The following is a 144179-nucleotide window of genomic DNA, read 5'->3' as shown; positions in this document are numbered from 1 at the left end:
ACCTTAAATTCAAATGAATAAGCATTCATTTCAATCTTTAGATTTGTCTGTAGACTTGTCTGTAGTACTGTAAAAGTGGATATTTTTTCGCGATTGGCCGGGTCAGAAGAGTTTCGCGTGTTTTTAATTCCGCGGAATCAAGACGGCACACACAGGAACATATGGCAAGCAAAAATATTCGCGGGCTTTTATTTTCGCGCTAGTTTCTGGTTGAGCGAAATGCGCGAAAATTTCAACACTGCGAAAATTTCCACTTTTACAGTAGTTATATACAAACTCAGTGAAGTTAGATCATGGGCTATACATACCCATATCAAAGTACATGTAGAAATAAATGGAGACATTAATTTTCTTCAAGTGAATTAAGTGGAATAAGAAAGACTACATTAGCATGCGCATGGAATGAAAAACTGATGCATGGTTGCTTTAGCTAATAGGCATCTCATACTGGTTACGCGAATGCTTGCTTAGTGCGTGAACCTTTGTTACAAGTGCGCGATAAACACGTTGCCCGTGGGGTGAGGGAAGGGGGGTATGCTGGGACACCGCAAAATGAGCTAATGGCTGTGCCCAGTGCCACAAATTGTCTGCTGCCCTAAACGAACCCGAATTGGTCTATAACTTTTGATGACTTCCTGCTCTGCTTACGTATGAAGATGGCGTGTTGTAATGGTAATGGTTTATTTAAAAATTCATTCGCAGCCATGAAGATGGTTGAATTGCAGAATTTTGTACAATATCATATTTCATTTTATAGTAACATACATAATCATACAATCAGTCTACAATCAAAATATAAAAACTATATAATTATATTATATACATATATTAAAAACATCTGATGACCAAAATAACAAAAGTAATAAAATACACTTATACATACATGTACACATTGAGAGATCTGCGAGAAAAAGTTAAATCTGAACGAAAGCTACATGAAATCTGCAAGCATTTTTGAAAGTATCAGGTTTATTCCTGACCTAATGTTTTGTGAACAGAAAAAAAATCTAATTTTGTGTACAAAACCAATGTAGAGTTCTCCACAATTACATCACAGATACTGGCAGTGTTGCCAATTCAAGAATCCCCATAATAAGGATTTACTTAAACTTTAAAAATGCACAACTTTTGAACCAATTCTTAGATTTTGAGCGAACTTCCAATGTTAAGTCCTTCTTGTTTTGCTCCATTCACTGACAGCTCAAAAATGTCTGAATTTCCCCTTTAAAGACAGAAGGAAGTCATTTACAGACAATTGGAATCATTAATGTTGGCCAATGACAGTTATATCTGAATTACAGTTGACTTTGGAACTAGTCAAACTCTGTGTCAGTCACAGCCTTTCAATGGTCAAAATCAATTTAACAACAAAACAGCAAGTTGAATGTGTATTAAAATTCCAACAGTAAAATTCCATAGGGCTCAATTTTTCTTACACCCAGTCGCAATTTGAAGCAGCAATGTCCTTTCGGTAGCAGATGTAGGCAGGAAGTTGCTCGAAGCCACGTCAAAGTGCCTCACAATGGCCTCTTGGTGTTTGCAGGCACCCCCAGTGACACCTTCATGGCAGGAACACACACCAACAGCCATGTCAACAGTGTAGCGACACAGTCGATCACTCTGGCTGGTGACCTGGTAGGTACTCTCCCCTGTCTGGCAATAATAACAGGAATTACATGCAATAATTGGGTTTTAGACTTTGATATCATGGCTGTTTTAACAGATTTATTTTTTTTCTTCTTAGTATTGATATACTTTTCAAGTGAACTTGTGTCCTTGCATAGTTTCTTTTTACCTTGTAAGAGTAGCTTGAAACTAACATGTAATTGTTCATTCCATTTCTCAACTTTCATTCACGCTAAAAATCATTGATCAATTGTATCAAATGAATGCAAGCTGCTTTAAATTCATACATAAAGGTATTCAAGGATTAAAAAAAAAACAGAGCAACAATGTTATTCATAAGGATAGCTATAGTAACTTATGATATGACCTATGTAGATATCAATGTGTGATTGGTCAGAATGCAGTCACGTGACCATGGTCAGAAGGATGAGAAGCGTTATATTTTCATAACATGACGTAAATTACGTACAACCATGGAATATAAGTGCGACTACGTTAAACAAATGGCGTTATGTCAGGAGGGGTGACGTCATCAAAAAACCAATTGTTATGATGCGCGCAACATACACAGAGACGCTTTGCACACACACGAATGCAATCGCCGTGACCACAGTACAGAGCACACTAAGCAGTATCATCACACTTCATGCACAGCATAATGACGCGCTACAAGCGAGAATTGCGAAATTGCAACAGATTTGTTTTTGCCAAACTGTTGTAACTGGTATGGCAGCTTGAGAGAGAAACAAACTGGTGAATGTGTTGGAAGCTATAAGACTGAGCCTGCTACTCCCGTTAATGTTAGACAGTCGTGACAGGGCCGGAAGGCAAAGGATTTCCCATTATACTACTTACAAGTATTACCACCGCCTGAACTGAGCAAGTTTCTTTGACACCAGTAGTTCTAGGTTATGCTACTACTGTACTAGTGCTACACCTGGACCAGGGCCAGGTCCGTAGTCTACAGCTCACGTACCAGTGACTGCAGACAGAAGAGATTAGGCCCTACATTGTTAGAAAGTTCACATTCTCATACATCACCACAAACACTTACCTCAACAAGCTTGCTTTAGTTGTAGACCCTTAACGTTATAGGTTAGTCTTCTAGCGTTACAATCTTTTACAAATAATTTACAACTGTTATTACAAAACCTAGCTCTACCGCTACCGTAAATAGACCCTCGCTACACAGGCCTATGTACGATTGAATAGCAACTGTTCTAGGAATGCTCCTGCACGGCTATAAACTGCCACGGAAGAACGAATTACCGTTAGTAGGGGGGGGTGAGGGTGTTAGATTGACACATTAAAAACATGGTGGCTAGTACCATAGCCCATTTGTAGATTAACATGAATCACACTTTGAAGATTACACAGAATTTTATTTTTTAAACAATTCATAACATTTATAAAATATTTACTTTGAAAATGTCATCTTTGCTGATCGTCGATCCACGATGGGGTTGGATTTTCCACTTCAGTGGGCGCTGGTTGACAACTGCCAGAAGTCTCCTTTGGTAGAAACTTTCAAGCCTGCAGAGGATAAAGTCTACCAATTGCGGCACATTGAAGGCTTTGGATCGTTGCAGGATGGAATCCTTCAAGACTCTCATGGCAGCTTCGGCATAATTATTGGTATTGTTGGCCCGGATCCGAAGTCCCAATCTAAATGCCTGAGCCCAAACTTGACGTCTCTCATATAGGGACTCGAGGTATGCTCCATAACCATGGTACCTAAATTTAAAAGAATGACAAGAATTACCACACATCTTCTTTATACACAAGATTATATTCACAATAGCAAGGTTAAATATATGTTTTTGTCACTGTAAGTTTTACAGCTTTTTTCTGATTTTTTTTTCTTTCAGACCACCAGTTCTGAATGCAATTACTAATTGCATCTCATCTTCTGTGATAGATATAAGAATTTTGAAAATGAGATTAGAACTTGTAGAAACTTCATGTAAATACACATGTATAACCATTCTTTCATCTTAAACTCCCTTAAAGGACAAGTTCACCTTCATAAACATAAGGATTGAGAAAATGCAACAATATTAGTAGAACACATCAGTAAAAGTTTGAGGAAAATTGGACAATCGATGCAAAAGTTATGAATTTTTTAAATTTTTGTGTTGGAACCGCTGGATGAGGAGACTACTACAGCTTGTGAGTCATATGCGTACAACAGTATAAAGAAAATGTAAAAGAAAATTCAACATATTTTCACTTTTTTTCGCATAATAAAAGAGCACTTGACTTGCCTCTTTCTAAAGGCAGGGGGAATAATATTACCCATAACATTTGTCGGCAATGAGTCAGGGGAATGTGTACTTTTTTCAAAAGATGGAATTTTGTGAAATTCTTTTTATACTTTCCTCATATTGTTGTACGCATGTGACATCTAAGTTATTCATACACTGCAGTGGTAGTCTTCTCATCCAGCAGGTACTGCACAAAAACTTCAAAAATTCATAACTTTTGAACGGATTGTCTGATTTTCCTCAAACTTTCAATGATGTGTTCTACTAATATTGCTACATTCTCTCAATCCTTATGTTTATGAAGGTGAACTTGTCCTTTAATGTTATTCCTATCATATGATAACCTAATATAAAGAGAATCCATAAATGCATACATGTTACCCCCAATACATGTTACACCCAATGGAAAGCCTAGTACAGAGACAACACAGGCATGCTCACCGAACAACAGTAGGATCACTCCTTGCACGTTGGTAGGCTGCCTCAACAGCAGGGGGGTCCGTTGCGTACATCATTTGCTTCACATAGAGAAACAAGCTCTGGCGGTGATCTTTGTTGATACCATGCTTGCTGTCCCACAGCCAACGCCACACAGATTGTAGAAGGTGGAAGGTACAAAGAAGCAGGGTAGACTTCGGAAAAACCGTGTGAAGAGCCTTCCTCTCTGATAAGCAATCATCTGTAATGAATACTGCTGGACCCTCATTACCATTTCCTCCAAATGCATCAGTTGGCAAAATGGTCTTCAGGAGTTCCAGGCCTTCTGTGATTGTCTGCTCTTGTTCATTTGAGGTGATGATAACCCCTAATGGAAGGCCACCTGATGAACTGTGAGTCAGAAGCAGGAAGATTCTACTTCCATGGCGGTCAACATTACCTGGGAATAAATATCATACAAACACTTGGCCCATTGGTATAATCAATCAATATAAACTGATAAAAAACATTAAAGGTGCATAGTCCCGATAGTGTAGAGGGCGCTGGTGATGATACTGCTGATCACCGCTAGCACTGATACGAAGATTACCAAAGTTGAGTTGTCATCAAGAGTAAAGCGCGTAGGTGTTGCTAAGTAACGTTGTCTTCTTTGTCTTCTCTGCGCATCGCGCAGTCTGTAGGAATGCCAGGGTGCGTGCATATGTGCTTGTTAGAATGACATCACAAAGAAGTTCGCTAAAGCTGTCATCCCCCTCAGCCAAATCATGAACCGAACTGTGATCGGACCACTAACTGCAGTGAATCGGACTTCTTCGGACTTGGGGAAGTGGGCCACAGCATAAGCGCTAAGGAGGAGTCGATAGCGTAGGTCTCTATAGGAAACTTGCGCCATGCGCCAGCGTATGCATTTGACTAAACCACCGGGACCATGCACCTTTAAAAATAGGCAAAGACTGGTTAATGGTCGGGTCAATAATGGCATAATCTGCCCCCCTCGGTGGTGAGATGGTAAAAAGAAAATGGCTATTTTAGGGTTAATTAACAAAATCTAGGTTGTACCAATGGATGGACAACCAGATAATATATTGGCTCTGGCACTCTTCAGGGGGAGAGAGGCATTAAAACAAAAAGAAAAAAAAAATCCTTCATCTCAAGTTCTAATACAATGTATGAATTTATGGAACATCCAGTTTCGCAGTATACAATGACTAGCACAGGCACGTGTATGTTATGACCAGATGACAATATTTTTAGACACACTTGTACTTCTAGCATTTTATATCTATACGGTCCTGAAATATCAAATTGTCAAAGTATGCACATAATCCAATGGGTTTTGAATGCTACAATACAATAATTTCTTTCAAATCATAACTATGCAAATATCATGAAATGAAAATACCTGTCGAATCTATGAAGACCAGCTCACTGCTGTGACCCACCATGGAGTGGACACGTTGCATCATTGGTGTGCAAATAGCGATGATGACTTCCTGGTTGCTGGTCTTCTTGATTTTTGCACAAATCATCCCAGCCTCAGAGTTATAGTTGTTGATGACCTGCTCCTCCAGGAAGGTAAGCATGTCTGCCCCATCTGTGGAGCCATAAGCTCTCTGAAATATCTTGTAGTAGAGCCTGTCAAATTCAAGATTTGAAAAATGCATCAGGAATAAATTGATCATAATTTTCATTCACCTGAAGCTCTGAAGCTAGAATATGGTACCTTGCAAAAAGCTTACAAGTTGCTAAGACTGAGCACTTTAAAAAATAGAAGTAGTAGTAGTACTAGTATAGTAAAAGTAGTAGTAGTAGTATAGTAGTAGTGGTATTACTAGTAGTAACAGCAGCAGCAGTAGTGGTAGCAGTAGTAGTAGTAGCAGTAAAGTGGTAGCAGTAGTAGCAGCGTAGTAGTAGAAGTGGTAGTAGTAGTGGTGGTGGTGGTAGTAGTAGTAGCAGTAGAAGTAGTAGTAAAAGTAGTGGTCATAGTAGTAGTAGTAACAGTAGTAGTCCTAGTAGTAGTGGTAGTAGTAGAAATAGTAGTAGTAGTAGTAGTAGTAGTACTACTACTACTACTATTCGTAGGACATCATCTACATGTACTACTTATTCATGATTCACCAATCATGGGGGGGGGGGGGGGGGAGTCCTGCAAATGTCAAATGTAAATCTGTTGAAGTCATTGCAATTATGCGACCCTTGAATAATTGGGTTTTTATTTTGTGAAGCTCATATCTGCATCATTTCATGTATTCTTCTGACATCAAAGTTATCTCCAGTTCGAAGTAATTTATAGAGGTTGCACACAGGTGCTTCGTGGAATTTGAAATCTATCCATTACTCAATTCCTATTTTTTCTTATGATTCTTCAATTAACGAAATAACATGTCTGATCATATTCATATTAAACTATGTGCAATTCAGAAACAGCCATAGAAATATAAATTGCCTTGGATAATGGAAGCTAAACATCAGTTATCTGATTCTGGTCATGATTACATTATTATGCATAGTAAAAAGTACAGATTTTAAGAACACAATCCTGGACAAAACACTGAAATAAACATATGAATAAACTAATGCATGGTTCTCCGAATGGGTCTATAGCACAGTGTCTTGACAATGTGTGATGACAGTTTCACATAACTGGCAAAATATTAGAAATGACAGGCTTTTGACAATGCATTGAATGTTCACTTTCCTTGAACTATGTTTATTTGGATGAATGGCTATAATGTCTAATAATAGTGCAGGTATTTGGGGATTTGTACCCAACTTTTGACCCTTTTATAAGTTTAAAGAAGAAGTGAAGATTTATCACTTTCACTTGACCTTTGACCTTTTTTGCCTTTGACCCTTTTGACAAGAAAATCCCAAGAGAATCTGTATTGGGTAATGCATGCATACACTCAGTTTGATGAAAAAATCCTGCAAGCAGTGCATAGATAAGAGGGATATAATGACAACTTTAATGCATTGATCTTGACTTTTGATCCACTGACCTTTGACCCATAAGAAATAAATTTCCTACATGATCACTGTCAGTCAGTACATGCATTTACACTAAGTTCCATGAAGATACCTTGTAATAATTGAGATATGGAGAAAAAGTCAAAATTTAACATTTTCACTTGACCTTTGACCCTTGAACTTTGACCTCATGACCCAAAACTCTCTTTGGGGAATCCTTATTTTTGATAGTTCATGTACACACCAAATTTCAAGAAAATACCTCCAGACATTGCAGAGATACAGGGGAAATAGTGAAATTTTGAGCATTTGACCATGACCTTTTGACCTTTGACCTCGAGCATGTGCACCCAAAAGTTGATAGGCACAACTTTGCCACCTCATACATATACATGCCAAGTTTCATTAGGATACCTATAACTGCTTTTTAGATACACTGTCCACAAAATTGATTACGGACAGACAGACGGACGGACAACCCAACAACAGAATGCCTCCGGTGACACTTTGTGGCGGAGGCATAAAAGTAACAATGAAGTCACTGACCTATAACAAAACTTTAAATCTGGGCAGAGAGCCCTGTCGGCTGAATTCAGGATGTACTCCTCTGGAGATTCATCCTGAAGGTCCAATTCGAGTACATTTAGGGCACTGGCTGGAGAATGTCCCCTTCTGTACAAATCCTCCAGTTTCTGGCAGGTGTCGGCACTCACATCCCTGAATTTCAGGGCTGCAGGGATGGAGATGGCATGGTTGTGCTCCCAACTGATGGTTACAAGAGTTGGGAGCAACTCCAAATGGGGATCTGAGTTTCTGCAAGGAGAGAATGAGGTGGGGTAAGAAGAAAAATATGACAATTTTTAAATTTCCATACAATGTAGTTCATTATATTAAAATATACAATTGGTTAAGAATACAAAAATATCTATAGGCTTTTAGAATTTGCGTCAACTGATTTGAAAAAGGTTAACACTCTATTAAAGCACTTTTGGCTTTATGGGAACAGCACAGTAAAAAAACTGAGTACAGCATATTACTAGGTAGTAAGGTGTATACAAGCAAGTATACTACATTTCCATATTATTATCAAGTACAGTGTACATAAATGCCCAGATAAATTGTACTGTTGACAAAGAGATTGAAAAAAACTGAATAAAACTCAAGGCTGGAAGTTAAAAATCATACACAATGTACCTGCTTTTCCTCCCACTTGATGGCACTGATCTTCTCACAGAGATGGTGAGTTTGGCACAGCAACCTGTGTCCTTGCTGTGCCGAGTTGTCCCTTCTTTGGCCTTTCTCTGCTGGCCATGATGACATCTGTAAATTTTCTATATTTGTAGAAAATATAAACACATAAAAACATTAAACCTCATCAAAAGAAATGCCAGTTACATTTTTCTTGGTTTTTCTAAGACTTGTTTGTGCACTGAATGATGATGGGTCCAAAGTTGTGTGGCATACAGTGCTTACATCAAAAAATAACATTTCATTTTCTAATTCTAAACAAAGAAAGATTTTTGGATGTGTGATCAATACAACTCATATCCAAGTGGATTTCGTTTAATAGAACTTGCTTATCTTACCTTAGAAAGCACATACTTTCCGGCCATTGGGCACGTTCTCATGACCCGCCATGTAGTTTTTGAAGACTGCTGGAAATCAACCAGCCACTGCCTTGCAGCATCTTCGTCTTGTGCACCTACTTTCACAGATGCTGTGAACCCAGTTCCTTGTGCTTGGTAGTCCGACACAAAGTAGGTATACTTCTCAGGTAGAATTTCCTGAAAAATAAAAGATGAAAAAAGGTAGAAAATAAAACCTTTTATATTGTTCCAAATCCAAAATTTTTCCATTGCTGTTTAGGTATACAAGTACAATATGTTGTTGACTACAGTACTTGACTAGTCTGACTATTACAGCATTATATTAAACAGTATCAGTTTGCGCCATCACTCTAGCATCATCATAGACCAAGGGTGGCAGAATACATTTCTTCTGCGCCCCTTGTCATAGACTAAACCTTTAGTTACTCTACTAGTAAGTAGACTTAGTAATAGTAGTACTAGACCTATTGTAGTTTCCTTTTGCCTTGGTATTATCTAGTAGACAATAGAACAGGGTCTGTTTTGACCCTAGGCCCTGTCCCCGAGTACAGAATTGGGGGAAAATTTAGGGTTGGGGTTTTTAGGCCCTTAAGGTATCAATCAAAGGGGATCAATATACAGCTCGATTACAAGTAATATTTTCTTCATAAGATTCAGAGACACACTGAGTTTTACACATTATAATAAAAAAAAAAATAAGAAAATTTAAAATGACAAGACTATCGATCAAGATCTGGATCTACTGTACATTCATTAAAACTAAATTTATGTATAATGAATTAGAAAAATTCAATAAGTTAAGCTTTTTAGACTCTTGCACTTGGGCTTAAACTTAAAGCCTTCTTAATCTTAAGTTTCATATCTCATATTGTTTCCTTTCATTTATCATTCAACAAGGATAAAAAAACACATACAAATCAAAACAATATTAACACTAGCCCAACCAGACACTGTTAATACGCTGTACAGTGACTGGGCTGTGTATAGTTACATCAAGGAGGTTTCATACATGGAGTAACAACAGTTTTATTCCCTTTGATCTCATGTTTGATGCCACCACCAAGAAATATCTTAAGTATGTGCTAAACTGGAGCTGCCTCACAGATAAGAGGACGATCTAGTGTCTCATTGCAAAATCACCAGCCACTTTCAAAGGAAGATAACCTTTTAATTGTGCCTTTGTACGTGATGGTAATTACTTTTCGCTACCCCTTCTTAATAAAAAGGTAGGCGGTACAGACATGAGGATGCGCGAACAGAAATTGAGCAAAAAATGCTGAAATATAAAAGCTGACAACTACCCGACTGGGCATATGCGGGCACTAATCTGATGGTCTATCAATAAAGAATTATACTTGAAGATTATTCCATAATACTTTTGGGGAAATTAAGCCGAAAAGTGATAAAACCAGCTTTTCAGGATGGGCTTGCTACAGTTGCTGTTGTGTTGCCATGTTGGTACAATTTTTCACCTGATTTTTCACCTGAAACAGCTCTGATTTACACTTTTGTGAAAATTTCTGGATGGAATTGACTTTTGTCTTACAAGCTTTATCCTTAACGTTAAGTGATATTTCATTCAATTTAATGAATGAATAGGCAAAATAGGGCCAACATATAATGCTCAAAATAAATATTCAGATTGCTCAGCAAGATGGCGGCATCAAACATTGATTATGAAAGGCTCAAGAGCACCTGTGAAATTCTTTTGAGTTATGACATCAATAGAAATCTAACAACTGTTTGAATAATTACAGCCAGTTGGAACTCCATAACAAAAAAATCATGTATAAATAGTAATATTATACTATAAAACCTCCTTGAGTTAACACATGTCATAAAAGGTAGGTCTACACTGTATAGATTGTTTATAATACATTAATTCATATAGAATATGCTATATGAATCAGCACAAAGACAAAGTAGGCTACATAACTCATGTAAAAAGTCACTGTATTAATTTAAATTAGGGAGGTGTGACTTCTCTCTCCCTCTCGCTCTCTCTCTCTCTCTCTCTCTCTCTCTCTCTCTCTCTCTCTCTCTCTCTCTCTCTCTCACCTCCCTACTGTAATGATGAAAAATGAAATGGAATGCACATGGTTAGGCCATGACCCATTTAGGGTATGTCTCAAGTACCGGTATACATTATAGCTATTGAGTATTGTACAGAATAGATCTGCACTGATTTAGTATCTGTATCTGTATGGTTTAGTCAGCAAAATGTCCAGGAAGACACATCCACGCTAACTTGTAGAGAAGCACTACGTGTGGATAGTACAGTAGAATACTAACGTAGTCGTTAGTGTGATTGCATGGGATGGTTGTCTCAAAAGGAGAATTAGATATCACAACTCAAAATCACCTACCAACAAAGGTGAAGGAATGGCATCTTCCCCTGACTCTGCCATAGTCTGTGATGCATAAGGTAACTGATCCACTCAGCTCACGGTAGGATATAGTATGACTTTTGACCGAACTTATTGTTGTTGGTACAGTTATGGTGGGTATAACCCAGCTAGACGACACGGATACCAAGCTTCAAGCGATCGCCGACAGCACGATTTCATAAAGGGCGCGCCGCTAGCTCCTAGACGTTAAATCCAGCAGGTTCACTGCAATATATCGGAGAAAAGCCTAGGCCAAGGTGTAAAACGGAAACGCGCGGCCCGCGCAATGAAAATAATTAAAGCGCCATTAGATATTTACCGGGCACTTTTAAAACGAAACAAAGGCAACAAACCATCAAAATTTTGAGCGTACAAGGACAAAAAAAGTCTCTCATCAAAGTACAGCATACTGAAATCATATGCTTTAATAATAGAGTACAATACTATGACTAATACGTTTATGGTTTTAATCAATGGCTTAGCTTGCCTCAGAAAAGCTCCTATCCTACTCGTTGTACAATAGCACGACTGACGCAATGGTGATAACTCGCTGACCAGTTGGTACAGAGTATAATATTATCGTCTGTGATACGGAAAAATCATTCATTTCCTGGCATTATTGTCACAATTAGGCCCTAATTTGTTAAATTTAGAAAGAAAAAAAAATCTCTGAGAAAGAGAATCCTTATTTCACCCGTCAAATACAAAACTATGATTTTACACGTCGTAGTAATTTTGGCAGGAGCAGAAACAGAAAGTAGAAAATAGAAAAGTAAACAGAAAAAGAAGATGGGGAAGGGAGGCGGAGAAGAAGAAAGAGATCGCAAGGAGGAAGAGAAATGGAGAAGGAGGAAATATGAAGAAATTAAGGAGGAGGAGGACGACGACGAGGAGGACCGGGGAGAGAGGCGGAGAGGAAGAAAGGTCGTGAGGAGGAAGAGATGGAGGAGAAGGAGGAGAAGGAGGAGGAGGACGAAGAATATAAAGAGAAAAAGAAGAATTTAGCCTGAGGAAGGGAGGCGGAGAGAAACAAAATCATGAGGAGGAAGAGATAGAGGAGAAAGAGGAGGAGAAAAAAGCACTAGAAGAAGATGAGGATAAAGGAGGAGGGGCAGGCGGACGTGGAGGAGGAGGAGGGGAGGAGAAGAGGGAGAATGAGAGAAACTAAAAATTCAGACGAGGGGAAGGAGGCGGAAACGAGGAAACAGATCTCAAGGTGGAAAGATGGAGGAGGAGGAGGTTATGACGTTGGCGGAAATTGTTTGCTTATTGCGGGGTGGCGGTGTTCCTCTTTTAAGCAAATGGTATAGAAACATTTGCATACTTATTTGGAAATATGTGAATGTGGCAGAAAACCATAGACACTTTTGAGTTATGATATTCGAAATGCAGAGTGGAAAGATATCCATATCCGGATAATGGGATGTAGGACCCTTATATGAAATGTCGTAATACAATAGGTCTAATTTCTATATTTTGAAATATATTTCGATTTAGCTCGGAAGGTGTTGTTCAACTTTTGGGGAAATTTATAAGAATATTCTAGGAAATCGGGAAAAATAGAAAAATAGAAATTGCTTTTAAAAAGAAGTAAGTTTATAGAGTTTTGGGTAAATGGGAGAGGGTTATTTTTTGGAGCAAAGATCTAAGTTGTTATTTTTTTTTCTAATTTTGTTATTCTCCGGTGTTTATAGTATTATGGTGTGTAGCTATGTTTTCTTTGATTAATTCAATACGGTAAATTGGTAACTGGTAATCATCATAATTGAAGGTGGTATCGGGCGAGTGTATACGCGTGTGTGTGTGTGTGTGTGTGTGTGTGTGTGTGGGTGTGGGTGTGTGTGTGTGTTTGTGTGCATGAGTATGTGTCCGTGGGTTGTTTTGTGTGGGGTGGTTAGATTAGGATTTGATTAATCATTCGGGATATGATAGCTAATGATTCATTTTGTTTCGGTTAGAAGGGGGTTGATATAGGGCTATTATGTAAATACATGTATTTCATTCTTGAGTTGTATAATGTACTCTCCTTTTTGCACCTATAAAGGGATGATATAGTTTTTGTTTAGTGGGGGATTCAGATTTTAACTTTTGGAGAGATACTAGAAACCACTTATATTAAAGAGCTGCATACATTCTAAAGAGGAATGCAAAGTTTATTTGATGAAAGACGGTTTTGAAATGGCTGATGAGATATCCAAAAACATAGTAACAACAAAGTAAAACAAATTGGTTGAAACTATTTAATGAAGTCTTTTTTTTTTTAATCCTTTTCGAGGATGCTGAATCCGAATCTGGAAGATGCAACTCTTGTTCTTTGCAGGTTTTGAGAAATTCGAGATGGCTACCATCAAATTCACAAATTCGGTTATTTATCAATGGTGAAAGAAAATATGTGCTCTAAAGTGATTCTATACAGGTAGTAACCACAAATCAGTGAATGTTATGATTCTATCATCATCACCCCACCTTGCCGATCTTTCCTCCCTCTCTCTCTCTCTTCATCATTCTCATGTTAAAGGGACTGTACAGTACTGCATTGAGGTGAGGATTCAGCTTGTTAACGTTTTGCGATATATTTATAGATCAATGTTACAGAGCATACAATTCTATGGGGAATCAAAAGTTTATTTGATGAAAATCGGTTTGGAAATGACTGAGATATCTAAAAACAAGGAAAAACAAAGAGATCCCAATAAAAGTCGTGGCCTGTCAATTTTATCAGGATCGCTTTTTTTTTTTTTGGTATCTCACCCATTTCAAGACCAATTTTCATGAAATAAACGTTTGATCCTTCTTGAAATTACATACTTTTTCATAAAATATTTCATAAGAGGTTTCTCATTATCTCACCAAAAAAAAATGTTATAAACCTGAGTCCTCATCTCAACCAGTACTGTACAGTCCCTTTAACACTCATTCCCCTCTTCCTCAGATCTTGCCCATCGAACTCATCGTTACCCATCACTTTACAAGTAGATTGGTAACCACAACACCTCCCCTCCTCATCCCAACACAATCGAAGCTCTGAACTGCACATGTCATAACGATTCATAAATAAAGAATGAGGTTAGTTTTTTTTTTTTTTTTTTTGCTATAGTGTCAATTATTATTAATGTGTTTTGAAACTGATATATACACTTATTCTGATAACAGCATCAGAAGGCAACCAATCCGGATGGCAGATGGCGGATGGCGGATGCAATGGAAAAGCAGGGTTAGGAAATGTCAATCATTGTGTGACTTTTTGTTTTAAATCAAACGTGAAACTCCTCTCCTGTTATTATGAAACTGATACATTCTGATAACACCATTAGAAGGAAGCCCACACTGAGATACCATGACGGATGGTATCTCCGCCGAGTAGGGTTAGGCTCAAAATCCGGCTTTGTAGCACCGTATATTAAGTTCTGCTAATACATTTTTGTGATGATTTTGTTGTGCTGTTTGGTGTACCTGTCGGGGCTTTGCGTATCACAATAAATCAGCGCTTCACTGACGGGTTTGTTCTGCATTGTGGTGGTGGTGTGTGGCTGGCTGGCTGGTGGCGGTGGCGGCGGTGGTGTTGTGGCTGCCAATGTGTTGTGCGTGCTTGTTTTTGTGATGGGCGCGTCGGAGGTTCTTGTGCTGCGCGTCCGCTCATGGCGGCAGCCAGGGAGAATTCCGCCCAACCATCCGGGGGTTGCATCACAGAACTCTTACAAGAGTAAGAGTTCTGTGGGTTCCTCTCACCTCCCTGGTTGCATTGACTCTTGGTGTTCTGCATGAATGATCTCGGAGCAGGGTAACCTAGTCTTTTCTTCTCAGCCGCTTTCTCCAAAAATCTAGAGCGGGCAGCGTCCAAAACAGCACAACCACATGATGTTGGGTGATTTGAAAAAGACTTTCCTGTGGAGACCAAATCCTGTATTGTCCTGATCAAGTGCCAACAATGTAGCTAGGAAACAAAAGAATTAGCCCCCTCGAAACCACAATCCCAGAGTTCCAGTGATTCTGTACAGGGCCTACCCTGAACAGGTTGTGAATAGTATAATGACGATTTCAATACACCTGTTGGTAGACCTTAATCATCTTTGAGAAAGAACTGTGGACACAAAGCGTTATTAAGCATGGTCGAGGATTGAAGTTCAAAAGACTGGAGTAGATAATGGATAAAAATGATGCAAACTGTGTTTTCTGTACGGATTGCGTAATAGGCCCTGTTGCACGTTTATTGTCAAGGCTTTTCAGCTCAGCATTTAAAGGGGAAGGCTAGTAACTGATCAGTGGGAATCAGTGGAAATGCTGGGAGATGATTGTTCCAATCCTTATGGGATTCATTCAAGAGTTCATTGTATATCTATTGTTGTGTGAAAATTATTTGCTTCAGAATGGTCTCATATTCAAGTAATGTGCAGTTTAATGCTTCCAGGTTAGCGTCCCTGGTCAGTGACGGAGCATTAATCTGCACATTACTTGAATATGAGACCGTTCTGAAGCAAATCATTTTCACACAACAATAGATATACAATGAACTCTTGAATGAATCCCATAAGGATTGGAACAATCATCTCCCAGCATTTCCACTGATTCCCACTGATCAGTTACTATCCTTCCCCTTTAAGGCAGGGCATCAGGCATAGGCACCGTATGTAAGAATACAAGACAGTAAGTGTCACGTCCCATCCATTTATAGCCTACACTAAACACGTACAAAGCATGGCTCAAGTTGTAGTTTGAGATCTCAAGACTCCTCACACAACAACAGATAACAAGATGAGCTCACATCATTTTGTTCGCTAGAATGAACTGTTCATGCCTGAATATCAAACATATTTTTCCTTTTCCTATAAACACTCCTTAACTGATACACCATTTTCGCAACAAAAAAAAATCACATTTATACGAATAAAGGAATATACGGACAATTTATTAGTAGAATGCAATTTATTTTCACGTATTCAAGCATTAAAAAAAAAAACAAAAAAACTATTGTATAACTATGGAAATGCCCATGTTGATAACCAGCACAGTCGTGTTAAGATTTTTGTTTGTCTTTTTTTTTTCTTCAAAGGGGTTTGTCATTTTTATAGTCATGTTTTACCATTACAGCTGAACGGAAGTGAGTAGTGATATGATTAAGGGGCATACGTCATCATAATGATTATTTCGTTGTCGGCCTGCATTGGTTACGTTGAGGATAATGGGGGTAGTGGTGGCGGAAGTATCTTTATATAGGCATGTTACCAGAGTATGTAGGCCTACACCACGGTTGGCTCTCCAGAATGGACTCCATCTGAACACCCCAAGCAGACTGCTTTTCGACCCTTGCGCGTTCTGCATGCTAAGATTTGTCTTTGCAGAGTAAAGACAAGAATGTATATTCATATTAACATGGGGTAGATGTTTCGTTGTCGACCTATCCTTTTTTTTTTTTTAAGGCTAAAGACAGAGTGGCCGTGGGTAGTGCAGATAGGTAGGCAACACAGGGTGTTAGGAGTAGATCGAAGTGCAGGATGAAGAAGACGAAACGTGAAGGACTGAGTGATGAGAGTTTTCTGAGTTATTAGCCATTTTAAAAGCTATTTTCTTCTGTGTGTGTGTGTGTGTGCGCGCGTGTGTGTATGTGTGTGTGTGTGTGTGTTTTGTTTGTGTGTGTGTTTTATATATCTCAAAACCTCCAAGGGTGGCAACGTTGCAACATCCAGATTCGGATTTTTTGAGATATATTATGTTATATATATATATATATATATATATATATATATATATATATATATATATATATATATATATAAACACACACAGAAGAAAATAGCTTCAAAATGGCTAATAACTCAGCCATCACAAAGCATCGGGCGGACGATAAAACACGGTTAGGCCCAAAATCCTACTTTCGTACCCTGACTACGTATATGTATCATTTGCCGTCTGTCGGCTTTTCATCTTGCTCGCTATACGATATTGTTGAATTCAAGGTCCAGGCTGGTGTGAGTGGATCTCGTGTTGATACAATATAGGTGTTTAAACAAAATAATTATGTGTTATTTTGCCAGCTTTTCAGCTTGCTGACATGATGGCGCTTGTTGAATTTGATCGCATGTTTTGTGTATTATTCATCGGCTGGGTGTGATGGGTACAGCCGCCACCACCAACTGGATATCGATCTTATATTAAGCAATATCGTATTGCATGTATTTTATTACAGTCTGATGACATGCAATGGTGGTGGTGGTGTGTGGTGTCTGTCAGATTTTTAGCATGCTATATGTGTGATGTGTGTGTCGATGCTATTATTACATGTATTATTTTGGTGATGGCGATCTGTGTGATGACGATTTTGTGGGTGTGGTGGATGTTTCGAATGAGGGTGGCCGGGTGACTGGAGTATAGAGATTATGTAGCACTAGGGTGGCTGGATAAGTGGATAACCGCTTCTGGCGGCTGCGAGGGAAAATTCCGCGCTTGACACCATGGGCCCTGAATACGATAAACCTTATCTCATTCCCTGGAGTGAAAGGAGTGTATCGAGGTATTTAGGACTTCAGCGTGTCAATGATGTATGCGTGTCGATCTCACTCGCGTGAACAGCGCCCTCATTTAAAGAGATTTTTCTCACTATGACGAAAATTCTATTTTCTGCTGTGGGTGTGAAACATTCTATTGTTCCTGTCTGATTAACGTCGAATAATGATAAGTGAGATACATAAGATTTTGAGATTGGGGCATATTAAAATGCATTTGAACAAAAACAAAAACAAAACTAGAAATGTCAATATTTTGTGTACAAACTTTCTTGTCAGACCGAACTTAAGGTCAAGAATCCCCCTATATTAGAGAGGTGTGCTTGTGACCTCATGCGTATTGATGATTTTCCTATATCAAATTGGCCGGGGGGGGGGGGGGGGGGGGAGTTTGCTGCAGAAAATTGTCATCTTGTCATTAAATATAAATTGGCAACTCTGAATTCACTGCATGTATCATGTAATGGATAAAATGAGTTAGAACTGGTTAAATTTAGAAAATTTGCATAGAAGACATTTACAAAATTTAATATTTGCCAATTTGAGAGACATTAAAGGAATGTATTGGTTTCGGTAAGAATTCAGCTTTTAACTTTTTGCGAGATATCTAAAAACCTCTCTGATGAAATTCAAAAAAGAAGTTAACAATTCTACGGGGAATTCAAAGTTTATTTGATGAAAATTAGTTGTGGCTGAGCTATGCAAAAACAAACTGAAAAACATCATCCTTATAAAAGGGTGCGGTTCCCACCTTTTATTAGGATTGCTTTGTTTTGGATATCTCAGCCATTTCAAACCAATTTTTATCAGAAAAACTCTGAAGTCCTCTTATAATGATATGCTTTTTATACAAATGTATTTCATAAGAGATATCTCATTATGTAAAAAAAAAAAATCATCATAAAAAACATTGGAAACCTTAGACTCCATCTCAACCAAAACTGTAACATGATACATCCCTTTAACTTAAACCTACATCTCCTAAATTGTGTGGCCAATTTTAGAAAGCAGGTATTACAAAGTAGAGAGGCTTTTTCAAAATTTTGCAATCTGACCAATTACCTATTGTATTCAAGTGAAAATATCCATTAGACCCAATAAGACATGAGTTACATATGACATGTATGTTGTTACTACCACCTGTGCTTGGTACTATTGGCCCTTGCCCCCTCCCCCCCCCCCCCCAACTCCACCACACTAAAAGCCTGTGTACAAGGCTAGAGGTTCCCTGCCCATGAGCACTCAAAGCACACAGTGACTTAACTTGATTTGGACTTTCTGATTTTCTTCTTTTTTCTTATTTAGTACAATTGTATAATCTATATCTTCTGATTGTATATATCTTTAACAGATATGTGGTCAGGTCATTGACAACCTTACTAACTTAAGTCATCAAACAGAATATCCTGTATCATTTCAGCCTCATGCTGACCACAGAGAGATTTTACACTGAGTCTTCATTGCATAAAATATCGTCCTATTTTTCAAATGACGGTATGACATAACAACACCCAAAACAATGCATCATACACAGATAAAATAAAAGGTCAATGTGCATCTTCTGTGTGGTGATAAAGAATTCTGGATAGTTTTATTTATAAATTCATATAAACAATTGGATTTCTCTGCTCCATGGCACAAGTCTACTCTCATGACACTCTGGTAAATGAAATTCATTATACAAAAATATTTCTAAAAACTTGTTTGCACTCAAAGTATATGTACATGAAATGTAGACGGTATAACAATGTTGCTCACATCTCTCACCAGATCACTACCCTGTATCAGGGTTGCCCATGATTGGTTTGCGGCAGTCTCTGAAAGCATCAATTATTGCAGGCAACATACAAGACATTTTTGACTGATTACAACGAGAAAGGTTCTGACAATTAGTTGGAACATAAAAATTGCAACTAACTACTTGAATTTGACATAAAATATATGTTGCAAGCATCTCCAAGGAATTAAAAGAGGCATTCAATGTCTCTACGCTATGATGTTACCAATTTTGTCAAATGAATCATTGGGCAAGAAAGCAATTCTTGTAATTAGTCTCATGATCTTCACTACAAAGCAGCTGTAATTTAAGCTATAAAACTGTAATAGTCATTGCAAACTGCCAATTATAGAACAAATTTAATAAAACAATGCAGTAACCTTAAAGGACAAGTTCACCTTCATAAACATAAGGATTGAGAGAATGTAGCAATATTAGTAGAACACATCATTGAAAGTTTGAGGAAAATCAGACAATCCGTTGAAAAGCTATGAATTTTTGAAGTTTTTGTGCAGTACCCGCTGGATGAGAAGACTACTGCAGTGTATGAATAACTTAGATGTCACATGCGTACAACAATATAAGGACAATATAAAGAGAATTTCACAAAATTCCATCTTTTGAAAAAAGTACACATTCCCCTGACTCGTCACCGATAAATGTTATGGGTAATATTATTCCCCCTGCCTTTAGAAAGAGGCAAGTCAATTGCTCTTTTATTATGCGAAAAAAGTGAAAATATGTTGAATTTTCTTTTATATTTTCTTTATACTGTTGTACGCATATGACTCACAAGCTGTAGTAGTCTCCTCATCCAGCGGTTCCAACACAAACATTAAAAAAATTCATAACTTTTGCATCGATTGTCCAATTTTCCTCAAACTTTCACTGATGTGTTCTACTAATATTGTTGCATTTTCTCAATCCTTATGTTTATGAAGGTGAACTTGTCCTTTAATATCAAGACTATTCTTTTATATAGCATCACTCTTTAACTTCTTACAAAATGTCAAAGGCTTATAAAAAGGGTTTCAAGATTAGTGGTTATCGCAATGTAGTGTATTTGTCTATATTTTGTCTTCCTTTCATCTTTTCATCTAACTTAACTACCTCCTGTGTTATCTGAGATATAAATGATGGAGATGTTCACATTAGCTCATTTCTCCAAATGAAAACTGTCCAACAAATTCATACACTTCTTGCCCTGACACAAAATCAAATGCTCACCACAGAGTGACTTACATAACTGCAATAATTCAAGCAAGTAAAATATACACAAGCAAAAATGTATGTATGCTGCATATCATCATATTCAAATAAGATAAAAGTCATGTATATTTTGCTTTCAGCTGACATAAGAAAATCATATCAATTTTTGTAATCCATAAAGTGGAACTGAAAAATTCATATCGTGTCATTTATGCATCTCTACATTCAGACAACCCAATCAAAGACATAGCCAATATTTCTTTTAAAGATATATTTCTAGCTGGAATTGAGAAACACGTTCCATCTTTATGGCCATAAATGTATCTCACATGGTGTTTAAATCACCTTTACGCATGATGCAAGACAGAGAGCTATACACATTTCTAGTGTCCTGCCTAACCCTTTTAAGTATATCAGAGCATTTGCATATTAAATGTTAAAAAATAGTAATGCAACACTAAGTACATTCTCAATCCTGCAACCTCACTATATGCCAAAGAGCTGAAGCTGTAGATGATACAACTCTTGTAGATAACATTCATACATGTGCAGATTAACCATGACTAAAAAGTTACAGCTTGGTACATTGACATTCATAATTTCTTAATCATAGCTTAAGCTGCTCTCTCAATAGGCGTTTTCACATCAGCCCAATAAAAATCCAAGCTCGAGATATTTTTTAACTTCCCAAGTCAGAAAATAGCGCGCTATTTCGAAACATTGGGCTGTTGTGAAAACGCCTAATATGCAATGAATGTTGTCAGCACAGTCCTGACATGAATAATTGCGAATTGCAAGTACAGCTTCATGCAAACTTACAAGTTCTTAAAATATCCTCTCTACAGTAAACACCTTGTGGCTCAACTGAATTATCCAGCTACATCCGTGACAGGAAATATTGGTAGACTGACTGCTACATCCAGTAAAGAAATCACAGATACTACTTTATTAAGCTTGCACAGAGTTAACTCCCAGTGGAAAAAGCAAACACTCACACACTTGATTTACTAGAAGATACTCTACGTAGCCTACCAGTCATCTCTTTTTAAGGATTTGTGCCATAAGCTTGAGGTAAACTCCTCTTTGGCATCTACACTGCAAGCATAATTTGTGAAAAGTAGAGGTACTAACAGGCTAAGACATTTAGAATGCAGAGATATATCTTAATTGCATAAATTTTGAGAATATTTCACAGTTACATTTTTACATGACAATCTATCCATTCTTAGGCACTCTGGTATATGTCACGTGAAAGATAGAGAACTCTAAAAAACATATGGATATAACACTCATTCTCTATAAAATCCCAAGTGATCACAACATGAAAATACTGACAGAAATGTATCAGATAAGAACTCTCTAATACCACAGAGCTTTTAATACAGTGATATGAAAGTAACTAATCATGTGCATGGGCAAAAATTGAATGACAAATACCCAGTCAAGGATTGCTTTATTATCATAGCATACTTTCAGTTACAGAGATCATTTGATATCTATGATAGGTGTTAAGATATGTATAAAACATGTCTCTCTCACGATAAGTTATTATAACAACAGAGTGATATTACATCATAGTGAAACATATGGGAAATCATATAATGTAACTGAAGTCTAGAAATTGTCCACAATTAAATGAATACTAGTAATATGTATCCATAAATTTGCATATCATGGACCCGAGATGTGTTCACTTGACACAATACATGTAGTTCTGTTGACTCATGACCCATGGCACAGCTTTGACTTTGCTGAAAAGGACAATTTCAAGGTGTTAGAAATTCCTACTTATTTTGCCAAAAGTTTGCATCAGGTTTGCCAAATCAGGGAATGTGCATCACAAAGTATTGAGAACAAGCAATTTCAATGGGGCAGTATACTAACATAATCAAAATCTGTATTTTTCTTGTGAGTACCTTGTATCAAGCTTTTACATCAACCTGCACACACTGAATGGGTTACAGTACATGGAGTCCAGTTTGCGTGCATTACTTGTTGCTATGTTGGGCAGGCTACAGTGCAACCTTAAGGGTATCAGAAATTAGCCGTCACTTTAAGGAATGCATGCAATTTGAATAATGCTAGTGCTTACTTTGATTTGACAGCAGAAAGGTACGATTTCACCTATTTACACATTGTTCTTAATCAATTACCGAGAAAAAAAACCAACCCCAAGATACGAAGCAAAAGATCACAAAAATATGGATTGTCATTAATGTCAATTTTGAATATACAGGGGAATGGCAAGAAATCAACTTGTTGAATGAATGCTGAATATAATTGAATGAATTATTGAATCTGGCAAGTGCACTCCAAGAGGGCATACTAAACATTACTACACTACCAAACTCCTGCATTACTTTAAATGGGTTAAAGATGAGATACAAAATACAAATACTGTATTGGGTTATTCACATGTGAGCACAGCTATGTTCAATACACCACAATGAGTGTTCAGTGATACATAGGGTCAGAAAGACCAGACTTTAATTTGATCACACTCTCATCGCACATGCCATGAAGTGACAAGACACAGCCCAAGAAAGGCAGATATATTACATCTACGCGGATCTTACTTCACAAAGAGCTGCACACATTTAGAAACTTCTGTTACCATGGCAACAAGCTCTGTGGATGGCAGCAAATGGTAAAACTCTATGAAGTATCATGTGTATGAAGCCTAAATAGTTATGCGATATAAGGAGATAAGCATGCTCTAGTGACGAGAGCAGGGAAAATATACATGTCAGAGGTACTTTGGCAAAATGGGAATACAGTTCTGTCCAAGTTCTGTCCTACAATCCAGAATTGATCTGGGATAATAAAGAACTTTGAGCTCATAACAAAGAAATCTGTACAAATGAGATTTTGAAATCATACATGCTTTACAATCTACAATAAACACAAAAAGAAATTATCGCGAAGTGTAAACAAACAAAATCAGAGAATCACTGGGAGGTACTAGCTGCAACCACAACTCACATGATCAAATCAGTGACAAGTGGGTGACTTCCATCATTTTCACTCTTTGAGGACGGTTTGATTTTGCTACAACACAAATTTCCCATAGACACTTGCCCGAGTATACTCGGGACTCATCCTCAACAGGTTAGGGAGTCTGTGAGAGTGTTTGTTCGCGATGAGGGGCAGTCTAATCATTATGTTGGGCATCACTTGCATACTTGGGCATTTTGAATCCAATCCACTGCCAATTTTTCTGAACTTACCAGCAGACTGACATCCATTCCAGTCTGGCCTTTTCTCTCAAACTTCATGCACAGTAATCATTTTACACAGCAATTACTTCCTGCAACAGTTTTGGAATTAACCACTGCTCTGGCAGGATATTTGGACAGTGTGCACAACACTACATGTTTTCTGGGTGACACAACATTTGCTCAGTGCAAACTGCTCTGGTCTCATTTTCTCCAAGGACTTAGGGTGAGGGTTGTGACAGGGTTTCAATTTAGTTTGATGTGAGGATTAGAATTTGGATTAGGGTTATGTTTGCAGGTAGAATCTGTGTTCGGCTTAGTATGCAAATATTTCATGGGAGCGATTGTCGCAGGAGTAAATGTCACGGAACTGGTTTTCTGTACCAATCAGCACTATAAGCACACAAAGGGTTAGGATAGCATTTGTGCAGCAGAATACGTCCTGAATGTTGTTTGGTTATTTTCTCTTCTTGGATTTCAACCTGAAATCGTTAAATGCATCTTGACAAAGAAAATGAAATCTTTCAATAACAACAACAACAACAAAATTGACACATTAGGGCCTATGCAGTATATATCAAATTCAGAGAAAATCTTTCAACTGCCATCGATCATTAACATCTATGTTGTATGAATAACATGATATATATCGACTGATGATAGCCCACGCTGGGAAAACATCATTCTGAAACCACGATATTCATCCCCTCTTTTTCCTCACGATTTCACTCACAGTGCATTTGTCTGAATTTCACTATGAATAAGAGCCTCTTGCAGTTGCTATGCCAACACTTATCTTGTAGAAATCATCATCTTACTATGATAAATACATTCTTTCTCATAACTGAGTTGTCAATTAAAATTGTAGTATACTTGAAAATGTTCTGTTGCGATATTGTATGTTTAGCTAGTAAATCTGAAAAGGCTGTGTTCACACTGGCAGCTAGAGTACTGTATACGCCAAATATTTCGTGAGGTTTTTATTTTTCGAAAATTTTGCGAGTCAGGTGTTATTCACGATATTAAAGACACACGAAAATATTGACTCTGATCAAGCTACAGGTATACAAGTGTGACGTACGCGTATACATTTCTCCATTCGGTACAGGACTCCACGACTGCGAATTTAACCACTCGCGAAATCGTCGAGAAGTTCCAATTTGCAAAAATTTAGACTTGCGAAATATATGGCGTATACAGTATTTCTTTGGAACCTCTCTACCTCCAACCTGCTTGAATATATACGTAGACCAGTTACTCAGATCTTGGGGGCACTGCAGTCCTTGGTCTCGGCCTTCTTAAGGGAGTTCTTGCTGAATGCTGTGATGGAAGAGAGGAGGGCGCCCCTCTCACTGGACTGACTGGAGCTGGGAGCCGACTGGGGGGCTTGAGATGGGGGCGGCGGAGGGGCTGGAGCACTGGGTGCTACTTTCAGAGAGATGGAAGGAAGAGAGGGGAGAGGAGAAGGAGGAAGGAGGGAGATGGAAAGATGAGAGAATGGGAGGAGGGGAGAGAGAGATGGAAGGAAGAAGTTGGAGAAAAAAAAAAGAGGTGCAGGGATGGAGAGGGGGAAGAAGGGGAAGATGAAGAGAAGGAGAAAAGAAATTAAGAAAGAGGAAGGGAGGAAAAGATGAAAGGAAGAAAGAGAGGGGAGAGAGAAATGAGAGATGGAATGATGGGAAATGGAGAGAGAGACATTTGGGAGAAAGAGGAGTCAATGTCATGCTTTCTACATGGAGAACTTCACTGTAATAACTTCATGTTTACATCACAGAAAGCAGATAATATTTTGGTGAGTATGGCCACAAAGCCTTCCCATTTTATGTGAGCTTTTAAGTATTATTATGCCTAGTGGACTGCTTCACAGATAGCCACCACAACTTGCTATAGCTTTATTTACTTCCCAAATTTTCTAGCTGCAGCATTAGGAATACACATGGGCAGCTTAAATCTGTCAATGGAAGCTGAACAGAAAACATCACTTTTGTTTTCCAACACACAATTATGCATACCAAAAGAATAAATTTGAAAAACACATAAAAGGCATAATATATGCAAGTTCCGATTTCATTTTTAAGTTTTCCCATGTATCAACAGTGGAAAAATAAAACTTTTCTGTCATATGTACAAGGGCAAACACAACAGAGAAAACAGATTAATCTCAATATCAACTCCCTAAAAACTACAACAGGACAGATACTGCAATATACAATTACTATACTAACATGTTTTGATTGCTAGTGTGAGAGAATGACTACCTTCCAAGAGCAGTGCATTTCTTGGTGAAACAAGAAACAAAGTGCAAAAGGACTGATCTACAGCATGAACAACAGAAGCCAAAGAAAGACCTTTGCATGCATGTGTCTCACTAGATAAAGACAAACAATAATTGATCATGCCATGAATGTGTTGTTACACTGTTCCCACGCTGGTTGAATTTTCTGTTAAGATGGTAAAAGGGGAAACGGAGCACCCGTCTCCTCAGTAAAGAGGCAGCTGGAAAGAAAAATGATCCCCCATGCATGGATTCAAGGATGAAAACAAAACAGTGATAGAACCTGGGTGACATTTGGATGGCGTAAGTGCAATTTTTATCCACAGCAGCCCGACAATACAAAATGAGATTCTCATCAAAACTATGAGAGAATATTCCAAACACACTCAATCTAATAGAATCATGGAACTATGGACCTCTACACATTTACACAAAAATAAACCAAAATAAACCCCAACATCTCCAGTATTTTGGGGATAAAATGTATGATTGTAATGAACATAAATACTTCATCATTTCAGAAAGAAAAAAAAATGCGAAAAAACAAGAGCTCATTTCTTGTCAAACCACAAAATTTTACCCCTGTGTCACATCGTAGCATATAGTACAGTATGCTTTTTCATCTATGTCGTCGGGACTATGTTGACTTCAAAATTACACCAAATCATACACAGTGCCACATGTAACTTTTCTTTCAACAATCAAAATCCAGCTTCATGGACTTTTTTTGTTGGAATTCAGTATTAATTTCTTATGCCACTTTTATGCAACAGAGCCCAGATCTCTACAAACAATTCCAAACATTTCATACCTGGGAACTATTAGCGCAAGCAGGAAAGAATAAGGGTAAATAAAAGACATCACACTAATACTGGTTAACAGAAGTGACTAAAAAGAGGGGTGATTCAAGTACTACAAGCATGTGTTTTAGGTAACCATACAAACCAATAGTTTACAATCATGAAAGACAAACAAATCAATACATGTGCATTCACTCAAAAACCTGCACTACAGGATGCTGGGTTAAATACAAATATGTGTACATACATGGGAAGTGTCTGGAGCAAAGACTAACAGACCTTCACAGCTCATGGCCCAGAAAAAGTAAAGAAAAGGGTGTTTTCTGATCCTACAATACAGTTTGTGGCAGCCACTTTGTTACGCACACAACCAGATCTCTATATGCTACCAATATCTTCCCACTAATGAAGCACTCACAACATTCCATCTTCATCTGGTAACAAGCCAACATCAATCAAAGTCTGACATATAAGATTTAGTGGGAAGAGCAGAGAAGTGATTTTAAGTCCAGAATAATGTATAATATCATACTGCATGATGACTAGTTAGCAGAATTTTTCATTGTAATATCAGTGCAATTTATGACAATGATAAATATAGGATTCTAGATTATGCACATCGATTATAAGTTGAAGAAAGCAAATATAGACTGAGAAATATACATCAGCTTTGAAAGTTCATGTAGTTCACTGGAATTTATACAATAAGCACTACCATTTTTGTGAATTACCCCCCCCCCCCAAAAAAAAAACACACAAAACAACAACAACAACCAATATCAACAAAACTGATAGGACTAATACCCTTTGAAGATAATTCATCTGGATGTTCATAATTTTTAATCAGGCAAAAGGACTACACCAGAAGATTGTTTCAATTTGAATAACGCAAATGTTCACAGAGAGGACATTACTTAATTTCATCAAAACTTACAAATCTTACCACCTAGGTATTTTTGTTCATAAAACAAATAAGGGCCACAATAGAAATCCAGTAAAGAGATATCTGATATAATAAAGTATCTGATATATAAAATGTTATCTTCTTTGGTTCTAAGTAATAAAAAAAAAAAGAATTCCTTTGCTTTGTTTTTGGTTACTGATGTAACAAAATATGTGATATAATTTCACAAATAAGTCCACATCCCCAGGGCCGTTTTCATTCTGAAGTTAACTTTGAAGGTGAAATCACTGCTGGGTAAACATGATGGCTTTGAAGAGATGTCCATAAAATGTGACCCAAGCCTTAACTCTCATTTAACAGGGTCCGCTTTACATCCTCTCGCATGCTGCCCAAAGTTGATTGGCCTAATGTTAAATAACATAATGATTAGTTTTTTTTTTCCTCTCTCTCTTGAAAGTGAATTCTCCATAAAGAGCATCTAATTAATCTCTTTGTTCTGGATCAAATATTAATATCCTACAAAGTTCACTACATAAAAAAAGAAAAAATATATAGGCCCTATATATATATATATATATATATATATATATATATATATATATATATATATTGTCATTTTACACACATACTTTGACAGAATTTGGAGAGAGCTTTGGGAAAATGTTTTAAGATGTACTTTGTGCACTGCAAGAAAAAAAAAATCTAAGTTTATAAAATCATGTATAAATTGAAATGGATTGATAATGAAATCATATGACAACTATGTACATATGAATTTTGTTATTTGGAAATTGGCACATATATGATCTATGTTCATGCAGCAAATACATAGCTTTATATTGAAAGGCTGCAGCAAAATAGATTGTCAAAAAACAAATATTTGTTCTCATTAATGAAAGAGTCTAGACATGAAAGTATCTACTATCTACATACATGTCTGATTTTTATGGTCGTCTGAATATCAACACAGTGCAACGCATCCCTACTACTAGACACTTAGAAATATTGATATCAAATGCAATATGAATCCTGATAATTACTATTTTTCATTGTCACCATTATCACTACTATTATAATGATTATCATTACTACTACTACGACAATGACTACTACTAGGACACATATAGCTGAATAACAAAGCATTTTAGCATCTTGTCATTTACAGATAATAAAGTGAGTTATTTCAGCATGTATACAAATGTTACATTTTTGTTTTGCAGGTGCATATGGATAACAATTAAGGTTTGTGTACATAATGGTATTACTTGGTGAGCAATGTTCAACAAGGAGTTTTGGACATTTGACTCCTGCTTTGCAAACTGAATGTAATTTTACTGACCAGGTGCAATATGACAATAGCACTGACCAACTGACTGGTGCCTCTTTGTTTTAAACATTTTTTTTTTTTTTTTGAAGGGGGAGGGGGTCCTTTTCCCTCCTATATCTATTCTGCATGCAAAAATGTTATGAAAATGGTTTCAAAGTATTATTTCTTTCAACAACAACAATAACAATATATTTATATATATATATATATATATATATATATATATATATATATATATACACATACTGGTAATACGTAGATTTAAAGGGGATGGCTAGCAACTGATCAGTGGGAATCAGTGGGAATGCTGGGGGATGATTGTTCCAATCATTGTGGGATTCATTTAAGAGTACATTATATATCTATTGTGTGAAAATTATTTGCTTCAGAATGGTCTCATATTCAAGTAATGTTCAGTTTAATGTTTCCTGGTTAGCATGCCTGTACAGTGACGGGGCGATCGTTAACGGCCTGTTAACAGTTAAATGACAAGATGCTAAAATGCTTTGTTATTCAGCTATATGTGCCCTAGTAGTAGTCATTGTCGTAGTAGTAGTAATGATAATCATTACAATAGTAGTGATAATGGTGACAATGAAATATAGAAATTATCAGGATTCTTGCTGCATTTGATATCAATATTTCTAAGTGTCTAGTAGTAGGGATGCGTTGCACTGTGTTGATATTCAGACGACCATAAAAATTAGACATGTATGTAGATAGTAGATACTTTTATGTCTAGACTCTTTCATTAATGAGAACAAATATTTGTTTTTTGACAATCTATTTTGCTGTAGCCTTTCGATATAAAGCTATGTATTTGCTGCATGAACATAGATCATATATGTTGCCACTTTCCAAATAACAACAAAATTCATATGTACATAGTTGTCATATGATTTCATTATCAATCCATATCAATTTATACATGATTTTCTAAACTCAGATTGTTTTCTTCCAGTGCTTAAAACCGCAAAGTACACCATATAACACTTTCCCAAAGTGATCGTTAACGATCGCCCCGTCACTGTACAGGCATGCTAACCAGGAAACATTAAACTGCACATTACTTGAATTTGAGACCATTCTGAAGCAAATAATTTTCACACAACAACAGATATATAATGTACTCTTAAATGAATCCCACAAGGATTGGAACAATCATCCCCCAGCAATCCCACTGGTTCCCACTGATCAGTTACTAGCCATCCCCTTTAATACTTTGTTTGTTAATTGCATGATTGAGAGTAATGGTAAGCTTGATATGTACACTCTGTAACTTATTTTGTTTAAATGTGATTTTACTGAGTCAACTTGCAACAAATGAGGATTATATTTCGTCAATACAGATTATCACTGCTCCTACTACTGCTACTACCAAAATAAATATAATGCTTTACTTGCAGTAATATAAAAGCAACCACTACCAAGCAAAAAACACAAAAGGAAAAACCTGGGGGTGTTTCATCAACGTTTGTCGGCGCTGACAACTTGAATCACCATAGTAACAGACAGTGACCAGAGCATCTCAGCCAATCAAAACCAAGGATTTTGCTGAAATTGGTCAGTGGCGACAGTTGTCGGCGCTGACGTCGGCGCTGACAAGCGTTGATGAAACACCCCCCTGGACGTGTATTACATATGCAGTTACTTTGCTTGTCATGTGTAAACCAACGTTAACCCATTTCATCTTCAAGTTTTGAGAATTCTGAAAAGCCCTTAATAGAAGACTTATTTGCAATATGATTGGCTGAGTTATGTTTCCACCCCAGTACCACAGTGATAGGTGAGGCAAGACACATCCCAATTTCATATTTTCATCATCTGCAACATACAATGTATGTACAGTGTGTACGGGTGCTGTGATCAGGATGAGGTTTGCTGGTCTACAAATCTACTAAACAATACTGTGCATGACAAGAATTGACTGACAAGATACAGCTGCCTTTTTGCACATAAGACCAGATAAATTACCAATGACATATCCGGTATATGACGAAGCTGATGCCAAGTACATCCACATCATACCTTGCTTTCTCTTTTTTCCTTTTTCCTTTTCTCAAAACTTTGCTTACAGCCTTTAGCAGCTTATCCACACACCATCCAATGTGCAGCTGAGAGCAGCATTTACATAGATATTCGTTTATGGTGCACAAAGATGAAACCAAGAGGTATCTTGCTATGTGCATGCAGTGCCAGCATTGCTTCCCCTTTAAAAAAAAAAAAATCCAAGATATGGGTTAACCTTCCCTGTCAATGCGCCCTTCAAAACAAATACCAGGTAATCAGTTTTTGATGGTTATTGCTGTGAAGCCAGAGTGCAGGTGTCTTTAGCTAACACCAAGGCTTCATACGGCTTAAATCTGCCCTCCTGGGTTGGTTGATAACAATAACTATAATAATTTGCAGGTTTTATTCCGATAATGAAATGTACTAAAGGTCTAATGATATCAAACCACTACATAAAATATATTTTTTCACAGACATTACTTCTCTTCAAGACTTGCATTTACATTGTGAAAGAAATACTATTCAGATTGATCATTAAATGCATTTGAAGAGACAATAGGCTTAAAACACAAAAACATGTGCAGTTATTTCATCATTTGTCGTTCCTGTTTCGGATATTTGCCTAGATTCAGACCATCGGCTGCTTTTTCAGAGGGCTGACCACTTCCGTACTTCACCTTTAACGCAAATTAGACAAATCAAAGGAGCATAACTTGTCTCGCAAACACAAAGGAAAAGATAAAAAGCACCAGATATCTCTCCATGAACAGATTAGGGTTACTTCTACCAGAGAGAGAGAGAGGAGACGAACCACACACGGTTAGTGCTGACAAATCAAAACATGACATTGAGTGAAGGGGGAAGAAAGAGTGATAAACTTAAAAGGCGGGAGACAGACAAACCTATGGCATGGCGGATATTAAGAGACGAGTTCGCTCTGTATTCATGCCTTATCCTGCTGCTCCTCTGTACAAATGAAAATAGCATTACAGATTGACGGCAAACCATACACAGGCAAACAGTTGGAGAAAGAAATATCACAGCACTGCGACTATAAAGGGATTCAAATGAAAGTTGAGACTGAAAGTATTAACGTGAGTAATCACCAATATGGGTCAGTAACTCAAGAGTGCCACTACAAAGTAAATGGTAAGAGTCTCTCATTCTTAAAGGGGAATGAAACCCAAGTATACATGTGGGGCGAGTGAATGTAGCAATATTAGCAGATCACGTCAATGAAAGTTTGAGAAAAATCTTTGACTTTGACTTACCTCTTTCAAATAGCATGGGGAATGATATTACCCTTAACATATAAGTCAGTAATAAGTCAAGGGAATGTGTACTTTTGTGGAATTCTCTTTTCTTGATATCATTTTCCATACATCACTTTATAAAATGCCATAGTCTTATCATTCAGCAATGGCTACACCAAAACTCTAAAGATTCATAAATCATCAATAAACTGTCTGATTTTCCTCCAACTTTCATAGGGTGTTCTACTAATATTTCTGCATTCACTCAATCCAAATGTATATTTTGGGTTTCATTTCCCTTTCTAAGGAATTCAGTTTGCATCTAATCAGATGGCATTCTCCAACCATTGCATGACTGTTTGTTAGCTTTGAGCCATGCAGGAATACTCCTCCCTTTATATGCATGTAAGTGAGTATTCAGATATCATATTCGGCTATATACTTTGCATGTGTTATATTTCGTGAATCGGGACTTGTAAGACACTTTTGCAAGTGGTTGAAATTGCGATCACATGTTACCTTGATTGGTAAGCGTACACCACTTCTGAAGAGAAGAAATCGCAGTATCGCACCTTGGTTACCATGTTGTGCGAGGTATTACTTTCACTAGTTGTACATTTTGTGAATATCAGTTGACTCACAAATTCAAACGAACAAAAACATAAGATGTACAGTACAGATACAATGCTCTCCAGTCAGCTACTATGGTCCTCTCTACGCGTACCTCATAACGGAACATGTTTTACAGTAAGCCTAAGGTATGTGACGATGTAACACTGCAAGTAAAACTGACTTCAGCATCCTGTCATTTCATTAGGGTCCCTGACCTGGGCAGCATATTATAGACAACTGCCCTCATATGACTGAATCCTGCCAGTCGTGTGATGAGTACCAGGTATACATGAATGAAAGCACCACTGTGACTAGTTACATAGCCATTGGCTTATTTTGCTGCCCCTTCCCTGAATAAACACACGCTGCCGGCCACTGACAATAGCTTTGGCTGACCAACCATAATGACCAGAATGGACAATGAGATCGTAGACTTTGTGAAATTGAGTGAAGTATCATTATCAATATTCATCGACAACTTATGTACTTATGGGTAAAGTTTAATTCCTAACTATGAGCATATGAATGTATTACTCTTTGCAATTCAGAGATACATTGCAGCTAGTATCAACAGAATTGATTAAAGATATTTGTAATGAATTTAAAGCAAATATCAAGTCCACTACTCCATTACAGTGACCAATAAGACACCAGCAGCTTCAGTTTATACCACATACAGTGTTGTTGGTTTTTTTTCTTATCACACCTTAGTGACGTCAGCACACATTGCACTGTGGTAATATGAAAAGTGAGAAGGGTCATTCCGATCTCTTTGTGTCAATTAATCGCATGATTTTCTCCTATAACTCTGTAACATGCAATCAACTCGTCTGTGGTCTGGTGGTTTTGCAAACAGAGACAAAATGAAAACAGTGTCTGTATTCCATGAAAGATTTGCTTTAGGGTATCAAACCAACAAGGAAGTTTAGTTAGTCTCATTGATATATTTCTAACAGACGGATGAATCATTTCAGATTCATTTTAACCGTCAGCAGAATCTTGAGAGATGATTGAAAAGCAAGCTGGTATTAGTAGGCAATGATTCAGCAAGGGTCCTGATTCATGTTTTGTCAAAATGACACCATTTTGAAAAATACCAAAGCTCCACCTCAGCAGAATTTAATTGCTACGCATCCAGAATATAGGCATGAAACACTTTCATTACCTCAACTAATCAGTGCAATTCTAAACTTAAAAACATGCAATTACACAGCATTCTTTTGAGGTGCATTAGTTGACTAAAAGCCTGCAACTGAAAACTCCCAATGACTACCTCTTTAGGAATGGAAAGGGAAATAAAAGAAAACAAAGAAAACCCTCCCAATCGGGAACCCCCCTTCTCAACGATCAAGGTCCTATGACTTGGCTTGATTCTCATTGGCCTCTTGCTGCCAAGTAGGACAACGCTGATTCTCCCCCATACAAAACTACCCCATCTGTTCTCATATTACTAACTTCAGGGTCATCACCCTCAAACACACGAATACACACACAGGTCCCTGGGAATTTGGCACTAAGTTGTACACACCAAGGTTGCTGTATATTGCAACCTTTGGAAAGCCCCTAAACATTATTGAACAGGTTTTCTCTTGGTGATCACATGCTGCATGCCATACATAATATGACACAAGCAGCAGTTTAATCAATTTTGATCCAGGACTGGTCTGCCAGAAAGAAGATCCCTCCTACAAGGCACTCTACATTCCATTTTTAGAGTAAAAGTTAATTAAGCTGGCTTCTTGCTTGAAAATGTTACAAAGTTACAAAGTTTTCTTATGAAAGTTCTTTGATAAATCAAAGAAACTTATTTCATTTTCTGTGACACCTTAGCAAATATTTAGTGTCCATGAGGTGAGAAATTTGAGGTGAGAATTTATCAAAATGTGACACGGATGAGGGAGATTCTGTCCATATTAACACATAAACTTGACAGATCTTTCATTTGATTGATGGAGGTGATTTTTGGTTCCACACAATTAATTATGTGAAGAAGTGCATAAACTAAGTATTAAGAAAATTTCAGATGCCCACTGAATGGTTTGTTAGATAACCTACCAACATTTCTTGACATAGATTTCATGTTCTTTTTTTTTTGTAATTTTAGCTGAGATGTCGCTCTTTTTCACCACACAATTGATGCCAGTCAAAGATTATCTGAGGAGACATTGTCTTTTCATTAAATGATATTTCAAAATGCAATGACTTGCTACCAACATGAAAGTTTTTCTGTAGTTCTGAACTCTCTACAGCACATTTATTTATCTTTTTTTTTTTAATGGGAGGGGCACTACTTCAACTGCAGCCTGTCTTCTAATTCATAGCTTCCTGAATTTCCCTGTCACCTGCAGATTTTTCGGTCATCATCCTTCCATCCAGGAGATAGCCACCGAGAGGACCAATGAAGTCAATGGATATCTCAGACACTTAGCAATATAAGTTGAAATGTCAAGGCCAGGCAGTGTATTGAGTGTCTGAGAGTTTCCCAAGTGTCTGAGAGTTCTATCTGGATGGAGCATATTATACACTCTTCTCCCTCCTATACACTCTTCTCCCTCCTAGAGTTCAACATGCAATGAAACCCACGCTTACCAGGATAAACCACACTAACTCCTTCAGAGCAAGCTCATGTACAATACAACATCCATATCACTGAATTCCTGTAACCAAATTTCACACAATATGATGTAACATTTAGATTGCTAAATTCATTTGAGTGGAAGTATACAAATCACATTATCAAATCGTTCCATATAGCTCAAATATGTGATGTAAGGGCAATGAAGATTTTTCTAAGAATTCCCCCCCCCCCCCCCCACTTTGATTTCCATCAAATGTCATATTCTCCTGCCACCTATCTGTACATGCTTCATAGCCAATTTGCGCTCAGGAATACTTATCCTCATCTTCCAAATTCAACACAATAACAGATCCTTTTAGGTCTGTCTGAATATGTCTATTTATGGTCAAATGCATCATTGCCATGGAAACAAAAGTGTATAATATCTGTGTGACATCACTGGGGAAATATATTCCTCTTCAGCTTAATGTTCGATATTAACTGAGATATCATATTTGTTCTATACTTGGTAATGACACACCACGAAATGAATCAACACTCAAGAATTTTCTACCCTGTCTGAATGCTCTAGCCTCCTGTAACAGCATGGCTTAGTCAGCTTTAATTTCATTATCTCTTCTTAGCCCCAGGCCCTTCCATTAAAATTAGAAGCAGAGAGGATGCTTCCCATTAGGACTGTCACATCAAACTCCAGCTGTTGTGTAGATATCACTATTTTCCCACCCCCTAACCACACTCACATACAAATAATTACTGAATAACAGATAAATGAATAAATATATATATATATAATTAGATAAACACAGAATTTAAAATAAAATGATATTGAATAAATTACAAAATGAATAAATACACCAAGAAATGAAATAAATAGATAATTATTCAAAAATAAATAAAGAAATAGAACTGTGTTTGCACTGATGCATATGACAACTAAGATTGCCATTTGATTTTCACGATCAATATCCAATTTCTATTCCTGTGACTAAGGCTGTAATATGCTGTCCAGTGTTTTGCGTATCAAAACATGGCAGAAAAGTACTTTTTAAGAAAAAAAAAATTCTCATTATCATCATTACCACTACTCCATGTATTATGCCCACTGCATCAACCCATGATATTTTCTGTCCATTCTATATCTTGTGTGTACCAGTGATTATGTTTGCAACATCAGAAAAGTCATCTACATCAACTGAATATTGATCTTGACATACGCGGGTAAAATGTCACATGAAAATGTTCAAAATCTGTGCTGCATTGGTATAAAAAGTAGGAAACACAAAGTCAAATATGACTGCCTTATTCGTGATGTACTGCCATTTCAGCTATACAATGAAGAGTGAAATCGTCTTTCCATTAAAAAGTTTATTTTTCTCCGTTTTTTCTGTCTCATAGAAAACAATCAGCATTTTCATGCACATAATGTTTTCCACAGCCAGGGGGAGGAGGTTCAAACTGATAATTCATGCTCCGTCCACTCAAAATCATAAGAAAGGTCAAGAGGACAGGGGGAGGGGCCTCGGGACACTTGCAACATGCTTTGTAGGCTCACTCTCACCTCTCAGCACGTGACCTATGACCTTTCTTTCTGTGCTGTTTAGGTTTGCCATCTGAATGTGCAGTGTGAAATGCATATCATCAACACACAAGAACATCACTGTCAGAATTCAAGGGCTGTAATTATTTTGTGAATGAATGTGAATTCGGTAGCTTACCATCATTTCTACATGAATCATCTATCAATTTTCATGATGATAACATCAGTCCTTGAATGCCATACCCACGACAAACTCACAAACAAACTACGTTGGTTTCCGTTCCAGGGTTTTAGTGAACAAGTACTCTTTTTTCACAATCTCCATGCCAGTCATACTTCGTTCGCCTTAGATAATATATTGCTTTATTACCCCCTATGATTCGATATGACTGTTGGAAATCAAACATATTACTCAGTCAATTGTCAAATCAATAAATGAACCACTTCAAACCTGCAGATTACGCTTCTACTTCATCAAGTTAAGTGGGATTAAGTATACAAAATTGATGAGTTATTTCAGAAATACCGCTCATTTGCAAATTAATTTTGTAGTAGAAAGTGCTCTGATCAATATCCGTGCATGCAACACTAGTACGAGGGAAAGAGAAAATTTTTCATTCCAGAGAATTTTAGGACCATCTGTATAGCTTGGAATATATCATCTGAATATGGCAGAGCTACTGGAACCCATCAATGCTTAAAGGGCTAAGATTATTTGAGGTTGTTTGTCACAGTTCCTAACAATAAACTTGGATTAGTAAAACACTTGTTTAATTCACTGCAAGCTGGGGGGTAATTATGTGGAAATTTGTCTGAAAAAGTTTCTGTACAAATCTTTTATTTCCAATCAATTACTTCAAACAGTTTATGACTAACTTATACAGCAGACAAATTTAGTTGTTCGGTGGAATCGATATCATAATGGCAGGTGAAAGCCATGGTAAAAGTGATAAGATGAGTGAAATTGATGACATTTCAATCAATTATGTTGGTAGTTCCAGATAAGTAGTGTGATTTTAAATCTTACATGCACTGAAACTACTGCTTTATGTCATTCAGGTAGTACAATATTTCTTGTTTAAATACTAACTTGAGGTAAATGGTGGATACAACTTCATGACCTATGAATAAGTCTAATATTTCTTAACATCTGTTAATATTTATCTCCCTTCTTTTCTTTCCTTTTCGTTCTTTTTTCTGACAGGAGAAAACCCAAGTGTTTGGGAGAGAGAATGTACTGCAGTCCATCAATGACATCTGCATTCAAAGAAATCAGGATTATGGTACATTACTTTCAATGAATGTCTCAATCACAGATTCTTCACTAAATTAGTAATGCTTGTAACACTTCCATATACAGTGGAACTCTTGTTATAAAGAGGTCAGATGTAACAACTCCCTCTTTAAGGGGAACAACAAGGAGATTTTGCAGGACCCATTTTTTAAAATATATACATCTTTGTTTTTGTACCACGATACTGCAAGAAACCTGATATGGCAACCCAATTGTCATGGTTTTGAGGTCCTCATATTATAAAATGTACCCTGTATACAATGGCATATGTAGCATTCCCATTTGGCTCACGCCTAATTGTAACAAGGATTTTCAAAAGACTTCAAGGCATACAAAGTCTCTCCCATTTGCATCTTTGGCTCTGAAGAACATACTTACGTAAACATCTCAAAACATCTCTCCAATTTGCATCTGTGGCGTGGGAGAACATACTTTACCGAACATCTCCAAACATCTCTCCAACTATGCACTTCAAAATTTAATTATAATCTACACAGCAAAAAAGTAGTATTGATGATAGAGAACACTGCTAGCACAAAACAGCCACAAAATTGAGAGGAATGGAGAGAGATTGTTGCCATTTGCGAGAATAAATGAAATGAAAGATGTTCTTCTTGTTCTTCACACAGAAATCATGTCAAGATAACTTTTTTCATGTAAACATTGCCCACAAAAGAGACACTGTAAGTGGAAAAAATGAATACACAATGCATACTCTTCAAAAATTCAACAGCAATCGAAAAATAGGACAACAGTACTTTCAAGTGATAAATGCCATCAAAAGTTTTGAAGTACTATGACAGAATGCTTAATCTGGCACAAGAAGGAAACAAAGAAATCATATCTAAATAAGCTTTAACCCATCAAGACAAAAACAAAAACAAAAACAAAAACCACAAAAAATCGGTGGTTTGGTGCTGTATCTTTTATCAACGTTATTACTACTTAATGTCGTTGTTTCGGTAGGTAGAGTTAAAATATTTTCCTTCATACGAGCACTTCATTGTTTATATATTAGTGTGTTTTGGTCACAGAAATAAACTAAATTGTGAAGATTTACGTATAATTCTTATATTGGCAAAACATCTTAAAGGGATGGTTTAGTTTTGGTTGAGATGGGGCTTCAGGTTTCCAATTTTTCGTGAGATAATAAGAAACCACTTATGAAATTTTAAAGAGCATATGATTTTTAGGAGAATTCAAAGTTTATTTGATGAGAATTGGTTTTTGACATGGCTGAGACATCTAAAAATAAAGAGGTCCTAATAAGAAGTGGGACCCACCTTTTGTGAAGACCATTTTGTTTTTTCATATCTTCGCCATTTCAAAACTGATTTTCATTAAATAAACCATGAATTCCTCTTAGAATTGTATACCTTTCATATTTCACTAGTGGTTCATAATCATCTTGCGAAAGTGAAATCTGAATCCCTGGTCTTAAACAAAACTATACTCTCCCATTAAAAGATGAAAGTTCCTGTTTCTCTCTCTTTCTGATCACGTGCAGATTTAATATAACCAATCCATGTAATTTTTATCCAAAACTGAATCTGCACCATTAAGTTGCCAATTTGTTACGGGTCAGATGATCATTTTAGCTGTGCTTTTACTCAAAGACCAGATGGGTTACTGCTACCACAAAATGAATCCAGTGTATGGCATACAGCAAACGTTATCCTTTCATTTTAATAATCAAGGACACATGTTGCCTACCAATACTGCATTGAGGTCAAGAGAAAAAGCATCACGGCCAGAAACAAGACATTTCTGAATTGCAAAATAAATCACTGCAGAAACACAGTCGAGTCTCCACACAGGTTGCTCTATAAGAATATAAAACTGTGAGGCAAACATCATGAGCAGCTAAAGTGAAATTCTGTGCGTACGAAACAAACTGAAAGTGTGGAAGTTAAGATCAGATGTGAACTCACCTGGTGGTTGTGCAGCTGAAGCCACAGGTACTTCACCTATAATAATGCGAGAAAATCATTAGGTAAGACATCTGTTCACACTTTAATATACTGCTACAGGTGACTCACATTTTAACAAAGTCCTCAGGGCTTGAAGTTTTCTTTCCCTACACCTTACACATTTTGTATACTACATGTATATCAAGACTTCGCTATAGCCGAACAAATAGAATATACATGTAGGGTGTAATAATGTGGGTACCTGAATTTTTATTCACTTTATGTGTGTTCATTGTAATGGAAGCACCCTCCTGTACCACCACTACAACAACAACAACAACAGCAAATGACAACAGCAACAACACAGAAAAGATGAAACAACAACAACCCAAAAGTCAGGCAAGATTTGTCTCATTTTCCCACATCTTGTCTCCTCCACATCACCACATCATGTTGATATGAAAATATTTCTCTTTTCTCTGCTCACAGGTGTAGTGAGGTGAGAGTACAATTTATAAGTGGTTCTGAAGAGGAGTTCTCACCGTTGCTAGGTTGGCTGCCGTTAGACTGAGCCACTTTCTCCGTCTCCGTCATGCTCTGCTCTGACATCCGCTTCTTCAGGTTGGCCTTCTTCCTCTTTCTCCTCTCCTCGTCTGAGTTGTGGTGTGCATGGGCCTTCGACAGCCGCCGGAAAGATGACAGCTACAATCACAAATACATTTATATCAATCACTATTACTCAGATTCTTGGAAAAATGCAAACAACATACACTGTATGCATTTGCATGTCCATAATCTGAATGAATCTCATATCAATTCTAACAGAATTTGAAAACATTATAGATGCATAGGGCAAACTGCAAACGATGTCTTGCCTGCATATCGCAATTTGTGAGTACAGTTGAACCTCTCTTATCCGGCCTCCCTTTATCCGGATCTCTCTATTATACGGACGCAATCTCGCCGTGATTTTTTTTTTTTTTTTAATTATTACGGGAGGAAAGGGGGATTCCCAACTCCTTGAGAACTCCTACACAAACACACATGAATTACATATTACTTCCAACATGATTAACATACATTACATCAAATTTCCTTCCAAATTGCTTACCTTCAGATATTTTAACATCCCCAAACATCCCCAAATCATTGCAAGAACATGGACAGATTATGCGCTCGAGTCCTCTCATATCGTATTGCCACATATAGGTCCATACACAGCCGTCGATATGACAAGATAGACAAGCATTGTTTCGAGTCATTGGCTGAGCAACGAATGATATTGAACACTCAAAAATTGTTTACACACAGTACACACACAAAGAGAGAGAGGGAGACCATCTAACAATGGCGACTTACAGTCGACTTTGCTGAGCCGTGATGATCGAATTTTGAAGCGTAGTTTCGTCGACTCGTACTGTTTATTTTCAAGATCTACTTGATACTGTATTTCTTAATAATTATTTAGGTAAATCATCTCAAGAATTTATAAAAGAAAATGATTTCATTCTTGCTAACACGAACCTCTATTTTTGGGGTCAGTTACAATGAAAAGGTTGCAGTATAAACATTACTACATGTGGTACTACAATGGGCTACATCAGCACATGTGTATGTACATGTATATGTACATGTATAAAGCATGGAGACTCCCACATCCGGCCAAATCCCTTATCCGGATGAGCCCCGGTCCCGACTTGTCCGGATACGAGAGGTTCAACTGTATAGTGTTTTGCAATGAAAGTTCATTGACCTTTTGACCTTTGACCTTGCCAGACTTCACCACTATTCAAACTTGACTGGCATCTTTAGAGGATGTACAGCTCAATTGTACATTGTAGCTGTGGTGTAAGTATTGTGGTCACAGCTCAATGCTGCAGAAAATTATTGAGTACCGTAAAGTTCCGTGTATAAGATGCACCCGTGTATAAGACGCACCCGTGTATAAGACGCACCCCTACTTTCGGACCTAAAATTTAAAAAAAAAACAACAACACGAAAATTTCCACGCAGATATTGCGTGTGTAATACATATCATTTCAGCTCAAAATTCCCTAGAATGCAGCATGTATTTGCTCTATTTTTCGTTTCCCTTTATACTTTCTTTTAACGGTATTCATCGGACATCGGCAAAATATGGAAGACGCAAAATGCAAGACTTGTACTCGCTATTGTTTCGCCTTTCAATCGTGGTACATGTGTCATGCATATCGTACTCATGAGTGTACAGTACGATCTTTGCTGTCATACATAGCAGAGGGTGTCTCGCATATTGACGCATGTCAGACTGGAAGGTTCATTACGAAAAATAAGAAAAACATCAACAAGTGTAGCAGAGGGATCATACGGCGAGACGTACGGTGCGTACGGTAATTACACTCACTGTTGTTTCGCTCGGAGGGATTACCACTAACATGTGTGTCTCTTGTACATTGTACCATGCTTTTATGCACAGTGCTAGCCTTTTGCAAAAGGCAGCTCGCGATAATTTCAGCACACGCACACAGAGAGCAATTGAATTGCACACACAGCGCGCAATGGGCAAGCACGCTTCGATCCGATCGCTGTGTGCACGCGAGTCCATTGCAAAAGCCTCTCTGCAGCTGCTGCCTTTGCCAAAGGCCTGCTAGCTAGCTACTGTACAGTGTAGCTATGCTATCCTAGCTGGCCTCGTGAAATGAAGAGCAAATGAACGACATGGATATGCATGCATGCTTCACACATCTTCATATTTACGGTGACATAGCGTTGATCCTACTCCGTATTATTTTGTCTATGGCCATATTGATACTAGTACATTGATAAGTTTTACGGTATCGGTAATTTAGTAATGGTACCTGTACATCGCGTATTCCAGCTACTAGGTTGGCTGTTGGTAGCTTGGTAGACTGACATCGGTAGCATACAGCAGTGCTGTTACAGCTGTTGTCTATGGCCAGATTGATACATCATTACTGCACAAGGCCGATGTAAGTTTATCTTGTATTTGCAGCTTTTGTGTGTGTCCAGATTGAAAGATCGCTCATTTATCCGTAAGTTTTAGTGATTGCTTACCTTCCAAACGTCGATGGGCATACATAGCCCCAAGTTGGCCTTATAAAATTGGGTGTACATGACGGATTTTTTTCCGTGATTCGACTGTACCCGTGTATACGACGCACCCCCGATTTTCAACGTTTTCCGACGAAAAAATAGTGCGTCTTATACACGGAACTTTACGGTACACCACAATAATTTATTGCAAATACGGTGCTAATAAGGCAAAGTACATTGACCTTTTAACCTTTCATCTGGTCTGACTCCACCAATATTCAAACTTGATCGGCATCTTTACGTGATGTACAAATAGTGTGAATTTGGTGGTCATAGCTCAAAGCTGTGGAAAGTTATTGAGAGTACACAATACCAGGAGTACATGCTTATCAGGAAAAGTTCATAAAGTTTTGACCTTTGACCTTCTTTGACATGCAACTTTATGTCCCATGCTTTTCGAAACAGCTATATACCCACGTAATGGAAATTCATTATGAGCAACTTTGATATGCTGCAATGAGGTTTTTATGACCAACTGAAATGTAACACTTGTCAATTAATCAAGTAATTACCTCGTTACTTTTGTTGTTTTGTAACTTGCTTGTTCACTAATGCTATTAAAAAGAAGTACTTCCTTTTATCTTAAAGTACTTTAAGACCACACACCTCACTACCAACATTACAAATCATGACACTGGGATTGATTGATGGACACTGTCAAGGTTGAACCCTACCATCCTATGTCAGCCAACTATTACAGAATGATGTCTTCAAAACTAATTTCCAGTGAAGAGGTATTTTGTAATCCTATCAACCTTGATTGTATCACAATGGCCCCTCTGAGGGATACTGTAGCAGAAAAAAGAGCCAGTTTAACTAGTAGAGGGAGGGAGGTAAACTGAGGGAACAATATAGTTTGGAAAGTTGTTACTATTCATATATTCAAGTGCCTGGACACGTAGGCTCAATTCATAAAGGTACAGTTGAACCTCTCGTATCCGGACAAGTCGGGACCACGGCTCATCCGGATAAGGGATTTGGCCGGATACGGGAGACTCAATGCTTTATACATGTACATATACATACACATGTACTGATGTAGCCCATTGTAGTACCACATGTAGTAATGTGTATACTGCAACCTTTTCATTGTTACATTTGGGGATGTTTCGGGATGTTGAAATGTCTGAAGGTAAGCAATTTGGAAGGAAATTTGATGCAATGTATGTTAATCATATTGGAAGTAATATGTAATTCATGTGTGTTTGGGTAGGAGTTCTCAAGGAGTTGGGAATCCCCCTTTCTTCCCGTAATTATTTAAAAAAAATCATGGCGAGATTGCGTCCGGATAATAGAGAGATCCGGATAAAGGGAGGCCGGATAATAGAGGTTCAACTGTAGTTTATATCAAATCCATGGTTTGAATTTATTCCTTTCCTTACACATGCACATGTCTGTGTGTGTCATCGTTATTGGATGTCTGGTGGTGGTACAGGATATATTCAATGCATATAGGCCGTCAGAATTCGGATAATCCATGAACTAGATCCAAACTATTTTGGGAAACACACAATTCATAAAAAATTGATCGCAAAAAGTGAGTGTAACAAGAAGAGATAGAAAAAATGCGAACAGATGAAAACTGACCAGAAATGAATATAATTCATTAGTGGAAAAATGAGCAAAGAAAATGGGATTCCATCGAGATCCCGATGGAATCCCATTTCCTTTGCTCATTTTTCCACTAAGAAGAGATAGAAATACAAAGGTACACTACATGTATAGAAAGGAGTGAGAATAAGCTAGTGATGTGGTTCATCCAGTGACAGCTACACAGCAAGTCTTACTGTTCTGGCGTCCTCGTGTAAACGCTTCTCCACCTCCGTCTTGGCCGCCTTCAGTGGCTCCTTTAGTTTGCTGGGAACTCTGAACTGGGGGCGGTCCCGCTCAGGGAACGTCACATCTGAAAACAGACTATAGAGGGCAGTAGAAGAAAACATGCAGACATTTATCGTCTGGTATACAACACGTTTCCTTGGTTATCTCCCCAATGTACAAACAGTGAGGTTATGGGTAAAACGAGGCTTGCTGGTTTGGTAAAGGCGTTTCTCTGGTCTTTTCCATATCAGCACACATCAAAGCTTTTATACAGAGTTAAGAACACTGCATATGTCATACACACTGATAACAATTGTAACAGAATCACTATGGAGACAGCTCTTTAAAGTGGACAATTTTGATTAAAACTCCATCCTTGGAATGATTAATACTATCATCCCTGAAATTATCAATGATGTAATAGAATGGAATTGGGACAATCTAACTTTTGTTATTTTCTATTGAAATACAGGTTAAATTCAATGCCGTAAGAATGCATCAAACATATTCAAACATTGCATGGGAATTTAAAGTAACTTCATGACCTGCATACTGTCATACTCACGGGTCTGCTAAAAGGTCGTCAACAGAGGGCAGCTTGCTCTTGCAGGACTCCGTTGTAAGAATAGATTCTAGGACAGATTCTGCACGCCGAGAAAAGAACACAGTTTTGTATTAAGTATGAAGCCCATGTTGAAATGATCTCTCTCTCTGTCTCTTTCTCTCTCCTCTTAGTCACTTTTATTCTTTAAAAAAAAAATGCATTTATGAAATTGTATATTGTGAACACCTAATAATGATTGCGACACACAGTTATGTCAACATGATGTAAGTTCTGAAGTGCCATAGTAGGAAATAATACTCTTGCAAGTTGTGTGAAGTAGATACACTGTACATCTACTTCAAGCCACTTGATGTAATTTCTATGTCCTATGCCATGCACTTCAGAAATGATAACATGATGACTTCCCTGTGTATAGCTCACATTTTCAAGTGTTTTGACAGGATTTAATCCATTTCCCACCACTGTCTAATTATCCCTTAGCTATTGTACATGATGGATTTGTCCTTGGGAATGACTGGGTTAATCCTTTTTATGTTTGCAGGTGATGTATATACTTACTGATGGGCGGAGGAATGGTGTGTGGGAAGTCGTCTTTGAATGCTGCATTCAGTGGTGCCCCAAATGTCATCTCAAACAGGACATGGCCAAAGGAATACACGTCAACTGCCTCGGTCGTCTGCAAGAAGAAAACCAAAATACAGAGCTGTGCAACATCTTTTAATACACAGGATGTGTGAAGGGAACACATGTTGGTGCCATACTATGAGAGTCCTACAATACAAAAAAAAAAGGAAAACTCTCTGACATTCATGGGATACTTTACACATTCTCACAGCATTTATCACTACTCTCAAATAAATCCAAATTATGATACATATCAAAGATCAGGGCCCCATTGCATAAAACTACAGTAACTTTACAATTATCCAACTACCACAGCAACACTATTCCATATTTTACAGCCAATCAAAGCCATGCAAGAAATCACCAATGATTGCCACTGATTAGACTTACCATTAATTGTAAAACAGCCATATTTTTTTATGTAACAGGGCCTAGGCTAAGATATCCATTCATAAACACATCAAAATTGACAAAATAAACAGGAGGGGAGGAGGGTGTACTTACATTTATCTTCCTGAATTGCAGTAGGTACTCCCTGTAGAAGAAGGGTAATCCTAGGAGAGTGTTCTCAATGTCCAGGAGTCGACAAGCATTGCCTTCTAACATCACGTTACCTGTGTGCAGGTGACCGTACGGTAGACCCTTCTCATGCAGAAACTTTAGTGCCTACAAGAAGAAAACATGGAATGGTTACAGAACACCCCATTGATAAGACATTTTCCTTACTTTCTTGAATATTTTGGTGGCACTTGCACTGATAGAGCTCATCAGTGAGTGATTATAAACACAAATCAGATTTGGGATTGGGGTCAAACTTTGTGAGAACTCAAAATATCACTGACACAAGCATCCATGATGGAGAAGGCTATAGAGGTGATGGGCAACACTGGACTTTAACACTACACACACACAAACTGGACTGTGCGGATATCACTTTGCAGAATTCTATTTAAAGAAAGCATGAGACTTTAAACAGTACTGGTGCCTCAAATGAAGAGGAACTATGGATTTAAAACTTCATGATTATTTGGACATATTGAGGACATTCTTGGAATGTCACTCTGTGACAACCAATCATCTGATTTTGGAGGCACTTCTGGGAATCACAATCAGAGTGTGGTTATGTGCGTTACATGAATAGGCAATTGGTGACTAATGGCATCCTGTATAAAGACAATCAATTGCGATCTGTTTTCATTTGCAAGGAATTCATCACGCTTATAAATTCTGCCACGGCTAATTTTGATATTTGGAATAACAAATGCACTTGTTCATCCTTTCCTCTGACTACCACGTATACTCTTCGAAAATTTTATGTGCTAGGCTGACTTATCTCTTTGATATGGAGTCTGTTTTGATTTCCCACCCACAGCATCATGCTTTCATGCATGAGTAGTTGTCTAGTCACATGACAGGAAGTGAGGGTAGGTCATAAGCACGCTCACAGTCAAGGACATATTGCTGTTGGAGCGACCAAACATCGTATCTCAAAAATGTCAAATGTTCAAGGTAGCAAAAAAAATGGCAGCCAAAGCACCAGTTGTATGAAATAATATTGCCTTTCCTTTGACATGCTGAAGTGGCTTCATTTTGGAGATAAGACAGCTGAGATTAAAACAGGACACCACTTCACTGATTATCTGACAATATCTGACAATTAATCAAAAAGTGATTTCAACAAAATTTGACCATCAAGATTTCTTCACTCCAATAGTGACATGTACATTAGAGACATATGACTACACCTTAGCATTTCTGCTCCCTATAGCTGCACACAATTATTTTTTCCCCTTCGTTATCATTTTGATTAGACTTCATACCATGTTTTAGGTTCTGTTTGTTTGTTGTTTGTTTATAATGGTATAGCATCCAGTAAAGCATCACAGCTGCTTTCTCTAGTCTTTTTCATGACTATAATGGCATACATGCAAAGAATGTCGGAATGCAATTTAAGCATTTTCTTGAAATCAATTTTCCTAACATTCTACAATTCAAATGGATGTAGTTTACTCAAAACCTTATTCTGATGTCCTAAAATTGAGGCTCATAATATACAAGCCCCTTTATACTAAATAAATATAATGATGTGTAGTGACTAGCAGAACATCAAGGTTGGTATCTTTAAAAAGTACCTATGGGACTTATGTCCAAATTTGCTCCCTTTGGGCTCATCTCTGCATGTCTCTAGGGAAAAGGGAAATTGCCTTTACCCAGGCAGACTTCCTGGACACCATATCACACCTGATTTTTTTTCCCCTCCTTTTGGACAGGAAACTTACTTAGTGTGCTTGCACCTTCAAGAATAAAACTGAAATAAAAATTTGATTGTAAGCTTCATATTGAGATTCATTTCAACCAAATGCAGGGGGACAGGAAATGCGTCAGATCAATAATGGGTGCACCAATGAATAATGACCTACTATTCCCAGCACAAAACCAGGGCAATGGGTATGTTAAAGTCTCCTGAAATAAAGTGTATCAGAAATATTTGTCCCCATCCAAAACCCACTCAAGCTGATATACAAATGTTCACACTATAAAAAGGACACAAAGTAATGGAGTACTTTGGTCAAGAGTCGCATGTACACAGAGCATCATCACAAATATTGATTTAACACATTTGCACTTGCTCTCAAAGTTTTTACTGATACATGTTTGAGTCTGTGTATGCATGTACATACTTTGTACATGCATTCCTGTTAAATGTCTCCTTGGACAGCCACCAAAGTCCAAATTTATCTACATTTCCTCTGTTTTATTCTTCACTAAATTTATTCTCTTCCACTTTGCGACTGTGTTCTGTCCTTGTTGCAGACCTTTTGATACGCCAATGAAACAGGAAAGCCTTCTACAATGTAAGTCAAATTTTGGCTGACTCAGTTCAAGATAGAGGTCATGTTTTGGTACAGAACTGAAACATCAAAATATTACCCCACAACATTTCCATTTATCCCACTTAGTATGCCCCATATATGTGTGATATATTGTAAGTATCCCATATTTTTCACAGTACAGTGCCTCAAGGTATTGCTAACAGCACCTAGAGCCAAGTTGTGTAAGCTAAGGGTACATAGGGCTCCAAAGGACAAGTTCACCTCAATATATAAATGTGGATTGAGTGAATGCAATATCATTAGTAGCACACATCAATGGAAGTTTTAGGAAAATTAAACAATATGTTCAAGAGTTACGAATTTTTTGAAGTTTCACTGCTTCCATCTCCGGATGAGAAGACAACTACAGTTTGTGATGTCACATGCATTATAACGATGAAAGAAAATATGAAGGAAATTCAACATATGTTTACTTTTCTTGCATAGTTAAAGAGAACTTGTCTTGCTTATTTCACAAGGCTGGGGGAATAATATTACCCTTAACATATGTCAGTAACAAGTCGAGGGAATGTGTACTTTTTTTTCGAAAAAAAAAAATGAAATTTTGTGGAATTCTCTTTATATTGTTCTATGCATGTGGCATCACAAACTGTAGTACTGTAAAAGTGGAAATTTTCGTGGTGTTGAAATTTTCGCGCATTTCGCGAAACTAGAAACTAGCGTGAAAATAAAAGCACGCGAATATTTTTGCTCGCCATATGTTCCAGTAGTTGATGTCTTGATTCCGCGGAATTAAAAACACACGAAACTCTTCTTACCGTGCCCAGCATGAAAAATTGGTCGCGCGAAAATATCCGCTTTTACAGCAGTCTTCTCATACAGCAGTATCTGTATTTAGAAACTTTTAAAAATTCACAACTTTTGAACAGATGGTACGCGTTTTCTCAAACTTTTACTGATGTGTTATACTGATATTGCTGCATTCCCTCAATCCACATGTATATTAAGGTGAACTTGTCCTTCAAAGTACTGCTGCTTGATACACACAAACACACACATGCACACACACACACACATACACACTTAAAATGGTACCCTCATACAGAAAGCCTCTATCTAACCCTGAGCACTCATGTTCCTCACCCATGGCCAATGAATGGGGGTGGGGCATACATTGGATCAGTCAATAATCTCTGTAGACTTAACCAATTGAATAGAAGCCATTTTTAGGACTGAGTAATGTCCGAGGAACGGGTGATTACACTTGTCTGAAAGGCTGTGCATTGGAACAGTTTTTGTTTTTTTCCTTGCTATCACCAACCATATATCAAAAATGCAAACACAGAGTACTCATGAGTTTATGGACCACAAGAAAAAAAATGCAACTCTATTATCACAATACAAGATAAGGCATCTTTGCTACTAACTTAACCCGTTGAGGACGGTTTGATTTTGCTACAACACGCATTTCCCATAGACACCTGCCCGAGTATACTCGGGACTCGTCCTCAACGGGTTAAAACAAATTTAAACTTCCATGCAAGAGACATGCCTTCATTTATAAACCCCTTGCCTTTTGAGTGCAACAATTCTTACTGATGGCTATGCATCTTTTTACCTCTCTAGAAATGGATGCTGGGCAGTTTGAGCTAATTAAAAAAAAATCACTTTTTTCTTTTTACTTCAAAATCATTTCAAAGAGTTTTTTAAAAAGGGAAAGAAAGCATTGGCAGGAATGACATTGGCACATTTTCATATTAGCTCACCACAGTTACTTGGTATTTATAACATCAACTGGAAGACAAAATAAAAACAAAACAAACTTGATGAATTATGATTCCCAGATAAGCATGAATAGAAGCAAACATTTTTTTTTTTTCATTTATTCTGATTAATCACAAACTCACCTCAAGAATCATTCTGCCAAAGGTCTTGATGTTCATCATGTTGAAAGCTGTGTATGATTTCGGACTGCAGTATTTCTTTAGATAGTGTGTCTTTGGTTTTGCCTTCATGGGGAAGGAAGATGAAAAAACAACAACAATGCAACATCACAGAATCATCACCACGTAGTAGAAAGAAGATGATACATACTTCACACAAAACTTCCTTATAAATGTGACAGACATTTTCAATCTATGATATTTCTTATCTTATTGAAAGAAGGCATTCACGAAAGCTGATACCTAAACAAACTCCAGAAAGGAGAAACAAATACACCAGTTTCAGTTTCAAATATACAGTGTATCTTCATTCTATGCTTTGAAATTTCACAAGGACCAACCCAAAGCTTGCTAAGCCTGCCTAAACAACTTTGCATATGCAAAAAAGAGACCTACATTAGACAAGAAGTAACACTCAGACAAAGCAAGCAGAATATCATAAAGCATTAAAGCTGTAAAATACTTGAACTTTTACAGAACTGGCTCATTCAATGCATCTATGGCAGACTCACTGACACTAGAATTACAACAAACTAGCAATGCCACAGGAACTCTTAACACAAATTTCAGCAAGTTGCAACATAATCCCAAACACAATGTTACCAGTTTCTTCACATGAATGCCATCTACATAACATGTTTCAGCTCACACATCTGTGTTCGACACCCAGCAGTAATATCTCATATCTTCATACACTGTGTGTATTCATTGCTAAACTTACATCACACTCCCTTAATAACAAAAGCAACATGTGGTGATGTACACTTAACACCACATTCTACACCACTGGTGTCTACACTATACATTGAAGACTCTCTCAGTCTCTTTGCCATGGCATTTATAGACTGTTGGCATGTAACACTGTAGTTGCTTGACACTTTCATCATAACAAACATGTTGACAGACACTAAACACTGCATCCAACACCATTGGCGTTACCTTACAGATGAAGTCCTTCAAGGTCCCTGTGCCGTGGAATGTTCGAATGGCCAGTCCACCCGAGTCGCTGGCCGAGACATAGGTGACCGGGTAGATGAATGGGTGCTGGATAGTGGGCAGGAGCTTCAGAATGGCCATTAAGTCTTTGTATTCCATGAACTTGTCAGGACCATAGTAACTCTATTAAGAGTGTGTGTAAAGCAGGTTGGTTGCCCATAAAAAGAATCATTATGAAAAGTCAAGACAGCTCGTTACCGAAACTCTGGCTTTGAAGTGATTTACCATTATATAAAGTATGAATTGGAGACTCAAGGTATAAAAAAAAAAAAAAAAAAAAATTGTTCATGATGACAGACCATGCAGTATTTCCCAACTAGACCTAAACAAGTATGACATTTTAAGCACTTGAAGTTTAAAAAAAAAAAAAAAAATTCAGTCATTAACATCATTTCTTTTAATTTATCAGTAAAGCTGATTTATATTTGTTGTTTATTGACCGCTAATCTTTAAAAAATGAGTATTTACTGCTCAATTCTCTGCAAATAAAGCAATATACAAGAGCCAGAAAGAAAGCGCATACAACAATCAATGCATATACACAGCTTCATTAATTCATTCCACTAAAACCTACTAATCACAACATCAAAACCAGAAAATTCTGACTGTTTCAAACCGTCTAGGATATGCATGAAGTTTATTTCCACAGGTATAGAATTACACATCACATACAAGACCACGACTACGGGCTGATTAAACAATTCTCACTGCAATAAAAATTCTTTTCTGTGGTATAAGATGAACAATGTCCAAAGTCTTGTTTGAAAGAAAATATATGACCTTACAATAAAGTTCGCGATAGAAATTATCATCTAAGAGAACAAACACTACCATGAATTAAGAACTTATTCACGACATTTTCTTCTAAATGATGCTGTTTGTGCTCACCCATGCCAAGGCCTGCCTGACCTTTGGTTGACCTTTGGGTCTGACCAAGAAGTAGGTCTTCCTCAACCTCCATCCAATGTCTCGGAGAGGTTCCACCACATCCCAATGCGGCTCGGAGCGGAAAAACATGGACACATTCTGCAGGGCTTCCTCTGGGGGTGATGAGGGGAAGAGGGGAAAGGGAGAAGAGGTTACCATAAAAGCTGTTATCTTAGCATTAGAATTTTTACAAATGAAAAGGTCACTAACATGTTTGTAAGATGTTGTTTTAGCTTTGTCTTTTTACTTCCAACCATTATAAATGCCTTTATGCCTGTCTGTTTGTGATATTTTCATGTGTAAAATTCGCAGCCAACTGTGATTTGGGAAATTCACAAAAATGTAATGCTTGAAACACAGCTTCTACAGTACAAACTGAGTAGTAGATAAAAAAGACATAGGCAGCTAAAAAAGAGTGATGCTGTACTCTAAAGTCTTGTCTTTTCTCATTCATGGTGGATTACTGAAGGTATTCAGGATCACCTTCACAAAAGTTCACTCATTCATTCATTTATATGGCACAACGTACCAGGCGGATACCATTTGCTGACTATAGTCACCTGGGACAAACCACAAGGAGTTGACATCATTTGTCCATTTTTCGGTGTGTGTACATGATGGACCACTCTACCACGTTCACATCCTGGTCTTTATGATGAATGAATGAAGTAGGATCTTTTGTGAGCCATGCCTTCCTCACACACAGGACCTCTATTTAATGTTCTATCTGAGGACACAGTGTTTTTGCCTCTTACTATAAAGGGGACAGCATGATTACACAAAACATTGCTCAGCTAGGCTTGCTGGGACTCAAATTCTAGCCATTTAATTGCAAGGCAGGCCAACTACAGACTGATCCACCTCCTTACGAACAACATTTACTGGCAGTCCACATAGAGTGTAATAATAACATCGATTGTGTCTGTGTTAAAAAAAAATGCAACAAAAAAAAAAACCACCAACCAATATCCACCAATTTGAATGAACATGCAAGCATCAGTTCACATATGACATAATTGCGTGTTCATGAAGTGGTGTGTTCGGTTCAGCACATAATGGATGTATTAATGTCATTATGGCTGCCAGAATGACACATGGAATCCACACATCAAACAAATACAGCCAAAGCTGGTGCATAAATTGTTCTCATTCAAGGCAGTCTGCAAGGCCTGTACCGCTGAGTGAGAGAGTGAGCAAAGGCAGTTGTATTTCAAAGCAGCAAGCAAAGTGGTCCTCATAACAAAGCTCCAAAATGCTGGCTTTTGTGTATGATCCCCTGAAAATCCTTTGGCAACTATCATGTCCTGGTACCAAATCATCAAAGTATAAAGTCATATCACTGAAGGAAATTCTGCAAAATTGACTGGATATCTATTTTGGCACATTTTCTGCTTTCTGGTTTACCTGGCCTTCAGTTAAAGGCTAACTTGACATCACTCAAACATGCATATATTGTATAAGTGGAAATTTTCGCGCATTTCGCGCAACCTGAAACTAGCGTGAAAATAAGAGCACGCAAATATTTTTGCTTGCCATACTGTATGTTCCAGTAGTTGATGTCTTGATTCCGCGGAATTAAAAACACACGAAACTCTTCTCACCCCGCCAGGCGCGACAAATTAGTAGTGCGAAAATATCCACTTTTACAGTCCTGCAGAACTCCGACAACATCATTTCACAAACTGGTTCACATCATTTTTAGCATCAAGAAGACAAGACATTTCTGTCAAATCTATCCTAAAAATAGACACATTCATGCTCAAACACAGACATATAAACATGCATAGAAATATAAAAGCATGCAACATTTTCTGCTAGTTGGCAAAAAAAAAAAAGAATAAGAGAAGTATACCACAAATGTCATTGCTACTTCAAAACTGTAGTTAGAAATATCATAGCTAGCACGGCAGTGACACAACATTTGCTCCTGCGACAATTGCTCCAGTCTTATTTTCTATAGATTCGTAAGATTTGCAATATTTTATTGACTCTATCGACCCCTCTCGGGGTATGAGAGTACAAACATATTTACCACATATGAATACAAAAATCTAAGTGATAATGTACATGTACACGTACACGTGAAAATAACAGATATAAATAAACATGTTTACAAATCAAGGTGTAGGGTTGGGTTAGGGTTGTGATAACGTTTTAGGTTTAGTTTGACGTGAAGATTAGGATTAGGGTTAGGGTTATGTTTGGTGGGTAGAATTTATGTTTGGCTTAGCGTGCAGATATTTCATGGGAGCAATTGTCGCAGGAGCAAATGTCCTGGAACTGGCATGGCAACAAAGTATGAGTCGTCATTAAACCAGGGCAGTATAACTCTGGGAATATCACACATCATGCAGAGGCTTAAAGGACAAGTTCACCTTCATAAACATAAGGATTGAGAAAATGCAACAATATTAGTAGAACACATCAGTGAAAGTTTGAGGAAAATTGGACAATCGATGCAAAAGTTACGAATTTTTTTAATTTTTGTGTTGGAACCGCTGGATGAGGAGACTACTACAGCTTGTGAGTCATATGCGTACAACAGTATAAAGAAAATATAAAAGAAAATTCAACATATTTTCACTTTTTTCGCATAATAAAAGAGCAATCGACTTGCCTCTTTCTAAAGGCAGGGGGAATAATATTACCCATAACATTTATCGGTAACGAGTCAGGGGAATGTGTACTTTTTAAAAAAAATGGAATTTTGTGAAATTCTCTTTATATTTTCCTTATATTGTTGTACGCATGTGACATCTAAGTTATTCATACACTGCAGTAGTCTTCTCATCCAGCGGGTACTGCACAAAAACTTCAAAAATTCATAACTTTTGAACAGATTGTCTGATTTTCCTCAAACTTTCACTGATGTGTTCTACTAATATTGCTACATTCTCTCAATCCTTTTGTTTATGAAGGTGAACTTGTCCTTTAAAGAGAGTCTTACCAACAGAGTTAGCTGGATAGTGTGTCGGATCGAGAAATCTCTTGACGACGTAGCAAGATGAGAGGATATGATGGCTTAGGAGACGGTTGAGATAGGCCTGTAGAGCCTGCTGTCTCTCTGCAATGAACTCCCGCTCCATGTTGCCGAAGACTCGCTTTGGAGGGAGGAGGAGCTCCATCCCGCAGATCTTCAAGGATTCGTGGAGGCTGACGAAGTCACTGAACCTTCTGTTGATCTGTGTCAAGACATAATGGCATGTGACATGAAACAATGCCTGCTGTAATCAACAATGTGACTCTAGCAATCCAAAATAATGTGAGACATATCACAGCATAGATTATAGTATTACAAAAAACACATTTTTGTTTTCAGGGGTTTTATTCTTACTCCACCATGCATAGGCATTGATTTTCATTGCAGGGTTTAAAGTAAATAATTTCCCAGCAATCCAAATGTTTCATTAGCTGATGGAGGGATTGATGCAAACTCTTTCATCCTCCCCCTCCCCCTCCCCCTCCCCCCCCCCCCCCATCCCTTCATTGTATAAAAGTGATCACAATGCCTTTTGAAATGTGGTGTAGCCATGCTCTATCAATGAAACTACAAGTTGAACTGGGAATTAGGTCTGGGATGTCAGAGAGGATGAACGTTTCATTTGATAAAGTCAACAAACAATACTCTGCTATGTAATCTACTTTCATCATTCTCTATGTGTCATTCAAATGTTTAACTTGCACATGCACTTTTACTTGTCATAAACTGGTTGCAGCTGTACGAAATCCGATACTGAAAGATTGTCAAAATTGATGATTTGTCAATTCACCGCAACCAAAGATACAGTAATTGTATAAAACTGAAGAATCTCTTTTTATAGTAACAGCCAATAAGGCACGAGAGCGTGTTCCTATTCTACTGATTCTACACACACACCTAGGGTGCCTTAGGCATCACATTTAAATCACCCAGTACTGCATACATGACAACAGTGTGTATGATACTGGCATGTTGATGCCATTCTCTGAACCAATCAGTCATCTCAAATTAGCCTGACATAGTCTCATTGGAAATTAATTTTCCTAACTGCTGTCAATAGTCATCTTGGAAACTAGATCAGAACTATTTGTGCAATAATAGCTTATGGCAGCCACACATCAATGGTGTTGTGATACCATTCAGCTTTTCTGAGGATGATTTCAATGTAGCCCTATGTACATGAATGTTTGGACACACAGAGAAAAAATAAATTCCACCGGCAGACAGTCTGCTGTAGACTGCTGCCACAAAAGTGCCAGGCCATTTTTAACTTTGGTCTGTCACTTCAACTGCATTTCCACACGTGTGTTTGCCTTTTCAGTCCATGCATGCAGTATGCAGGAGTTTTGAATCATATTCACATGACTATCACACCTAGCCACAAAAAAAAGAACTTTATATTACAGGTCAATGATCTAATTATCTGATAAGATGCTGGTGAAAATTCTTTCAAAGTTTAAAGGGGCAAAGGTCATGGTTTATTGTAAAAGTTTTTCTTTTCCCTTTAACTGTTTATGGAATGACTCACAAAATGTCTGACTCAAGTTCATCAAATTAGCGAGCACATTGTCATGGTTGAAGGCAATCTGTTGATAAGATCTGTAGATATGGAGCAACTCTGACTGGGCTTAGTGAGTAAAGAACAGTGAGCAGTACCATCTTTTGAGATCAAGACACTTGTAAGCACACATGCATATTATTACCTCCTGCAAACTATTTACGGGTGACTTTCAAGCCTGTGTAGATTAAGTATTATTAAAGTCTGTAAATATTACCAAGGCAAAAGTGTAGATGAAAAAGTAGATATTAGAGGTATTGATATTTTGTAAGTTTCAACAGATCACAATCTATGTGACATTACTTGAGTTTGTTGAAAATCAAACAAGACTAGAAATGTCGCTAAGGCAACTAGTATGCCTCCGCCATAATGCATGATTCTCCTAATAGGTCTATAATGGACAATGTGTGATTACATTTTCACAAAATTGGCAAAATATTAAAATGACAAGTTGGTCACAAATGTGTTGAATGTTCACCTTCCTTAACCTAGGTTTAATTGGATGAATAGGAGACCATGTATTTGGGGATTTAAGGCTTTAACTTAACTTTGCCCATTCATAAGTTTATGCATTGAGTAATTTTCAAGGTACCGGTATGGAGAAAAAGTGCAATTTCTGTATTGAAAAGTACATTGTTACCATTTTCATCTGGCATTTGACCCTAAAATTCATACGATAATCACTGTCAGGCAGAACATGCATAAATATGTAGAAAGTTTCAAGATAACTTGAGCCACTTCATAGATATGGAGGAAAAAGTTAGTTCAGCACTTTCCCTTGATCTTTAACCTTTTGACCTTTGAGGCAAAAAAAAAAGAAGAAAAAAAGAATGTTTCAAGAGATTCTCTATTAGGTCTATGCAATCACCAAGTGTAAAAAAAAAATCCTGCTGGTATTGCATAAATATGAGGGAAATAGTAAAATGTTGAAGTAATGCCCTTGACCTTTGACCCCTGACCTTTGACCCCATGAACCCTAAATTCTCTAGATAATCACTGCCAGTCAGTACATGTATATATATATATATATATACTATGATCCATGAATATACCTTGAACAATTTCTAAGTTACGGAGAAAAAAGTGAAGTTTTAATATTTTTACTTGACCTTTTGACCTTTGACCTCATGACCTCAAACTTTCACCAGAGAATCTTAATTTGGTAATACATGTATACACTAAGTTTCAAGAAAATATCTTCAGGTATTTCATAGATATGGTGGAAATAGTGAAATTTTACGTATTTGACCATGACCTTTTGACCTTGAGCATGTGCACTCAAAAGTTGATAGGCACAACTTCACCCCCTAATACACATACATGCCAAGTTTCATTAGGATACCTCAAAAGGTTTTTGTAGTTACCCTGTCCACAAAATTCATTACGGACGGATGGAAGGACAGACGGACAACCCGAAAACGTAATGCCTCTGGCACCACTTCGTGGCGGAGGCATAAAAACAAACCAAGGAGGTAACTGTACCTCCTTGAACAAACTAAAGGCCAGCTTACAAGGATAAGGTTAACAGAAGGGTACGTCCACAGTAAAAAAGGTACTTTTCAGGGATGTTGAGTAATAACATGTTTCCAATGTGCATTACCCCCAATACAAAACAATCTTCCAGAACAATTTAATGAGAGAGAACTTTGCTCCAAAACTGTTTCAAACAAGCAATCTATAAGAACTTTGCCATAAAGAGGCATAAAAACAAACTAAAGGCCAGCTTACAAGGATAAGGTTAACAGAAGGGTACGTCCACAGTAAAAAAGGTACTTTTCAGGGATGTTGAGTAATAACATGTTTCCAACGTGCATTACCCCCAATACAAAACAATCTTCCAGAACGATTTAATGAGAGAGAACTTTGCTCCAAAACTGTTTCAAACAAGCAATCTATAAGAACTTTGCCATAAAGAGGCATAAAAACAAACTAAAGGCCAGCTTACAAGGATAAGGTTAACAGAAGGGTACGTCCACAGTAAAAAAGGTACTTTTCAGGGATGTTGAGTAATAACATGTTTCCAATGTGCATTACCCCCAATACAAAACAATCTTCCAGAACGATTTAATGAGAGATAACTTTGCTCCAAAACTGTTTCAAACAAGCAATCTATAAGAACTTTGCCATTGAAATAAAAATTTGGGGAAGATATGCTGGGCAGAACATGAATCAATCAAACAGATCAAACTGTTGCTTTTTGGTCTGTGTCCATGTTACATACAGTTGTACCTTTCCCCACAATATTTAGAAGTGGTATAAAGCAGTGTTCACTGGAATTTGGGGCTGTTATTATCTTTTCTAAACAATATCAGGCTATTCAGTTGAAAAACAACAAATTTTAAATGAACATTTATCATTTGACCTTCATATATTAGCATATACATAGATGTCTGTCTAGAGAAACATGGAATGTAGGCCCTACAGCTTGTACACTCCCCCCCCCCCCCCCCCCCCCCATGGAAAAAAAAAATGGGGCCAAGTTATCTCTCACTAAAATGATTCTGAAAGATTCTGTTGTACTGCCTGGGGTAATGTACAATAGAAGCATTAGATTATGCTACATCCCTGAAAGTACCCATTTTACTGGGGAAATCCCCAATATGAAAACCACACTTTTTTAGTATGTTGCCAATTTAGGGATCAGTGTTTATACATTACTGATTTGGAGGATTTGGACAATTCTAAAACCAAAGTAAACACAGATCTTATACTACAAAAATAAGGTTAAAATGAAAAAGAGACCCCTGTATTTTACTTTACAGAACACTAGCAAGGATTAATAAAACTAGGATAAAAAGATACTGCATTAAAACACTGTAAAATGTGAATTTAACTGATTGATCCACGCTATGGTACAGTGTTCATGACGCCTAGGAGAATTTGCACATGAAAGGTGGTGATGTGGCAGGTAGATTGATTTGTGCATTGCTATAATCCCACTGTGCACATCTAATCAAACATTTTAAAAATCAATTGCATTTCTTGCATTCAGTATTCCATGCTCCATATCAAGCATGATCACAGAAGTGGATATTCCCACGGTACCACTGCATGGTACAATTTTGTAAATCTCAAAGGTCTATGTGAGTTTTGTCATCATATGGAAGCGCTGTCATTCAGTATCTAAAATGTGGCACCAGTACCACACACTGAAACTATAAGCCTGATACACAGTATGTGTGAATGAATATTTTTTTCACCAACATAATGGGCAAGATTTGTATTTCTTTGATGACATTCTACGCTTCATTCAAACAGGATCATGACAAACTACATATTGCATATGTCTTTTTTTTCCCTTTTTTTTTGGGGGGGGGGGGGGGGTCTTCTAGAGTACACCTAGTATGTAGTATATGCTGCCAAGTCAGGAAAGACCCTCTACCCTAAAGCTTTAGGGTGCAAGTGCTGTAATCCTTGTTAAGGAAATGTTTTTACTCTGAGTGTAAACAGTCAAAAGTATGCCTGTGTTAAAGTTGAATTGCAGTCTTTCAATCTGCTTGTATTTATATTCGGTTTCAGTACCCTTTAAATCAGAGGTCTCTACTTAAAGGGACTGTATAGTTCTGGTTCAGATGGGGATTCTGATTTCAACTTTAACAAGATAATTAGCACTTCTTTTATGAATATCAAAGGGCATACAATTCTAAGAGGAATTCAAAGTTAACATGACAAAAATCAATTTTGAAATGACTGAGATATCAAGAAACGTGGTGTCCTAATAAAAGGTGGGTCCACTTTTTTATAGACCACTTCGTTTTACTTTTTTTAAAAATATCTCAGCAATTTCAAATTGGATCTTCATCAAATAAAGTTTAAATTCCTCTTAGAATTGTATGCTCTTTAATAATTCATATAAGTGGTTTCTAATCATCTCGTAAAATGATGAAAACTGAATCCACATTTCTATGAAAACTATACCCATCCCTTTAATGCTGATTTTCATTGTGTATTTTGCCATCTCCCCCTCCCCCTTTCTGAAAATTGTTCAGTCAAGTACATGTATTGTTTCAAGTGTCTATAACTCAAAAGTAGCTGCAAAGTTGGGATGCTTTCTGCAGGATGATTGACCATTTGTGTACTGAGAGACCTTCCCAGCTAGCTACATGCATTCACATGCAATATGTATGAGGATGTCCCATACGTAACGCATAATTTGTCCCATACGTAACATTATTCAATTACCTCACATAAACTATTTCTTTTACTATTTTTTTTTCTTTCTATGGTATTTAACTTCTTTAAACAATAAATTAGAACTTCCCAGAAGGGCACTCGAATAACCTTAGAAATTTCAGAAAAAACCTAAAAAAATGACCTCAATTTGTTACGTATGGGACATGTCATGATAGGACACAAGCTAATTTGCATAATCTTTGCATAATCCCTAAATTTTCATACCAAGTTAAACTATTTGATGAACTTCTTATGCCCAAATATTAATCAAATATCATTTGCTTTCCTTTGAATAAATATGAATTTTTATAAATGTCCCATACGTAATGCTGTATTTCACATTTATGCAAATGAAGCCCTTGAAATTTACATATCATCATTTTTTCCTCCATGGAAATCAAAACTTCAACTCATAAGCTTCAAAATGATATCAAACATGTCAATATTGAGCAAAGATGAAATTTTGCCTTCTGAGGGGATCTTATCTTGGACCTGCCCCTCTGCATGCCCACAGGAAATATAATTTCCTATATTCTCAGCATTTTAACTTTAATCACACACAGTATAACATTATGACAAATTTTTCTACATTGTGCTACAATTTTCTACAGTTTACCTATCATTCAAAGCTTGAGAAATCACCAGGGCTTGGCTAAGGCATACTGTCAGATGTCAAATACAACAAGAGACCCGCGGGTCTAGCGCTCACCTGAGTATCGCAAGTTCACCTTTCACGCAGTCACTAATCTAAATTATTCACAGCTCTACCAAAATTTGACGAGGCATTCTCAAGTGGAAGATGAAAATGTACAATAAGGGCCCAATTTTTTCAAGATTCCTTAATTTGGGGGAATTGGGGCCCCCTGGGGCCCTCTGGGTGGGGCATGGTGCCCAGTTTGATAAATTGAGATCCTGACCACCTAGGGATGCTACCTGCCAAGTTTGACAAAAATCCATCATGAGGTTTTCAGGAAGAAGATGAAAATGTACAATTCAGGCCCCCATTTGGACCCTTCCAACCACCCCCCTCCCCCTACCCCCAAGAGGGGCACCCCTGGATCTCCTATGAACAAACTTGAAACTACAGTCATTAATGTACTCACTCATAGTATTATCTCAGCTCTATAACTTCTGATTCTAGAGAAGATTTTTAAAGATTCCTTCATTTGGGGGGTTTGGGCCCCCTGGGGGCCCCCTGGGCGGGGCATGGTGCCCATTTTAACAAATTGAGATCCTAACCCCCTAGGAATGCTACCTGCCAAGTTTGGTGAAAATGGGTCATGGGGTTCTCAAGAAGAAGATAAAAATGTACAATTTAGGCCCCATTAGGACCCCTCCTCACCCCCACCCCCCCCCCCCCCCCCGGGTCCCAAGGGGGGCACCCCTGATTCTGCCATGAACAAACTTGAAACTACAGTCATCAATGTGCTAACTCATAGTATTAACCTAGCTCTATCACTTCTGGTTCTAGAGAAGAAGGTTTTTGCGGATTCCTTAATTTTGGGGGGTTTGGGCCCCCTGGGGGCCCCCTGGGTGGGTCATGGTGCCCATTTTAATAAATGGAGTTCCTAACCCCCTAGGGATGCTACCTGCCAAGTTTGGTGAAAATGGGTCATGGAGTTCTCAAGAAGAAGATGAAAATGTACAATTTAGGCCCCATTAGAACCCTTCCCCACCCCCCTCCCCTGGGTCCCAAGGGGGGCACCCCTGATTCTGCCATGAACAAACTTGAAACTACAGTCATCAATGTACTAACTCATAGTATTAACTTCGCTCTATCACTTCTGGTTCTAGAGAAGAAGATTTTTACAGATTCCTTAATTTTGGGGGGTTTGGGCCCCCCTGGGGGCCCCCTGGGTGGGGCATGGTGCCCATTTTAACAAATTGAGTTCCTAACTCCCTAGGGATGCTACCTGCCAAGTTTGATGAAAATCGGTCATGGGGTTTTCAAGAAGAAGATGAAAATGTAAAAAGTTTACGCACGACGCACGACGGACGACGGACGACGCACGACGGACGACGGACGACGCACGACGCACGACGCACGACGCACGACGCACGACGGACGCCGGACGAAGGGCGATCGCAATAGCTCACTTGAGCCTTTGGCTCAGGTGAGCTAAAAATCATACTCCACATGGTGCAGTCAATAATTACTGTTATCCCGTTGAGGACGAATCCCGAGTATACTTGGGCAGGTGTCTATGGGAAATGCGTGTTGTAGCAAAATCAAACCGTCTTCAATGGGTTAAAGGGACTGTACAGTACTGGTTGAGGTGGGGATTCATGTTTTGAACATTCCGAAGTGAGATAATGAGAAACCTCTTATAGAATATGAAAGAGCATGTAATTTTAAGAAAGATTCAATGTTTATTTGATGAAAATCGGTTTTCAAATGGCTGAGATATTAAAAAAAGGTGATAATAATAAAAGGCGACAGGCCACGCCTTTTATTAGGATCTCTTTGTTCCACCTTGTTTTTGGATATCTCAGCCATCTCAAAACCGATTTTCATCAAATAAACTTTTGATACCCCTTAGAATTGCATGCTCTTTGACATCTCATAGAGCGGTTTCTGAATATCTCGCAGAACGTTAAAAGCTAAATCCTCACCTCGACAAGAACTGTACACACCCTTTAAACATGATATCTTAGCGGCATGAAATTTTCGTGAATTGGAGCCAATGGCCTTTTTCACAGCATGAAATTTTCATGAAGTGCCTCTGGCATTCAATGCATGTAGTGTAGACAAGAGTCTTTGCATGCATTTTAATATTGCGAATCTTGGCTCTCACGAAATTAAAATGCACGCAAACATTTCTCGTTTTACAGTACCATGAGTTTTATTGGATTACAGGGCATGTTGTTGTGAGTTATTATCATTCCAGTAGGGTCTGCTGTAGCTTTTATTGCCAACTTAATAAGATGATATGCTAAAATGTTCATCAAATTTTCTCCCTACACCTGAAGGCAGTAATATACAAAATTGCATTCAGCTCATTAAGTCACGGAGACTCCGTTTCTGTGGCTTGGTGCTGCATCTTTCCTATGTTAAAAATCTGACTACTGTAAAACATGATATATTCGTGGCACGAAATTTTTGCGAATTGGAGCCGACGGCCTTTTTCATGGCAAGAAATTTTCGCGCATTGCCTCTGGCGTTCAATGCATATAGTGTAGATAAGAAATTTCGCATGCATTTTAATTTCGCGAATTTTGGCCCTCGCGAATTTCGCGAAATTAAAATGCACGCGAACATTTCTCGTTTTACAGCATTTCCTGTCAGTATCAAATGGTGCAGAAGTGAACACTTCTCTTTCAGAGAGCCCTTTGTTGTTCATCACATAAAATTTGTTTTCTTTGCAGAATATTCAAAAGCCTTGTAACTCCTGATTTTAAACCTGTTCTGTTGGCAACATTAAAAAAGTTTAAAGTTCACTGTTTCTCTCTCAAATCTGCAATTTTTGTAAATTTCCTTCCGATTCTATGCAGAATGATTGTAATAAATGTTAAAACATTTTTCACTGATATTAGATTAATGAACATATGTACGTGCTACACGTATGCAGTGAAATTCAGAGTTGCCAATTTAATGATGTCAAGATGATTATAATTTCAGCAGTAAAGTTTCCCTCAGGACTTTGTGTTCTGGTCACTGTGATCAAAACTGGCTACCGCAGGGAGGATACTGTGGCATGCATTAATACTGCCTTGCTTGAAATGATAACATTCAGCTGGCTGTGTTAATGACAATGAATAACCTTGACAACTTACAATTTGGCAGTCTACAATGTAAATCACATGACAACATGGTACAATGTCACTTTACATGTAGGGTGATCACTGATCATTTGTGAAGGCATTTGACAGGAAATTGTACAGAGAGGGACTCTTTCCTTGTTCTGGTATCCAAGTTTTAATTAGCACTATCAGCCAGAGCTAGGAGATATCATGTGATCTCATGTACCGGTATTTTCATTATTGTGAGAGTCAAAAGGACCAAGGATTTAAGGGTATTATAACATCCTTTCCTCGCGCACATCTCAGGAACTGTCCACACGAGACCAACAGAAAGCATGATAAAACGTATATGATTACTTCTTAACTGAAATTGATCAATTGCTATTTGATAGAACTTATCCCTACCATGACAATACTGTTCAATAATGTGATACATAATTGACACTATAAAAAAAATTAGCTGGGTGCATAAAATAAGCAGTTAGATCACTACTTCACATTCATGTCCTTTTATTACTATGGCCATATTTTTTTCTGTTGGACCACAGGTCTTAAAAGGAAATGATAAAAATATGGATAATTTACACATTATACACACAATGCACATCATGTGACAGACAGAAGGTAATAGAATAGCTCCTCTGAGCTGAGCCCCCAGATCAGGTGATGAGCTACAAATTTACAGAAGACAAGACCATGACCACCAACCTCCCCCCCCCCTCAAAAAAGAAAAAAAAAAATGGTTGCCACAGCACGAGCTGAAGTTTTCATGTACAGATACTTATGCCAATTGCTGCTTGTGTGTTTTTAATTTCCCAGTTGTGAGAGGTCTAGTAATTGTTACTTCACCCTTCACAAAATGAATGATAATGAGTGACAAGCGGTAATACTAGTAGGCCTACTAAATATGTTGGTGATTCCATGTGCGTAAACAAGTACATGTAGTGTGTCTTGTATTCAAAGCACTGTACTAGCATGTTGTTATGCCTCAGTTATCGCTACATTATGGACCACGCAATGTGATAGACCTACAATGGTGTACTATAGTTACTACGTAGTTATGCACAATCTCGCGCAGGCATGGTTAGATTTTTTTGTTTCTTGAGTAGGTTTTATTTTTTTTTTAGTGAATGATATTTTCACATGCTATTGTTTTCACATATTCACTTGTAATTTTTGCGGTTCAAAGGCAATTTGCGAAATTCACGAAAACAAAATCACTACAAAAATTTTAGCTTGTGCAGTATATTGGTTGATGGGTCAAACTAAAAAGATAAATTGCTTTTTTCTTCAGACTGGAAAATACATATTTCAGAATTATTCTACTAACAGAATTTCAGTCTTGATTAATGTTTCTTTGATACTTCCTTGTCCCTTACACATTGAGTAGGACACATTCAGATCGTCTTTACCATGAATGAGGTGTAATGTGCCGACCTTTTCTCTCTTTTCCTGGTGCTATGCCAGACCATATCATGTCCTGTAAATCTGGGAACTCAAATAGGAAATGATTCTCCAGACAGGCTGAGGTTAAACACCCAGGCACTAAGTCTGCGAGTAAGCTTCTCAAATCAAAGGATTCAGGGGCTGGCAGATTTTGAATATTCGTAGATGTGGGAAATGTGTATGAAAGACAGAGGATGGTGCCAACATACTAGTATTGCAATCATTATGTTAAACATGAATAAGACCTTCCTGCATTATGAATTTCAGCAAATTGAAGAAAAGCATTTCAAGACATCACATCCCATATAACTTGATAATCTTACTGTAATGTAAAAACAGAAACCATAACAAAACTTTAATAACAGAAAGAAAGCTTGATATGCAAACACAGCCCACAAAATAATATGTTTAGTGTCAATTATTGACAAGAATAATTGTAATGCACAGAAAAACCATGTACATGCTTGTAGGCATGATGATGCACAATTTTACAATTACATAACGTGGTCTGAGGTATGACAATGTCACTGAGTAGTAACAGAATGTCGTGCTCTTCTTTGCAACATCTTATTCAAAATTTCCATCACACTTTGACAATTTTATCCCCCCACCCCCAAACATATTAGAAGGAAATGAATTTTCTTATCCACATTGCCAAAACTCTTTAAAATGCAATACATGTAAATGCATTTGGTAATGCAACTCTTTTTTTTATTTTTGGAAACAGGATTTTTTTTTTTCACAAGATTAATACAGTCTTCATGCCTATATTCTATTTTTTCCTCATAAATTGTTCAGACAAAACTAAACAATGTCGTAACATGGCTGGTCATATGCATTGTCCTCATAATCAATTGCACGACAAAAGCCTTGACTATTACATTTTCATAATAAAGACCTACAAAAGCATTAATGTCATACTCGGGCACTGATGTCACATCCATGACTCAGTAAGAATGACTCAATACACTCAGATAGTCTGTCTGTACCCCTAACTACTTGTACATGCTGTATCCCTCGAAGCAAAATTCACCAAACAATTTTGCAATTATGCCAATATGTTTCTGGCTTTGGAACAGAGCGCCCCACTTATGTTCAAAAGGTTGTGAGTTCAGACACCTGCAAGCAATGCACAATCTGTCTCTCTGCACCGCGTGTAATACAAAATGAGAATCTTGAAGGGGGCCCAGTTAGACGCAAAGTGAAAATCAGACACCGGTGCTGTTGATACACTAGTGGCTTAGAACATGGATCCCCCCTACCCCCATGCAGACTCGAATGACAGGAGGCAATGATGTGTTGAAGAGAGCACTTGATAAGAGCTTATAGTTAGTTTCCTATGACATTTCTAATCTTTAAGATTAACTTGAAGTTTAAACTTCGATGATAAGCTTGTAGTTTAGCATGTTTGTATTTCTTCCAGTTCTATGATTGTTTGGGACTCTTGCTTAAAAATTTAATCTTAAAGTGTAGGTGTCATGTGAATATGTATCAGTACCCACAGTTTAAAACTATAAGCTAATCATCATTGTTTCAAACTATAAGCTAATCATCAATGTTTAAAACTTGGGATTTAATAATCTTAAAGTGTCATGTGAACCAAATGAATGAGTGTTGCAGGGAGCTGCTGATAAGAGATGATGTAGGCCACACAACTTACCTGCCAGCTGTGTTCTGGATTGGGACCCCTCTGAACTCTCATTACATAATCCTTTGGGAAAAAGAACAGGAAAGAAAATAAGATATTAAAACGAGATATAAGGGCATTTCAAATAAGTACACACTGCTGACATCCGAGTATCAAGTACATGTCATACACATATTGCATTGTACGTGACTGTGGGTCAATATGGGTTTCAGTACATAGAAAGTGATGTTTATCTGGTTTAAAATTTTTAATTTCATCATTTTAATTGAAAAGATTATTCCAATCTTTCTTGTAATGGTAGTCTTTTTAAAGGGCTTGGAATTATGATAGAATCTTGTGCAGCCACACACATTACCTAGTCAAAGTATCCATTACAAAACATTTCATGATCATATTCTCAAATTTGTGATGTACAGTACGTACATACAATACATAGGTCTGCCTGTAAGTGTTTCCTTTGTCATTGACGATAATCATTACATACTGAACTACAACAACAAAATCCTCTTAATATGTGCCATGTCACCAAGGGAATTTGAATGCTTTGCATGATGTCATGATACATCACAATTCATTGGTTGAGCAGCTTGAGGCCTTATCATACAACATTGTATATTCAGTGGTTTACAATTTTCATACTTGTATCACTAATCATAATACAATCACATGACTAATGCAGTAATGATCAAAATTGTTATATTGTAAACTGTGATGTCAAATTGGATCAGGCAATATAATTCCAAAATTGAACTTGCTGCAAACGGGACTAGAATGAAATAATGTGTAGAAAAATGTATAGTTGTGTAGACAATTTTTATATACAAATATCGCCTTGTCTAAACTTTTAATAAAACACTTAATCACCCAAAGGTAGAGTTATGCTCCAGTCATTGGTGCCTACTTAGATAACAACTGTTGTATGCCATGGTAATCATGAAATCCCATTTAATCTGTATGATTTTCTTTGGGTTACAATCTATGCATACAGATGAAAACTGAACACCAATTTGACTTGCGTTGAATGCAAACTTGCGTGGTATAGAGGCAAGAGTATGTGGTATGAAGATTTTGTTGTATAGTGCCATAGTTTTCCAAGCTTTCAATTTTGTATAATTATCAGTGGTCAAAAGCACAATATTTAATGTGGAACATCTTTCTCATCTTCTAAGGATTTATATTAAAACCATTATCATCTAATACCTGTAATATGATTTATCCTGAATATTAATGCCATTACACTCTCCAGCAAGATCTTTGTTCTTTTTGTGTGTGTGTGTCTTCTCGGTAAAATTCAGACAGAAATATATCTGCAGCACTTGCAAAGCAAAACAAAATTGGCCTTGTAAACGTATAGCAAACCTTCCTCACAGTATGTAGTGAGTTCACCTGTACTTTGCTGAAAAAAAAAAAATGTATTCAAACATACATCATGATTTCATTCTCTGGGACACTCTATGTAATTTTAATTCTGTGTAGCCTTGTTTGATTAACGAAGCATTTGTGATTCAATCAATAACTTATGTTGGATGACATTACACGTAGTGAGGGTGTGGTGCATGCAGTGTCACATGGGGCACAGTGAGTTTCAACAGACACACACTGATTAACATGTTTGGAGCACAGCAATATCAGATGACCCTGGAAGAGCTAACTTTGTGTACACATATCAAGGATGATTTAAGAATTTTAAATGAACAATTACAGTTCAGCATCACTTAGATTGACTACAAAGTACAGAAAATGCACTAGGACAGATTTAAATTATCAAAAGCATCTTGCTCTGTCTGAGCATGGGGCTAGTAGCTCCATGGTCTGAGGAATAGGCAACACAAAAGTTGTAGTTGATGCAAAGTAGCAGGATCTTTTGTTCATACACCTGATATTGGTTGCCACGAGGTTCAGAGGTTCTGTCAGTTTCATAATACAGACTCTGATGATAAATTTCTAGAGGCTTGGTTCTTTGTATTATCAGTCTTCAATACAACATGCCTAAATATCACTTACAAAATTTCCAGATCATTCAAAATTAAGTTGCAGACTTATTTCTAGAACAAAGAAATATATATTCATTGATAACCCATTCTGCCGCAGTATACTGGTAGTCAGGTTAGTCAATGTGGTTTGGATATAATCATACATTTGTAAAACGCAAAATCAAAAAACAACCACTCATCACTGCCTATACTACATGTAAATGGTGAGTTCTCATCATGTTTGCAGGAATTACTAGTTTAAAGTACACTATTGTTCAAGTGAGAAATGTACAATTGCAATTTAAAGAAATTTACTTTAATGCTCTCTGCTGTATTAAGCCCCCGTTCCACTATCACGATTTGGACCCCGATCTGTCCCGATCTAGCAGATCGGGAGAGAGTGGCAAAAGCGTACGGGGATCGGAAGCATCGTAGCAGCAGCGTGTAGAGGTCGGGGTTGGAGCGGGCAGTTTTTCAGATCGGGAAGAAATTTTGAACCGGTTCAAAATTTCTTCCCGATCTCCCCGATCAAAATTGACATATTTTTAATCGTACGGCAAGTGGGGAGAGCGTAGTGACAGCGTAAACGCAGCGGGGAGGGCGTAATGACGGCGTAAACGCAGCGGGATGAGCGTAACAAGGTCTTTCTGAGTGTAGTAACATCGGCACAAGAACGGGAAGTAATTTTAGCTGTAATTTTCGAAGAAGAAGAAGAGATGAAGAAAAAGAAGAGAAGAAAGCAGAGAAGCAGCTACCCAAAAGGCGAAGAAAGAGAGACTGCACGTGATGCTGAAAGAGGAGGAAGAGGACATAGCAAAATTTTGAAGAATATGAAATCATCTACAACTGGAGGAAGACGGACTATAAAAGCAAGGACATCAAGAAAAATCCTTTGAAAAATCAGCACGTCTTTGTTTATACAATGCATTGCTGCAAAAGAACTGTGAGTTGAGGAGGCTCTTCAAGTTCAAGTTCAAGTTGATTTATTTCACTTCCAACAAACAAATAATAAAAAATACAAAGAAACGCTCATATACACAGACGTCATGAAATCAGTACCACAATGCGATGAACAGAATAACATTGTAAAAGAGATACAGGCAAATTATTAACAGAGATACAAATAACAGTTACGTCACTGTGGTAAATGCATACAAAATATTGCCGGAAATGGAGGGGACTGCTACAAAGCAGAGCTTGTAGTATTAGAATGCAGTCCCCTCATAGAGAAAATATATAATTGCAAAAAACAACAACAACAAACTTCCCTAAGAGCTCTAAGCGGTAGCAAAACAAAAAAAAGACAGACAGAGTAATACACACATACATGCACACATACGGACGCACATTAACAAACACATGGCGGCTCTCTTGTAAGGAAAAAAAATGATGAGAGGATAGAAAGATATAGTAGTGAAGAAGGTAGTAAGTCCGAGGTGGACAAGGGGGGGGGGGGGGGGGGGGGGGAGGAGGGGAGAGGAGAGGGGAATGGTGGGTCATAACCAGGGCACTGGAGGCACTGGAGGCACAGAAGCACGTGCTCACTGATGAAGAAAGAGTAGTGAGAATAACGAAGCAACAACAACTTTGAAAATCAAAAGTAAAAAAAGAAGAATGAATCTTCGAGGTCCACAGTATATTTCTTCGGTTCGGCATGCTAATAAGTTGACTGACTGCTGACCCACAGTCGAATCGGGGTACATCGGGGCACATCGGGCACTTTTCAGCTCTCTGAACGGGGGGGTAACAGCGTGATAAGATCGTATAGATCGTTCAGAGCGTAGATACAGCGTGCATTGATCGGATAACATCGGCAACATCGCACTAACAGCGTAGCTACATCGTTCTAAAGCGTACCGGCAGCGGCAGAGATCGCAATGTCTAATTCCCGATCATCGTAGAAAGAGCGTAGCAAGCACTTGGTAGTCGTAACTGCGTACTTAGAGCGTTCTAACATCGTACTGTGTCCAGATCGGCTCAGGTTTTACCCGATCCTTCCCGACCTGAGAAAATTGTCAAATCGTAGCGAGAACGGCATAGTGGAACGGGGGCTTTAGATCTATACGCCGTTTTACAGTGAGCTTTCTCTGTTGTCGGAACTCCATTCCACCTTATTTGAATGGCAAATTCCACTAAGCATTTCAAATCACTTTTAAAAACCACTCTTTTTGAAGGCTACTTTAATTCATATCTAAACTATTCATGCTGTGACATCTACAAATTTATGTATTACTTGTTAGTCTTTTCATGTTCCTAGAGCATATTACACTGTACATATATGGATTGTGGTACAATTTTTGTAATTCTACTGATGACACATCACTTGCTCACTGCAACAATCGCTCCAGTCCTATTTTCTTGGGGTTAGAGTTTCAGTTTCAGTTTAGTTTATTTTGCACCAAGCATTAAAAATATACAGAGCAAACAATAAAAACATGAATGTACAAAATGAGATACAAAAGAGAAAAATTCATTAGACATAAGACATACAATTAGAAATAATGTGGCGGTATGACTACATACAAAGACAATGCCATTGGTGGGGGAAGCAGCAAGAAAGGAAAAGCCCTTGTGAGTAGCTGACCCATTGTACTGTAACATACATATACCTTAGACAGATTTAAGGAAAAGAAATGACAGTTAAGTTGACAAAACGGAACAAGTCAAACCAATGCAATCATTACAAAAGAAAACTACGGAGATATGGACGATACAACACAGAAAAACAGCAACAACAAGAGTTAAGGTTGTGATAGGGTTTTAGATTTATTTTGATGTGAGGATTAGGATTAGGGTTAGGGTTATGTTTGTGGGCAAGCTTTATGGTGGCTTAGCATGCAGATATTTCATGGGAGCAATTGTTGCAGTCCCCTGAGCAAATGTCATGGAACCAATTCTACTCCAGTCAGTACTGTGCTGTGCAAGAACTGTCATTATTATCCTTACATCAAATAAACAAAAGATATCAATACAAGATTTTGTACAAGTCTACATATTCTATGCAAGGTTCTTTGACATGAATTCAAACTCTTAAGGACTTTCTTTGCTTACTGAACATTCAATACAAGCTTAATCCCAATAATCAGCAATGTTTTGGTTGCTTGGAAAAGTAAGGGTTGCCATGGAAATTTAATGAATTTTGAATCGGGAATTCAAATCTCTTTTAAAAAGTCAATCTACTCTGCAGGGCTTGACGTAGGCTGTGGCCTGGTTGCCCGGTTGCTTCGGGGCACACCAGAAATACATGTCAGGCCACCACTTTTTGAGAAAAGATGTATTTCGGTGGCCCAATTGGGCCACCAAATTTCCATGTCAGGCCATCACAAGAAAAAGTTAGTGTTGAGCCTTGCTCCGTCTCTTTTTTGACAGTCATCATAATTACTTTTTTCTCTCTCTCTCTCTCTCTCTCTCTCATGGCCGGCGGAAGTGGAGGGGGGCCAGGGGGGCTCGGGCCCCCCACCTTTTATGCACCATACAGAGGAATACGTGTAAGGTGTAATCACTTTGGGCCCCCCACACTTTTTTAAACCCGGAAGTACATGTACAAAAGTGGCACTAAAAAGAAATAGATAGAGATCTTGAAGTGTGAATGTGGTAAGGTTATGTTTTTCCGCTGAAGACCTTTTGTGTTATCTTTTTTTTTTTGCTTGTCAGGTGAAGAAACCTGGAAGTGGAAGGAGAAAGATGAGCTGAAGATCTCTTTTTTTTTTTTTGTCTTTTTTTTGCTTGTTAGCTCATGAAACCCGGAAGTGGCCGCCCCCCCCCCCCCACACTTTTGAAAACGCTCCATCGGCCCTGTCTCTAAGGTGAAAAGTGACAATGTAGGTATCTTACATCAACAAATTAATTGCACACATTTTTAAAGAAAAGAATAGAACCTATGACAACTAACACAGAGAATGACGATAACACGAGAGCCCCAAACCAGATGGAACGTATACTTACTATGTGGCTCTCTACATTCTGAGCTGCTTCAATGGTACATGTGAGGGGTATCGTATCATCCAGAGTTAGCTTGGATGTCTTCTTGTTTTCAAACACAGCCATGATGACGGCAGTTCACTGGCAACCATCTACACCAAGGACAAATGAGTGTTCATCGATCATCTGTCGCACAGAGTGGCTCTAACGTGGGGTGGTTCACAAAGGTTCATTCACACACAACACCTGGCAAAGAATCGGCCTATTTCCCAGTCTTGTTTGTGTCATCAGACGAGCAGTGTAGGACATGAAGGTGAAACGCACGGACGGTGTAGTTCTAAATATCAACTGTACAACTTGCTTCTTTTCAGTCAGTTGTACATTCGTATGATGCTCTTGAATCGGAGTGCTGTGATTGCTCTGTATATAAAGAGATACAAGTAGCTTATTGAATTTTAATAAATAGAAATATAAAATAAAAATCTGAAAAATAGAACAATCCTCATGAATGATATTACTTCCCTGGGTGATTCTTTCTAATCATCGTATCAGTCATAATTGCCAAGTTGTTTACACATTGCTTGACCTAACTTTGCTTGAAGCTAGACAGCTGACAAGTCAATCCACATTTTAGATAAATGGATACAAAGTAGTTTCCATATATCTTATTAATCTAGTGATTTAGCTTTGATCAACACTGAATTTTGTTAATCTTGTTTCCCAATGATATTATCTTCAACATTTTCACTTTTTTATTCACCTTCAAAACATGAGTTCTTTACCTCTATCACGGTTGATCGCTATAGTGCCCTAGTGATACATGTACAAGTACATCTAGTATGCCTCTTGTATAAAAAGAAAAAATGTACATGCCTCGCCATTCAAGAATTTCCAGTAATCTACACTCATATACAGTCATGAAAATTACATATTGGAATCTTGCTGTTTGTCATGTTGACAGCAATCACAGCAAAACAGGAAAAACCCTGATTCACTTCGTTCAGTCAACAGTAATACAAGTAGATCTGATATGTCTTGAAATATGAAATCATGATTCACTTGCATACTGAGTTAATTGTGACTTGCTACAGTAATTAAATCGGCAAAGTCTCATTATTGTATTTGTAAAAATCTGAACAGTGGCCACTGATCAAATTCTTCTTCACGTGATTTCCACCATCTTTCAATTTTGAAATTACGATAGTAAAGACAAGCGTTGGTTAATTTGAATTTGCCTCTCCCCTAGCCCGACCAGATGCCGTGCCAAGCAACTTGTGTACAGTGACAGGGCTGTGTATCACGTATAATTTAGTTACCTACCTCTCCCCAGACAGAAAAATCTGTCTGTCCGCAGGAGTCTTTTAATTATTTTTTTCCCCCTTTATCAGCTCTCCTATACTATAGTCAGGGAGGGGAATCCATGAAGCCAGACGCAGTCTCCATGGAACATATCTCCGTCGACAAGATAGCCCACAGACCGATCTTTCGGTCAACCTCTCCCCAAGATCCTCTAGAACATTATTGAAACGAGGCAACAGTGGGTAGGATGTACCATGTCATGGTCATGGAAATGCATCTATTCCTAATCAGTAACCCGTCAAGGATGAGCTGATTTTGCTATAAAACAGTAACACATTTCCCACAGACACCTGCCCGAGTATACTCGGGACTAGTCTTCAATGGGTTAATAAGCAAATAATCAACGTTGGTGAAGGTGATGGGACAAACTATCACTTCCGAGGCGATCTGGATGTAGCTATCTTTCTGAAGCGCAGCTGAGCTGAGGAAAGATAGCGTACACATTCAGATCGCCGAGGAAGTGATAGTTTGTCTCATTGCTTGAAACTAAAAGTTGATTATTTGCTTTATATTCCACATCTAGGGTCCTAGAAATTCCCATTTTATTCCACATCTGAAACCGTTTTAGCTGTCTTTAATTTAGGTATCCTTAGGGCTTAGGCTACGTGTGCGCGTAGATGACAAAACAATGAATTTGCTGCGCGCACCGCGCGGCACCGAAATGAAAGTGCACTGCACTGTGTACTATCAAGTGACCTAGGTCACATGATAGTCCACTGTGCAACGCACTTTTATTTCGTGCGTACTCATCTTGTGTTAGGACTGTGTGGACTGTGTGGAGATCAGCGAAACAAAAGGGACTATCAACATAGAGTGTAACGAACTTTTCTTCTCAGGTGATGTGATGGGCAAAACTACGCTTCATCACGTGATAAGCTCTGGACCAATCCTATTGCAACATTCTTAGTATGTGGAATATAATTAGACTAATAATAATATGCTACTAAAGGGTCTCCAGATAGATCTAACGTTAGATCTAACGTGTCAGACCTTTGTAAGTTTGTGCAATTGTGGCGACAGTCTTTTCCGGGATCGAGTCAATTTTAATAAATTTATGGTTGCTTGTCATCAATAAATATCAGATTTAAAAAAAGCTAAAAAACTAAATTTATGTCAAAACAAGTGTAGGGCCTAGGTACATGTATCTAATGTGAAAATGATATGGTAACAGTCGTGAAGGAAATTGAGTGGAATCATCAGATCATGCGCAACAAAAATCGACTGAGCTCGACGTAGCCAGGTCTAGTTACCAGATAAATCATAGATCAAGATGCAGCGGAGTCTCGCAACGGGCTGGGAGTGCGAGTGTGAGGTCTGTCGGCTCGTGGTGGGAGGATCCCCGAAAGAGCTGCCACCCGATTCGTAGGTTAGGGAGGCACCACCGAGCGAATCTTCTTCAATTACTGCCGCGGACACTCGACGCTGCAGGAACACAAATCCAGTGGAGTAATCATGCGAATCCTCATACGATACGCAGTAAGTCAAATGATTACAGATACTCTTGTAATTTGTGGATGAAAAACTTGCAGAAGATGCCAGTCCTTTTTCAAGATACGTGCTGCGCGACGTACATCTACATGCAACGCAAGTTGTTTACCATCGCCACTGTACTCAGGTACAATGTTAGTATACGGCAGCAGCGGCGCGGCGTCGTGTGCTATACTCTACCTGCCTGCATGATATGCATGCCGTTCACGTTACCGGCGGCGGGTACTAGTAGACGGTCACGCGCGCTGCGCTGGCGATGGCAGGTGCTATGTTCATTCAGAGGAAAATGTAGCAACCCCAGAGGTGCTGAACTTTCCATAGAGCCAAAACACCCAACGGGCTGCTACGGTAGCCGTAAAGTGCCGACAGGAAAGCGCATACAGCTCAGATATTTTTGCTTGCTTGTCAGCTGAAGAAACCCGTAAGTGGAATCAGAAAGTTGCGCTGAAGGCCTTTTCTTTTAATTGCTTGTTAGCTGATGAAACCCGGAAGTGCAACAAGAAATATAAACGCACCCCCTTGAAAAAAGCTGGTGATGCCCCTGCTCACACAATCACTACTGAAGCACAGGTGTGATCTTTTGTTTAAGTTCATTTGACTTGACCATCTATTTTGCGGATATGTGTACATACATGTATTTCTATCCTTCCTATAAAATTACTACATGTAACCAACATTCTTACCTGAAGTTATGGCTTGAAATGAAATCAGACCCTGTACTTTCATCACACGATTTTCCTTTCACTTAAATCATTGCTCCAAAAGCATATTGCTGCTACAAATTAGTGAGTAAAATTTGTCAGCTTAGAATGAGAAGGGCATTATGGTGCCTCAAACACTATGTCTGTAGTGGCAACTTAACATCCTTGTCATTCTCAGTCAACAAATTATGGTTTAATATGGGAAGTGACCTTTGACCCACAACTGTCTGGAATTTTGTCCCTGCATATTATAATCGGCACATCTACACACACGTCATACCTGAGCCAGCTACATTGTTTGAGGCAAGTTCACCACTCATTCACTTGTGCATCATGCATATCAAACATAGAATGTCATCAGTGTGAATTAACCAAGTACAGCTTAATATTTGAATATCGTGTGATGGCAAGATCTTTAAAGCACTGTGTACAAAATGGTATGATTGAGAGTACTGGATTTTACCATGTTCATAAAAAAAAGAAGGGGAAAAATGACACAAAAACCCCAAATAAACTTTTATCACTTGCAAAAAGTGAATGACTCAGTTAATAATACAAGGATTTCTTCATTTCAAGCAAATGTTTTTTCTGAAGTGTAAAGATGAAATTTTTCTGTTACCATGTAATCTGTGCTCTGAACTATCTTCATGCAGAGTTGTGCAGAAAAGATGTCACAAAGATCATAAGCATAAGGATCTCTATGACCTGAGTAGCAGATATCATATATCTTAAAAGAAAAATGTATTACCAGATATGTAATGACTCTGTATCAGTATAACAGTGCCAAAATATATGATTGTCACATTGTCACTATCATTACTAATGTCAACAACCTTCAATCACAATCATCGTCATCATCGGTGTCATCAACATCAGCCTCATCAACCACAAAAGATAACATCAGCACTAAAGATATTTTGTAGAAAATATTTAATGGTTATTGATAACGAATGAAACATTTTTCTTCCGCACTGCACTAGAAACAAATTGTGGTCTCTGTGTACACAAGTTCTTCTCCTTTTTATACCGAATCAACATTGGAAGACTAAACGAGTTATGAACTACTGAAAACGGATGAGAGTGAGAGTCGAGTGCTAGTGGGAGCTTGTTGGGATATATACCAACCATATCACGAGATAAATACCTCTGAATACCAATAGATTCCTGCTTAATCTTAGCTTCATAACAAGTTCTGATGGTTACATCTAGTACATTTAAAGAGAAGTATACTTGTCTTTTTCTTCCCAAACAGCTTCGATAAATTCATGACAACTGAAAAAAAAAAGAGCCACTGAAGTTATGATTAGCAAATTAATTTGAAAAAAAAAAATGCCTCTTTTTGATGGTAAATCTATCAAAATAATAAATGAAGATACATGTGCCATTTTTTTAAATCTACATGACTGAGGTACAACTTGTTTTGCATTTTAAGTGATTTTCCACAGTGAGCTTTTACCCTGAAGAAAACCATTTTTCAGGTGAATTTGGCAACAAACCCTGTAATGTCATGAATCACTGTATCTATCATGAGACATGCCCAGTGTATGTCTATGTATATATCCCCCTAGGTCCGTTAGTACTTAAGACTTCTGAATAGTTTTGTCAGCTTTCTAATATATGAAAAACTTAAAAAAAACACAATACAAAATTCTTAATGCATGAGGCTTTCTATTCTTTTGGTAATCATCAGAAGTAAATCTGCATGCTATCGAATTTCAACTGGCCCAAAGAAAACTTAGAGGTAAAGATACTGCAATTTCTTGATACGCATTGCTACAGTAATACTCTTTGTTTCTTTTACATATGCTGCATGTTCAGCAAATTGAAACAAAATATGAAAATTGTTCAATACATACACCTGCTTGTTGATATACCCCAGGGATTTTGGATCTTATATATTCATTCTTAAATTTTCTATGTTATAAACAAACAAAATAAAACTAATCAAAACAAAACCACTAGCCATTTGAAAAATTCTCAAGATGTTGATACCGCAGTATGTGTTTGAAAACTTGGTAAACTTTGATAAGAAACAACTGGTAGAATTCCTGGCATGACATTCTTCTATTAATTTTTGATTGATCAGTCGATGTTTTGCTTGCTTGCTGAGTTTTTTACATATCATAACAAAACACACTTAAACGGCATAAACAATAAATACAAACACAGCTTTCCTATTAAAAACAATAGCTTTTTTGACAAAAAGATCAGCATATGAAACAAAAACAAAAAACAAAGATTCAGTGCAATATGCAGAGATATTTGTACATCATACTGACATGAAAACATGATCCTACGTGGCTATTTGGATGAGCATCAGCCATCTATTGTATGCATTGTGGATGGCACAAACAATATAAAATGATATTCCTACTCATATTACAAGGTGGAATTTCAGTATCTCTACCTAGATTTGTTAGAAATGTACATGAACACCATTTGCATAATGTATTTCCTTGCCTAACTACGAAACACAAAGTTTTCCTTCATCATGAATTAAGCGAGGGTGACGAAAAGAACTGAATTGCATACCAGGTATAGAGGTCCTCATTGATGTTATCATAGATGATTAACAGATGACACAAACATAATCTGTCCATTGTTTTCCTCATGTAGCTCAACCTTAACCTAACTCTACTGACTCCTCCAGCACAATCCAGTTACCATGGAAACATAAAAACAGAATTCACAGTAGTAGTAATTTTTTTTTTTTATGTTACTGGAATCATCTCTCTCTCTCTTTCTCTCACTCTCTTTAATTTGTCATACTGCATACACACGAAGAGAATTTCCAGGTCAAGGATTACAAATGAAATATTTACCTTCATACCTGATCTACAACATCTTGCATACTATCATCCATCGTCTTATTCACCTACCTCATATGTTCAGATCTGCTATTATTTCGCTATATCATATTTAAAATAGTTGAGATGACACAGACATATTCAAAATATATATTAATTTGGATAACATTGCAAATATCAGTACTTTAGGTTTCTTGAAACTCTGAACAAATATACAATTATCTGTAATATCGTGTTGAGATATTACTCAACACCAGATGTTAAAACAAGACTAGAAACCACCTTTGATTCCATGAAAAGTATATTTACCGTCTCGTTATGCACATAGTTTGCACCAAATAAATTTCAAGAACAATATGCTCCAAAACTACACAAAGACCTGGATTATTTACAGACTCGTTAAGAGCGGTCTGATTGGTCAACACCATTGCATCTGCAAGGTGTCAAAATAGTTTTAAATACAGGTAGATCTGACATCTGCAGGCTGCAATAATCTTAGGATGCAAATCACATGGCGGGCGGGATATCTTGAGGTTTAATACATCCTCACCAAGCTGGAAAAGTTAATGTCAGCTCGACAAAAAAAGACGACATGAACTCTCTGAGACACAGTAAGTTGCCTGTTTGTGGGCCACATTATGATATCAGTTTTCACAAAGACTTCATAAAAATAATTTGATCTTGAGTAATGATGGGATCTGAAACGCTTTCCCCTCTCAACAGTTTGTTGGTCCTATCCTTCAGTCGGCAATTCTTAAATGGCATTCTTATGTTTATCCAAACTGCAAACCTCACTCTCAATCATCACAGATATGACATTGTCATCTCTGAATGATTTCATAAAGCAAGCGGTAAACTCCACTTGCCAAACAACTTATTTCTAAACACTGCTAAGAAATCTCCTTGCAGCTCAAGAATCTCCCTGACACTTGTTTCATTCATTCTTCAGTTTGCTTTACGGGTACAGTAACTGCCTTTATTCTCTTCAAACTAGCATGGCCTTCATCCCAAAAGACTAAAAAGCAGCACGTTTTGATGCTGACATATGGCTCCTATACTGTATGGTCTGATCTGGCCCCTTTCGCTGGGAAACCGCATAATTGATAGGTGTAGTATATGACTTGAGAAGTATATAAAATATATGTTGTATTGCTACAGTCAAACCTCACGAGACTTGACACCTGGAACACGAGCATTTCATGTACATGTCTTCTATTCAGTGCAAGGTGTCGGACACACACAACAATCATATGAGTTTGAGATAGTGAGAACATCTGCTCTGGAATGGATTGAAGATTCTTGACTTATCAACATAAATGAAGATCACAAGATATACAATCCCATTTTCTTTCTTCACTCTTTCTTAACTTTTTGAGGGAGTTATTGGTGACATACTGACACTTCTGCAATCCTATGAAGAAAAAAAAATGAAAAACTGAAAATCATATCATATCACTCTGTATCATGAGTGATAATGCCAAGTAATTATAGTACAGCTAGCAATAAAAATCAAATACTTCTGAATCCATTTTACGGTCGAATTCTTGTTGTAATGGTAACCCTATATCTAAGCTGTGGTTTCAGCCATTGGACATGGGAGCATGCCACCTGTGTGTGTCCTATATCATTATATATATATATATATATATAGACACGAGGCCCATCAGAGCAGGAAGCAAATATTCTCGAGGGTTGGTGGGGGGGGGGGGGGGTGACAATGCAAGCCTGTGAAGGAGTTAAAGTGTAAACTGCATTGATACATATTGTTGACTGTCTGACTGGGTTCAACTTTGAGAAACACATTTGAACAATTATTATGCATACAAAGTCCTGGATGCATGCAGATATGCAAGTACCAGGGTAGCTGGAATCGGGAGAAGGGGGTGGGGGAGGAGAGGGAGAGAATGACGGAAGGGGAATCCCAAATCAGATCACAATTCAAGACAATCCTTTTTCATTTCACGTAAAAACTCAGGGAGACTAAATTACATTTTGATTCAATAAATGTTGATCATCAGCTGCACTTTATAAGATTCCTATTAGAAATCACTAAAGAGCTAAAGCATCGAATACAGGTGATACCAGTATACAATTGTTGTATTGAAATGTTTAATTTTCAGTTTCCTTACATCCTGCCTTAGGCCTTTTTTTTTTCATGAAACAAAAATAATCACACACACACAACTGCACCATGCAAACTTATATTTAACATACATTCATCAGTCCATACTGGATGAGTTTTACCTGATTTGTAGCTTGTTGGCCAACATGGTAGATGCAGCAAATCAAAACACACAAATACAACGGCACAAGAAGCATTGACCTAATTCAAAATATCTAAGGATGATAACAAGCATCAAAAGACAAAAGAAAACACGGCTCTGACTTTCACAACAAGGAAGTAAAGCTTACCATACATCACAGTAAACTGAGTGGGTACACCTAACAGTGCTCATCATCCAAAACATGGTTTCTACTTTTTTCGAAGTTTGGAGATGCAACAAACAATAGCTGTCTGCTACAGTTCTCTACACAGCCAGATTCACAACAAATATATCTCTCCACTGTCACATTGACTGAAGCACATGTCTCTCAAATTGTTCACACGCTTCTAACCACAGCCTTGACATAGAATCCACCCTTCCAGTTGGGGGGTTAAATGTGACAGAGGAGTCGCGTGGGGGAGGGGAGGGGGGAAGGATACCACTGCCAAAGCCCCCTACGGGAATGACACGGTTTTATGGACTGAACACTTAAAGTACGGCTACAAAGGATGCCATGGACGAACTGGTAATGGTAAAAAAAGTCAAAGTTTGATGTAGTACTGAACACACAGCAAGAAGAAAGCGAAGAGGATATCACTTTCTATCCAGCTGGATAAAGTTTTGCCACCTATGACTTCCACCTGTATTAATCACAGTACACGGGGGCTGAGGCCGCGGGGTAGGGGGTGGGAGGGTTGTTGGAAGGGGTTAACTGCCACTCTTCCACTAACAACCAAAGGGGATTGAATTTCCCAGATGCAATGGTCAAATGCTTCCATTCTGTCTGTTCCAAGATAAGTGACATTAACAAAAAAACTTGAAATGTCATACATATGCTCACACATTAGGGCCAACACTTCAACATATTGGAGAACACACACAAAACCACGATCAAGTATTTGCAGAATTTGCACATTGTGTAATCTCATGGGACAAAGAAGGGTGAAGGTGACTCAAGATAACGTATGAATGCATTGCCACATAACAATGCGATATAGTATTTTACCCATTACAGCGTACAGTAATACCTGCCCTATATACCACCTGTATAAAAACATATCTGATTTCTCAAGTGGCCACTATTAAATAGACCAATCTTGCCACCCTCTGGTGATGCATGAATCTACACAAAGAGACGTCACGACCAAAAGGGTCTGCATTCACATTCAATCATAAAAGATTTCTGTACATCGTATTTACTATTTCATCTGACACGCATGGATATTCACAAGTGACCATTTCACACAGCATCAGGCACCCCTCTTCACACTGAGAATAAAATTCTCATCCTTGTCCTCGGTCAATCGAGGAGGATAGACGATAAGGGGATGATGGCGATGTGTGATAACGTGTCTCTGTCGCACTTTCTCGCCTCACTGCTGATGTTTCAGACGAGGTCATACTTCCATCCACATGGCGAGGATACTCTGGGAGACAGCTGCTATGATGGCTATGATGATGACTGAGACAGGCAACCACCTCATCTGAGCCATCTGGTGGGGAGTACGGAGACAGAATCAAGGATGTTAATACATTGCAATGATGACCATTCACCATCCAAACAGCATAGCTCCAGATTAACTGGATCCAGGAGATCACATACTGTATACGCTATATATTTCGCGGGGGTTTTATTTTCGCGAATTTTGCGAGTCGGGAGCTATTCGCGAAATTAACAACACGCGAAAATTTTACCTTCCAAAATGAATCCCTTGCCTTGATGATACGAACATTTCAGTACTAGTATACCGTGTCACGGCTTACCGAACAGACTGGCTAAGCTTGTTTACGCACGTCCACGTCTACTTACGAATACTGTAGAGAGCCAATCCATTATCGCAAGGGGACCACTCGTCAGAAATCTAGCGCGATGGACTTAACCACTTCAAAAATGTTGAATTCTAACTTACTAGTTTGCAGAGTTTGGTAAGTCTTTTTCATGCAGTGTATAACTAGTATCATTCTTATTTGCTAGTAAGTTGAAAATTCACACTTTCTTTGCCACTTCATATTTTCTCTGGTCCCCCAATCGCAAATTTAACCACTCGCGAAAATTTGTGACAGCGGCAATTCGCGAAAATTTGTGTACGCGAAAATTATAGCGTACACAGTACACAGATAACTCATCAAGACAAGATTCAGTGACCTTGCACCTGACGGTTTTCATTGAAAGTCACTTCCATGTACCTTTGTGGGTAGAGTACTACTATTGGAAAATGAGGAATGTTCACGTGCATTTTAATTTTGCGAATGTCGCGAGAGCCAAGATTCGCGAAATTAAAATGCACATGAAAGTTCTTGTCAATACTATACGCATTGAATGTTAGAGGAAACTTACGAAACTTTCATGCCGCGAAAAAGGCCGTTGGCTCCAATTCGCAAAAATTTCATGCCGTGAAAATACTGTTTTACAGTATGTGTCAGACGAAAAAGATTTGGAGAACAGATCATCAAATTTTAGCCTAAAACATAACTATCTTGCTGCTGCCATAGTATGTAGCACTGCTTTCTGCAACAAGTGAATTTGTAAGAACCAAACCACTACCATTGTGTTGTCACGACAGTCTTGTAAATATTTTCTGACATGGTATCCCATACTCCCCACACTAACATTAATTCAAACCAGTTTTTACATAGAACATGACTTGTATACCACCATGCCTTGTAATTTAGCTAACCATCAACCAGGCTTGATAGCAGAGGTTTAAATCTAGAGGAAAATCTACACAACAGGTTAAGACCATAGTTCAAATCTAGACAAACTCTACAACAATCAAAACTAGAACAATTACCAGCTGGGTAGGTTTAATTTACAACCAAAAAGGCTAAATTTGCAACATGGAAATTTACTTGGTGAGAGTTCTGAGATTCTAATGATTTCCTGCTCCGATTCTTCTCCAATCTTGATCGGAGTAAGCCGTAGTACCGGCGGATACTGGTACAAAACAGGGCAACTTACTGCATTATTTGCCTTCGCCTTGGTCAGTTCCATGGTAACATTTTCCAGACGTTGCCTCAGGCCGTCCACTTCCGAGCGGTCATCCTGTGGTCCGGCTCGTAACCTCTCTAATGCTTCCTCTGCTTTGGTCAGCTGTGGTCAGTAAATAGACATCAAACTAAATCAGTCACACCAATGCATATGAAAATAGCCATCCAAAAAAAATCTAAGGGTATGTTATGATTCTTCCAGCTGATGGTTGGACACTTATTCATACCCAGTCCCTGCTTGTGACTGGCCACAATGTTGGTGGCCATGAGGTCAACACTATGATTAGAAAGAGACATTGGAATGCACTTTTCCCATGAATGAGCATAACTTGTATGTTTCCATGCAATGTCTTTTGTTAATCATATAAGTATTTAAGCAGCTATTGGTAGATAATAACAGAATCTTGGTTTGGAAGTTGTTGTGTTTTTGAAAGATGTATGCAAGTAATCTATTCTAAAAAAAGAAAAAAATTATCATAAAATAAATGGCACATATTTAGATATTCTCTTAGCTCCATAATTGATGATCAAGATATTATAAATCAACACGAATCAACTTGTATTTGCATAGCATAGGTCCTTGAATGTCCGAGACCAGAGAGGGGCAGTGAAGGTCAGTCACATACCCGTCTCTGGAGGTCATCTCTCTCCGTCCTTAGGTCATCCACCTGTCTGTCCGTCCCTCTCCTGGAGTCTGCCAACCTCCCTCTCTCAAACTCTGCCTCTTTGAGGAGGAGCTCCAGTCTCTCCACCTCCCGGCTTATCTGACTCCTCTCCTGCTGGGAGCTGACAGGGGAGACGTGGAGAATGGTGCGCAATCAAAACATCAAATTCAAATTGAATCTTCATTAAGCACAAGCAGTAAAAGGTTCAATGGGAGGACACTGACCGGTGCTAACAACCAAAGTAATTTGCAGGTTTGAGAAACACACAAACATGCAAACAAACGTTTAAATGTCTTGAGCAGAAAAATTCAAGACAGTGATAGTGGAGACCATCTTTTCACAATGATTTCACACTTACTTTGAATATAGAGAAGTAAGGGCAAGAAACAAGGTATCTCATCAAAATATTTCAACTACATGCTGGCTTTTCTCTCACACCCACTCCATTTGGTAACTGTACCCTGAGGAAAGATATAAACTTGCGAGGTGCTTAAACTGTATTTTTTCATTACTTGTGGCAGGCTTTTTCCACAGGACATTACCTTTCAAGGGACTGTGCATACAACAATAGGGACACAGGGCCATGACAAAGACTACTACACTGAAATGATGTCTTTCTCTTTACAAGTCTGACAAAGGAAGAGGTACAACGTGAGACAGACTTGTCTCTTTCTCACCTTTTGAGATCTGTCTCCAAGGCTGCCATCTTGGTTTTCAGATCCTCACCTTCGGACGTCTTCTTCTCATCTACACAGAGAAATGCAGGTATGTACGAAAGATGTCACACACTGGTCAATTGTCTGATCAGGATGTAATCTCCATTAGATGAAGGCCAGAGCAAAACCTTGTTTGACATGTTCATGTCAGTGTGAAAACTTTCTTAAGACTTGCAAATGAGTCCTTCAGTGATAGTTTATTACAGAGATACCACAAGTCTACCAACATCAGAATCTAGCCACTGCTTAATCCTATTTGTGCTCAAGCTCATAATCATGACTTGCCAAGGTCCTTTGGTGGCGCTTAAAATTTTCCCTCACCTTGGATGCAATGAGTTTAACAAACCCACTCTGGTCTTGTGACACGACGGTCCTACTAAAACAATCAAACATCTTTAATGATATTATACAAATAATGAATGTTTATGAGTGCGATGGACAGAATATTTCATCTTTCACCAAATGAAATATTCTGTCCATTGCACGAATGAAAAACATTTATCATTTGTTTTATATAACACCTAAAATAGATTCTTGTCATTTGATGTTTTATGAATTTAGAAACAAGAGAGAATGTGTGGGATCTGAGATCGAGGAGCCGCTCACTGAGCGCTTTACGCTAGCACACTGTCGCCTACACACACTGCAAATGCAAGCGTTTTACATGGGTAGTGTGCTGGGTTCTTGGCGTGTGTGCAATGGAGCAAATCATATGGATCCAAGACTGCACAGCAAATGGAGCCTCAATTGCACGAATGATGACGTAAAAGTAAAATGGGATGAATGATCAATAGCAAACAACCAATCAAATGACTAGGATCTATCTCGGTGTTATATAAAATCAAATATCTAATACATTTTTTTAGTGTACAAATATTTGGGTTAACAGATAAACAAAGCACACCAAAGGAAATGCAGACTGGCCCCCTCCCCCCCCCCCTAAAAAAAAAAGAGAAAAAAAAAGAGCACAACAAGATTCGTAGAGAAAAATAATTTACCTAGTACATTCCTGCTTTCCTGCTGTTTCTCTAGCTGGGTCACCTTCAGCTGCAGCTGCCTGGTCTCTGCCTCTAGTCTCTCCTTCTCCCTCTTCTCCACAGCCAGCTCCTGCTGTAAGGAGCTCACCAGGGCCACCTCTTTCTCCAGCTTCTGCCGAGACTGCCTTTCTCTCTCCAGATCATCAGAAAGGGCTCGGATGCGGACTGAAGCAGGGGGAAATGACAGTGAGTTAAAGGGATGGTACAGTATTGGTGGAGATGAGAATTGGGCTTTTAACTTTTTGCGAGATACCAAGAAAATACTTATGAAATAGTACAGAGCATACCATTTTAAGAGGAATTCAAAGTTTATTTGACGAAAATCGGGTTTGGAATGACTGAAACATCCAAAAATAAAGTGAAACAAAGCGATCGTAATAAAATGTGGGTCCACACTTTATTAAAATCGCTCTGTACTAGATATCTCGGCCATTTCAAAACCAATTTTCATCAAATACATGTTTGATTCCTCATGGAATTACATGCTCTTTCATATTCCACAAGAGATTTCTCATTATCTCATCAAAAAATGTTAGAAACCTGAAATTAGGTCTCAACCAAAACTATACGATCCCTTTAAAGGTTTCTCGCAAACAGTTCTCAGGGGCCAAGCTGCTGTCTAGTATGTATATAAAGCATATCTACCACACAACTATCTAATTTTATTACATGGCATCTCTTCACATCATGACAGAACACACAAGTCGCTACACAACTATCAGCATTTATAAAACATGTCTCCTCTAATCTTCAATTACATAGTACATTTTACCTAGGTATTTTTTTCCCCCTTGCATTACACTGAAAATTTTTCAGTCATTCGCTAGTTCTCTCAAACATGCTATTCATCTGCTTATCACAGATTTATCTTCCCTGAAATAATGTCTACGCATCTACAAATTGCACTGGTGTTGAATAATTATTGGGGACTGTGGTACTTTGATTACACCTTCATTTCATCAGTGGTGTTATGGCCTTAACTTAATTTTAAATGAAAGATATGAAATTGGGCCTTAAAGAATCTTCAGCACTGTTTCTACAGTCTACAACAATGCATTGGCACGCCAATGGGACTGCTGAAAGGAGACTACGATGAGCCCCAAGCAATACCCACTCTCACTTTAACACATTGGTCTCCCCTTTGAGGCACAACCATAGAAAGTTACAAATTGGCAACTCAAGCATTTTCTGAAAGATAATTGTTCAGCCTGGACAATGTGTGATCTTTGTTTCTGATAAAACAAGGCAAAGGTTCACAAAACCTCATACCATCATATTACACGATATTGACTGGCTTAATAATAAATTACTTGAAGTATCTGTAGTATTTACCTTTACATGTTTCTAGTTCATTTTGTGTGTTGCTTGCTGTTCCACTTGTTTCTACTAGTTTTCCTGGTATTGAGAAGAGACATAAAGACATAGGTTTAGGAGCATTCAATCTAAACAAATCACAATAATAAATCATGATTAGCTCAAATGAATAATAATTCAATAATTAATCACATATATGAATCAAATGAACAGGGGAGACAAAAAGTATAATGTACAGCATGAATGCCATATAAATACAATACATCTTCTATGAGTATTTCGTCAACAAAATATCTGATTATTGTTGTAAGTCTACTAATGATTGACATCAACAAGTCGAGCCTGTTCCTCATTCAGGGAAAATTGGAACTTTAATAATAATAATAATGATAATAATAATGATAATAATAATAATGATGATGATGATAATAATAATAATAATAATAATAATAATAATAATAATAATAATAATAATAATAATAATGATAATAATGATAATAATAATAATAATAATAATAATAATGATAATGATAATGATAACAATAATAATGATAATAATAATGATGATAATTATTATAATAATAATAATAACAACAATAATAATGATGATAATAATAATAATAATAATAACAACAACAATAATAATAATAATAATAATAATAATAAATAATAATACAGGGTACTTATAATGTGCCTATTCCACATGACTAATGTGCTTAAGGCGCAAAACTTTGAAATAAAAAATTTGGCTTTTCTAAACCTGCTATTGAATAAATCCTCATAATGAGACAAGACATTAAAGAAATCACGTAGCCATTTGTAGAAGAGTGACTTACTTTGCAAGTTTTCTATGTCGTGACTTTGCTTTTTGACAAGCTCAGATTCCTGTTTTAGTTGCTCTGTGCGTCAGTTCAAAGTGAAATGCAGACATGGATTAGAAGAAGTTAGATCATCGTGTTGCATTAAAATCATAATGGTGCACGAAACCAGAGTAAAACGTGGTTAGATATACAGTGTTATATATACAGCAATGAAATTAAACTCAGTTATGGCTTTCTCAAAGAAAGAAACAATTTAGTGTTATAAATGTGAGATGCAGCGCGTATTTCTTATAACAAAGTCAAAATATGTTTAGAGACTCCTGAGCCCAAATTTGCCAAGGTAGTTTGATTCTAGTCCATGGAGAATGCAAATTTTGATTGCATAAATGTGCATGGCACATTGTGTACAGAAACAGACATCCAATGAATGCATGCTAACACATACATGAGCAAGGTACACCCATTTCACACTTGTTTTTGTCCACAGACTTGATTTAAACTACCTCTGTGAATTGGGCCATACAATCTGGTGGTGAGACTAGTGATAGTCAAAACCATACGTCACACACTGATTAAGAACTGCAAACACAACATATAATTCTATGTGATGCCTATGTGGCCTTTTGATGAGCACTTGGTATAAAAAATAAGTGGAGTATATTACTACACATGCAAAGTGCAACCAAAAGATCTTGTCTATAGCATGCACCTCTGTGCTGAGTATTTTGATATACGTACTGTAATACCATATTAAAGATAATAAAAAGTTTTGGTACCTCAAAAGTTTCCTTGAATTTCCTTGTCTTAGTTTGTGTTTCAGGTTAAAGTACCTTTCATATAACTAACACTGTGAGACTTACTCGCCCCAAAGTGCTCTCATGTCTTAGTAATCATGCAATTAACTGCGACCAGCAGCCCCATACGCATAGCGACCAGCAGTCCCATACGCATAGCGTAATCGGGCTTCGCATTGTAGCATTCAGGATCATGACAGATTTAGTATCGCAGGATAAATGTCAACTTAAAATCCCAAAAATTCTTCAATTTGAAGACTTACCAATTAAGGTGAAGTATTGAAAACGGGCTTCGGGCAACGTTTGGTTCTGCCTATAGTCCCTTTCTGTTCGAATTGATGACTGAATGTGACTCGGTCGAGAGGACCTTGGGAGAGCTACCATACACTGAATACTACAGCCAGTGCATGCGAACACATCACATGCGCACAAATTTCAAATCCATCAACGGATAAGATGTTTGTGTGCGCATGCGCTGGCCGTAGTAGTCAGTGTAGTAGCTCTCCCAAGGTCCTCTCGACCGAGTCACATTCAGTCATCAATTCGAAAAGAAAGGGACTATTGGCAGAACCAAACGTTGTTCGAAGCCTGTTTTCAATACTTCAACTTAATTGGTAAGTCTTCAAATCGAAGAAATTTTTGGATTTTAAGTTGCCATTTACCCGCGATACTAATTCTGTCATGATCCTGAATGCTACAATGCGAAGCCCCATTACGCTATGCGTATGGGGCTGCTGGTCGCAGTTAGCTATGCGTACAATGGGCTGCACGCTGCTGGTCGCAGTCAGTGGTTTCGTACAATATTTATCGACACCGTACGGCGACGGCTCTGGTACGAAACCATTATTGCATGATTGCTAAGACATGAGAGCACTTTGGGGCGAGTAATTCTCACAGACAACGTACTTTAACGTGAAACACAAACCAAGACAAGGAAATTCAGGGAAACTTTTGAGGTACCAAAACTTTTTATTATCTTTAAATTTCTGCATGTTTGAAACTTTGCAAGGAGCCAAGATTTGCGAAAGTAAAATTCTCATGAAAGTTTTTGTCTACTCAATGCATTGAATGCCAGTATAACGACATACACTGTTCAAGTATTTGTACCAGCCATACAGTGCTGTACAATGTACAAGTACTTGTACTAATATGTGTACTGGTAGTGCACATTGTTTCGTTTTGTTTTTTGTTTTTTGTTTTTGTTTTTGCTTGTTTTCAAGTATGCGTGTTCAGTAGTATGCATTCATTTGTGTTGTGTGTTTTATATCTACCAACAGTGTGTGTTCAACAAATCTCTGTATTATTAAACCAGTACAAGTAGTACACTTGTAATTGTTTTGTGGTCGGCAATTACTGAAAGTTCATGCTGCAAAAAAGACTGCTGGCTCCAGTTCGCAAATGTTTCATGCTGCGAAAGTTTCTGAATTTTCAGCATATTTTTCTGATAAGTCTGTTGTCATTTGTACAAATCACTTTCCAATACTGAGCCAGAGCAGTATCTTATCATTTCTGGCCATACCAAACGTGCAGTGTTTGCTTATACTTCGGTTTCATTCACGACAAACACTGAACCCAGTCTTGAAATTAGGAATGACTGTAGTCGTTTTGGCAGTATACAAATAATGCACAGGACAGAGTGGATCGGTGAAAACTGGATGCGCGAGTTTAACTTTGGGACTGTTTAAACCCACGAGCGCAGAGGGTGGGTTTTAGACTGTTTCAAAGGTTAAACAAGAGCACCCAACTCTCACCGATCCATGAAATGGGCCTGTGCATAATACATTTTATAAAATGGGCCCGTATATTAATGAAATTCAACTTTTTCCCCATCAGATGTCCAGTACACCTACAACACTAAAAGAGGCTTGAGCCATGTGTTCGGATTTTACCGGACACATAGCTCAGTGTGGATCAGTAAAAATCCATGCATGATAATTGACCAATCAGATTGCAGAGATTCTAAAGCCCATTTTATAAATACAAATAGTGCATGAGAGAGATAATGTTCAAACATGAACAGACCCCTCACTAAATGGAAACTAGCTGTTTTGAAACAAATAAGTGTTAAAATGATAGCATTAAGAAACTACATAAAAGAAAGGAAACTTCAAATGACAGTAAGTGCAGAATTATTAGTCACTGCATATCTTGCCTACAAAAGCCAAGTCTCACCTTTAAGTGGTGGTAATAAAGCTTTTGTTTCTCTTGAGGATGACTCCGCTGCATCAAGTTGACCTTTACAAATACATAATTCAAATAAGATTCAGAGTTTTTAAAGACAAAGAAGGCATGAACATAGTCCTGCAAAGCAACTTCCTTGCTAAATAAAGCTATATATAGGCCCATAATGTAAGCATGGAAGTCAGAGCAGTGCATGTTTAAGTTCTGGAACACAACAGAACCATTCACACTTTGAGAGCAACATTCCCAGCAAATACCTGGTCAAGTTGGGTCAAATTCCTCCTACATGTCTATTTTCATCTCAATCAAAATATCTGTGTAGGGACCACTGGTAATTAAACTGCCTACAGCACTCTTTAGCAGCATAGAAACATACTAGAGTTCTTGCACATCTATCCATCTATCTATGTATACATCTGTATCTGTACTGTAATAACAGCCTTAAAGAAGGGGGGGGGGGGGTCCCTTGAAAATTCAGCAATGAAATATCACTGGCAAAAATGCATTAACTGCATTTTTCTTGACCTTCGATTTTTAAATGTCAATGAATGGATAAATTAACATGTTTATATCTATATTGATAGACAGACAGATAGATAGATAGATAGATAGATAGATAGATAGATAGAAAGATAGATAGATATATCCCTCTAGGAGCATGTGATAACGGACAAACACTCTTTGTCAATAGCTAGTAATATAAAATGTAAAAACATGTTCACAACAACATTGTTCTTTTAATCGAAAACTTACTGTGAAGTGATTACTGTATCTGACATCGTAGTCTTTTCTGTTTCATACTAGAGTTTTGAAATGAAAATATGAAAATCCCATGACAGGGAGAGACAGGTTTCTCAGTATGCTTTGTAACCTAGCCTCATTTGTGTGATATCAGAGGTTTAAGATAGATACCTTGTAAACTGACAGCTTTGTCATGTGCTATTCTGGCTTCATTCCGTGCTGAGCTGAGCTCTTTGCTGATCGATTCCTTCTCTGACGTTAGCTGGCTGTATTTGGACCGTAGTGTGTGCAATTCATCTACAGAACACAAAAAGGTATTAAAGAAATTCATTCATATAAATATCAATATGGAAACTGAGATATAATCTTGAAAATGGCATACAACACACACATACTGAAGCTTTTCGACATGCACTCATCAGAGTAAAATCGCATGAATGAACAGAAAGCCAGAAACGAAACAATATTAAGGAAGCGAAGGAACCATAAGGAACCATTCGCTTCCTTAATATTGTTTCGTTTCTGGCTTTCTGTTCATTCATGCGATTTTACTCTGATGAGTGCATGTCGAAAAGCTTCAGTATGTGTGTGTTGTATGCCATTTTCAAGTTCTGTAGTACCAAACACTTATTCATTTATGAGATATAATCAAACATAAGACTCACTTACAGTGCATATCTATCTGTATTTTTATAACTTTTCTTTATTTCCTTCTCTTTCTTTGTATATAACTTTCTTTCTTTTTTCTGGTTTCTAGTTTTGGAAGGAAAGGGGGAGTTAACCATCCTGCACACAAAACCCTGATCAAAAGTTGTATATTGATGTAACAATGACAAGTAGGAAAAGAGTCATTACACACATAACAACATCATTCAACCCTTAGTCTGATTCAGGAATGTCAAAATCCCTCAAACCCTGAGGGATTTTCACCCAAAATGTAATCAGTGCATCTACACCTCACGCAACATACCTCGGCCAAGTACCGGTTCTAAGAAAATCCACTGAACTTATCTTCTCAAATCTTGATAATAAAATCTACGTGGGATGGACAGACAAATGGATGGACCGACTGACCGATAAATGGATGACCCAAGAAGATAATGCCTCCAACACTCTTTAGGAAGGAGGCATAAAAAAGAGTAATTTACTAAAAACTCACTCTTCCTTCAGGTCAAAGGTTAATGTCCAAAATGAATCGACCGTCTTACCTTTCAAGGTGTCTATTTCTAGAAGAGTTGCATCCAAGTCTTCAGTGTGTGCTGAAAAAAAAATACAAGAACTTCAAAATGTCAAGCAAATATTCACTTTTCCTCACAACACTAACCACATACTGTAGTATGCTAAATCTGAATACTATCAAAGCAAAACATATAGAGAAGAATTCCACAAATTTGATGCTTCTTCATTCTCTTGTACAATTTGAAAAAATTTTCAGAGGGTACCTGCCCCTGTGACTATTAATAATGAGAGGAAATTGGCACTGCCCATGGACACCTCTTATTCTTCACATATCCAGGAAGTGGCATGTCATGCAAACTTTGCTCTCGCAGTTAGGTGGGGTGTCAGCGAATCTTGAAACAAAGGCTAATAACCAACGTGTGATGTCATAGCCATTCAATGCCGTGGAAACTGGACCTAAACAACCTCCCAACATACTCCCATCTGGTTCCAACCCAAGCTGCAACAAAAGACTGTGACATTTTGGTACTCCATACTTCAGGATTTGAGACTCTGTATATCTCAATGGGACCCTGCAAGCAGTATCCGCATTCCATCACTAATAGCCTTTAACCTCATGGCATACATTGTACTTGCCTTCGTAGGAAAGAAAACAAACTAAGTCAGGCCAGTGCAATCTAGCATATGATGACAGCTATGGAATTTCCATGATTCTTCACTAACAGCTGCTTCAACATCGAATTAATCATACATATTATACCAAACATGGGGGGAGGGGGTGGGGTAAGACCAAGACAACATAAATCTTTAGTAATGCTTGTGATAAAACAGGTAACTATGGAGAACTGACAAGTAAGGCAGGCAATGTTTGGAAAATGGAAAATGTGTGCTAAAGCGATATCAGCAACAATTACAGGATGACGTGCACTAGTTTGCCCCATTGGGTCATTCAATAATGCAGCACTCGGTAAACTACTTACAAGAGTTGGTACCGTGAACATGATTATGGAGATCAGAATCCCTCTTGGCCCCTAATCTTGGCGGCGATGACGATGACAAAGATGACCCTGAAAATGACGAGGGTTTTAACGTCGACGAGAACTCCTGGCTCATGACCACGGACTGCTGCTGCCGCTCCTCTTGTTGGGAGACCACTAGGGGCTCATCCACCAGAGTCTGTACATTGATTGAATCCGTGTCCTCTTGCCCAAAGTCCCCACCACCCCTATCACTGTTCTCCCCGCTCCCTGATAACCGCTCCTGCAGCTCACTGACTGCTCTCGCCACAGCTGCCCTGGTGGTCTCCTCGGCCTCCTGCAGCCGCTGCTCCAGGGATGCGATCTCCCTCCGGTGCTGGTCTATCTCCCGGTGAGCTTCATCCACCTTGCTCCGCAGGCTTCCTATCAAACCATCACTCTCCATCTGTCTGCCCTGAGCATCCTCCAGCTCCACTGAAACATACAAATTTAAATTAAACATGTAAGATACGCAATTCAATCTAACAGTGATCACTACACCAATTCAAATTTAAGCAATGATAATTAATGATAGCTCGATTAAAATCAAACAAATGATACAAAATAAGTACTTGGATGTCAAAGGAGTATTCAACAATATCTCGTAAATCATCTTCAAGACACAGTCTGGAAATATTTCAGGGGACAGATCACATGTTAATGTCTGTATTAAAATCAGAAAAAAACCTGGATGGCTCATTGCACTTGAATCCTGTAGCTACCTCTAAATAGCTATCTCTAAGTGATGACACTGTAAAAAAATTCTTCTTTTTACATATTGATGAGGCATCCTGTTTTTATTCATCGCAACCATCACTGGTTGCATTGTTCGTGGTTTATTTGTCACCACAAAATTTATGGTAACCACAAGATGGAATGTTCTACACATGCTTAGTTTAATGTTTTCACGTGCGTGAGAAGACATTGTGGGTATACCAATTTTAATTTTTTCACTGAAATACTCACGCTTGTATTTTCTCACTTCTCTGAGAACCGTCTCTTCTGCAGAATTCTTCAAAGACTTGACAGGCTGCACCTTAGCACCATCTAAACACACATTGAAAGAAGAATAGTGAACTCTTATTATGACAAACATCTGAATTTTAGGTTCCATGACATTTGCTCCTGTGACAATTGCTCCCATGAAATATCTGCATGCTAAGCCAAACTTAAAACCTACCCATAAACATAACCCTAACCCTAATCATAATCCTCACATCATACTAAAACCCTACTACAACCTTACCTCTAACCCTAAGTCCTTGGAGAAAATAAAACTGGAGCAATTGTTGCATGAGCAAATGTTGTGTCACCGATTTTTCAATACCATGAATGGAATAGGTTTCATGACTATTTCAGCTGCATATATTTGGAAGCTATGACAATGCTATATGACAATGCTTGCTTTTGGACAGTATACTTGCCTAAAGTCTATATTGAAGGTGACTTACAGGGCAGGAAGTCATTATTTACCAAACGACTTTCCCTGGGAGGCACTAAAGGATATGAAGTCACAGGTATTAGTGGCCATATGGTTTGCAGATGTTATCAGCCCAATACTAGTAAACCAATATTATATTTTCTTTTTGTCTTACCTAGAGGATCCAAGCTTTAGTTTGCATTCTCTGGCATCATCTCAGCATGATATTCCTGTTATGATACATTAAGGTCATTTATATCTTTTTAAATTTCATTAAAACTCCTACAGTGAAAATATCACAGGCTAGTGGAGAGGACTGGACGTGAAGTGACCTCTACATGTTATGCGTACAGCAAGTATGACTATGTGGATCATCTCGTATTCCAGGAGGCGTCTACTGGCAGAGTGGTGACCAGGTGAGGATGTATGGCTCGTAAAGAGACTGGTGACTTACCACTTCTCTCCCTGACCCTGCCATTGAGCTCCTTGCCGACAGCCTCCCTCCACAGGGACTCTACCTGGACACCAGACTCCCTGGTGGGTGTCCTATCGTCCCCATTGGTGATGAGTGCTGCATGGTGGCTTGTGGTGTCATCATCTACTGCCCCTAGAAACACAGGATGCAATTTGTGTGCTTACATTTTAATCACTGTGAACTCCTTCACAGTTCCCACAAAATGTTTGCTTTATAGTTATGTAATCTACTCTCTATAATTATTACAGCATACTTTCTGAAAATAAATGCTTAAATTTGCATTTGTTTACCTAGCTACTAACTTTTTGGGAACATATGATAAGAGGTTAAAGGACAAGTTCACCTTCATAGACATGTTGATTGAGTGAATGCAACAATATTAGTAGAAAACATCAGTGAAAGTTTGGGGGAAATCCGACAATCCGTTCAAAAGTTATGAATTTTTAAAGTATCTGCGCAATTACTGCTGGATGAGAAGACTACTACAGTGTGTGATGTCAAATGCGTACAACAATATAATGAAAATAAAAAGAGAATTTCAAAAAATTTTACTTTTTGAATAAAGTACACATTTCTTGGACTTGTTACTAATGTACGTTAAGGATAATATTATTCCCTTGCCTTCTGAAAGAGAGAAGTCGAGTGTTCTTTTGTTATGCGAGAAAAGTGAAAATAAGGTGAATTTTCTTTATACTTTCTTTATACCGTTGTACTCATGTGACATCACAAGCTATAGTAGTCTTCTCATCCAGCCATGACTGAGCAGAAACTTTAAAAATTCATAACTTTTGAACGGATTGTTGGATTTTCTTCAAACTCTCACTGATGTGTTCTACTAATATTGCTGTATTTACTCAACCCACATGTCGATGAAGGTGAACTTGTCCTTTAATCAGGAGTATCAATTTGACTTACAAAACTGATGATAGAATGGGCACAAGACAGGAAAAGTGGAAATACACTTTTTACTCACATTTACTATGCTATAATTATACACTTCACGGGGTCATATACATCATGTCATGTGGATATAAAATAATCCTTGGTAAAAATGAGAAGGCTATGATTGATAACATCTGCAAAGTGTTGACTGATAAGTAGATAAAATAATATTTCGCTGCTTGTGGAATAAGTGTACTTGACAATAAAACATGCTATTGTACCAACTCCTCTTTTTTTTTGCCATAATTGGTTGAAACGTTTAAACATCAATGTTCTGGCAACGATGGTGAAGGACAAAAAAACACAAACAAACATTACCCATTCCCTTCTGCTCATTTGAATGAAATATTCTTTTTTTTTCTCCACTTGCTCAAGACCAACCTGCAATTCTCTCCTTGCCGCTTTGGTCTTCACTGCCAACATTTGATGCAGGTACAATCTCGCCAGAATCATTGACCTGTTCAGCGTCTTGGCTGGTCACGTGACCCGCTGCGCTTCCTGCTAGCTTCAGGGCTTCTTGCGTTTCTTCCAGCCGTTCTTTAAACACACAAGATGATTGAGCATGAGCATTAGTTTGATAATGGGGAGGAAGGACATGAGACACATGGAACATTTAAATTTCACATTTTAATTAAGGAAAATCTGCTTTGTCTGTTGACTGTCTCAATATCTGAGCCTTTACAAGGTGGCCTCACATCAAAAGAAGTGTTGAGAGATCTTCGCTCTGTACTCAATATTATCTGTCCCTCTTCCTCTCTTGATCTATTAATACCTAGCTATAAATCCATCAATTTGTCCATCCATCTACAATGTATCAGTTCATCTTTGTGTTTACGTATCTATGCATCTATCTTTCCCATGAATAAACACTAGTGCTTGCAAAGTATACAAAGAATAATGAATGGATTTGCATACTGTGAGTCTGAAGACTTTCAACCTTAGTCACACACACATTAGCTGGCACATGCCCACCTTTGGTAGATGCTAGTTGTTTCTTGATGATGTCATTCTCTGCCTGGAGCTCCTCAGCCCTCGCTCCCAGGGAGCTCTCGGCCTTCTGCAGGGTGCCGATCCTCTCCTCCAGCTCCCGCTGCTCCCCTTGAAGCCTCTCCAACTCCTCCTGATGCTGTTTGTCCGCATCTCCCATCTTGACGAGCAGCTCCTGGCTGTCCTTCTCTAGCTGGGAGTACTTCTCCAGTAACAGGTCCTGCTCCTGCCTCAGGTTCTCCAGCTCCTCCCGTGCATGGGCGCACTCGTCTTCCGAGTTACTCAGCATTTGCTGTATTGGGGTTGGCAGAGAAAGAAAAGTGGAAACATGGAAGTCAATACGGCTGCACAATGAAGCAAAGTTTGTTATTTGACTGTTGGGATGAAATGAAATGAATAGAATGAAGACTCACTCTTGCTTCTGGAGAATAGAATCATTTTATACGCCGTACCTACTATAAGTATTTGTGAATTTGGCATCTGCTTAATTATGAAATGAGGAGAGGAATGGATGTGTGCCATGCCAAGACCACATCCAAATGTATTCGTGGGACCACATAGACAGACCTACACAGTATGTTCTTGTTGCACATTACACATTTTCAACGTCAAACATTCAGCCACATATTGCAATTTGCTGCTTTGATCATCAGATACAGTCAAACTTGTCCTAGTAGCCATTTTTTTTTTTTTTTTTTGCTGTTGTATTTTTCGCAGCAACATCTATAGGTTGCTAAGTTTGATTTCATGAACAGATAACAGTTTTTGATTCAGAACAAGCTGTCCATTGTAGCCATGTGGATAAGTTGATCATTTTGTTTGCATGATGTCATTGTTATGGACATGTTTGACCATACTTGACAAAAAAAAAAAAATACAGCCACATTGACCTGTCCACACCCCTGTAGGTCTGACACAGGATATATCCAATCATTATCTCAGCCTAGCAAGCACATATGTATTTCTTATTACCTCTGCCAAAGGAGGAGGTTTATGTTTCCATTACCATTGGTTTGTTTGTTTGTCTGTGTGCAAAATAACTCAAAAAGTTGTGCACAGATTTGGATGAAACTTGCAGGAAAGATTGAGAATGACACAAGGAACATATGATTAAATTTTGGTAGTGATCTAGAAAGTTTTATGGATTTTATGAAGGATTTTTTTATTTTGGCATGTAGCGAGTCAATGAACTTGGGAGTTCAAGCTGAGCATTTTTGAGGTTTTCATATGCGCACTAAATTGCGTGCTCTAGTTTCTGCTAGGGCGAGGCGCACCGCCCAGCTGAGGGTTTATGATATAACAAAGGCTTCTACATTGGGAAATCAGGCGATTTTTTTCAGCAGGCATAATGGGTGGAAATCACTGATCTCTATGGAAGAGCAAGATCATCAGTGGAAAGTAGCTGCTTGGCAGAGGTCTGTGCTCTCAGAGTGCTTTTCTAGTTGTTTTATATTGTCGAGAAGACATCCAAAGAAAAGAATGGAAAGAGGCAAAGTCTATCAGTCACATGGGTAACCAACAGAATGAATGTTCCACAGACAATTTGCAACGAGCAAGAATCACACTGCCTATAACAGGCAAGCATTGGTTGCGCAAGACTGACCAAGTCTGTGATCATATCCTGCTACTCATATCACACTTCTTTCTAAAATGACTTTCCATGCTTCGATGTCTCATATAAAAATCCTGACTTCTCAAGTTTCACTTTCCTTTTGGAATCCTTAGTAGCTTTTGGCTCACACCTACAACATGTAGTCATAAAACTCTTTGCCAAACATACACTCCCTCACCTATGCCAAGATATTTTACCCCCAAAGTCACATTTGAGAATAAAGAAAATATATGAATATAAACTATAACTATCTAAAATATAAGTATGATCAGTTTTTTCTTCCTTGTAGTCAGATGTGTTGTATCACATTTCAACATTTTACAACATTGTACACCTGTAACTTTTGAAACATGAACTATTTGGGAGATTCTTGTGTCCCTGCAGATTTTCTTCTTCTTCTTCCTCTTTAGGTGTTTCTTCAAACAGACATATTTCAAGATGGAAAAGCAATGACCTCCAACAGCATGTGCTTATAATTTCTATGACAGTGCAATCTTTAGACAAAGTGCTGGATTCTTGTCAAAGAATAGAAAGAAAATCAGATGATGCTCCCAGGTATTTCCCTCAGGAGTACACAGATGTACTTGTGTCATGACCCTGTTTCTCTGAACGGAAAGAGAGAGATACCTGACATGTATATCTGATACCCATTGACAACATTGACATACCCAATGACAACAATCTGAACCAAGACTACATAAAACAGATCCTTTAACTCATGAAACCCCATGGTAGTTTGAAGAAACAGAATGTTCTTCATTGGTAAATATGCTTGGAATAGCTTCTTGTAAATGTAAGAATAGACAAAAGCATACCTGTATGCCACAACCTACTTTAAAAAAAACCAACCATGTGGCTTCATCACCATGAGTTACACTTTGTTATCAACATTAGTTATGAACAAAGCAACAACATAAAAACCCAAAGAGGGAATATAACATTTAGCTTAAAGGGGTACCGGTATTCCAGACAATTCATTTAATTTCACATCAGGTAGTACATGAATCGATAGTGACATGTACTGATTTGTGGGATTTATTGTGGTCCTTAGAGTAGATAAACCAATACTCTGAAGAAAACAAACAAACACATAATACAGTGAACAAGGATGACGGCAAAGGATGCTCACACATGCCAGTAATGTAGCAATGTAATTCCATTACACTACCACTTGCTTAACACCTATGTCACCTATGTAAAATTTATGCATGCTTTCTCATTTTGTTCTGCTTCCTTGAGCATCCAATCATGCATTCTTATTTTGAGCAGCTATGTCATCATCCTTGTTCTTTGTGATCTGTTATGAATTTTAGAAACATTCTTATTCCTCATCCCAATCACTATAAATTCTGAAACTCTGTTCACAGTATACCCAGTCTGTAGATGTTCAAATGCAAGAGTCTATACATCATCCGGAGGTCTCCATCAAAGCCAAAACATAGTTCTCGTATGCCTGAAAAACAGTTGAATTCCACTCCCAAATGTACACGTATGCATAAGAAATGTGTGGAATAATAGTGCAATGACAAGATTCAGTTGGGTAACAACGTAAATGCGAATTAGCCAAAAAGTTCTCAATCTCAGAACATACCTGATCATGGTGGCTACATAATTTTCCCAATCAATTGTCAATAATCAACAATTTGTACCACAGCAATCTGTTGTGTTGAAGGTATCAATCGTATGCAGCTTGGAAAATACGATTGCAAGGGCACGATCTACAGTCCCACATTGCTGAACGAGGAGGCTATTCTGGAGTAAAAGTTAAGTACAATGATCGAAATTATTCTCCATTTTCAATCTAGAATCACTCCAAAACAAGTCATCGTTCTAGCAAAATGTGTCAGCCAGGTAAGCATCTTCTTAGACCCTTTTGATATATTCCAAGCATATTCAAAATGGTGGAAGATGAATTGTTGAGCACTTCTGAGAACTATGTTTTAGCTTTAAAGGCACATGGTCCTGATGGCTTAGTCAATTGCGTACAGGGGCACACGGCACAAGTTTCCTATAGAGACCTACGCTATCGACTCCTCTTTAGCGCTTACGCTTTGACCCATTTCCCCCCCCCCGAGTCCGAAGAAGTCCGATCCACTGTAGTCAGTAGTCCGATCACAGTTCGGCTCATGATTCGGCTGGGAGGGATGACAGCTTTAGCAAACTTCTTTTGTGACATCATACTAAGAAGCACATACATGTATGCACGCACCCAGGCATTACTACAGACTGCGTGATGCGCACAAAAGACAATGAAGGCAACACCTACGCGCTTTACTATTGATGACAGCTCAACTTTGGCAATCTTCGTATCAATGCTAACGGTGATCAGCGCTATCATTCAACAGCGCCCTCTACACTACCGGGACTATGCGCCTTTAAGAAAGAGAAATGTCAATGTGGCCTACCTCTGTGTCTGCAACTTTTCGACACGCCTCCAGCTTCTCCTCCAAAGCCTTCTTCAGAGATTCCTTCACAGTCTTCTCATACGTCGACTTGTCCTCCTGAAGTGCTATTAGTTCTTTTCGTATGCTCTCTTCAGTATTCGCCTAAAAAGTCAGTCAACAACAAATAATGGCACTGTTGAAGTAGATGTTTGTGTGTTTGTGTTTGTGTGTGTGTGTATATGTTTAGATAGATACAAAGTAGATGGATAGATAGATAGACAGAAAGATAGATAGCTTGATAGATAGATAGATAGATAGATACAAATAGATAGAATGATGGATTGATAGATAAACTGAGATAGATAGATAGATAGATAGATAGATAGATAGATAGATAGATAGATAGATAGGTAGGTAGGTAGGTAGATAGATCAGGGCTTGGCACTTGTCTAGGGTGACTGGCAGAATCATCTGACAAAAACATGAAAATAGAAATCAGCGAAATAATCCAAGTTGGCATCAAATCACAAATCCAATAGACTACACTACAAACTTGAGAATATATATGAGAGAGAATGGTTTTATTAAAAGCATCATTCCCTTCACTCACAGGGTCTCAATAAAATCACCTGATTACCATGGTAAAATAAGGTTTATTTCACAATCATCAACCCATGACTTGGCAAAGTATGCTGATACATTGGGCAATCAGCCTTATATTCAGGGATTCCCCATCTATTTCATGACAATAACACCACATAAGAGAAAAAAAGCCCCACATCATCAATAGCACATATTTCATTCCTCCTTCACTGTGGAGCCTATGGATCCACTTTTTACAGAAGGAGAACATTGAAGACACTGCACATATTGCATATCCGTTTTATGTATTCTAAGCATCATACAATTTGTACCTCACACAGTTCTCTTTTTGTCCCATCATGTATTAGAAGGCCACGTGTGATAAGCAATTATGATCATTTCAAATAACATGTTTACTTACAAGCTGGAAATACAAAATGAAAATCAAAGATATAAGAAATAGCATAGAAGCTGAATTGAATGATACAAGCAATGAAACTAGCATGAAGTGGGTTGACAGGCCAAAGATCATATAGGGCTTCATATTGCCACACACTACTTGCATGTGTTAGAATTGTATGCTTAGAATTCTGACATTTATGTTGATTATGTAATCATTTAAGACTACTGTATTAAAACGAGGAATGTTCACTTGCATTTTAATTTCGCGAATTTCGCGAGAGCTAAGATTCGCGAAATTAAAATGCACGCAAAAGTTATTGTCTACACTATATGCATTGAATGTTAGAGGCAACTCCCGCTATTTCATGCCACGATAATATTGTGTTTTACAGTACCTTCTTCAGTAGACTCATCCAAGGATTGCTTCTAATAAAATTTACAAATGAAAACAAACTGCTAGGATCCCACTGCATCTTAATCAAGTTACAATACATCCAGAATATAGCCATCTAAAATCTAACCTGCCTACTGGAGACTTCCTTGGAAGAAATCTTTAAAGGACAAGTTCACCTTCATATACATGTGGATTGAGTGAAGGCAACAATATTAGTAGAACACATTAGTGAAAGTTTGGGGAAAATCTGACAATCCGTTCAAAAGTTATGAATTTTTAAAGTATCTGTGCAATCACTGCTGGAGGAGAAGACTACTACAGTGTATGATGTCACATGCGTACAACAATATAAGGTAAATAAAAAGAGAATTTCAAAAAACTTGACTTTTTGAATAAAGTAAACATTTCTTCGACATGTTACTGACTTATGTTAGGGGTAATATTATTTCCCCTGACTTCTGAAAGAGAGAAGTCAAGTGCTCTTTTATTATGTGAGAAAAGTGAGAATATCTTGAATTTTCTTTATACTTTCTTTATGTAGTTGTACTCATATGACATCACAAGCTATAGTAGTCTTCTCATCCAGCCGTGACTAAGCAGAAACTTCAAAAATTCATAACTTTTGAACGGATTGTCTGATTTTCCTCAAACTCTCATTGATGTGTTCTACTAATATTGCTGCATTCACTCAACCCTATGTCTATGAAGGTGAACTTGTCCTTTAAATAAGAAATTGGCTATTCTTACAGTGGTGGAAAGATTCAGGTCTCTTAGACCAGCGAAGCAGCATCCACACCCCCTCAAACCCACCTTGGAGTAAGCCCTGAGTTGATTCTCCACCACCTCTAGTCTGGACAGCAAGCGGTCCTCATCGATGAGAGCCTGCCAGCTGCTCTCTGTAGCCTCCTGGGTGGAGGACACCAGTCGCTGCAGCGCCACCAGCTTCTGCTCCAACATCTGTTCTCGGTGGAGTGCTTCCTGTGATGGCAGAAGTCAGGAAAGTATTACAACAGCACACATTCCGGTCGGTTACCATGGAGATAAACATCTCAATATGAACTTTGAGCAAGCATCAGTCATTATACTGTAGGTATACCATATCATCGCTGGGGTGACAAGACCTTGTATCTGAAATTTTGATGAAAATGACTTTTATTGGATTAATGGTCAAATAATCCATTACAAGACGTCGGTTGAGAATGATAAGGGCGTTAAGTGACCACAAAACCCATAATGTTCGAGAAGACTTAAAGCCCTTCTCATTCTCAACAGACGAGGATGTCCTGTCCAAATCCTAACTATCATACCCCCAAAATGAAGCCACCACGGCATGTCAAAGGAAAGGCTCTCCCATTCGCTATAGTGCTTTGGCCGCCATGTTTTTGGCTCTCCTGAACATTTGACATTTTGTAGATACGAGGTCTTTGTTGCCCAAGTGACGATATATTCAGTGGGTCAAATTTTTTGTGAATTTCAAACTCCTGAAAAATTCACATGTGGTCAAATTCGCAATCGTGAAGTACAGTATTATGAATAAAGAAATGTATGCATGGATATCACATTTATGTCAAAATTAGAGTTAACATTTTCGTGTGTTGTTAAATTTGCGAATAGTATGTGAATTGCAAAATTTATGTAAATAAGATCCCTGCAAAATATATGGCATGTTCAGTACTCTTTCTGATGTGGGGAGACAAAATATTGTTAAACAAGTGTTGAAAGTTCCACAAGATTGCTCCCAGGTACAGATTCCACAGAAATATGCATGTAACAAATGAGAGTCAATGTTGTACTAGGTGAAAGTTGTTAACCTCCACAATACTGACATTTAAAACACAGATGACGCAGAAACATAGCCAAGTAAGAAGTAAGGCTGGGGTAGATGATTTAGGAGGTAAATGAAACAAGAATTATCTAGTTATCAGGAACTTTCTATGACCAATGGGGTCAATACACATGGCCTGAGTATACAACAGTGAGCCCTGGACCCTGGATAGTCCTGATTCATATGACTTGCTATCATCTAATAAGGATAAAAATAAAAATGATACCGGTACTCGGGTGTCCCCTGACTAAGCTGGTGCATTGTTAACTGTGACTGCAGCAGTACAAATAAGATGTTATCGCAACATTAAAAGTGTTTACATGGTAATAACTTATCCACAATGCTTAATTGAACCTGTAGTTATTGACAAGACCCATCTCTGTGCTCTGCAAATGATGTCTATTACCTTACTTATCATTCCATTGCACTTTGTTTACTGATCAGTTGAGATATCTTGGAACTATGTATGAGAAGGGATTATGTAATCAATCACTATTGTATTGCAGGAGAGTATAAAGTTCGGATATCTAACGGGAAGAGTGGCGACAGTGTTGGAAGGGGAGGCAGGTATGAAATGCAGACAAAGAGTTCCATAAGTCATGGCAAGAATGCATGGGAAGGCTACATTTGAAGTGAGGCATATCATAAATCTGAGCTGAGTTACGCAATGGTGTACCCACCTTGAGGTAGTGTGATAGCTGATACAGCTCCTGGGATGGGACATTGTTGTTTCCTGTGACAGACTGGGCATTGAACCCTGAACCTACTGACAGACTAGAATCACTGCAAAGAGAACAAACATCACAACAAACAAATTACCAATCAGCATTATATCATTAGACATTGAAAGTCAGATTACTGAAGTACATAAACCAGAGATTTTTCTATCAACAGCAGCCAGCAAGCCTTTCACTACTATATAAATTTGTTGAAGGTAAGCTAATTTCAAAAGTGACTAGCCCATCTGGCTTGCCAGTGAACTACAGTTCACTGGCCAATGTTGAGAATACAAAATCAGTATACTTACATATTTATTGTGAGGCATTTTTTTTCTTCCTTTCCCTCTAGAGGGTGCAAAATGATAGCAAAGTCCTGAAAACTTGTCTCGTAATTAGACAAAAACAGCATTGTGCTCAAAATGTGTAGTCGATTAAACATAATTTAGCAATATCTTTGCATGTCATGACAACTTCACATGGAGTATGAAATAAAATGATACAGTAATACACTCACAGACGTAATACAATTAATATCAGCACTTCACATCATGATTACAGTAATATAAATATGCAGATTGGATGTTCACAGTGATCCAATGTTTTAACCCAAGTTTGATAAAAAGTTAATCAGCATATTTTGTCAAGGCCAGTGGACTAGTTTATTATCTACGATTTTGATTTGGGTTCTTCCTAGTTCTTCAAGGCAGGAGAATAAAAGTCAGATTGTCTACGCCATTTGGCCAGCTTTGAAAATATCTAAGGACTAGCACTGTCGATTTTAGTACAAGCAATAATCCTATTGTTCAAAGACCCTAAATCATCTTTAACGATCCAATCAGAGCTTCCGTTGAAGCAAAGAGTTAAAGATTAATGAGCGAAAATATGAATACCACATGTGGTACTTCAGCTGCCTCATGACATGTTCAGGGCTGCCAACATTCACACATGTATGAATTCAGGGATATTCTACAGAGTAATCAAGGAGATACTTGTGTGTTACATGCCTCTCAGTTGGCAAAAATAATTCCTGAATCAGGAAGATTTTAACATTCTCTTGTTCAGACATGGAGAGATTTTGACATTCTCAGGAAGCCGCCAGCAGAATCAGGGAGAATTAGCAGCTCTGAATGTTTATAGAATAACTACTGTTGATTGAAGGAGGGAAGATGGCTTGGTAGAAGACCTATGAGACCTAAACTACAACAATGTATGGGGTATACGTTTAATTCAATGTTGAAATAACATATCTATTTATGTGTATGTAGATGTGTATGTTTTGCTGTTGTTGTTTTTTTCCTTCAATGAACTGCACATGACACATTGCTGATTCTCTCTATACACTGCGCTTCTGTCAAGCTGGATAACTGCCACAAACAAGTTGCATAACACCAGATGACTGCAATGCAACTCTATGGAAAGATGATATTCAATTCCATTTTGTTTAGTCCATTGGTTGCTTCATTTAAGGAAATGATGCTAAGTTGATATATGCGCTGGATCTCACTTATCTAATACACCTGGAACGAAGCTGAATGGATATAAATTAAGCTATAAAAATGACACATATAAAAGGCATAACACTTCCTATCTTTATTTCATGAGCCATAAATAGCATGTGTTTCATCTTGTAAAGCACTTACTGTAAGAGCAAGAAAACATGTCATGCATTCATAAGCACTGACAAGTGTTCAACAATGACAACTCGCAAGTTGAAGGGCTTACACTTAAAAACCAAAAGTTTGATGGTTACACTAGCCCAAAAAGAAGGAAAAAAGGAAAGTTAAAGGGATCATATAGTTTTGGTTGAGACCTAATTTCAGGTGTCTAACATTTTTTGGTGAGATAATGAAAAACCTCTTATGAAATATGAAAGAGCATGTAATTCTATGAGGAATTCAATGTTTATTTGACGAAAATTGGTTTTGAAATGGCTGAAATATCCAAGTAAGAGCGATTCTAATACAGTGTGGGACCCACACTTTATTACGATCGCTTTGTCTTACTTTGTTTTTGGATGTCTCAGCCAATCCAAACGCGATTTTCATCAAATAAACTTTGAATTCCTCTTTAAATGGTATGCTCTGTACTATATCATAAGTGTTTTCTTGGTATCTCGCAAAAAGTTAAAAGCCCGATTCTCACCTCCACCAATACTGTACCATCCCTTTAAGCTAAAAAAAAGAAAAAAACAAAGAAAAGGAGGATGGTGGTCATGATGACCAGTGTTACATGACTAACCTTCTTGTTGCTTCTGTGCCATCCTGGTGGAATAATGAGAGCTCTGCTACAATACACCCATGAGTGACTGCGGAGTAAAAGTGGTGAGAAGCATAACATCTTAAAAATCAGAACTGAACTTTGATATTTTGGTTTTAATCTGCTCAGAAACAGTGCCTTTGCTATTGAGCAGTCACTGAGCAAAGTATACATGAATTTAAGAACAGACAAGCTGAAATAATCTCTTCAAGAAACTGGTTTGGCAGTAAAGTTCATTCACAACAAAACTACATTCCGTCTCAAAATCAATACCCAAAACACTTCTTGCATTGGCGGCGTGATAAACTATGGCACGTATGACATTCATTACACACAGAATATTGCTGTATACACATGTAGGGTCAGCAGAATTGTGTGCAAAACCATTTGTTATGCAAACAAACAAAATTTCAAAGAGTGGTGGACCCCAAGAGAACTTTGTAAGGTATTGTGTCTCAGTTTTGACACTGAAACTCTTCTATGAAGAACTTAAAAAAAGAAAAAAAAAAAGATTTTGGATCTGTAATGCATAATTCTGCCCCTATGGTAACCGACAGAGCTAGAAAATACATCAGCCGTGAACATAAGGACTATTAATTTCATGCATGCATGATCATGAAAATCATATTTCATTATCATGAAGGTCATTATTGTCACCAGTATCTTTAAAGTTATGATTACAGCAGTTGAACATAAATATTCTTCATTTGGAATACACAAGACTCCTGTTTATGAGCCTTCAGGATCAGTAGTTTTCTTTAGTTATACTGAAATTTTGTGATAGTCTAACAAATGAAACTATGTAAAGATAGCTAGATACAAATTGTGTGACCTAAATTTTTACTTTGTTACAACCATGTTCACGATAACACGAGTGCATTGTCCAGTATACCTGAAACTAATCCCCAAGTTTCTACATGTAGATACAGTGTATGCCGTATGCTGTAAATTCTTTTCTCTTTAGTGTTCCATCTTATCGATTAGTTAATAAAGAGGCATAGAAGAGAAAACTGCCAGGACCAATACTTGATATCTGTTGAAATTCAGGTGATTGATGACAAAAGGGCAAAAGGAAAGAAGGACATTGCCTTCGTTGCCATATCCTGAACATTACTTTAGTATTACTAGAATGAAATAAGGTGTACACAAGTATATAGGCCTAAACATACAACAATAGCACTGTGTATGGTGAGAAGTCTTCCTTGAATCATGTGCCCTCCTTCAATAAAAGTCACATATTGTAAGAACCCTGGTAAAAAAGGAAACCATGCCACTGCTGCTGACATGATATGTTACTGAATTATTGAGAAGACCAGCTCGACAAAAACTCTCCGCTCGCTCACTAATACGATGAATGAATGGTGATAGCGCATCCCTACTGCAGGACCAAGGCTAAAGGCTTTGATGACAAACACAGAGCATTGGGCTTTTACAGGCTCTGACGCATTCCTGCATTGCTGTGCAGTACAAATACCTCTGGGCCCTGTGAGCACTGGAATTGTGTTGAGTGAGATGCTGGTAAGAAACACGATACCCTGATCTCTAATTCTATCATTTCATCATAATACATGTCTACAGATACTCACTGTTGGGTCAAATCACAACAACACTGCGAGATTAAATCAGTAACATTTTCCCTGTAGATATGACTACAAGACTACGATAAACATACAATGTACACTGTAGGTCAGACCATATTGAGTTATTTGTGATAACATCAAACCCATGTCACTGCAACATTGGTGATGAATTTACATCGCAGCAGTAATCATGACACTGTGTCCTCTCCGATAGATTCAATGAAATGTGAATCATTTTTTCCCTCTATCTCTCCCTATCTTGCTTTCTCCCTTCTCCTGCAATAATGGAAAAAAGACTAATAAAAATGAAAATTAAAACCAGTGGTTTGCATTATCACATCATCTCCAGGAGAGCGCTTGAATTCATAGATCATATGTCTTCCTGAAATGTCAACCTCAGTCGAGTGTGTGGTATGCACACTCTTCCCCGACACCCTAAACAATGTTGACCAATGCTCTCAAAGACTCTCGGTACATCATTCACCGACACACTCCTGGGGCATTCACTGATGCAGGATGGCATCAGCGAAGCATCACATTTTGGGATGACGACATGATGAGGTCACGGACACATCTCGAGTGTCGGCCTCTCAGTTGTGGGGGTGCACATGTGCCGCACAAGTGCGATTTGAAGTCGCATCAAATGGCAAACTTGCCACATTACATATCAGCTGGCCACACCATGTGAAATGTCATAGCAGCGACTCCAATACCCTGATGTCATGAAGAAATTATGTATAACTGCTTTCACTATCTAAATGTGTATCGCAATGTGAGACACTAACCTCCTTTGAAAAATTCTTGACAATACTTCATCTGTCAGTATGAAAAGAATGAATATGACTCCTTCCAAAATTCTGATCTTCTATGGATAATATACATCATACTACTATATCAAGTATCAAATACACCATGTTTCAATACTAATTTTTCCTCAAACAACTTCTGTCACATACATGTACTAGTAGTACATAGTACTGTACTGTAACTGTGATGAACAAATAACCAGGCAGAAGAAATAATACTGGATGCCGTCAACAATCGCAACTTCAAGTACAGAAGAAATTTCTACAAACCAAAACTACAAATCACAACTTTCAAGAGTAGTACTGTATTCCGCGCACTAATGGGATGCTTGCTAGACATACAGTAGCTGCAGTAGTGTTTTTCCAACCTGCAACGAATCAGCAAAGGTACTGCAAACCAAACAGCATTGATTATTATTCATGTTATGAGTAAATAATGACTTGTCATTAGGGACAACTGGAGACACATGCCATGTACATCAACTGGTATCTGACTGACCTTGCACAGCACATATTGTAAATGGTTCCAGCACCACTGAATCTCACAACAAAACACTGGTACATTTGTACATGCACTATACTCTATGCACTCCACACTGTAACGAACTACACTGTAGTGTAGACAAGTCAAAGGAGCAATTTGTAATATTATGCCTATAGGTGAAAAAACTCAATATGGGGCACTATGGCAATGTGAGGGCACTTCTGGGGGGCATTTCATGAAGCAGTTTGGTCGGATATTTTTCTGACAAACTGTTAGAAGCTACCGAAATCCTTGCATCTGATTGGCTGAGAGTAGATTTGTCCGACAACTTTGTCTGACAAAATGCTTCATGAAATGCCCCCCCAGGGGGGCATTTCATGAAGGAACTTGTCGGATAAAATATCTGACAAGTCAATCATATCCGACAAGTTTTGAGAAATTCTGTAGTCTGATTGGCTGATTTCTCTGAACTTGTCGGATATAATTGACTTGTCGGACATTTCATCCGACAAGTTCCTTCATGAAATGCCCCCCCCCCATCTTCATTTCATACAGGTGAAATAAACAGAATAGCAACAGATGAATGATGAAATTTACTATTTACAAACTGAGTTATAAATAGATATATCACATGGTAATACCGGTATACAGCTGTACAAGTAAGATTCAAAAAGAAAATACAATCCTATATTCTCCTAAAATGTCCACTGTATTGGCATACACTTGTATTCATATTAGCTTTTCTAGTTCACTTGCAAAAACACAGGCTGTCCATGACAACCAAAATGACTCATTTGTGGTTTGACTATTAGCAGTGGGCATGGTCAAAACCAATTCTTCCATATATAGACAAATAAAGTTGCAAAAGGCATTAGTGAAAGAAATAGTTCATGGCTGGAAGTTGAGGGGGAAATTAACACCTGCAGATCCAGCAAACTGGTATGTTGCTTTGGACTGTTAATACTAGTCGGGTTCACACATACACCAATTAGCGGGATACAAATCTCGAGATTTGCATTGCGATCGTCATCCCGAGTTTTTTGCACGTGTGGACAGAAAAAACCCGAAAATTAGCGGGATAAGCATCGTGATGCTAATCCCAAGAAATCTTGTGCTGGTTCGTCAATTAGCGGGATAATTGGCCCCGCGCTGGTACGTGTGAACGGTCGGGATTAGAATCTCGAGTTTTTATATCCCATCATGCAATGCGCACATCACAACAGCGAGGCCTCTGCGAAGGACAAAGGGAAGTGCACGCAGGCAGTGATAGAGAAGGGCGCTGTGTGACCCAGTTTGCAGGCTTTGCTGTTTTTTCTATCGGCAATTAGCAGGATAATTCGGTACGTGTGGACGCTCGCCAAATTAGCGGGATACCGATTGCGATCGCTATCCCGCTAATTTGGTACAATGTACGTGTGGACGCTCGCAAAAAAACTCGAGATGTGGATCGCGATCGTCATCCTGCTATTTTGTATGTGTGAACCCGGCTCCTGGTTCTGCTCATTTTTTTCTCTCTTTTTCTTTTTTTAAATCTGACTACGAACCCTCATATCCAAAAGCACTGACCAAAATAATGTGTATCTACATGAAGTTCCTGATTTGATACAACATTCAATGATACATATCTGGTTCTAAGAGCACAGTAATGACAAAGGCGACAGACAATTTAAAGTGTTTCCAAGATGCAGAACTATGTTCAGAATTCTACTCATGGAATTAATAAAGCATTTTATGTGTGTTGTACACTAAATCCAATCAATCATAACTCTTGTCCCACACGAAAAACTTTGAAGTTCTGTCCACTGAGAAATTTTTGGATGAATTTGTCACGTCACAGTGACAATACACTTGTTGAACTGTCATACTGGTGCTATTTTTTTTTTTAATTCCTTTCAAAATCTTGGAAATTCTGCCAGCAATATTATGTGTAAGAGAAGGATATCCATTATCTTCCATATTTATTGATTTTAACATACTCTATACTGATTAACAGATGAAATGCATATCTTCAGAGTGAGGATTGGAAAGTTTGACAAGACCTTGGTTTTTGATAGTGGGTAGAATTTTACCACTTTGGTGAAAATTTCATAATTAATGCAAACTGTACTTCAGATCAAAGAAGACTACACTAGTCACCATTTAAACAATGAAGTGGCTGCAAAACTAATGATATAGTGATTTACCGCATGTAGAGACAATTTTAGAGTTTTCTTTTTTAATCCATGGACATTGTTAATTAGTGCTAGTTGGTAGTAAGGTTAATCAGGGACATTTATGCAACCAAGTTGATGGTTTCTTCTCATGGTAAAGCAGTACTTTACATGTACCATGAATATCATGTGTACAACTACAACTGTACCTTTAGAATTATTGCCTAATAGAATAAATCCATCAAACATAGAAATGCTAGATTCTGAACCTCTTCACAAGTTAGAGCAATGGAGCAGATTTTATTAAATGGTTCTACACGACACTTCTAAAGTAAGAATGACATGAACAGAAATCGCATTCGTATTGAATTTTGCATCCCTCTCTCTCTCTCTCTGAATGTTTTGACTAAATGCGTAAAAAGGTTCACCAAACCATTCTCTAGTCATACACAAGGAAAGGAGAGCAGAATCCCCTCCTAATCTTTGTAAGGTATCCGCACCAGAGGATATATGCCAATGATCCATACATATTAGAGCTGTTATAGCAAGCATGTTGCATGCTCATCCTAATCCAAGGCAGCCTTCATTAAAGAAGCAAAATGCTTGGGGCTAAACTTGTGATACTAGTACTGTAATAGCAATAACCAGCTGAGAAATGGCATAACTTCACACAGTCTATGTTCCAGAATTTTGACAGGGTCATTTTCAGTGTACCACAGCAAAATTTGACAAAATACCTCTGCCATTTCTGTGACATTCTACCTAGGCATGGGCTGGTGATGAGTAGCTAACTTTGAAGTTTGTGAGACTGCACTTTAGAGCAGATCTATCACATTAACATTTTACAGACAGGAACACAGCAGGTAACATAACCTTTGAAAACTCTCTCCCAGACCAAGTGAGAGTGCTTGAGTTAAAGGTAGAGATCAGAAGTGCTGACACAACCTATCTTCAAGGAGTAAGCTCTTGCCATGTGTTTTCTTCTTGCTGTAATGCATTTTTGCAACTTGACTACAACTCTAGAAGACTGCAGAATTTCTGGTGGTTTGCTACAGAACGTCAGCTTCAAGTGACATTATAGCAAATAAAAGGGGAAAAAACTCACCGACTCCTCTCCTGGAATTCTCCATGACGTCCACTCCAAACTGGACAATGTCTCCTGAGCAAATCTCATGGGCAGGGCTCTCCTCGGACCCTCGGCTGAGGCGGTTGCTATTGACGAATGTGCCATTGCTACTCTTGGTGTCTTGCAGGTAGAACTGTATTGTTTTCAGCCAGCCAGGAAAGAGAATGGAGGCAACCATTACTGCTTTTGAATGAGTTACACATGTCAACTGTTTGAACTGGACTTCATAGATATCTATACAGTGTTAACACACATCTGGTATTAATACCACACCCCAATGAAGAGTAATACCGGGTACATCATTTTCTTGACCTGCAACATCCATTTCGCTGATGCATTGTTTTTACCATCATAACCCTCTGTGTATTAAAGCAGAAACAACATCCAAAGAACTTCCAAGCTCAAGATTATATCAATATTGCTGCATGAATCTCATTCATCAAAAACATTCCTTACCTCTGCAACTCAATACAAAGGATTTCTGAAACACAGACCACAGCTCCACAGAGTACCCTTGATGCTACTTCTTTAATCTTTAAACATGAAGTTAGCATCTTAAAAGATACACATGTACAGGTAGGTGCTGTATAGAGGCTTCATAAGTTCTGCATTATGGTAAACTTTTTTCCACGTTTGTATTTTAACAGACATTTAAACATATTTTTCATTTGTTTCCACGTGAAATATAAGTATGATTGTACAATGTACAGATTGACAGACAACAACCATATTCACACTTATTACTGAAGTGATAAATGAATTCAGTTTGTGATTTGCAAGGGCCATATGGTGCTCATAACTCACCATTACCTGCAAACTTTCCATGGCAATACAGGGCTCTACCATCAACGACCCACACATCCTCATTTTCAGAATCTTCATATTATCCAACATTAATATCTATTGGCCACAAATATTTCTTCACCATCACAATGATTAGCTTTTTATATTCCTGAAAATATTGCTCAGACGGTAGGATATTGATTTATTGTTTTTCAATTTTAACTATAAGAAATGCGCATTATGGTATTTGACAATATAGGATCACAAGAAAATGTTTGCAAATGTACTCTTTCTTTGGCCAAGATGAGATTGAACATTTCCTTGTAACCATCTTTAGGATTCTTTAGCATTCTCTACGTACTCCCCATCAGTTGCAATGAAGCCAAGAATTCAATCCTTATACCGGTAACTCTGATGTGATAAGTACAACCTTCAGTACCTAGGGACTGTGATAGTGTTAACGTAGCATTTGTCTACCTGCAAAACTCACCTTTGAAGAGTCGCTGTCGTACCAAATAAGGGCGTGGTTCCGTGAAAGGACCTTGCAGTCAAAAATCCCGTTGTCAAGGGCGGGGCGGGCCTTGGCAACGGATCGCCCAATCTTGACGGGCTCGCTCAGCCGTATGTGCCTCTCGTCAAAGTGGTGGGAGCTTGGGTGACACTTGAAGACAGCTTTCGCCGTCATAGTGACCATCGATTACAAGTGATGGCTACTGCTGGACGGGATAGTGGACAAACTGTGGGTGCGAACGGCAAAAAATCCAACTCTGGGCTGAGGTTCTTGGAGGACCAGCTAGTCGACACACATCCTGCACACTGACAAAGCTGGACAACACAGAAAGTTTTATCTGCCTGTAGGCTGCATGCTAATTCTTCTTTGGCCGTGTTACCTTGCTGACCGACTGTGTGAGCCTGAAGCTGAAATTTGCCCTTTTTCTTGAATATTGACTGACTTTTCACTGAGACGGATAATCTTTCCTCATGGTGGATTCCTCTTCAGGGGACTGTCACGTAGAACGCGGCATTGAAGCTTTTCATTTCTGCAAAAGAAGAACAAACATAATATCCTTGCCTCTTATTAAGGGCCAAAACTACCGGGGTATGTCAAATATTGTACGTAAAATATCACATTTTGAACAGTAATACCTACAACATGTATCAACCCTTTGATTGACAAAACATCATTATTTTACAACAGTCTGGAATGCAATGCTCATCATTTGCACATACATTACATGTATGTAATTTACACTTGACTGTTGCATGCTAATTGTTAATGACTTAATATTTGCACAATTAAATTTTCATGAGCACTGCACAATTGCTTAGTCATAATCTTTCGTGTGATTAACAACAAAGGCCGAATTTGATTTGACATTTCCATGTATGAAAATTTATGTACCAATATAAACAGATGATCAATTCAAAAGAATAGCCAGCTAAGTAGCACAATACACACACACTGAAATGAATACTAGGACGAACACACACACACACACACACACACACACACACACACACACATGTGTACAACTAATGTAGCAGTATATCGAATATAAAAGCTGACGAAGTGCATGTGTGTGACATAGAAAATATTTATGCTGGTGCTAGCCAAAGGTAGCATGAAATCCATTAAAATTAATGTACTGTGAATATGATATGATATTTCTGTGTTTACCTATATTTCTTCTACTTGCTCAAATGGATACTGAGGTCAGGGCCCCATGCTTTTAATGGCAAGTTGCATTCCATTTTACCTGCCCGACTGTGACTTTTACTTGCCCAGGGCAGATAGGCAAGAGGATATGTTGCACCCTACAACGTACCTGGCCCTGCATGACAAATCATTCTGTTGACCGTCAAAAATGTTGACAAAACATGAAGTTAGCCAATCGATTTTGATATTCAATTTCATTTTGCTTTACAGCCTACACAAGAAAGCAATGCATGAACCGACAAATAATTGCTACTATATTGCCATAGAATAGCCGTGGAAGAGTAGAACATAACTTCCTTTCCATAATATTTAATACATGTACATCATACTACATGTATGTTGTGAATTTACAGGAACAAGGATAACACTGCTCTTTGAACTCATAAAATACATTTGATTTCCTTCCACTTACAGGGTGCCACAAAGACAGGAATTGCATATTTCTGCAGGATTCGTAGATCAGGTTGCACACATGCAGTTATGGATATTTCTGTCTACAACAATGTAAATGGGAAGTGTACAGCAAGAAATTTTCTTGATAATGCAAGATGCTGTTTGCATTAGTACTGGTATCTACTCCCCACGCTTATCAGAACATACAAAGTTGAGTCGACACCGAGCATACAACGTAGGTTGCAATGTACAGTCGCCTATAAATGCCTGCATTATGGACGAATTGCAGTATAATTAACACACAGGCAAAAATGATGCAAATTATGGGGAAGTAGATAGTCTCTGGACCAGGCTTAAACTCTATTATGAATGACTACAACTAGTCATTTCTATGTCGTAATTCACAGCACATTACAATAGCCAAACTGAGATGACAGAAAAATGCTCTGATACCAAAACTACAGCTTTTCAAACGTTGGGTAAATTACAGTCTTTTAATAGCATTGTGCACTACCATGATGACATTGTTATAATGTGCATAAAATATATGGCATCAAATGTGTTTCTATAACATGCTAATGTCATATTCATCTAAGACAAGATTTGAGTGTACATAACATGGTTTACAGTACCTTATTGCAGCTTCCTCAGCCCCATTTGCATTTGAACCAAATAGATAGATAAATGATAGAATCTGCTTACTCTGCCTCGAAGTTGAGGAATTAGCTCACTTAAAAACGTATCCAGATGTATATCATGATATCAAAATATCATAATTTAGTCTTTTCTGTCTTTTTTCACTCTGCATACAAATTTCTTGAGTTGTAAAAAAGAAGTCATATATTAAAAAAGCGTGCAAATTAAATCTATTCGACTGGACTTACTTGTGAAAATCACGGAGAGAACAGTTTCGTGACTCGTGATTTTCACAAGTAAGTCCAGTTGAACAGTCAGTCTAGTCGAACGAACAGTCAGTCCAGTCGAACAGATTAAATTTGCATGCTTTTAGCATACTACCTGGATGAATCAAAATCTAAATCGATATAAGAAGTCATATAAGCTTTTTAGAGGTCAGATAAAATGTGAAATTCTCTCCCTTTCCCAGGTAATCTAGGGTTCTAGACCTGCATGCATTATTTCAGAGGATAGTGCAGTTAAATCTAGGAGATATGCATAACCCCAGAAGAAAATAGATATATTGCTTGTTTCACAGTTTGAGAAATAAAGAAGATAAAAACCTTTTCATTCACCCCCAAAGTGGAACAAATGAAGTTCCAGTGCAAGGAGTATCGATGGACAATACCTTACAAATTTATGGTGCCATGACACCGTTTTTCTGTGTCTTGCTGACAGAGACTTTAGTCCTGCCACAATGCTTGATGTTCTGAAAAATGCTGACCTTCCTATGAAATATACTATTATTGCGATATCCACGCAGTGGAAAGAAACAGATGCTGCTAGCTTTTCACTTGTAGCTTCTCCAGTTTTTCTTCAGTTACTGCCCTTACTTTAATTAGCATACATTTTCTTATAGTGTAAATTCAAAAATATTCACTATATTACATGAATTTTCACATTTTCCGTGCTACTTTTGGCTAGCATAAATTCTAAAATCTGCAAAGCTTGCATTTTGACTGAGTTGAATTGTGTGCTTATCAACTGATAAATACTACCAGAAAAGAAACTACCTTTGTACAATGAATCTGTGTGTCCTAGTATTCATTTGAGTGCATGTGTGTACACCCGTAAGATACACAACTGTAGTAGCTTTCTGTGCAGGTCGGATTGTTTGCGTGTACTAGTATATTAATTTTCACGCATTGAGATATCAAATCAAATTCTGTCTTTTTCTGTGTACTGGATAAAAACTTAGGTAAGTTATTGCACTGTATGAATTCAAAATCCTGTGAATATGCTTTGAGCCCCTCAGTGCGAAATTTTAATCGCATGAAAATCAGGATGTACACGATATGAGAGTTGAGGAAAGAAGCTATGCACACATTAGATCATGGTGATGCAATTCAATGAGCGCACAGGTGAGATTGTATGATATCAAATATCAAGTCACCATTTTGCTACAATACAGTTCAAGATTGTACCCATGTAATTTTCATGAGATGTTGCTTACCACTTTGGATTTGGGGAGATACAAGCTAAAGTAAATACAGATGCACATATCACTACGGAGGTTCAAGCTTCTACATTATTTGACCCCTTTGTTGTGCTCGCTTGCCATTTTTTTTCTTATTTTTTTACCTCTATCAGTTTCATGGACCATTTACAATTTGATTTTACGCATATCCATGTCGAGTAACAGACCATGTAAATGCTAATAACATCAATAATCAACAGCAAAGAAAAAGATGTTGTAGTAGACATGACATATAACTTGGGAGATGTGTGTATGATGACTAAATTGTCACATTATAAACATCAACTTCTTGTTGGGTGAAATTCAAAAAAAAAAGGCAAAGTGTCCGACCAACACATTACGAGAGTTTGTCTGAAAACAAACATTAACTTGTGAATAGACCGATGCTCATATAAAATGCACAGAAGCAGTATATAATTTTAAAGCTAAGCACATAAAGCTGTGGAAGACTACCCTGGTCAAAGTGAGTCAAAGAAATATAGTATTTTGAAGAATTTGCATCAAGATATTGACTTTGTCTTGGCAGCTGTGTTAAAAAAAAAGTTGCTATGCCTTGAGTACAAAAAGCATTTCTTGTGTATGCAATCTAAGGATGTCTACACAAGCGATGGCACAACCATACAATTGGCTGGTTTGATAGTATACCCTCTACAAACCATCGTAGGAGACTCACTGATATTCAAGTACCCATTTCCTTCTTTAGTTTTGTCAACTTTCAATAAAATTTTCCCAAAGCAAAGTATGCTTTTTTAGGCTTCGCTACATTCCTGAGCAGCTACCCTTTCCTTGAGATTTATTCTCTGATACATACATACTGTAACTCGCATGGTAGACAACAGTTTGTATGCCAAGTTTGCTACAGGAACACCACAGTAAGATTCAAATCAGAACTAAAGATGCCAGATCTCTACGAATTCCCTTGCTGTAATCATTAGCTTTACATGGCGCACAGTTTGCTCTTCTGATCTTTGTGGTACATATTCACAAATATACAGGAGCAAGAGGACAAGGATTACTGATTTTAAAAAAATGCAGAATTAACCATTCATAATCTATTAGTAAGCCAAAAAAAAAATGAATGTTTATGAGTGCAATAGACAGAATGTTTCATGTGGTGAAGGATGAAATGATCCATTCAATCAGGTTCAGCTGAGTTGAATGGATCAAACATTTCATCTTTCACCAAATGAAATATTCTGTCCATTTCACAAATGAAAAAAAACATTTATCATTTGTTTTATGTACCTAAATTAAAAATAGATCATTGTCATTTGACGTTTTATGGATTTCAAAATGAGAGAATGAGCAAAATCTGAGATGGAGAGATGCAAAGAGTGCTGAGCGCTATACGCTAGCACGCTGTCCGTCAATATGCTTGATCACATGCACACTGCATGCACACTGCAAACGCAAGCATTTTACGTACGTAGTGCACCGGGCTCTCGATGTGCGTTCAAACAGAGCAAATCGCATAGATCCAAGACGGCATGGTAAATGGATCAACACAATTGCATGAATGGTGACATAATTTAGTAAAATGGGACAAATGATCAATATCAAACAACCAATCAAATGAGAAGGATCTTTTTACTAGTTACAAATTGTAACATTTCATGACATCATCTAGCTGCTATGGATCTTAAGGCCCTGTCACACTACAGCGAATGCCCAACGATTGCCAAGCGAAAGCCCAACGAATTCGAAAATGTGAAGACAGTTTGCATGTCTGACGTTCTTTGAATTCATAAGCTATTCTTAGGGATTCGCAGAGATACGCTGGAGATTTTGGACATGTTTAAAAAATAAAATCGGCTCCAGCGTATCTCTGCGAATCCCGACGAATAGCTAATGAATACAAAGAACGCCAAGCATGTTACGAACTATTCTAGTATTACCAATGGATGTTAACATATCTTCAAATTTTCAAATTAATTGGACATACGTTGGGCATTCGTTGGGCATTCGCTGTAGTGTGACGGGGCCTTTAATATTGGCAATTTGGGGTTTGCATTTCAACCTATAACCCCCTATCTGTCAAAACAAAAAAACAAAAATTGTGTCAAGTCATATAATGAAATGGATCTTTATACATGTATTCTTTTGATGAGAAGTCACTCATTAATTTTGGTGTATCTGAATGTTCTTTCACTGTAAGGCTGTATGACGGCTTAAGTGTCATTGATACAATAATAATGCATTCATATTCATAACATATTTGAATGTCCCAGTAGTCGTATGTTGATACTGAAAATCCAGCAAGATATCGCGGCGGCTCATTTCCAGCTTGTGATGGGTTGATATGACTACAACTTTAAAAATCATGACAGCATGCCAATGTCATCAACACAGTGTGCTAAGCTTTACACAAGTCCAACCGCACACCACTCATGCATATCAATGAGCTTCCATTGCACTCCGCACTATTAAATCGCAAACCAGGGGCACAGTCTGAATGCTCCCATACGTGTATCTGTATGCATGCTCAGAAAATATTAAAACCTTCTACGTTGTGTGTATAATCCACATGCTGCAAGAATGAATACGATTATACACGACACGTCTGAAAGCGGCCAGATCAACGTATGCACTTTTAAATACGTGACTCATACGGTCAGGTTACCCTGGGCATGTTACTATTTGTACACACATCCAAACAGGCTTCATTTCCTACAGAGCAGCAGTTGCGTGTGTGTCAATTCCCTACTGTCCCTTGTGAAGACATGTGGGAACCTGTTGTATTTATACTCTCGACACTTGTGCTAAGTATTGAGTCCCTAACCTTCAAACTTTATTCAAAGGAAACATGGCCCTTGAGTTGATGTCCTCCACATTCATTCATATGAATGCCCCTGCCTTCAGGAACAAAAAAGACTCAAGTGGCACTACATTGTATAATGAAAAGATTATACACAACATGTTGTATTTTGAACATAACTGATGTAATAACTACAATGTACAGCAAGACAACACAAGAGGTGTCCCTTTTGGTTTTTGTTTGTTTTTGTTTTAATTTTGTTTGTTTGTTTTTACCAAAGTACCTTGTAAATATCAGTGAATCAATTATGTCATCCCATTGGAATCTCAAATTTAAGGAATTTCTCTCTTCTCTCCCACCCCCCCCCCCCATTTATGTTTGAGAATGTGGTGCTTGTAAATTGTACCTGAAGTGTTAGAGAGAAACACACACAGCTTGTACACTTACACTTTGTAGGATTTCCACAGTGCAATGTAATGTGATGAGAGAAAGACACACACAACTCTGCTACAATGGTTACTGCTGTAATTATTGAAGAGCAGGTGAACCACACACAGAACCCAGCTCCTTGGAATCAATACTGTATGATGACAAGCTTTCCTGGCAAGAACAGGTGACTCTGTACAGCCTGAGACAGGTTTTTCCTCTCTGCTTGATGTGCCTTCTCTATTCATTACTTACAGCGTAGTCCTACAATATAGGGTGATTCACCAGTCTTCAATGTTCACTAACACCTCTCATTCAGTCCTAAGATTTTGATATCAGTCTGATGATTTTGACATCAGTCTGATGTGTATTCTGGTTAGTTGCAAATTGATCCCTAGCTGCTAAAATTTTGCCTCTCTTGATTAGAACAATCTACAAAATAACTGGTGACAAATCTTGCATAAAGCATGATAAAAGCAACCCAACAGAGAGTACAAAATGACCACCCTGACTCCAAAATCAAGCACACATTCATGACTCTACAACAGTGTGGTGTCTTCTGGTTTCATAGTACATTCTGAGTGAAATCTAAACAGCAATTCAGCACATAGAACCATGCTGGCTAATATGACACAAATTGGCTGAAATGATTAAGTTCCCTCTGCAATATTAAGCTGGATGCCAATTAGGAAAGGGGGAAAATGGATCCTATAGAATTAAACTTTCACGCAGGTGATTGCAGTGCTAGCGAATAGACGGGTCCCTGGTTTGGATAGTGGAATGAAGGCATGAGGTAGGTGCATACACTACCGAGTACAGAGTAATTATGCAGGCTCTGTACATGCAGTTGATCTACCTTGACCTACAGTGCATAATAACAGTGTCTGTTTGAGGTTTTTTTTTCACACTCTCTTTAGTCATAGCTCTCAGGATGTAAGACACACAGGTGTTAAACAGTGAATACAATTTATACCCTTGGCAGTGTTCAGTCAATACAGGTCTACACATACACAAAGCTACATGTATGGAAATCATTATCATTGTAATTTTACTGAGCACTGTTGTTGTTGGTATGCCTAACTACACTAATCATCATTCCCAGAGATCAAAAGTAATTGACTATAAACAATGTATCCTATACAAAATTGTCCAGTGTCGTTACTAAAGATGGTAAACCTAGACTAAACTTGACAATCCAGTAAAATGGCCTCATAATTCAACAAATATGGATGTACAATTTGTAGCACATAAGCAGAGAATTAAAATTTGTCACATCAGATTAGAATTTTAGCAAACAAGTGATTGGTAACCACGGCATCAAAGACAACTAGTAAATTTTCAGAAGGTCATAAAAAATCAAACACACATCGTAAAATTTGCTTTATGCTATACACTATCAAAATTTTGATTGATCGGACATACTATAGACCAAGAGTCTTTGCTGTTGTTGTTTTTGTTGTTGTTAAACAAGACACAATTTTTCTCCTCTCTGCTCATATTTCAGTCAGACACAAAGCCTGGTCTGTCACTCAGTGCTACTACAACTCTGTAGTCAACTGAAACAGCTCATTTGCATAAAATTTGCATGCTACCATAATCATACTTACAAAGTGGCAGGCACTTACAACATGTCTAGATGCATGTACATACACACATGTCCATGTGTGATCAGTGTAATAAATACAGTCAAACCTGCCTTAGCGGCCACCTCTCTATAGCGGCCACCTGTCTATAGCGGCCACTGAAAAATCCCCCCAAGAGAAAAGCCATGTTAAAGACCCTGTGTATAGCGGCCACCTGTCTAACGCGGCCAGCGGCCACAAATTTTGTTTCCCGCGGTAGATTTTAACCTGTCTATAGCGGCCAAAAACCCGATGGAGCCGTAGCCGAGCTGATAATTCAGGGTGTTTTTCTGCTTTTTAGCCGTGCCAGTCATTTCTGGGCAATATTCAGTGATCGCCACCGTTGCATTCATCACTTATTCAGTCACAATAATGCACTAATTCATGACTGTGCACATGCTACATCTAGTGTACTGTGCAACAATTTCATAAACACCGGCATTGTTCTATGCATGATACACACGTGTGCATACGTACACACATAAATGTACGTGTATATACAACGATGATACATGTACATGTAGGCAATGCACACAAAGTTGGATTACCTGTCTATAGCGGCCACCTGTCTATAACGGCCACTTTTTCCGTATCCCTTGGGTGGCCGCTATAGACAGGTTTGACTGTATTCCAAACAGTGCCAAGTCCTAAACCCAGTACATTGCACAGAGACAGAGCAGATGTTATTTTATCCCAAATGACTCACGGAAAACATGATGTGATAAGCTGTAGGTAGCATGCTTTTACAATTGAGGAATTTCAACATTCCTCGTCCTGCTCTGAAATACACGGCATTCCAGAGTGTGGGTAAAGTGTGTGCAGTGAAGTGTGTAGTCTAACAAGAATTGGTAGTGCAAGCTTCTATTAAAGGGACTGTACAGTTCTTGTTGAGAATGAGATGAGGATTTAGCTTTTAACGTTTTTCGAGATATTCAGAAACCACTCTATGAGATGTCAAAGAGTATGCAATTCTAAGGGGAATCAAAAGTTTATTTGATGAAAATTGATTTTGAAATGGCTGAGATATCCAAAAACAATGTGAAACAAAGATATCCTCATAAAAGGCATGGAATGTCGCCTTTTATTATTATCACTTTTATCACTTTTGGGGATATCTCAGCCATTTGAAAACCAATTTTCGTCAAATGCACGTTTAATCCTTAAAATTACATGCTCTTTCATATTTCATTAGAGGTTTCTCATTATCTCACTTAGGAATGTTATAAACCTGAATCCTCACTTCAACCAGTACTGTACAGTCCCTTTAACTACACTGGGTAATGAGATATTATACTTGTACAACTGTATTTTGCAATATGCTGTTCTTTTTTTAGAAAATATCTGCATGACTTGTGTCACACAATGGTGTAATGTTTCTATTCTATAACATTCATACTGATGAATGAATCGGTATGGCAAGATGCCCAGAATGATTTAACAATCAATCATGCCATTTGTTTGCAGGGGTTCAGGGGAGTTTACAGCACAGCACTCCTTGACGTTGCAATCCAAATCATTTACATTGTACTTCCCTGGTGTTAATTCCTACCGACACACTTCAAATGAAAATACAAAACACCAGATATAAAAAATAGTGATTTATATAATCCTGAGATATCACAGGTGTGTTTATTTATCACCAAACTCACTTCTGGCATAGAATTAAGGTTTCCAAACAACTTTCAGGGAGCTTTGGGCAGATGATAAACTCAAAGCTGTTTTGATAATGGGCTCAGAAGCGCCTTACTGAAACTCTAAAAAAAGTGCGATCTCAAACGTGTTTGCACAAGAAATGCGATTCTGCACAGATGATAAATGCAAAGTCATTTTGAACATGTTTATAGCTTGGACCTATCCATGCTAACTACATGATTTCTGCTGATCAGGGGGGCATTTCATGAAGCATTTTGTCCGACAAAGTTGTCGGAAAAATTTGTTCTCAGCCAATCAGATGCAAGGATTTTAGTAGCTTGTAACAGTTTGTAAGAAAAATATCTGACCAAATCGCTTCATGAAATGCCCCCCAGGTCAAACAGTGCAATGGAGCTGCGCAGTGCATGCAAAGGCTTTTCAGATCGCGATTCTCAACTTGCTACATTTATCATCTTTCTCTCAAATTGAGAGGAAGGCCTTGTCGTTTTGATAGTGAATATTGAAACATGTATCAAACATGAGAAAGATAATAAAAGCAGCCTATGTTCTTTACAAATCCCAAATGCATGGGGTGAAAACTTTTATGAATTTTGAGAGGGATTAAACAGTATGACTCTGTGAAACACATGTACAGTAACATGACAAAAACATCTAGACAGACATGTTCAAGAGACCCAGAGTGCAAAAACAAAAACAGTCTCAACTATAGCATTAAATAGATAAACAAATTCAAAAGGTCAATCCTCTTTATACATTCAACTGTGCTCAGATATTCATTGATCTGCTGTTTTTACAAGACTGAACAATCTCCTGTGGGGGTGAATTCTACCTAAAGTCTTCAGATATCCTGATACAAGCTACACTATTTAAGTTTGAAATATGTAAGCAAGCAGAGGAAAGAGGTGACTCCGTTATCCCTTCAACTTCCTTGTCTGGGTGCAGAGACCTTGAGTGCCAGAAACCCAAATCCACTTGGCATGATGTTCAATGAGGGATTAACGCAACGGCAGTCTTGCGCCAACATGAGACATGAGTTAATACCAGATTAGAGAATATCCCCGAAGTGCTGCAAGAAGAGCTTGGTGGATCTCTTGGATATGCTGGATCCTGTACTTGTTACCAATTGAACAAGGAAGTTGAATGCCATGAAATGGATATTTCCCAGCTCCCATAACCTCCTTTAGGAACCTGCTAGTGCTAGTCCTGCTCTCACTCTTACAGCTGTACCTCTTTTATTCTTTCCTTCTGCAAGTTTTTAATAGTGCTCCAATACCCTGGAAATCAAATTTGTGTACAGCTAGAATACACAAAGAAGCCAGCCACAATTCACCCAAGACAGCCCCTGAAAGTATAAATCGGATCGTATCTACAGCTACAACAATTTGGCACTTGTGTTTCCCGCGTTTAAGTTCTGCTCTTTATTAAAGCCCTGGTACTGATGTGCGCACATTCTAGCTATACGTGCGTACGTTTTTACAAATAGTATAATGTATCAAGATTCTACAATATGTCGATCGGCTGGCTGACTGAGCGCATGCACTGCATATCACTATCGTTCAAGACGTATTTGGAAAAACATATCGATAATGCGATTGTTTGATCGAAAGCACTGGGTGATAAACTAGTCTATTTCACGTCATTTTTGTTTTTGTATACTCCTTAAATTTTACATTTAAACCCCAATAAATACAAATCGGATTGTCAAAAAAAGTTTAATATTTTGCAGAGGGCATGTCTCAAGTATATTCCACAAATATAGCAAACATAATACTCTGGTTATTGGTACACTTTAATCACCCATCATTTTGCTATGAAATTTAATTCCTTTTTCCATGTCCTTTTTTCATCCTTCCATTCCTTTTTCTCCCAGTTTTGGAATGGACACTCCACTAAGAGATTAAAGAGCGACCTCGTAACCAGGAAAGCTGGTCTGTATGGTATGCAGATCCCATTGAAGACACCTTGGCCACAGCAAAAAAGTTAATCAATTGTATGCAAGTTTCAATATTTGCAACTGACAAAAAACAAAGTATACATTGTAGAGCCGACAGGGTTGTAACTGACCTGTTGTCCTGGTATAAATTGCAATTACTGTAAATTTGGCCTGTAAATTGTCATCTAGATACTTTGACAAAGAAAAAAAAAAGAAATTTCACTTAATATTTTACAGAGTTATGAGTATATATCACTCATCAATTTTTCATCCTCCACACTCCTCATTTCACTTGGTTAAAAGCTTCCTACATCAGAATGAACGTGTCCACAATCAACATTCAAAGCACATGATCTATTAAAAGGTCTTTTTGAATCTACGCTGATGATCTATAAAATAACAATTACATCACTGAGCTATATTCATATATTCACACTCACTGTGATGCTGCTATTAATTGATTATGACCTTGCCTGAAACACATCACAATTTAATAATATGACAGAAACAGTGATCACTTGCATTCTGTTCACAGGTCTTTGAGAAGCAGTTTTTGGGCACATTTTCAAAGTACTTGCTACTGTATAAGCAGTTATTTTTGCATACAGATATTTTCATGAATGAAGAGGACAGAGACATATTTTTTTTTTTTTTTGCGAGATGTTGTTTTTGTGAATTGACACTACGGCAATAGTACAAGCAATGTTACCCTAGCATATGGGGACATTTTTGTGTGTTGTTAATTTCGCAAACCCTCATGAAAATAACAGCAATTTTACTCTGTACATAGACAACTTCACATTGGTGCAATGTTTATATACATACAAAAAGGATGGTTTGAGTATCAGTTTCTGTAAAGCAACAAAATATTCAGTACAAAACTGTAATTTTTGCCCATATTATTCCTTCAGTATTTCCCTAGGTACCTACAAAAAAAAAAAAAGAGCTGATAACATCAAGATAATAACTTCAGAGTCAACAAAGTACATTTCACTCTCCAAAAAAAGTTTGATCTACACATAACTACAATCGGCAAACAAAAGGTTAGCAAATTTCATCAGAATTTGACATAAAGTAACAGAGTCATTGGTGAGTTTGGTCTCAATCGTTTTACATTAGTCTACCTCAGTTCTCTCTCACAAACACATGATGTACCAATACAGGCTCATGAAATGTGCCAAACTGCAATCAATAACAATGAATATAATCAGTGTCAATCATTCTGTGATCAATATGTAACAAATTTATCTTCGGTGAGACACGCTCACGAGTGCCATTAATCTGATGAATTCCTTATTGGCTCTGAAGCAATGAATCCAAGTTTCACTCAAGATTCCATTGTCCAAATCTCACACACCTCCAAGAGAACAAAGGTATCAAAAACGATAGCCCACAACCCCATAAAATTTGTAGATCTTTAGTGTGCTTTGTTCTACACTGCGCAGTCATTAGAAAAACAATTCCATAGGCACGTTAGATGCCGCTGCATCTAAGTTATATTGTAAGTTAGATTCTTTCAATAGATCTACAGTACCAAAGAACATGATTCTAAGATGATAAGTCCATAATCTTATAAAATGCACTCTACTATTGAAGTACAGTACGTATCAATCTCACCATTGGAAGGTTACAAAAAATGATCTAGGATTGCATCTTCTACCCACAAAAATGTATCTCTTACTGTACTTTCCTCTCCACTGCCTGTCTAACATTTGAGACATCTTTAAAAAAATACAAGGTATAAAAGTGATAGTAATATTTTTGTTTGAAACCTACACATAAAATGACCCTTATAGTTATCCATTAACATTAATCAGCATTGATTAGCATTGTTAGCATTAGCATTACACCATTCTCTCTCCATTTATCTCTTTCTCTATCTTCATACATACATCACATGTATACAGAAACATATCTTTTAAATAGGACTCCACTACCAAAAACGTTGGCAATATGTACATGGCTCCCCCTTTATGATAATAACACAAAATTTGCCCAGAAAACACAAATGTGAGAAAAAGAGTTTTCATCATTAAGTGTAAAACCAAGGGCCATCAAATACCAAGTATGTGCAATACAGCAATGGACAGCAGTGAAAGCTGGAGAGAACAGTAGGGTAATTACTGTAAAACCACAATTTTTATCCATGCATTTTAATTTTGCAAATTTCGCGAAAGCCAAGATCCACTGAATTTAAATGCACACGAAAGTTCTTGTCTAATACAAAATGAAATGCATTGGATGCCATTGGCAATTTGCTAAAATTTCAAGCCACAATTCTTTCTTGCTTTACAGTATGAGGTAGAGGCATGCTGGCATATATGTTTGTGTATATTTGTAACAACTTTTTCAAACTTTAATCTCACCATGCAAATGTACAAACATTGTGTGCATCCATCTACATGCCTGTATGCCTCATCATGCATTAAACCTGGCATAGTTGAGCATTGGGATAAAAAGTTCAAAGGTCATGTTTTCACACCATGGTTGCATCTTAATCATCAAATAATATTTTTGGGCTTGTTTTGTGTTGTTTGTATTCATTTAATTATTTATTTTTTAATTCTTGACTGCAAGGTCTCCATGGTCAAAATTTTGTTGATTTTGTTTGAGAAAAATCAAAGTTTTAGTTTCTGGGTGAAAGCAAACTCAAGTTTCTATTATGTACAGCAAAGGACAAGGTCTAAACAAAAGTGGCATCTTTGCCCTAGAAATATTACAAAGGTTTTTGGAATGTTCATGGTCTAGGAGAGAGGTTGTGATGTCATTTCACCATCAACTGACAAAATTACCAAATACATGTACATGAAAACATAAACCCTTGTAAGTATGTGGTTACAATTAAGTTGACTCTGAACTTAAAGAGTCAGTTGATTTAACTGAAGTGAAACAAGGGGACAAAACCACATCCCTGCATTACTATACCTGTACATGGTAATTGAAAAACATGGAGTTAAAATAATAATAAAAATAATAAATGAATGAAATAAATTACAGGTAAAATATAACACATTCTATCTGAGTGCATTAACCTGATAACATGCTGAAAATAAAAAGCTTGCTAATGGATTGAATGCACCGTTAAACAAGCTAAAAAATGCACAGGGTAATGTTTATTCTTGGATTACAGCTCATGCAATGGGGTTAAAAGATCAGATGTAAGGTTGCCAGTATAGTATAAGGGAAAATCTTCACCCCTAGAGCTTCCAGGGCCCTTGAGCAAACCCCTGCTACAAGGAACTCTACACCTGTAATGTGTGATTAATGAACAATATCAAGATTTTTTTTTTGTGGACCTTCTTGGAATGTATTTAATATTTGTCATGAATAAACTTTGCAATGTACATCATGATCAAGAGCATGAAATAAAGTCACAATTAACTACAAATTAAGTTACTTAAAATTGCATGACACAATTTTTTTTAAGACTTTCAATATTCATAAATGATACTAAAAAATCAAATTTTCCCTTTCAGTACTAATTTTACATAACATTAGAGAATTTTCTCTGTAAAGTATTCAGGTAAAAATGAATATTTCAGTTAGGTGAACATCACACACCATATTTTGGTAACGGCAACGCTCCTAGCATCTTGAAATAATCTTGGACAGCGTTAAAAAAGCGACATTGACGACAGACAGTGCTGCGATAGTGAGGTACAGTGAGATAGAGAGAGAGATGGTGAGTAGAAGGGGACAAACATAAAAGTGGTGTCCTAATGAAGTACATTCATGCCTGAAGTTACCTACTACTCAAACACCACTTTTTGACTAAATGCCTTGTGTCTTGGAAAATATCCCTCAGTTTCATCTTAATTTCATTTCACTCAAGGTAAAAAAAAAAAAAAACCCAGAGATTCATATTCCCAGCTCACATTGTTGACTCAACCGTACACGCGGAATTCTTGGCAACAAACGCAAGTAACATTTTATACTGTGCACCAGTGCAAGCTCATCTTAATCGACCGCCCGTTCTCCCATTGATAGAGCACGTACATTGTAAATCTACTGAATGGCAAAGACGTTATAACAATAATTATGTGTATTACTAATGAGGATTTTCTTCAATTCTTTTTCCTCCCGTTTCCTCAGGTCATTTACTTGTATCCCCCTAATTTCTCTTGATTTGTATTCATGTTTGAATGTTCCAGCATATTGCGCCCCGTCCTAATCGTACTTATGATTTGATATGCGAGAAAGCCATTGTGCGAGGGTGGTTGATCTAAAAATAGGTGGTTGATGAGCAGAATAAAATATGAGAATCACTAGTGGTTCCAACATAGATTACCATTAAATAGCCCCTACCTAAAGTCGCCAGACATTCACATCGCATGTAACGTGCACCGCGATCGGAGATCAGCTGGGGCGACGGCTTTTCATCGCTCTCAAAAGACATTCCTTTTCAAACGCGATGATGCACAATGCATCCTACATAAACATTGAAGCATGCACGTACTTTTTTTTTTTTGCATATAACACATGCGCTAATAATACGTGGCGCGCTATGGCCGGCGAACTAATTCAGTGCCAATCGTTAGTTCGCCATCCCGGGAGTGCATAGGAAATACACGCAAGTGGTAACTTATACGGTAATTGACGTTAGATGTCTAACATTAGAATGTCTCGAGGAAAGAGGGATAAAAATGAAAAAATGACTTTTTATGAGAATCACTAACTCACTGTTAATACTAAAAAGAGACAGAGAGTTCTAACATTCTTCATGAAATCAATAAAACGGCAGGTGCTTCACTTTAAATATTCTTCATAAAAAATTAATAATCCAAGCCAAGTGGCTAAATCGTGATATCGAACCCCTCTTCTTGTTCTGCGTGTGTTCTTCACTATGTGCAAAGTTTATGGAGGTTCTGGATCTGGATCTGGATGAATACGCTGAAAAACTCTGGATAGAGTATCACTCAGCACTGTGGTGTGGTGTGCAGCCACAATAATCACAACGGAGGTGACGCTGGAGCGCTTCTTTAAATGTATCAAATTTGTGAATCTGTTTAATATTACTCAGCAGATTATTCCAATCCTTCACTGTTCTATGGAAGAAGGAGTTAGCGAGAGCAGTTGAAAAACCGTGTGAAGTAGAATAATTATCAGGATGATAACTTCGGGATGTCATACCTCTCGGTGCTCGAGCAGGGCTGATATAATCCTCGAGCTTTAAATCAATGTTGCCGTGCTTTATTTTATGAAATGTCGATAGCCTTAAAAGCTTGCGTCGTTCTGGGAGTGGATGAAGTTTAAGATCCTTCATCATTCCGGAGACAGAAGACTGCCATTTATAATCATTACAGATGAATCTGGCTGCTCTATTTTGTACTGCTTGAATCTTCAAGATGTTACATCGAGTGAGTTGAAAGCAGTCACCGGCTATGATGAAATGAATGGCGGTGAATGGAGTGATGGACTATTTCACAATAATGCTATCCAAGCTTCTACAGAGAATTCCTGACCATGAAAAGCATGATACAGTGTATAAAATTACTGGAGTACCGGGTAGGTATTGCATGAACTGTGTGACCTGTGTGTGTCACCGTTTTCCCGTACAGTACGACGGTTTTACTCCTATGCCGCAGCACTCTAACACTTTAGTAACAGTTACACGTTATCCAAGGCTGGCAAGAGGTTCAGCAGAACAGAAGCTACACATTTTGGGATAGACGTTCAAGCCGAACTCAACACTTTTCGTACTAAGCTAACAAGACCTACCCAAGAGTCTCGATATTGAAAATCAATATTTAGGCATACATAGTGAGGCTAAAACGTTCATCGTTGAATGTTCTCTACGAAAGGTGGGCATTAATGAGAAACTTTAGGTACAGAAACTGAGACAACATACCACTGGCATCGCCTTCCTACTCCCAGCATAGGTAAACAGTCGCCATTTATTCTCAACACTCCGGTTCCTCCTTACCGCAAGATGGCGCCATTCTACAACCACTGAGGTGCAGTGATAAATCGCCCACGTACTGCTATGCTCGATATTGTCCAATGTCCACTTGTTACAGTACAGTATCAAACTTTGAAGGAGGTCTGAAATGTACACCTCTCTGGACTCACAGGTGCAGTTGCAAACTAATTTTGGTGAAGTAAGAATGATGGGTGAAATTTAAAAAGTGATCCGAACTCCCAAGCCGAGTGGATATACTGTTGGCTATTGGGGGGGGGGGGGGGGGGGGGGGGGGGGGGTGCCTGACATGAAAATCATATAATTTCATTTACCAGTGGTCGTTGCCAGCACTCGTGCTATTGATGTCTTGGATCTGTCTGAAGGATCTATAAAAGAGTTTGCTAGAACAAACAAACACATTTTGCTCTGAATATTGATCATATATAATATGATGATTCAAAGATTATAATGAAACATTTCATGATAAAGTAGTACATAATGCTCTACGGTCATGGCAGGAACAAAACGAAAAGGAAAGCAAATCTGAAATGTTTCTTTTTGCTTAAGCAAGGCTTTGAAGTGCTGTTCTCACAAGAAACTACAATTGCACAATATTATTCACTTCATGGCATATCTTCCAGCAAAAAGAGGAATTGTCTTTATTTTCAAATCATCTAGTGAATTCTTACATGTTAATGAACCGCCATATGTAAAAGTAGTACACCCATTCTTCATTTTCGAAATGCTGTGCAGCTTTGATGAAATGCAATATAAAATTTCGATACCAACCCTGCAGATTGGTGATGCTTGATTTGTGCCGTTCTTTCCTCATTTCTTATCCAGCATTAATTTGTCAATGCTGTAATCAGATGAGAGTATGAAAGAGCCAGGGGCGGCGCAGCCGTGGGGGCCGTGGGGGCTCGGGCCCCAACACTTTTTGTGCACCATACAAAGGAATACATAAGGTGTCATCACTTTGGGCCCCACACTTTACCGGAAGTACGTAAGTGGCACTAAAATGGGAGGGGAGAGAATGAGCTGAGGACCTTTTTTTTTTTTTTTTTTTTTTTTTTTTTTGTTGCTTGTTAGCTCATGAAACCCGGAAGTGGGCAGGTTGCCCCACACTTTTGAAAACACTGCGCCGGCCCTGAGAGCTCACTAAAACTGAAGTTGCGCCATGGAGTCTGTAGTCACCGATTCGTGGATGTGCCAGTGAGCGTGTAAGTACGATGGGCGTTTGCACAATGATGGCGCTATTCGAAAATTGGCAATGGACTCTTTAGTGCTCACACGGGTAAATAATTCCCCATAGACGTGTGTTAAAATTCAAAATTCAAAATATTCTGTAAATAGCTGGAGAAATGAGATGTTTCATCTTCACTAACCTGAATAAGTGAGATATAATCCTTTCATCCATCAAATTTCAAAGCGAGTTCTTCAGCTCAAACTCTGTCCAAGGGTCCGCAAAGCCAGACTTCGAGTTCTTTTCACTCAAAAAATCAAATATTTTCTGTTCATGCACCCAATAAAATATAATCCCTTTAAATTCCATGAGAAAAACTTTCATCTTCCAACCCAAATGCAGTTTGTAGAGGAATTCATATCTGCAGCTATTCAGTTTTTTGCCAAACTATATTACTAATTTTTAATTATTTTTTTCTTCATTTATTTTGGTATCTTTGGTACGATTTTGTGAGGGGGTCTGGGACATTCCATTTCATTTACATGTGTGAGCCCTATAATGATACGGAATCTTTCTTTGAACGATGTGTGATTAGACGCCCACACGTCGCGATAGTTTAGCCCAGATCTGACTTCCGTTTTGACTTATCATCATTATGTACGAACAAAATGTGCAAGCTGAAACCCATTGGTATAAGCCAATATTCATTAGCAACGCCCTCCCCCCCCCCCCCCATTAAATCTGCTCCGTATACCCTGGGTGTGGTCAAACGCATGTTTGTTTGTTTTCTTATATTATCATTTTCCCCTCCCAGATCTGCAATCCACTTGCAAAAGTTGGAAGAGGAAGGGGCCTGGGTCCGGAGCACTCCTATCAAATTAGACCAAAATCATTTCTACTAAAGGTAGATGACCGATGATGAAAAGATTCATGATCTTTCTTTCGATTTTCTGATCATTAACATTTTGTAAATATTAGTTCTTATTAGCATTCATGTTTCTATAAATTGGTCATGTTTTTGATAGTGTATTTGCCCTATGTGTGCTTTGTATCATTGTTGTTGTTGTTATCATGGTCATCATTATGTTTTATGGCGATTTCAGCATCAAATATAATTAGATAAAACTTTTTTTTTGTCACTATGTGGTGAATTGGTGTCTGCTGATTTTTTTTGTGTGTGTGTGTGCATGTGGTGTGTTTGTTTGTTTGTTTTGTTTTGTTTCACTTTTTTTTTTGGGGGGGGGGGGGGTAAAATGGGTGAAACGGAAATGAAATCGCTCTGACCCCTAGCACCCTATCTCCTCCCTTGCCATGATTACCGGTGTGTGCACCACTCGTCGAAAGGAAAGAAAGGGAGAGTCAAAGATGGACAGAAGATTGAAATACCATGTATATTCTGTTCGTCTGAACATGAACAGGACATAGGTGAGGATAAAAACAAACAAACAAACACGTTAATGAACAAACAAGCTGTTACGATTGTACAACCCTATGAAATATAGTCGGTCCCAAATATAAAACTAGACCCCACGGAAGACCGGCTAATGCAGCTGAATATGGGCTTTATCATCCAGCCATCTTGCCTGATGGAAAATTGAAATGAGTAAACTTATTAATGTGAAGTGTGTAGCTGAGCATGCACTGATCCAAGGCTAAACCTTTGTGGAAGTCCCTTTTGATGAAAGCATAAGGGGAGCGGAAGGTATAGCCATGCAAGCCTCTTGGTTTCGGCTTGCTTCGCTTCGATGGTCAGGGCTCTAGAACAATAGCGTGCTGACCTGTTTTTATAGGTGAGAAAGGCCATAATACCAACCCGAGGTCATTTCCGTGCATCAAATTATGATGTATTGATCATTGCATGGGGCAACGTGTGATGTATGAAGTCATACTCTGTGTTACTGATGGTCAATATCCAGTTGAAACAAAATCAGTGAAACTGTGCAGATCGTTTGCTTAAAAATAAAAAATAAAGACGCCTTGCCAGAGCCTAGCAAAATGAGTGGCTATTCAATATGAAATTTAATTTATAGTAAAGCCGACGAAGGGGGGGGGGGGGTGAAGTTCAATAAAACTGACAAACTTTTCTATAAAAAAGGATATTTTACTAATTACAAAACTGCTGTAAAACTAATCCCTATTTGATACAAGCAATGTTTCTGCGCGTATAATGTTCATTTGTACTAATTTTAAAAAAAATATAGACATAAACTAAAAAAAAAAAAAAAAAAAAACAACTGACTAAAAAAATGTACCACCGTCACAGTATTGTAGGTAAACCTATATACTATAGAAATGTATTATCAATAACATCAACTCTATCTCTGGCCAGTACTTTATAACTTAAAGTGAATTCTTGTTTCACATCGACTTTAAGCATTAGAAAACGTTTCAAATGAACATAATAGAAAGTGTTCGTTCAAAATCGGTTATCGAAATGTCAAAATTATGGATTTCTGACGTGATTTCATCAAACAAACATACATTAATCCCATCATAATTTTATTATGCAAAGCAGATGAGGTTACCGTTCGTTATTCCGAAGGTTCACTATTCGCGTTATTGCGAAGATTCAAGATTCGTTAATCCGAAATTGAAATAAGGTTCGTAATGCCAATGGTTCTTTCATCCGAAAATAAAATAAGGTTCGTCATTCCTATAAAGAGTGAAGTAAGATTCGTTCTTCCGAAGGTTCGCTAATCGAAAATGAAAAAAAAAATCGTTATTCCAGAGGTTCGTTTGTACAAACCTTCAGAATAAAGAACCTTTCCTTATTTCAATTTCGGATTAACGAACCTTATTTCATTATTTTTCGGAACAACAAAACCCCGGAATAAAGCCACGAATAATGTTCGGCTTAACGAACAATTTTAGGCATAGGGAGTTGTGTTTCGGAAAGACGAACCTTCGGAATAACAGACGTCATCCGTCTGCCATATTGGTTTATAAGGAAAAATGGTGAACCCATGTTTTTTGTTTTGTTTTTTTGTCTATAATTAATCATTAGCCTCTGTAGGTCAATGCTAACCTCGTCATGCATGAGACGATTACCAGTCCATTATGATTATTGCTAAACACAGTAAATGCCCGATCTATATATGAAGTATATATAATGTTCACTGTCGTTGTTGATGTTGTAACTGTTTGGTCCCCTTTCTCGCACAGGCCATGTTAAGTTGAACCCATCCTCAGAACCATTGTACACAACTGCCCGTGGTCCGGGAAATTTCCCTAGTTTGAATGGGTTAGCTTCGCGAGAAGTTTCGCGAGAAGTTTTGGGGGAGTTTGCCGTGGCACTGGCAAAACTTTGAGATTTTAAATTTCGCGATGTTTTGCCAGAGTGACCGCGGCTGTTATACTAATGATCTGCTTATTATAGGGGAATCGATCTGAGCAGTACTAAAATATATTGCTAAAATCAATACAAAATATAAAGTTTACCATGTTACTTTCAAGGTAGCGTCAAGGAAAATTGTGGAGAATAAAAAGGTAGACAACATTTTGAAAAGAACTGAAAAGAATGTTGTTTTGAGGGTGGCTATGAAGGGTTAGTCATGAGTCATTTCGTTTCTACAACAAACGCTGTGAGAAACTTAGATGCATGAATTTCTGCCCCACTGATTAACTACCACCTCTTCTGCACAATTAGTACATAAGCACGGCGATTTGCCACAATCGGCTGCGTGGCACTGTTGGGTCGGTGTGGCGTACCGGTGTGGGCGACAATGGAATCTCTGAACCAGAACACAGGCGATATCAACGTTTATCCGAGGTACAACGGAAACTTGCATGCGATCCCTAGCAACGACATGACTCCTTTGTTGTTGTGTTTTAGCAAAGGAAAAAAAAATGAGACTGAAGAATAAAAGAGCGTGGGTGAGAAGTTTATCATGATTGGTTGAATGATAAAAGTAACCCATAAGGAACGAGCATGAGAATTTAGCCACGGGAAAAGAGAACACCTATCCACAAATAAAGTTTATTGCAAGCGTCATTTCCGGTCTTGCAGTAACTCCAAATGAGAATCGGCAACTCGATATACAGATTTGTGTTGTGAACAACTTTGTGTTGATTTGGGAAAATGGATAGAATAGAATAGATTAATCTAATTTATACCCTTTGAAATTTTGCGCAATATCTGCGAGGAACTAAAAATTCATTTTTAACGACATTTTGTGAGTATACGCATTATAATTCCTTTCCGTTATCTTCTTGTTTTGTGATAGACAATTTTCTAAATTAAATGCTTTTATGTTTTTCAGTTAAACAAACAAAATATATATATGAGATGTTAGAATTTAGTAACTTTTTTTTTCTTTTGACAGATTTCGATTAAACCAGTACATTTCTAGTGTTCTAACTAATTGTATCTATATTTGTCTCAACGTTATCATTGAGTCGCGTTACACTCGATTTGTATTCAAATGTATTGATTTCTAAACAAGAAGGTAAAACAACTCACAAACGCGCATATACAATGCACACTTGGCAATTTTAAGTATAATTGATCGTAATATCCTGAGTATAGCAGATGTTATCATTTGGGCTGAAAAGATGAACGGGATGCATGACACAAAATAGTTTTTGACAATGAGGTCCCTGCTTGTTGTTCTTTTTGTTATTCCATCCTATACAAACTAACGAAGACACACAAAGGCAAGGTATACGGCACTATGGGCTGCAGCAGCAAGAAGGAAGAAAGGGGGTAAGAGAAGAAGAGATGGAAAAAGAAACAAAGAGAGAGAGAGAGAGAAGGGAGGAAGATGTAAAGTTATAAATGTCTGGTATTTCACCTACTTGTACGAAGTCTTATCACTCTTACCACAGATTCTTAATAATGTTCTTTTACAATCATTTTGATATGTTGACACAGATGCACTCTCTGAGAAATACTTTTCAGAGATTTTTTACCTCTCAGCTTGATGTATGTATTTGCAATGTGGAACTTTATATGCGCGTTAACGCAAAATCCGCATCATAAACATCATGTCTCAGCAGCGAAAATAAATAAATACATGACATTTCCCGCGACCTGCAGTCAGAGCGCGAATCATGATATGCAACGCCACTAATTCGAAGAATATTCTCAATGGTATTGAAGTTTGAGCAAATGCACCGAATCCTTTCGTCATTATGGAAAAGAATTCCCCGCTCATTGAAGTATGAAATGCGAAGTTCATGCGGTGTACCACTGCTCAGCAGGCAGCAGGTAATATGGAGAATAACAAAAAGAATTAATTTTATCATCGATGGCAAATCAGCAAATGTGGTATTCAGGAAAAGGAGAGTGCAGCAAAATCTGTTGTGATATTATTATATTACTCTCAGACAAATCTGCTGTTCTTCGCCGTCTTACTAGTTAAATCTTAATGATATCATGGGAAATTATTATAACCCATCATATACGTTGCAGCTGTGGCTTTTTTAGCCTGGTAAAATATTACTGTATAAATCCATCCTGCATTAAAACGTCACTTGAAATCTTAATTGATATGATGATTATAACTATTAATGACAATACAATGTGGTCTTATTTTCACAGGGCGGTCTATTCAGTGTTGAGACTGTGACTGCTTTTCCACAGGGTCCTGATATTACTATTATTACTCTATACAGCCTTGCAAAGTAATCATGATTTTATATAATCATACCTGGGTCATGAAGGATATTGTAGGTAAAACATTTCGTGCCGGGATGAACACACCGGGCAGCTAGGATTCAAACCCCAGACCTACTGTTTACAAACCTAGAGCCTTATATCCACTGTATAGACTACGGCAGTTCTTACTGAGAGAAGAATGTCCCAAATCAGGAATTCCGGAGTTGGCATGACGTCATCATGATGTCTGTAGTTCAATTCAAAGTTAAACAAGAGGAGTGCTGAGAATTATGGGACAATTAACTTCCTGCCTGGATATCCTGCCATGTCTGTATTGTGAAACGTTCCAGGAAAACAGTTAATTACCCGCTGTAATTGAGTTTGGAAGAATGGAGGTTCCATAGATGTGAGTCTTTGTTTTAAAGATGACTACTGGGCAAACACGACTTAAGTGTGTGAGTGTGGCGTTTGCATGAGAGTGTGTGAATAGTGTATCTCTATATGTGTATACATTAGTTTATTCTTGAGTTGTATCATGTTTTTTTTTTTTTTTTTGCATAACCAAATACTTAAAGATGGAGTATGGGTTTATGTTTACTCATTCAAGTGAAATATCTATAGGTTTTACTTTGAATCCAGAATTAAATGTTTATTTATGTATGATTTCAGAATGAATTGCATAAAGATCAAGAAAAACATGTGTGTATGTTTGTCGGCCTCAAAGAGTATAGAAATTAATATCCCATATAATTTTAGACTACCCATTGCAGTTTTGTAATGACGTGTTATATACTTTGATAATAATTGTTCAGACGATGACGAATAAGTGATAGCCCATGGTTGAGAGAAAACCATTATTTTTACATCGACACAGAACTCTAACATGCAAGAAAATACTGACCAATGACACTCTACAACCCCAAGACAGAGGTTAATGTTAATTCTCACGGGCCCCAGTGATACCCTTTGAAGATTTTGACTGTTTATCTAACTTTAGTAATACATTGATTAGGAACCAATAATGACACCATAACTGAATTTAAACTAGTTGCGGAACACGAGTTTTCCCAAGATGATTAACCGCGAACTGTTAGCTGCCGCAGAAAACGAGACCACTGCGCT

General features: G+C 37.9%; 3 protein-coding genes and 1 long non-coding RNA gene across 4 annotated transcripts in view; all 4 read right to left on the bottom strand.

Moving 5' to 3' along the window:
* Nucleotides 1-11350, bottom strand: part of LOC139719096 (uncharacterized) — an 11732-nt gene extending 382 nt beyond the window's left edge. The window contains exons 1-9 of the mRNA XM_071630531.1: nt 11269-11350; nt 8882-9079; nt 8490-8626; nt 7842-8108; nt 5731-5963; nt 4332-4767; nt 3048-3360; nt 1437-1653; nt 1-2 (exon numbers count right to left, since the gene is read on the bottom strand). The exon at nt 1-2 is cut by the window's left edge and continues 382 nt beyond it. Of these exons, the coding sequence (XP_071486632.1) occupies nt 1-2; nt 1437-1653; nt 3048-3360; nt 4332-4767; nt 5731-5963; nt 7842-8108; nt 8490-8626; nt 8882-9079; nt 11269-11310 (1845 nt within the window). The 5' untranslated portion in view covers nt 11311-11350. The remainder of the gene's footprint in view (nt 3-1436; nt 1654-3047; nt 3361-4331; nt 4768-5730; nt 5964-7841; nt 8109-8489; nt 8627-8881; nt 9080-11268) is intronic.
* Nucleotides 11351-40814: 29464 nt separating this feature from the next.
* On the bottom strand, nt 40815-75145 carry LOC139719108 (PX domain-containing protein kinase-like protein). The gene is made up of 11 exons (XM_071630542.1): nt 74755-75145; nt 68849-68899; nt 56238-56472; nt 53252-53403; nt 52307-52486; nt 51332-51433; nt 47095-47256; nt 46525-46642; nt 45967-46045; nt 45371-45497; nt 40815-41192 (listed from the first exon to the last, which is right to left on the bottom strand). Exons 1-11 carry the CDS (start codon nt 74854-74856, stop codon nt 40974-40976), a joined length of 1527 nt encoding a protein of 508 aa, XP_071486643.1. The 5' UTR covers nt 74857-75145; the 3' UTR covers nt 40815-40973.
* Nucleotides 75146-87679: 12534 nt separating this feature from the next.
* On the bottom strand, nt 87680-90164 carry LOC139719099 (uncharacterized). Its single transcript, XR_011710063.1, has 3 exons — nt 90088-90164; nt 88717-88920; nt 87680-87749 (listed from the first exon to the last, which is right to left on the bottom strand). It is a non-coding gene; the product is annotated as an uncharacterized lncRNA (long non-coding RNA).
* A 3672-nt stretch (nt 90165-93836) lies between these two features.
* Nucleotides 93837-118489, bottom strand: LOC139719130 (uncharacterized). Its single transcript, XM_071630562.1, has 14 exons — nt 118219-118489; nt 116925-117078; nt 110782-110848; nt 108505-108607; nt 106810-106977; nt 104643-104783; nt 100611-100917; nt 100020-100175; nt 98676-98828; nt 97768-97848; nt 96766-97236; nt 95815-95865; nt 94778-94903; nt 93837-93919 (listed from the first exon to the last, which is right to left on the bottom strand). The coding sequence occupies exons 1-14, from the start codon at nt 118420-118422 to the stop codon at nt 93837-93839; spliced, it is 2265 nt and encodes a 754-aa protein (XP_071486663.1). The 5' UTR covers nt 118423-118489.
* Between the last annotated feature and the right edge of the window lie 25690 nt (nt 118490-144179).

This window comes from Diadema antillarum, unplaced genomic scaffold (assembly GCF_040938485.1).
Source record: "Diadema antillarum isolate AM-2024a unplaced genomic scaffold, OU_Dant_1.0 scf00000104, whole genome shotgun sequence".
NCBI classification, from domain to species: Eukaryota; Metazoa; Echinodermata; class Echinoidea; order Diadematoida; family Diadematidae; genus Diadema; species Diadema antillarum.
This window is presented reverse-complemented; position numbering and strand designations above follow the sequence as displayed.

Coding starts and splice junctions, on each gene's coding strand:
- LOC139719108 (XM_071630542.1), bottom strand. CDS start 74,856: ATGGCTGTGTTTGAAAACAAGAAGACATCCAAGCTAACTCTGGATGAT. Junction 52,487..53,251: donor TCAGGCAGGCCTTGGCATGG/GTGAGCACAAAC, acceptor CACTCTTAATAG/AGTTACTATGGTCCTGACAA. Junction 45,498..45,966: donor GACGACCTTTTAGCAGACCC/GTGAGTATGACA, acceptor TGCCCTCTATAG/TCTGTTTTCAGATGTGACGT.
- LOC139719130 (XM_071630562.1), bottom strand. CDS start 118,422: ATGGTCACTATGACGGCGAAAGCTGTCTTCAAGTGTCACCCAAGCTCC. Junction 117,079..118,218: donor ACGACAGCGACTCTTCAAAG/GTGAGTTTTGCA, acceptor AAAACAATACAG/TTCTACCTGCAAGACACCAA. Junction 98,829..100,019: donor CGGCAAGGAGAGAATTGCAG/GTTGGTCTTGAG, acceptor CTGTGTTTCTAG/GGGCAGTAGATGATGACACC.